This window comes from Schistocerca cancellata, chromosome 1, assembly GCF_023864275.1.
Source record: "Schistocerca cancellata isolate TAMUIC-IGC-003103 chromosome 1, iqSchCanc2.1, whole genome shotgun sequence".
Taxonomy (NCBI): Eukaryota; Metazoa; Arthropoda; class Insecta; order Orthoptera; family Acrididae; genus Schistocerca; species Schistocerca cancellata.
In genome coordinates, this window is record NC_064626.1 from 541030495 (window position 1) to 541174673 (window position 144179).

General features: G+C 42.1%; 1 protein-coding gene across 1 annotated transcript; it reads left to right on the plus strand.

The window, feature by feature from the left end:
* Positions 1-32797: 32797 nt before the first annotated feature.
* Positions 32798-100375, plus strand: LOC126189278 (odorant receptor 2a-like). The gene is made up of 7 exons (XM_049930933.1): positions 32798-33043; positions 46340-46489; positions 66801-67282; positions 67594-67693; positions 71759-71872; positions 81866-82021; positions 100316-100375. Exons 1-7 carry the CDS (start codon positions 32798-32800, stop codon positions 100373-100375), a joined length of 1308 nt encoding a protein of 435 aa, XP_049786890.1.
* The last annotated feature ends 43804 nt before the right edge of the window (positions 100376-144179 follow it).

A 144179-nucleotide genomic window follows, 5' to 3' on the forward strand; every position in this document is an offset into this window, starting at 1 on the left:
TCGACTGAGGGAGAGAAATGAAAGACGAAGCTGCCTTGTAGAATATCCCGCACAGCATAATTTAATCATCGCTAACACTTGGTTTAAGAATCATGAAAGAAAGCTCTATACGTGGAAGGGTCCTGGAAACCCCTGAAAGTTTCAGATTGATTGTATAATGGCTAGACAGAGATTTTGGAATCAGAGTTTAAATTGTAAGACGTATCCTGGGGTTGATTTGGACTCTGACCATGTTATGAACTGTATATTAAAACCGAAGAAACTGAAAAAAGGTAGGAAACTCGGGAGATAGGACGTTGATAAATTGAAAGAACCAGAGGTATTTGAGAGTTTCAGAACTAGGCAGACCAACGTTTGAGTAGAACAGGGGAAAAGAATACTTCAGAAGACGAATGAGATGAAATAGTGAAGGCTGCAGAAGATGAAATAGGTAAAAAGACAAGGCCTAGTAGAAATCCTTGGATAAGACAGGAGATACTGAATTAAACTGACAAAAGAAGAAATTAAGAAAATGCAGCAACTGAAACAGGCGAAAGGAAATACAAATGCCTAAAAAATGAGATTGACAGTAAGAGCAAAATGGCTAAACAGGTATGGCTAGAGATTTGTAAGTATATTTCACAATGGGAACGATGATACTGCCTACATGGATATCAGAAAGGCCTTTGGAGAAAAGCGAGGCAGCTGTAAGAATATCGCCGAGCTCAGGTGGAAAACCAGTCCTAAGCAAAGAAGGCAATAGCGGGAAGATCGAAGGAGTATATAGATGTCTGTGCAAGAGAGATGAATTTAAAGGCAATATTATAGAAATGGAAGAGGACGTAGATGAAGAAGAGATGGCAGATATGAAACAGCGAGAAGAATTTTACAGGATACTAAGTCAAGTTCCTTGTTCCGTCAGAACTTCTATTAGCCTTTGGAGAATCAGTCGTGACAAAACTCTTCCATCTGGTGGGGCAAGGTATATGAGACATGATAAATACCCTTAGACTGCCAGAGGAGTGTAATAATTTAATTTCCAAAGAAAACTCTGGCTGATAGGTGCGAAAATTACCGAAGCACTAACGCAAATTCTTTACAGAATCATGAAAAAGCTGTTAAAAGCCGACCCCAGTAAAAATCAGATTGTATATCGGAGAAACGTAGGAACATACAAGGCAGTACTCGCCATATGGCTTATCTAAGAAGATAGATTAATGGAAGAAAAACTTACTTTTATGCCATTTATAGACTTAAAGAAAACCTTCGACCACAATGACTGAAATGCTCCCTTTGAAATCCTGAAATTAGCAGGGGTAAAATAAAGGGAGAGAAAGGCTGTTTATAACTTTTACAAAAATGAGATAACAGCCATAATAGCCGAGTGGTTGAAAGGGAAGCAGTGACTGAGAAAGGGAGTAAAACAGGGTTACAGCCTATCCCTGCTGTTGCTTAATCTGTACCTTGAGCAAGAAGCAAAGGAAACCAAAGAGAAATTCACAGTGCAGATTAAAGTCAAAGGAGAATAAATAGAAACTTTGAGGTTTGCCAATCTCACTGTAATTCTGTCACATACCGCAAAGAACTTGGAAGAATACTTGGAAGGAATGGACAGTGTCTTTGAAAGGAGGGTATGTAATGAACTTCAACAAAAGCAAACCATGAATAATGGGGAGTAGTCCAATTAAATGAGGTGACGTTGATGAAATTAGATTAAGCAATGAGTCACTTGAGGTAGTAGATGGGTTGTGCTACTATGGCAGCAAAGTAACTGATGATGGTTGATGTAGGGAGAATATAAAACGCAGACTGGTGTTGGCAAGAAAAACGTATGTGAAGAAGAGAAATTTGTTAACATCAAATATATACTTAAGTTTTACGAAGTATTTTCAGAAGGTTGCATTAGATTAGATTATATTCTGTTTTCGCTGCATAGACCCGAAAATGAGATGATTCTTGTGGGTGTGAATTCAGAAAGAATAACATAAAAAACATAAAACATCTGAATACAATACTTATTATCCTGATAATTTGTCAGGAGATCGTCAAAATAGGTCAATATATTACAGTAAACTGGAGCTGCTAATATTTGCAGAATTAATACAGTGTCAGAATGAAATATTGTTAAGCACTTTTAATAAATTTTTTCATACACAAGAAACCTAATCTTGACTGTTGTGACATACATCTATAGAGTAGATTGAGTTGCCTATAAAAAAGTCTTTCAAACTACGTTTAAACCATGCATTATCTGAAATCAAGTTTTTAATAGTTGCTGGCAATTTATTGAAAATGCGTGTTTGTGAATATTGTACCCTTCTTGAACCAAGGTAAGTGATATTAGGTTTTAATGTAGATTGTTCTTATAGAACTTATACTATGTATGGTGATATTGGTTGGAAACAGAGATATATTACTTGCAACTAATTTCATTAAAGGAATAAATGTACTGAGAAGCAACTCTTCAGGCTTTCCCGGCGATCTAATGACATCTTGGGTTGTCGGGTGTTCTGCCGGATATCAGCGTCGTACTTGCACGATATTTCGGTCACGTAGCTCGAGACCTTCATCAGGTGCGACCTGAGACTGCTCCTCGAGTGGACCTGGTCCAGTATTTATGCCTATGGCCTTCCCCCTCCACCAACGGCTGCAGGCGCTTCCTCTGTGGTCCGCGCCCATTCCCTGCGACCTGTTGGAGCGTTGCTGCTCCGTTTTCCGTCCGCTGCGGTTCTAGGTGTTCCCTCTGCGGTCCGCGTCCACTAAACCCGCTCCTGGGGAGCGCCTGCAGCCTGCAGCCGTTGGTGGAGGGGGAAGGCCATAGGCATAAATACTGGACCAGGTCCACTCGAGGAGCAGTCTCAGGTCGCACCTGATGAAGGTCTCGAGCTACGTGACCGAAATATCGTGCAAGTACGACGCTGATATCCGGCAGAACACCCGACAACCCAAGATGTCATACTGAGAAGCAGTTAATAGAATACAAAGTTCCTTGGACAGGTTTCTACAAGATGTTCTTAAATTTACACTACAAATGATTCATATTACACACTTTTGCAAACTAAAACTTTTGCTCTGATTGATGAGTTACCCCAGAGTATGATCATGTTTGACATAATAGAAGGAAAGTAAGCAAGTTTATTTGTATTTATGTCTCCTGCATCTGAAATCATTCTCACTGCAAATATAGACTTGATATCGAGTTGTAATCCCAGGAATTTAGCACTGCAAGTCTTCAATCTGCATGTCTTCGTATGTTATCCACATACTGGAAGGAGATCTATTACAGGTTTTGTCTTGTGGCAATGTATGGAAGAGGAACGTGGATGGTAAACAGTTTAAACAAGAAGGTAATACAGGCTTCTGAAATGTCATGCTATAGAATAATGATGTAAATTAGATAGGTAGATCACGTAACTGATGAGGAGACAGTGAATGGAAATTGTGAGAAAAGAAATTTGTGGTACAACTTGAGCAAAAGAAGCGATCGGTTAATAGGACACATTCTGAGATATCAAGGTATCACTGGAGAGAAGCGTGGGGAGTGAAAATCGTAGTGGGAAAGCAAGAGATGAAAACAGTGAGCAGGTTCATGAGTATGTAGGTTGCAGTAGTTATTCAGTGATGCTTTTACGTGATACAGTAGTACTGACAGCTGCATCAAACCAATCTTCAGACAACAACAACAACATTTCTCACTACTCTTCGATAACAGTTATTATTCGAACACTACACACTACGCCAAGGAACTTCAGGTAAGAGTATGTCACTGGAATCGAGACTACTGTGCGTAACTCCTCTCTACAGATGATGTTATGGAGTACCCAATCCATATATGAGTGTGTGTTTTCATTCACTGAACAGGAAGTTGACAATACACGACAAAGGAACACCAACACGATCAAATAACATTTTTTAAAAACTGAACAGTATTTATCTAATTAGTTGATCTCTTATTCTTGTGAGAAGGACGTCTGTGGAATATACTACATTATATACAAAATCAACAGATCATCACTTAGTGCAGGAAGAGACTGCATATTTATGTACATAGCCTTTATTATTACCACGAAAACTTCCTAGAAAATTAGATCCCACAAGTCATAATTAGCTTACAAACAAAACATTTGAGTATGAGGACAAATTTTCGCTTCAATACCATAGCTTTGATGTATTTCCTTCTCCAGAGTACTAATATTACCTGAAGTGAGACATTAATTTTAAATATATTACACAACATGATGTATCACGTGGATTGTAGTACATAAGAGAAAAAATGATTGGTTCCTACGGTACATCCTTGGCATCTAGAAGACATGCACAAAAACAAATTATTTCATTACCTGTAATACATACACCTCAGTGCACAGAGAAACATACCCTACTGTGATGAAGCTTCAAAATTTTGCTAAGACAAACCATAATTATATGAACGCGTGGTGACTGAAAATTGAACTAGCGCTCATACTACGCACTTTAGAACCCATGTTTAATGCCTGTTTTTCTTCTTTTGGTCGATATTACCGCCTGTAAGAATATGGAAAACAAAGAATTTCCTGCAGAAGAGACTTTTTTCATAATCTCGAAGATGAAGCAGTGTTCATAGCTTTTAAGGTATGCGTTTTTAGCCAATGTTTACCAGACTTGTCTTGTTTTGAATGATCATCCATTTCATAACCCTGAATTTTTAGCATTCCTCCTGTAACACAATTCACATCTGAAGAAGAAATATGTGTGTTCCATAATTACGATGTATATCTAAACAAAGTGATCCCTAAGAACATACAAGCACAATGAAGGAGGAAAACTGGCCATGTACAATAAAACTAAATCAACAGGCAAATAAGGAGCTCCAATGACAAGTAACAACATAACACTCACACTCCACATACAGTCACAAATCAGCTGTGTACTTCATTCGAACAGGCCATCAAATATCACCGTAAAGTAAGTACAACATTGTTCAACCGGACAGCATGCTGCAACAACGTGCAAACATAAAATTGCAGAGTTGCAATATGTAGAGTACTAAGAGAACAAGCAGCTAGCAAGAAAACATCATTATTAATAACCATCAGTAAAAGTATCATACACAGATCATTAATACTGCATATGGTCCTGTTCATTCAGGCATGGAACTACGTTCACAGGTCACCTAACGAACTGTTCTCTCTTTATGGGCAGGCTGTTATTAATTCAACACACAGTAACTCTTGGGACAATTATGAGCCTCGTTCAGACAACTTATGGGAATTCTGCGAGGTGACGTCGTCTATAAGCGCAACATTTCGACGTTACAAATCTCATTTTCAAGGCAACACTGCCAACACACGTCTACCTTTGGAACCATAGCGTCAACTCACAAACACTTCCAAGTCATGTTTCAAATAAAACAGCACATCTACATAAATCATGATACCCTCCTCATCTGAAGGGACTCAAAGTACCAACCAAATAATTCACTTTCCAACCACTTTGCAAATATTCATTTACTGAATGATAACGACCTACACAGAATCACTCGCGACACCCGAAAGCCTCCTTGCTGGTCTCATGACTACGCAACATGAAATTTTGTAATTACTTACACACTTCACAATTTCCAATTTAGACCTCATTCGTTAGCAAACCAAAATCCTCTCTACTTTCTGAAGTATCACACGGAAACACACTTACCAGAGACAGCTCTCAACACTCTCATATCAACCAGGCTGATAAAAGATGACATATTTTCATAGAAATATAGGACAGAGCAAGAGTAGGAAATGGCAAAATAAACAGAAGATATTGTACATATACCTCTAGCCAACAAATGATATATTTTACATTTTTTAAACAAAAAAAGGAGATATGGGGTAGAATCTTTGAGTAGTAATCAAAATGTCTTTGTTCTCGATTTCGAACTTCGGCACTGCTTATTTTTTGAATAAAAATTACCAGCCCAGGAGGAGAAATATTTTCAGGTCACAATTTATTGATGATAGACAGTAGGCTCAAATTTGACATAGTTGTCAGGAAGAACCACTGCACAATGAGGTGGAATGCAGAAGTAAGAAAGAATGAAGAGAAACACTTCAAGTCTTCAGAGGCTATAGATACTGTGGTAAAGAATAACTCAGAAGGCATTTCACTTGAAGAGGTATGGACATCTCTAAAAACAGGAGTCGCAGAAAGAAACACATTGGTACAAGGAAAGTAAGAGCTAGCGTAGAAACCATGAGTAACTGAAGAAATACTTCAGTTGATCGACGAACGAAAGAACTACAAAGATGTTCAGGAATATTCAGGAATACAGAAATAAAAGTCAGTTATGAATGAAATAAGTAGCAAGTGCATGGAATCTAAGGCGAAATGGCTACATGAAAAATGTGAAGAAATGGAAAAGTTACTACTTGCTGGAGCAACTGACTCAGTATACGGAAAAGTTAAAACAACTTTGGTCGAAAGAAAAGCAAGAGCGATCAACATTAATAGAGCAGTTGGACTTTCACTGTTAAACGCAGGGGACAGAGCAGACATGAGGAAAGAGTGCCGTGAAGTCCTCTGTGGTGGGAACGACTTGTCTGATGCCGTGATAGAAAAGAAACAGGAGTAGACAATACTAGAGTTCGAATTTGAAAGAGCTCTGGATGACTTGAAATCAAGTAACACAGAAGGGACACATAAAATTCCATTAGATTTTCTAAAATCACTGGAAGAAATGGCAACATAAGTGGTACTTTGAATATATAAGAATGGCGATATACCATCAGACTTTCGGAAGAACATCATTCACACCATTCCGAGGATAGCAAGAGAATTATCACACAATAAGCTTAACAGTTTAAACATTGAAGTTCTTTTAATAATAATATCCAGAAGAATAGAAAAAATTGAGGTTTGGTTAGACGACGATCAGTTTTACCCTTGGAATGATAAGGCCATCAGAGAGGCAGCTCGCACGTTGAGGTTGATAATGAAAGTAAACCTGAGGTGAAATTAAGATACTTTCGTAGTATTTGTCGATCTAGAGAAGGCGTTCCAGGATGTAAAACGATGCAAGATGTTCGAAATTCTGAGAAAAAGTTAGGTTAGGCTGTAGGGAAAGAGGGGTAATGTACAATATGTACAAGAGCCAAGAGGGAACAATAAGAATGGAAAACGAAGAACGAGGTGTAAGACAGGGATGTAGTCTTTCGCTCCCACTATTCAGTCTCTACATCGATGAAACAATGACGGAAACAAAAGAGAGGTGAAAAGTGGAATTGAAGTGCAAGGTGAAAAGATATTAATGATAAGATTATTTGATGAAATTGTGCCCTCAGCGAAAGTGAAGAAGAATTCAGGAGCCGTTGAATGGAATCAACAGTCTAGTGAGCACAGAACTTGGACTGAGAGTAGATAGAAGAAAGACGAAAGTAATGACCAGTTGCAGAAAGGACAACAAGAAGAATATTCATATCTGAATTGAGGATCACGAAGTAGGCGAAGTTAAGCAATTCTTCCGTCTAGGCAGCAAAATAACTTATGATGGACGGAGTAAGGAGTACATAAAAAACAAACTAGCACTGGTAAGTAGGACATACCTGGCCAGGAGAGGTCCTAGTGGCAAACATAGGCTTAATTTGAGGAAGAAATTTCTGTAGATGTGCGTCTGGAGCACATCATTCTGTGGTAGGAAACCTGGACTGTGGAAAAACCGCAGGAGAAGAGAATAGAATCATTTGAAATGTGATGCTTTGGAAGAATCTTCGTGTTTAGGTGGGTTGCTAAGGCAACGAATGAGGAAGTTCTCCGCAGAATCTAAGAGGTAAGGAATATACGGAAAACTCTGATAAGAACAAGGGACAGAATGATCGAACCTATGTTAAGATATCAGATAATAATTTCGATGGTGCTAGAGAAAGCTGTAGAGGGTAAAAGTTCTAGAAGAAGACGGATGTCAGAATACATCCAGCCAATAGTTGAGGACGTATGTTGTAGCTTCTACTCCGACATGAAGAGATTGTCACAGAAGAGGATTTCATGGCGTGAACATCTTGAACGGCAGAAGACTGATGTCTCAGAAAGGAAGCTCACTGATGATTCACACTGATATTTACATTTCACTTAATGCACTATCAACCCATGCTCAACACTGAATCACACCGAATCCCATCCATGTACACTGTCAAAAGCAACACTACTTCATCAATTAATACCCCTTAGTATGATATTTCGAAATTACATAAACACAAAAATACAAATCAAGATCCAGACAAACAACTCAAGTAGGGCGGGCCGAGTAAGTTACGTCAAGGCTGCTTGCAGATGTAGCAAGTTGTACTGCCACTTCACAAGAGCGCAAAACAGGGCAAACAGATCCGCCATGGCACAAACGACCTGATGACATCTTTCTCAGGCCTTGGTTCTGTTGTGACTAGCGTAGAGAGATCCAGTACACAAGCAAAACAAGGACGGGTAAACCCAATATAAATATTCCCCCTTTTGACTTAGACGTCTGGAATTCTGTGGGCAACCAGCTAAGACTAGGAACCTGTGATGGCCAACGGCCTTTGCGTATACTACCTCCTCGCCTGCACGATTCCACAAGTCTCTTCCTCTGGACTTAGTTACGACGAGCCTCGGTACTATTGTTCATACGATTTCAATACTGTGGAATTAGCGTTCTCCAACTGGCTGCCTGAAAGGTCTAATTCAGATGCTGCCGGCTTCCGTCCTGGAGGTCTCTGGTTCTCGTCCCGATCCAAGCACCGTTTTAACCATCAGCGTGAGAACGAACTTCTTGGTGCCCGCCTTTGTTCTGGGCAGCCTCTATTTGTGTGAGTAGCTTCTTCTGCTCGGAACCTCCAGCATTGTCAAGTATACCTTGGCTGTTCTCAATTAAGGTTGTTAGTAGCCTGTGGTTGACGCAGTTGACACAGTTTTCCCTTCCTGTCGAGTGAGCAGCATTGTGGTGCTGCTGAAATTTACGTCACGCATTCCTTTAATGCTGCCTGCCTATGGCCATGACATTCGTTCTGAACACTGAGCCATCGTGGCCTAAGCATATGGTACCGACGCCCAATGGGTTCTTGCTTTATGGAAGCAACGACCTGACTACTGGTGTAAGCCGAGTAATAAATGACTGGTTTGGCAGTACTGGTTCTCTGATGACTCATCGGGAGTCTAGCAGACATCCAATCACAAACCACTGTTACCCTGTTCCTAGGCAGCTGATTACTAGAATCCTGCCCGCAGTTCACTCAGTTCCATTATACAACATAGTGACCATTCGCCACGGTCATTATATACACGTATCCGACAGAATTCCAGTGGAAGGATCCCACAGCGGAGGCAGCAACTATTTATCGGAAGTAACCCATTAGCAACTCACGAAGCTGCACAGAAGTTTCATCCCTGTCTAAAGTCTTATCCCACACAGAGAACAATAATCATCGTCTCACATCTCTCTGGAAAAAGTAAACAAGGTTTACCCTACTGCGAAGTACAATCAATAAGACACCCGTCTTCAGAAAAGCTAATTGCAATACTTTCAAGTGCAGCTGTTTTCCTACGTAAGATGAAAAAGTCATTTTCGCTACTGTTTCAGACAGACCTGTTTAATTATTGTGAAAATGCTGGTAAAGAACCAGTCCTCAAACAGTGAAAGCCGTGAATAAAATAGATAGAGAGATAATCATTTCCAAATAGAACCAACCCTTTAACTGTGAAAAATTGCAGTAACATTTTTCAGAGAGAGATTACAAATCTTCACTTTCATGATCTGCTGCTAATACTACAGTACTTAACCTCTAAGCTACATTTTGAAAAGTGTAAAGTTTTCACTACACTTTTAGTCAAAGGTTTAATAAAAACCCACTGAATTTAGCATAAATGGTAACTGACTCAAGATTCTTTGCTTTTTGTAGCAAATAACAATCTGTCATCAGTAACAAAGCAAGATGCTAAATTTCTTAGTACACAGGTGACCGTAAACACAAAACGCAGCACAGAGTAAGGAAAAGCAATTTATATAATTTCTGTAGATGTTAAGAGTGGTTTGTGGACAATTAGTTGTCATTAAAATTTGAAGACATTCACCTCGATAAAGAACTGCATAAATTATGGTGGTAGGTTCACCAATGGTTTAGGGGTAGCGTTTTTGATTAATGATGAAAACGTCCACGATCCTGAGAACGAAACCTGCCACCGAAAAAACACTGATTAATAATCAGCATTGGGATCTTAGAACTTTCGGCGTTAGAAATCACTCTCCTTCTGTCAACGGCCTTGTGAAAGAGGGCGAAGGAGCGGACAGAGGTTCAGGGCACTCTCTTGTCCTTGTGGAGGGGAACTGCTCCTACAGGCGGAAGAATCAGCAATGGTCAACGGCATGAGGATTCAGAGATAATTGGAAACCACTGCATTAAAGACACATAATGTGTATCCACAGGACATGTGGCCTGTAATTGAAAACGTGTCTTGATGATCTCTCCATTTGCAAAAGATTCCAGAATAGACCCCGAACAGGATCTCCGGGAGGGGATTGCCAAGAGGGTGGTGATCATGAGAAAAAGATTGAATAAGCAACGAAAGGATAACGTTCTATGAGTCGGAGCGTGAAATGTCAGAAGCTTGGAGTGGTAGTGAAGCTAGAACGTGGTAGGGAAGCTAGAAAATCTGCAGAGGGAAAAGCAAAGGCTCAATGTAGATGTATTAGGGATGAGTGAAGTGAAATGGAAAGAAGATAAAGATTTCTGCTCAGATGAGTATAGGGCAATATCAACACCAGCAGAAAATGACATAACGGGAGTAGGATTCGTTATGAACGGGAATGCAGGGCAGAGACTGTGTTACTGTGAACAGTTCAGAGACAGAATTATTCTCATCAGAATAAACACTGACAACGATAGTTCAGGTATACTTGCCGACGCCGCAAGTTGAATACGAAGAAATAGAGAACGTATATGAGGATGTCGGAAAGCAATACAGTACGTAAAGCGTGATGAAAATCCAATGGTCTTGAGGAACTGCATGAGTTGTAGGGGAAGGATTAGTAGAAAAGATTACAGGTGAATATGGTCTTGAGACAAGGAGTGAGATAGGAGAAAGACTAATTGAGTTCTGTAATAAAGATCAGCTAGTGATGGCGAGTACTTTGTTCAAGAATCATAGGAAGGGAATGTGTACTTGGAAAAGGCGGGATGATACAGGAAGATTTCAGTTAAATTACATCATGATCAGGCAGAGATTCAAAACTCGGGTACTGGATTGTAAGGCATATACAGGAGCAGATATAGACCCTACCGGTCGCGCGGTTCCAAACTGATGAGCCTAGAACCGCTCGGCCTCTCCGGCCGGCAATGACGATAGGAGCTTTGAGTTCTCTAAGGCGATAGATACGGCAATAAGCAACAGCTCAGTATGCAGTGTAGTTTAAGAGGAATGGATATTTCTAAAAAGAAGTTGGAAAGATAAACATAGGTACAATGGATATAACTGCGAAGATACCATGGGTAGCAGACGAAATACTTCAGTTCGTAGATGAGAGAAGGAAGTACAAAAATGTAGAGGGAAATATAGTCCCGCAGAAGTACTAGTCGCTGAGGAAGAAGATGTATAGGTAAAGTGCAGGGACGCTAAGATGAAACGGCTGCAGTAAAAATATGAAGAAATCGAAAAAGAAGTGATTTTCGAAAGGACTGACTCAGCATATAGAAAAGTCAAAACAAACTTCGGTGACATTTAAAGCAATGATTGTAACATTAAGAGTGCAATCAGAATTCCATTGTTAAATGTATCGGAGAGAGCAGATAGATAGAAGAAAGCACTGAAGGCCTGTATGAGGGAGAAGATTTGCCTGATGTGATAGAATGAGAAACATGAGTCGATTTAGAAGAGATAGGGGATCCAGCTTTAGAATCAGAATTTAAGAAAGCTTTGGAGGACTTAAGATCAAATAAGACAGAAGGGATAGATAAAAATGTCTCAAGATTTTTAAAATCATTTGAGGCAGTGGCAACAAAACAACTATTCACGTTGGTGTGTAGAAAGTATAAGTCTGGCGACATAACATATTATTTTCGGACACATTTCATCTACACAGTTGCGACGAATGCGATTTATAATGGAAGCGAGACTAAACAAGAAGCAAGATATGTTCATACTATTCGTCGACCTGGAGAAAGCTTTCGACAATGTAAACTGGTGCAACGTGTTAGAAATGCTGAGAAAAGTGAGGGGAAAGCTATATGGAGAGACGGGTAATATACAATATGTACTAGAGCCAAGAGAGAATAATAAGAGTGGATAACCAAGAACGAAGTGCTCGAATTGAAACGAGGGCAAGGAAAAGATGTAGTGTTTCGCCTCTAATGCTCAATCTGTACATCGAAGAAGGAATGACTGAAATAAAAGGAAGGTTCAGAAGTGAAATCACAATTCAAGGTGAAACGGTATTAATGATACGATTCCTGATGACATTGCTATCCTGAGTGAAAGGGAAGAAGAACTACATGTTGCGCTGAATGGAATGAACTATCTGATAGTACAGAATATGGATTGAGGATAAATAGAAGAAAGGCGGAAGTAATGAAAAGTAGCAGAAATGAGAACATCAAAAGCTTAACGTCAGGATTGATGGTCAAGAAGTAGATAAGGTTAAGGAATTCTGCTGCCTAGGCAGAAGAATAATCAATGGCTGACGCAGCAAGGAGGACGTTATAAACAGACTATCACTGGAAGAAAAAATACATTCCTGGCTAAGACAAGTTTAGTACTGTCAAAAATAGGTCTTAATTTGAGGAAAAAATTTTTAAGTAGGCTGTTTATGTTTTCTTATTGGCAACGTTACGTAGCGCTCTGTACGAAAATCACTGGCTGTGATGTGTGCAGTCTGTGGCTAGTTTGCATTGTTGTCTGCCATTGTAATGTTGGGCAGCTGGATGTGAAAAGCGCGTAGCGTTGCGCAGTTGGAGGTGAGCCGCCAGCAGTGGTGGATGTGTGGAAGGAAATGGCGGAGTTTTGAAATTACATATATTATGACTTTTGATGATATTAAGGTAAATACATTGTTTGTTCTCTATTAAAATCTTTCATTTGCTTACTATCCCTATTAGTAGTTAGTGCCTTCCGTAGTTTGAATCTTTTATTTAGCTGGCATTAGTGGCGCTCGCTGTATTGCAGTAGTTCGAGTAACGAAGATTTTTGTGAGGTAAGTGATTTGTGAAAGGTATAGGTTAATGTTAGTCAGGGCCATTCATTAGTAGAGATTTTTGAAAGTCAGATTGCCTTGCGCTAAAAATATTGTGTGTCAGTTTAAGCACAGTCTTGTATAATTTTTCTAAGGGGACGTTTCATATGGCGACATATGAAACGTCCCCTTTGAAAAATTTATACAACTCCTTCCAAGGGACGCTAGGTAGCCATTCATTGCTTCAAACACAGTTTCCTTCCACGTTCTGAGTTTTCCATGTAAATGTGCGCTACTGTACAAATTTCGACATTCTTCTGCATCTGTTTGACCTCTACTGTTAACCCACAAGTTGCAGAAATAGTTATCAAAAATGTGGGCCTCGTATCGTATTGACCAACGATTCGTTTTGGTCCGCGCTATATTCGACTAGCAATATTTTTTCTGAGCTACTAGCAGCGTTGTCGATAATTCCGCATGTAAATAAATGGCAGTAAATTAGATACTGATATGAATTGAGAAATTTAATGCCATGCGCTGCAGGAATCATATAACTGCTTTACGTTATTCAGTGCTGTATTGTCTTCGATATGAGAGGCGGAACTCTTTCGGTACTTTAATGTTTTTCCATTGAGCCGACAGATCAATGTAAAATAACAGCCCACAGAATGAAAGAAACAGTGGCATACCTCCATGAAGAGCTGAAGTCTTGTAATGTGTACTCTCTGGTGCGCCAGTATATTATTAAACAGGCACCGAGAAGGCCTCTAGCCGAAAGCTGACGAAAGATTACTACTTCAGCAGAGAATTTTTGTTTACAGGCAGCAGTATCAATTATAAAAGTATCTCGAATTTTTTGTCTCTGAGCGATACAATGACTTCACCAGAAGAAGACAGGGTGTACTTAGGACGAGAAACGAACATAATAAAAGAGCTACAATCGTCTTGCTCGCCTCTTAGAACTGAGTCCACGTGACCCAAAGCTAATGCTTTAAATGGTCGAAGACGACGCTGTGACGTTCGTAGTCGTGTGACGGCAGATCTGTCAAGCCAACGACGTAAGGTATGGTTCAAAATGGCTCTGAGCACTATGGGACTTAACTTCTCGGGTCGTCAGTCCCCAAGATCTTAGAACTACTTAAACCTAACTAACCTAAGGACATCACACACATCCATGCCCGAGGCAGGATTCGAACCTGCGACCGTAGCGGTCGCGCGGTTCCAGACTGTAGCGCCTAGAACCGCTCGGCCACTGCGGCCGGCACGTAAGGTATGGGTGACTTGTTAATCACTGTTTGTGGTTCAAGTGGAGATTTGCCATGTTTACAATAGGTTAAAGTTACTGTGTCAGTTAGTGACGCTGATTATTCCTAAAGAATTTCTCTCATTTGTTCATTTTATTTATATATATATATAGGTACTTTTTATATAAGTCTATGAGCAGAGAAGAGGAAGATTAGTGTGTAATGACACGTCGACAACGAGATCATTAGAGACGAGCCACAAACCTGGATTAGGGAAAGGTGGGCAAGGAAATCAGCCGTGCCCTTTCGAAGGAACCATCCTGGCATATGTCTGAAGTGATTTTAGGGAAGTCTCCGAAAACCTAAATCAGGAAGGCAGGTCGGGGGTTTGAACCATCGTCCTCACGAATGCTAAGCACTGCGCCATATCGCCGGGTGCTTATGAGTATAGAAGGATAGGGTGATAAGACTTGTGTTTACACATCATGGAATACCTTCCCTGATACTAGAAGGACCTATAGAGGTCGAAAACTACAGGGAAGATAAAGAGTGGACTATTTTCGGGAGATAATGGAAGATGTAGTATTGAAGTCCTACTCCAAGGTGACGTGGTGGAGCACAGGGGCGAAGTCAGAGGCATGTCTCATCAAACTAGGCAGCTGAATGTTGAAAATAATTCCGACTACATCCCCGCAGCAGTATTTTTTGTGGCCATGATGTATACTTGAGCTTCCTTGCAAAGCTAAAATAAACAAGTAACGAACCCCTGTCTACCGTGGTCGCGACATAAAACACAAGTGCTTCTCGTAATTTCCTATTTTGTTGATTAGAATTCTGTGTGCATGCGTAAGTGTATGTATGTGCACGCGCCTACGCGCGCGAGAGTGCGTGAAAAGTGAAGTTTGTTTTCAATGCTAGATCAAAACAAATCGTAGCAGTACTTAGAGTTAGATCTGTATGTACGTTATAAGCTATTCCACAATGTGAAAACTACAACCGAAAGCAGGCACGTCCATCATTTGTCCACTTCTGCAGAATTTCGGCTCATAGCATCTACATGACCATCAAATTCTGTTTACTGTTCAGAGAGAAGTTGATTTTTAACTACCAATGACAGGCGAATCTGATGAGGACTATACGAATATAGACTTAAATAATACGTTGCGGGACGGCAGATAAATTGCACAGTTCGATCATTCGCTTACATTTCAAACACTTCCATGAATTACTGCTCTTACGTGCTGACACAACAATTTGCATCAAGTTGGCACATTTGATTCGTTTTCGCATTACAATTCCTCAATTTAGATTTTACGTGCTTTCCTTACACTGCTTAAGGCAAATGCTAAGATTGTTTCTTCGAAAAGGACGCAACTGATTTACTTCTATCCTTTGCCAGTCTCTGGTGATCTCGTCGTTGACTTGAAGTTCTAATTTTCTAACTTAACAACATGTTCTTTTATGCTATAAGGAAGTAAGTAATCAGTATAGAAAAAAAAAAAAACATCAGTAACAGCGAACGAGCCATATTTTCACTTCAAAGTAACACGATTTTTTTATGAATGAGTTTCTATTTACGACAGAGACTTCCTTTTTGTCATGTTCCTTTAACCTTTACAGCTGTGAGCACAGTAATGTTTGTTTCATACATAATTACAATATATGTACTTATTTTTGCAACACGCAATTACGTCCCGCGGCACAACGTTTGTAGTCCCTCCCATTTTCTTTCATAGTCCAATTCCACGCGGCGAAAAGTAATCTCTTTCATTCGTGAGTAGTAGTCTTTAATGCCAAGGTTACGAACTTTTGCTGATGTTCGTTTCAAAGATACCCTGTCAGCAGTTTAGCGAAGAAAAAAATTCTAACTAGCTTACAAATCCAGTAAAGGAGATAGAGGTAACGAAGAGCACTTTCCTTATGAGCAGGCAAAGGGATACGTATTCTCACTTCAGTTGCAAACATCTCCGCTATGTCTTGTGGACTTTAATATGTATCACTGTCGATCACGATTCATGGGGCAAGAAACTAGACTATAACTCTTCATTCGCAATGGACATAAACAACTTCATACTACTCTACTGTGACTTCACTAACAAGAAGAAACCGATAATGTCAAAATGTTATTAATTTGAGAACAATATCATTAATTCCAGAAGGAATCTTCCACTCCTCTGCGGAGTGTGCACCATTTCCAAATTTTGCTCATGAAGTGGAGAAGAAGACGGAATCTTGCCTTATGTTTCGTTAACGCATATTCTAGTATACAAATAATGTTTGTGTACTGCATAAGAAGTCCCAAGGACACAGAGACATAACGGAGAAAGTCCACACAAAAATTCCCTTCGCACTACCCGGACGGCTCAGCTCGTAAAAGCGTTTAACACAAAAGACTAGGTTGCCGGTTAAAGTTGTGATCAATAACACAGTTTTAATATGTTGGTAAGTATAGATAAGAAGAATTGCCTGAGCAACGGTTACCAGTGCAGTTGATATTACCAGTGCATTTGATATCACGCCGAAGAGTTAGGTCGAGAACCGGTTTAGTGATAAATTTTATAATGAAGGACGTTATTGGCGCTGTCAGTTCACGTAGTAAAGTAACAGTATTTTTAGTGATCTCTGACACAAAATTTCCGCTTCTATTCGTAACCCATCACCAATATTTTCGTCATACTCAAGATTTCGTGGTTGATAAATGAAATTAATTGTTTCAGGGAGCTAACTGTTCTAAATTATCTTCGTTTCAGTACTGTAGGACAAAAACAAGTAGGGGCTTTTCATTTATTATTGTTTTAGTACTTGTTCCACATTATATTTCTGGAGACCAAACGTAAACGCCCACCAGAGTCTGACATCGACAGCAGTATTCGTCTTTTCTCTTTGCAGCAGTAAGTCAAACGTTGTCAGACACGTTGTCTGACATTCTTTCTGAGAATGATTACTTCTGAAAGACAACAGACTTTTCCGTGAAACAGTGACTTGCTGTGGCTCGCAAGAAAGTTCGTTGTAGGATCTGGGAAGTTAGAAAAGTTTGCCGGACAATGTCGTCCACCCATTACATCCTTTCGTGGGCAATGTGCTTAGCGCCTAAGCTGTGCAGATACGACTCACTTGTTGCTGTTAACTGCACTTCTGCCAGTGCCCGTTCCCTACTCTCTAAACTACACAACTTCGCTCCTGCATGCCATGATAGACCAGCGTTCCCGGAAGAAAGGAAAGGGCAGTTGGGGTGCAGTGCGACAGAAAAGTTGTCCTCTTAGATATTGAACAATATGTGTTTAACACGTGTGTTTATATATTTTTATTTCTGAGGATTGCTCAAAAATCAGTTAAAGCTGACAGATTCAGCGTGCTAATAAAACTGACGGTTTTTTCCAAGCTGGTAGTTTGTGGAAAAAGCATTGATACACCTTTCACTAAAGAAAAATGTCACTTCGTAGGCACCATCATCACCACCAACCCTAGCAGTATTAATACAATTTCTAGAACGCGCATTATCCAAGTTGTCGGTACTTCATGCTCACGGTAAGAAATACAAAATCCAATTCGTTAATTGTTGTAGACTTCTATTAGAAACATATTATTAAAGACTTTCTGATGTGATAGTGGAGTCCAGAACAATGAAACATCTCTTAGCACGTTTTAGCAACAAACATTAATTTTCAGTAACGCCTGTTAACAAGGCGGAAGCGCTTTATGCTCATATTGGTGTTGACTGTTACTCGCAATACATTTTTTAGAGTTATTGATATATTGAAACTACTGGATATGACATATACTGACGAAAGAGACATCTACTATTAAGACAAATATTTTTGCATTACGTTTAACTGAATGATGAAATATACACTCATTCTCATAAATTTAGGATAATGCTCTAGTGGGCGGTTTGCGGGTTTAAGACACCTCGGGGTATGACCATGCGGTGCATTTGACCTGCGGTCGTCGCACGGTGGCGCTGGGAGCAGTCCACGTACGCAAAGGTGTGTTGGTGCATGTCAGAGTACGATGCAGCGAGTAAGTGTGCAGACGTTTTCAGACGTGCTAATGGTGACTGTGTGTTGAACATGGCTCAAAGAGCACGTATTGATGACGTTATGAGGGGTGTAATACTAGGGCGACTGGAGGCTGGTCAAAAACAGCAGGTCGTACTACGGGCCCTCCGTGTGCCACAAAGTGTGATCCCAAGATTATGGCAAAAATTCCAGCAGACAGGAAACGTATCCAGGCGCTACAGTAGGGGACGTCCACAGTGTACAACACCACAAGAAGACCGATATCTCACCATCAGTGCCCGCAGACGACTACGGAGTACTGCAGGTAGCTTTACTCGGGACCTTACCGCAGCCACTGGAACAATTGTCTCCAGACGACTGAACAGACATGGCTTATTCGCCCGGAGACCTGCAAGGTACATTCCACTGACCCCTGGTCACAGGAGAGCCCGTAAAGCCGGGTGTCAAGAACGCAGTACATGGTCATTGCAACAGTGGTCCCAGGTTAAGTTCATGGACGAGTCCAGGTATAGTCTGAATAGTGATTCTCGCCGGGTTTTCATCTGGCGTGAATCAGGAAGCAGATACCAACCCCTTAATGTCCTTGAAAGGGACCTGTATGGAGGTCGTGGTTTGATGGTGTGGGGTGGGATTATGATTGGTGCACGTATACCCCTGCATATATTTGACAAAGGAACTGTAACAGTTCAGGTGTATCAGGACGTTATTTTGCACCAGTATGTCCGCCTTTTCAGGGGTGCAGTGGGTCCCACGTTCCTTCTGATGGATGATAACGCACGGCCCCACGGAGCTGCCATCGTGGAGGAGGCCCTTGAAACAGAAGATACCAGGCGAATGGAGTGGCCTGCCTGTTCTCCAGACCTAAACCCCATCGATCACGTCGGGGATGCTCTTGGTCGACGTATCGCTGCACATCTTCAAACCCCTAGGACACTTCAGGAATTCCGACAGGGACTGGTGCCACAATGGGAGGCAATACCCCAGCAGCTGCTCGACCACCTGGTCCAGAGTATGCCAACCCGTTGTGCGGCCTGTGTACTCGTGCATGGCGATCATATCCCACATTAATGTCGGCTACATGCGCAGGAAACAGTGGCGTTTTGTAGCACATGCGTTTCGGGACGGTTTTATCAACATATCACAAATTTCGTGGACTTGCAGATGTGAGTCGTGTGTGTTCCCTGTGTACCTATGCTATTAGCGCCAGTTTTGTGTAGTGTCACGTTGTGTGGCACCACATTCTGCAATTATCCTTAATTTATGAGCATAAGTGTATTTATGGAATCAGAAGAATTCGTTATTCACAGTAAAAAAGTTTTTCAAAAATTTAAAAAAAATAAGTAATTTACTAGATTATATTATTTTCAATATGTGGGAGTAAAGAACCCTCCCTGCCCCCCTCCTCATTCCTCCCTATCTTTTCTTTTAATTGCTTGTTCTTAATCATTATTAAGAAAAGCCCTGAAAATATCAGGGCTAGCTAAATTCTAGCGATGGTTCATCTTCCTCAGTTGGTCTTCCTGCGGCTCACTTTGACCCTCATCAACGTCAGTACAACCTAGAACGGGGTTTACGCTGTTCACATCACTGGTTCACTGTGCCCATAACGGTAGGTTTTTGTAATTTATTAAATTTCAAAATAAGTGCAAAACATTGAGAAATACGGTACACTAGTATATGGCTGTGTCCACGATACTCAGAGTAATTGTTCTTGACTATCAAATAGTGAGAGAATATTGTATTAAGACAAAAACTTAGTTCACATGCCTGAAACACATTTATTTCAGTACACACCAAAGATAAATTTTTTTCACTTTGAAAGTACACTAGCTGAAAGTAGTAATAAATTACAATTATAAGTAGATTAAACGCAAGAATACCAACATAATAGCCTACGCACAAAACCATATGTTACACTGTGCCTCTATTACATTGTACCCCACTTTCCCTTACTACAGAGGAATGACCTAGCCATAGTTTGTTCCCCAAATGAATTATTCCTTTTACAGTGGACGGTGCGATGTTTTCGAGCTAAAAGATTTGCAGGAGGGCTACAGTAATTTGCTAAAGTTTACTGCTTATGCGCTGTCATCAATGAAGTTGTCGATTTGCTAGCAACCTGTGCACGCATACTACTCGCCAGATTTCCATATTGCCATCAAAATTTCCCCAGAATTTTGTAAAACCCGACCCTGCCCAGCTCTTTGTAATATCTGTTATAACGTGTTAGTGGCAGAGGAAAAGCCTATCCAATTACCCACTTACGATTAACTAAGGTTTTGAACAAATGTTAACATCAGATGAGAAGTAGAATGAGAATGGATTTCAACGAACATATTAGTCCTGATTATGTTGTTATATTCTTTCAAATTATGTAACTACTTTTGAAACGAGAAACTATTTCAATTTGAAAACTGCTGAGTCAAGACTAACAACGTTGGCCGAAATGAAAGAAAGAACATATTTGTGTTCTTGTTATAATTACACCAAGAATGTGACATAAACAAGCACCACTCATGAGCCCGTAGAGGAAAATTATGGTGAAGACTGCAGAGATAGTTTGTGGGCAAAACAAAGTAATCTGATGTGAATGCAGAATGAAATGTAACAAAGGCTAGATAATGTGTTCCACAGTGTTATCGGTTAGACCAATTTCTTGACTTTTGTAGAGGTTAGTACGTTATAACTTTGTTTCTAATGATCTAAATAGCTCATCCCACTAGTTTGGCGATGTTAACACGGTCATCCTCTTCCAATATCTAGATTTTCTTGAAATTTTAGTGTGGATTCAGTGAACCGTGCCAAAAATGATTCCAGAAGACGCAGCTAATATGTAGGAGTCTTTTCTATTTAATTTTGCTGGTGAAGTGAATTACAATTTTTATTTTAATATTAATATTTCAGCTGTATCCCTTTTGAATAAAAGATGGCAACTATCAATCAATAACAATAAAAGAATAAAAACAAGGAGTTACTGCCAAAATTACATACAGGACAAGACAGTAGCACTTTACAAATAAGGCAAACGAATCATTTTTTAAAGAAATTTCCGATACTTGACTGTGAACTGTTGATATATTTTACACAGTCATGATGCCTACATTTGGAACCATTCTCAAGTGCATCTTGAAATGTTCAGATATGTCACAGACAGGTCAGACATACTCCAGCTTTTCAGCACGCCCTTGATAATGGCTCAAAAGGCCGAAATGGGAATGTGTAAAATAAATGAACAATTAACAATGTAATGGCGTAAATTTCTTTCAAAAAATTCTGTGTCTGTGATCCCCCACGAAAGAAGAGTCATTTATTGAATCAGTATTTTACCCACCTCCCCGACCGAGATCACGAGTTGACGCTAGTCTCACAGATTCGAGTGATGTGTGTTGGTAATGCAATGAGAAATGGCCGTGTACTTTTCGTGCCCTGCGTGAGTCAGTAACCATAGTCAAACCTAAAACCCCTCAACAGTGTCTCATGAAGTGAGGGAACGTGACATTATTGGTGTTGACGAATAACTAAGACAGCACGTAAGAAATCCTTTGTTATATTGTACTACCGGTTTTGGAAGTATATTGAAGGCATTTTCTAATAGGCTCTGAAAACAACATGGTAAATGCGAAGAAAACTTGCAATACTTCAATTATTTACATAATAGGGATTTTAATCGATATCTTCCTCCTCACCCCCCCCCCCAATTCCACCCACCACCTCGTCCGCCATCTCTACATCTGCCTCCTCTTGTTCCGTCTCTCTCCATCTCCTTCTCTCCCCTCTCACTGTATCCGCTCCTTCCCCTGTCTGTATCCATTTCGTTCTCACGCCCTCCTTTTGCTCATATCCTCTTCCCTCCTTCGTCTGACATTGAGCCTCGTTTATTCTTGTTGCAAATTCATATTGCCTAATATTATTCCAGTCATAAACCAACAAACCCAACTCGCAACTTTTTTTGTTTACTGTGAAAACCAATTGCAAGTTAGAGAAACAAATTACACATTGTTGTGTAATATATTAATTATAAAATATATACAATGAGGAAAAATGTTTGTGGAAGAAACAATTGTAATATGAGAAAGAAAACAAAACTGCACAATTGTCACAGCAGAGCTCAGCATACGATTTTCTTTTTCGGAGCCAGTTTTAACAGAAAGTCTGTACTTTGTTGTTAAAAAAACGCAGCCCATGTCCGTTCGAATGTCTGTTAGAAAAATGTGTAAAAATTTAAAGTAAATATGTCAAAACTTTGAGATTCTTACCAACCACATTGCCCCTTTATACATATATCAGTCTGAAGGTTTATTATAGAATCGTGCAAAATTTTGAAGCAAACTGGTGAAGAAATTTCTGAGATCGTAAAACATTTCCCATTTATACAGTTCATGTAGACCAATGTGCTATAAATATTTTAAAAATACGTAGCGTATGTCCGTCCACACGTTTATAAGAGCATCGTGTAAAAATTTGAAGTACATTGTTTTAGAAGGATTCGAGGTTTCAGGGTACAGCTTTAAACTACAAATTGTCTTCATACATAGCCTCTCCACTTCATGTAGTATTCATATACACCTCGAATGTTTATTGAAAGGTGGTGTATACGTCTAAATAGATCAAGCACTTTTCGAGATTTTTGGTGATATTGTTAAACTACGACCTGTCTTTATATAGTTGCATATATTTAGACAGCTAGAATTTTCTGCGTGTGTGTGTGTGAACATAAAAATTTTTCACGCCCAAACTACTTAATTCGTTTTTTGCTAATTATTGAAATATTAATTATATTATTTTTTACATCGTCCTGTCACATTTTTAATGTCAATTTCAGATTCTGTTAGGAACTGGTTTCAGAATACTAGGTCCTACAGTTAATAGTAGCCAACAAATTTTTTTCTCGGCACATATATATTCTTAAGAGTTAGAGTGATTGGGTGACAATGTCGATTAATAGTTTTTATAATGTATTACTTTTCTATAAAGTTTCCATGAGTTTCCTTAGTTTTACACCAGAATTGTGTTACAGCATGACTTTCCTGTTGGTAAAAGCTCTCCTGGATAACTGACTCTCTCACAATCTTCAAAATGTGCCCCCAACATAAAAAATCATAAGGTATACCGAATAGATGGAATTCCGAGGGCACCGGGTGTAGACAACAGGACGCATGGGGCAACGATGCCACACCCAATTTGACGATAAGTTCCCCGGATCCGAGGTGTTTCTGGGAGTGCAGTGTCCTGTTGGGGCAAAATTTCTTTTGTCTGCTTGTCAGACCGAATACGTCAGATGTGTTTTTAGAGTTCGTTGACCATCTTTGCATACGTCTCTGAAATACTGGTTTTCCCTTTTGGCAACACATACACGAGAATGACACCATAATTACACCAAAAGTTTCTCACCTTGACGTTGCCAACGGAGGGAGTTGGTTTGAATTTCTTCTTTTTTTGGTGATTACTGCCTAGTTGTTTCCGGCTCAAACGATCCGCCCAGGTTTTGTCGCCTCTAACGATCCGTGACCTCAGACGTGTCCTATAGTTCACTGGAAATGACGTTGCTTCGAATCTTGTGGTCTGCTGTGATCCTCTGTGGAAACAGTAGCAAACACATCTCCAATATCCAAGGGTCTCACTCTGTTACAAAGCTCAATGGTGGCTGTAGACTTAGAGCCAATTGTTGAGTTTTGAATAACAGGGTATCCGAGCGTTTCCCCATGAAGGGAGCAGTGGCTCTGGCAGGACAATCCGAACGTCGCCAAACACTGTCAAATTCTGTTCTTACTGAAGCTTCAACTTTCTTTACCCATCGACCAACAATACCATCAGTCACGTCATTACCATACACTACACAAGCTTTTATGGATGTTCATCATTGTTTCTTTTTCCCTAACCAAGAATTCAAATGGAGTATGTTTCTAGGAACGAATTTCTTCCCACTTCCATGGTTCACTAAAGCTCTGTCATCTGTCAGAATTGTTCGAAACTTCGCACCCATTTTGAAGAAATTTGAAGCACCGAAAAGAACATTTTCCTACATATATTAATGATTGTAATGAATGTAGAAAATAGGTCAGTTTTTAGTACAGTCAAGTTTATCTAATCTAGAAGACAAGAAAATGTATTTTCTTCGGGGGAAGGAAGGGATGAGCATCAGTATGCGACTCATCACATATATGATCTCTTCGTCTGGGCCCTGAAGTCCCAAGGGACGTCGACCGGTCGTCCTTTGCCTTTCGTCGTCATGCGGATGTTGTACGGAGGTCCTTGAAGTCAACACACTGCTGTACCGGACGATTGGTTGACACTCCAGACCGTGAAGCCACTACCTCTCATTCAAGTAGCTCCTCAAATGGCACCACGAGGCCCTGTGCACTGCGTACCAGATCCTTGGCGACACTGGTAGTCAAATCCGGTGCTCCGCATGGCATTAATCTACACTAACGACTCAGCTACGGAGGCGGACTCATCACGTGCACGGTTGTCTTAAATCACTTCATATGATGGCTGGAATAGTTTGTTGATAAAGTCAGCAGACGATTTACTTTCACATCATTGTCCGAATGTACTACTCTCCCGACAGTCAATTATAAATACAATACAAAGCGAAACTCTTTTCTTTGAACTTTTTCGCTGTCCCCCGTCAGTTCTGTCTGGTGAGGATCCCATGTTGCACAGGAATACTTTAGCAGAGGATGGAGTAAAGTAATGAGATACTTCCTAATATCGTGTCGGACCTTCTTTTACCCGGGGTAATGCAGGAAGTCGACGTGGCATGAACTCCGTAATTTGTCGGACCTTCTTTTGCCCGGCGTAAAGCAACAACTTGACGAGGCTTTGACTCAATAAGTCGTTGCATATCCCCTGCAAAAATATTGAGCCATGTTGCCTCTATAGCCCTCCGTAACTGCAAGGGTTTGCCGGTGCAGGATATTTTACATGAACTGACCTCTCTATTATGTCCGATAGATGTTCGATGAGATTCACGTCCGGCAGTCTGGATGGCCAAATCATTCCCTCGTACTGTTCAGAATGTTCTTCAGACTAATTTAGAAGAACTGTGGGCCAGTGACATGCCACGTTGTCATCCATGATACTTCCATCACTAAATGGCTGCAAATGATCGCCAATTAGCCGAACGAAACAATTTCCAGTATGCGATCGCTTCAGTTTGACCAGAAGACCCAGTCTGTCCGTGTATACAGAGCCCACACCATTACGGAGCCACCACCAGGTTTCACTGTGCCTTGTTGACAACAGCACTTCATGCTTTCGTGGGGTCTGCGCCACATTCGAATCCTACCATCAGGTCTTATCAAATGAAATCTGGACTCAGCTGACCAGGCCATGGTTTTATAATCTAGGGTCCTACCGAAGTGGTCACGGGCGGAGGAGACGCGGTGCTGGCGATGTCGTGTTGTTAGCCAAGGCACTCTTCTGATAACCTCTGGAGAGACAGCCATGAAAAAACTCTCCTATATGGTGATCAAGATGTATGAGACACGCGAAGTCCCCTCAGACTGAAATAATTCCAATTCCAAAGAGAGCAATGGCTGACAGGTGTGAATTTTACGGAACTATAAGTTTAATAAGTCATGGTTGTGAAATCCTGAAACGAATTCTTTACAGAAGAATGGAAAAACTGGTAGCAATTGACCTCGGGGAAGATCAATTTGGATTTCGGAGAAATGTAGGAACACGCGAGGCAATACTGAACCTTCGACTTATCTTAGAAGATAGGTTGAAGACAGGTAAGTATACGTTTATAGCACTTGTAGACTTAGAGAAAGCGTTTGACAATACTGAGTAGAATTCTAAAGGCAGCCGGGGTAAAATACAGGGAGCGAAAGCCTATTTCAACTTGTACAGAAATCTGACGGGAATTAAAAGAGTCGAGGGGCATGAAAGGGAAGCAGTGATTGAAAATGGCTTGAGACGTGGTTGTAGTCTATCCCCGATGTTATTCAATCTGTACGTTGAGCAAGCAATAAAGCAAGCCAAAAAATTAATTAAGGAATTAAAATTCAGGGAAAAGAAATAAAAGCTTTCGGGTTTGCCGATGACATTGTAATTCAGTCAGAGGCAGCTAAGGACTTGTAGCAGTAGTTGAACGGAATAGACAGTGTCTTGAATGGGGGATACAAGATGAGCATCAACAAAAGCAAAACAAAGGTAAAGGAATGAAGCCGAATTAAATGAGATAATGCTGAGGGAATTAGATTAGGAATCGACACACTTAAAGTAGAAGATGAGTTTTGCTTTTTGGGCAGCAAATAATTGATGAAGCCCGAAATAGGGAAGAAATAAAATGTAGACGGGAAATGAAAAGACAAGTGCTTTTAATGTAAAGAAATTTCTTAACATTGAATTTAGATTTGAGTGTTAGGAAGCATTTTCTGAAAGTGTTTGCACAGAGTGTAGCCATGTGTGGAAGTGAAACATGGACGATAAGCAATGTAGGGCAAGATAAGAACAGAAGCTTTTGAAATGTGGTGCCACAGAAGAAATCTTTAGATTAGATGGGTTGACCAGGTAACTAATGTGGAGGTATTCAATTGAATTGGGAAGACAAGAAATTTGTGGCAAAAACTGACTAAAATTTAGTATTGGAGGGGAGTGTTGGAAGTAAAAATCGTACAGGGAGACGAAGAGATGAATGCAGTAAGCAGATTCAGAGGGGTGAAGAGTATTATTCGGAGATGAAGAGGCTGAAAGAGGGTAGAGCAATATGGAGAACTGTATCAAACCAGTCCTCGGATTGGTACCACAACAAGAACAACAATACCAACAAGTGGCTGTTGATCGCAAATAATGAAAAGTGTAAAAACGAGTTTTAAAAGTAAGTCGTTTAATTTCGGTTACGGGATAAACAACACAAATCTAAAGGCTGTCAATTCAATTCAATACATGTGGATAACAAATATTTAACTTGGAACGATCACATGAATGAAGTTGTGGGGTCAGCAATCCAAAGACTGCATTTTTTGTCAGAACACTCAGAAGTTTCAACGAAACCACTAAGAGAACTGCCTACGCTTGTCCGTCCTGTGAAGGAGTATTCCTGTGCAGTATGGGATTGACGGTGGACAGCGAAAAAGTTCAGAGAAGCTCGTCTCGGTCTTTATTATCAAGAAATACAAGAGACAGTATCACGAATGTGACGTTCGAATTGGGGTGGGAATCATTAAAACACAGGCGTTTTTCAATGCGGTGAGATCTTTTCACGAAATTTCAGTCTTCAACTTTTTCCTCCGAATGCGAAAATATTTTGCTGTCGCCTACCTACATAGGGAGAAATGATCATTCTAATAAAGTAAGAGATACCGGAGCTCACGGAGAAAGAGTATTCGTGGTTCCCGCGTGCTTTTCGAACATGAAACGGTGGAGACATGTAGTGAAGGTAGTTCGACCAACCTCCTGCTGAGCACTTACATCTGAATTGCAGAGGTCATGCAGATGTAGATGTAGGTGTAGAAGAAATGACGTGTAGTGCCTAAAGGTTCAATCTAGACCAAACTAAAAATGTTTATTTTGTAGAGGGTTTGTCAGATGCAATAAAAATAGTTTTACTGCTTTCCATTCAGTAACTGAGTAACTACACAGCTAAACTTCACAGATTTTCAGTAGCCTTCATGAACTGCATCGTATTTTGATTCGTTAGGGAAAGTGCCCTACTGAGGACTGTTGGTCAGCAAACCACTAAAGGGCCTTTCGTAAAATTGTGAAAAAAAAACTAGAATTTCAAATAATCTTCACTGTTATTTTGTTACTGTTTATAACTGTGATCCAAAACAAAACTGTCAAATATATGTTTGTTTTGATAGTTCAGGCACCAAATGGTTAGGAGGGATAAACAGGATCCAACGAATAGCGGTGCGTTTCAACCAGAGACCGTTTAGTGTTAGTTGCTGCGAATACGTTACGGAGGTGCTCGAAAAACTCCAGTGGAAGACGCTACACAAGAGGCATTGTGCAGTACGGACAGGTTTACTGTTGAAATTCCGAGAGGGTAACCTCCGAGAAGAGTCGGATGTCAAATTCCTCATACAATACGTCACGGGAAATATCCACAACGAGAAAATTGGAAAAATTAAGCATAGAGTCTAATACAGGTATAGAGATTTACTGCCAACGTTCTTCCCACGCGGCATTCACTGATGGAACAGACAAGGGGTGGTCAAATACTGGTAAGAGAATCACGGTTCGCCACACACCTTCAGGTGGCTTGTGGAATGTAGATTCAGATGTAGATGGCGGAGGCTATTTCCCGTTGGATCAGTTATTTAGACATCTTCCCGTCAGTTCAAGCCATGGAGCGTTAGCCGTTCCTGTCTTCTTGTTTCCGTTGTTGCTTCTGGAACATGGGGTTTCGGATTCGATCCGGATCGCAGATTTTCTCTGCTGTGGGACTGAGTTTCTTGTTGCTCTGATCATTCTATCTCATCACTCCCAAGGCGTCTAAGTGTAGTCAAATATAAAAACTTGTAGCAGGTGTCTGAAGTACACCCACCAAAAGTGCCGAACGATTATTCCATTTTACGTATGGGGCTGAGTAAGGATAATTGCTTTACCATAAACAAGGAATATTATGGTTAAGCGTTTGGTTTTTTCCGCTAGTGGAATCACAGTAGCGAAGAATGGAGTCGTTTATTTGCACTTTGCATGAAGCAGTTACGGGGTTTAAAGGTTAGCTTGACACCTCCGTGAATCATAATCAACACTCCATACTTCTCAGTACGCGAGACATGGCGGAAAGCCTTGCCATTTAACACAGACCTCATTTCCATGGCCTGCTCCTTAGTAATTGTATTTATCACCTGTAACCCATTTTCAGTCTTTGTACGTTTATGAAAATTTCTTCCAAAACTAGAATGCGAAGAGAGTATCATTGAAACTAAACCCAGCGCCTTCGCTGGAGGGTATTTAAAGAGTACTACTTCCAAAGAAAGTTCATTAGAGACGAATTTTCACAAACATAACTGTATTTTCTTTATGAGGTTAGTATCTTTCATAGCAAGCCATGTTAGACGGCAGCAATATCAGATCCCAGAGTTGATATGAAGTCAGTATCTCTCAACCGGCAGCAAAGGCTATGTGAGCGACTGCAAGCGGAGTGCATCGGTCGACGATACACAGATCACCTCTGTGAATCATGGTGAAACGAACCACGTGCACTTCGACCGTTCACAGTTGGCGTTTGTTGCAGACATACTGAACAATGCAAAATACATCCACTACAAAATTCAGCGAATTTTGTTGTTCTTGGAGTGCGCTCTTCCTATACGATGAGAAAGTCCACCAGATTTTATATTTAACCGAAGTGCTCCCAAAACCTACGTTAACATTTTAGGCCAACTTGATCACCATGTTGCAACTTCCATTTAGGAAGAAGATTCACGTAAGATACTGCAATTATATTCGAAGACACTCCGTCCGTAGTTGTGTGACTGTGTGATGATAACAATCAATGTAATATGTAATGGAAAGTTGATTCATTCAAGGACACTTGCTCAGTATATCAATCTTTCATTATATTGGTGTTACAGCAGCCTACATAACAGTCTTATCTCTTTCGAAGACTCCAGAAGAGTTCTGTAGACGAACATCTCCTGATTGCAATTAATTGCGAAGTGGTCACCTCTTACCAGTGCTGCCTGCCTGCATGCAAAAATCAACGACAGCAAAAAATTAATGTGGTTCATCCCGTTTGACAGACTTTTCATTAGTACTGGAACATTAAAAGTTTCTTTACGCTTCATTGCGGCACAGTCGACGTTACTATCGTTCTCGTGGAACATTTGTTATCCATAATAACCTGCTGGGTTCAATTAGTGAAACATTCTTTAAGTGAAGCACATATCTGCGAAGATACTCCATATGATCTGTGTTGCCAACTGCCGGATGGGAGTAGATAATATGGGAGTATGAGATGAGAGATGGATAGATATTTGCCACTGTCGCATTGTATTATCATCGCTTTATCTAGACAGAGCGTATCACGCCCTCGACTTCGATCGTGCACGCCATTCGGAAACATATTGTTCGCAAAATACCGTAATTTTTTATAAATCATCAGTCTTCTGTCTGGTTTGATGTGGCTAGTCACGACTTATTATTTTGTGCAAACCGCTTCAGCTCAGAGTAGCAACTGCAGCAGTTATTTGTAAGACGAATCACCTTCTTTTTGCTTGCAGTTCCTCCCCTACCAGCTCGTCTAGGACCGTGCAAGTTATTCTTTGCTATCTTAAGACAAGTCATAATACCCTCTCAATTCTGCTTGTCTGTGTCCTCCATATCTTTCTATCCCCCACATTTCTGTGGAGAAGCTCTTCATTCCTTATCAGTCCATTAAATTTTCAACGTCGACCTGCAGAGCCACATCTCCAACATTTTGATGATCCTCGCCCCAAGTCTTCCCACAGCCCACGATTCACTTCCATACAATGCTGTGTTCCAAATTTACATTTTCAGAAGTATCTTTCTCGCATATGACCAATGTTTGATACTAGTTGACATCTTTCAGTTATAAATGCAGTCTCTTCCTCTTCCTATCTGCGGTGTGTGTCGTTCTGCAATCGTTCACCCAGTGCTACTTTGATTCCCAATTATCCGAACTACTGCACTTCTTCTGTCTCGTCGTCCCTAATTTTAATCTTAAATTTATCACTTAACACATTTCCGGTACTCCTCACGACTTTCTTCTTTCTTCGGTTTACCCTAATCCATATTCTACACTAATCAGACTGTAAATTCCATTCAACTGGCCCCCTCCAAATTCTGTATGAGAGCAGCAACATCATCAGTCCTACCGTTGTTATCTTTCACCCTATTTAATCCCACTCCTGAACTTAACTTTTATTCCTGTCAATGGTTCTTTCAAGCATAGATCGAACTACTGGCCATTAAAATTGCTACACCACGAAGATGACGTGCTACAGACGTGAAATTTAACCGACAGGAAGAAGATGCTGTGATATGCAAATGATTAGCTTTTCAGAGCATCCACATAAGGTTGGCACCGGTGGCGACACCTACAACGTGCTCACATGAGGAAAGTTTCCAACCGATTTCTCATACACAAACAGCAGTTGACCGGCGTTACCTCGTGAAACGTTGTTGTGGTGCGTTGTGTAAGGAGGAGAAATGAGTACCATCACGCTTCCCACTTTGATAAAGGTCGAATTGTAGCCTATCGCGATTGCGGTTTACCGTATCGCGACACCGCTGCACGCGTTGGTCGAGATCCAATGACTGTTAGCAAAATATGGAATCGGTAGGTTCAGGAGGGTAATGCGGAACGCCTTACTGGATCCCAAAGGCCTCGTATCACTAGCAGTCGAGATGACAGGCGTCTTGTCTGCATGGCTGTAACGGATGGTGCAGCCACGTCTCGATCCCAGAGTCAACAGATGGGGACGTTTGCAAGACAACGACCATCTTCACGAACAGTTTGACGACGTTTGCAGCAGCATAGACTATCAGCTCGGGAACCATGGCTGCGGTTACCCCTTACGCCGCATCTCAGACAGGAGCGCCTGCGATGGTGTACTCAACGATGAACCTGGGTGCACTAATGGCAAAACGTCCTTTTTTTCGGATGAATCCTTTTTCTGTTTAAAGCATCATGATGGTCGCATCCGTGTTTGGCGACATCGCGGTGAACGCACATTGGAAGCGTGTATTCGTCATCGCCGTACTGGCGTATCACCCGGCGTGATGGTAGGGGGTGCCATTGGTTACACTTCTCGGTCACGTCTTGTTCGCATTGACTGCACTTTGAACAGTGGACGTTACATTTCAGATGTGTTTCGACCCGTGGCTCTACCCTTCATTCGATCCCTGCGAAACGCTACATTTCAGTAGGATAATGGAGGACTGCATGTTGCAGGTCCTGTACGGGCCTTTCTGCATACAGAAAATCTTCGACTGCTGGGCTGCCAAGCACATTCTCCAGATCTTTCACCAACTGAAAACGTCTGGTCAATGGTGGCCGAGTAACTGGCTCATCACAATACGCCACTCACTACCGTTGATGAACTGTGGTATCGTGTTGAAGCTGCATGGGCAGCTGTACCTGTACACGCCATCCAAGCTCTGTTTGAGTCAATGCCCAGGCGTATCAAGGTCGTTATTACGGCCAGAGGTGGTTTCTCTGGGTTCTGATTTCTCAGGATCTATGCACGCAAATTGCGTGCAAATGTAATCACATGTCAGTTCTAGTATAGTATATTTTTCCAATGAATACCCGTCTAACATCTGCATTTCTTCTCGGTGTAGCAATTTTAATGGCCAGTAGTTTACCTTTCAGTCCCATTACTAGACTTCAGTACTAACGTTAAGGTTGGAGTGGTGCCTGTGAACAGTGTTGCAGTCCAGCCTCGTAGCCTGTGCTCGGTGCCCTCGCAGCCAGAGAGACTGCCATGCAGCCAGAGGCAGCGGACGTTGAGTGGCTGCTGGGGCCCGGGGCGTCGCTGCGGCGCCTGGCCGGGCTGTGGCGGCAGCAGCAGGACCACTCTGGCCGCCTGCGGGCAGCTCTCACCCTGGCCGCCGTCTCCCTCCTGCCGGTTTCCGTCGCTCTCAAGATAAGCATGGACCCTCCGCAGGAACTGGACGAAATCACATTGTGCGGTTTTGTTGCCTTTATTTCCAGTGGAAATTTTGTGAAGGTATGTCTTCAATAGTATCTATATCAGTTTATATATGCCCCAACTGATGTTGGTCAACCGGGAAGGAAGGACAGCGCCCACTGTGAAGAACACACTACAGTGTATCACAGTAATCCCTCCACCTGTTCACAGTTTCAGAACAGATGAATGATTTACTCAAGAGAAAGAGCTCCATAAATTGAGCAAACCAATAACGCATTGTTCCATCTCTGCCCTTTTGCAAGCAGTTGTTTGGCATCGACTCACAGTGATGCTGGATGCCTTCCTATGGCCATCGTGCCTCATTCTATCCAACCGCCGGGTCACATCATCAAAATCCGGAAATGGTTGGACGGCCCTGCCCATAATGCTCCAATCTTCTTAAACTGGGGAGAGATCAGCAACCTTGCTCGACAAGTCTGGCAAGAACGAAGACAAGAAATAGAAACTCGCGCCATGTGCGGGCGGGCAATATCTTGTTTAAATGTAAGCCCAGGATGACTTGCCTTGATGAATAAAAAAACGAGGAGTACAATATTACCGATGTACCGATGTGCTGTAATGTTACCGCGGATGACAAAGGGATCCTGCTATGAGAGGAGGTGCCTGACTAGACTTTCGCTTCTCGTTGTCGGGCGATATGGCGGGCGACAATCAAGGTTCTATCACAGTGCAGTCTGGGGCGTCTCCAGACACATCTTCGGCCTGGAATCTCATTGACTGGAATTCAGTTGGCTAAAGTGATGGGACCAGCTTCGAAGTGAGCCCCGATGACCAGCATAGGCCTATCTGAAGACGCCACAGGCAGTGGTGGGATACCAGCCGAACCGTCACCCACCATACGGCCCAAGAGCCGGAGTGCCATTTCATTCCTTAGCAAGACATCTTTGGTTGTCATTCGCGGCAGCCTTACAGCTCAACGGTACGAGAGTCTATGATACATTTTCTTGCCCTTCCTGGCTAGCCACCCCAGGCTCACATTTCAGCAAAATAGTGCAATCACACACACGGCAAGAATTTCTACTGCTTGTCTTCGTGCTTGTCAAATCCTACCTTGCAAGCAAGGTCACCCGATCTCTCCCCAACTGAGAACGTTTTGATCATTATAGACAGGGTGATATAAACAGCTCTGTTGTGTGATGTCCTTCGGTTAGATAGGTTTAACTAGTTCTAAGTTCTAGTGGACTGATGACCATAGATGTTAAGTCCCATAGTGCTCAGAGCTATTTTTCCAAACAGCTCGGGATTTCAATGGCTTAACGAACCAATTACAACTTGGCACGATATCCCTCAGGAGGAAATCCAACAAGTCTCTCAATCAATACGAACTCGAATAATTGAGTTTATAAGAGTCACACGTCGAGCAATGCGTTATCGAATTGCTGAATTTGTGAAGCTCTTGCTCTTACGATAGTCATACAACTTTTCTGTAACTGTAATCACTTATTTCTCTGTAGCTGTAGGTCACTTGTACTGATTTCCATCCCATTCGGAAAATTCCTTCTTGACGATTCGTTTCTTTTTTTTTGTGTTGGGGTATACTCAGTATTATATAACATTTCTCGGTCTTGGAGCCATACCCCTTACCCCACACTTCTCACCTTAGCTGAACGCAGTAGCTGACACATGATGCACTATAGTGGAGTGAGGCAGGTATGATGGATGCTACTAACCAGTTATAAGCATCGCGGTAGACTGCGCTAACTGAACAGCCTTGTGTTCTGATTAGTTAAAGCAGTAAAAGAACGAGGGATTACCCTTTCGGCTGCATGTTAAACAAATGGTTCAAATGGCTCTGAGCATTATGGGACTTAACATCTAGGGGACTTAACATCCCCTAGAACTTAGAACTACTTAAACCTAACTAACCTACGGACATCACACACATCCATGCCCGAGGCAGGATTCGAACCTGCGACCGTAGCTGTCGTGCGGTTCCGGACTGAGCGCCTAGAACCGCTAGACCACCGCGGCCGGCTGCAAGTCAAACATTCTAAATTAATGTTTAGATTTTGATACTAATAATAATACTTTACTCAAGACGGCTAAACAAAAATAACTGGAAATACTTTTAGAGAAAAACAAATTTCTAATTTTAGCGTTTGAAGAAACGAAGTTCCTACATGAAAATGTAGAAGGCCCTTGTAGCTACAGAATCTTCAAAGGCAAACGAGCAATGACAATTATGAATCAGACCCCATTACTGCGTACAGCTTTCTATGTTCATAAAAGTATAATAGCATATGTAGCAGAATCTAAATCCACCTAAGAGAGAATATCTTTCCTATCAATTAAACGCAAAACAATATATCAATGAAGCAACAGGAAAACTCCACAAATAACAGAGGAATTATGGGATCTTTTAGGAACTGAAATATACAAAACACGAATGAAGAACACCATATGCATAATAAGTGGCTTCTACGATTTGCAAAGAACTTGTGGAGACATGGCTGGACAGCCTTAATTTTGATACCATAGGTTCCTCCTAGTTTTCAGAGGAATGTCTTCTAGCATCCGTGGGAGATCTGCTAGACGGCTGCGATACTTGTGCGTATTCAGTGTTCTGTCTATGAAAAACGGATCTATGCGCTGATACTTCACCATCCCACACCACACGTTAACACTACATAGATTCTGACGTTCTACCTGACGAAGCCAACGAGAATTATCAGCGGACCAATAGTCCATGTTTTCACGGTTTACCTGGCCATGTTTGGTAAATGTAGGCCGGCCGGAGTGGCCGTGCGGTTCTAGGCGCTACTGTCTGGAGCCGAGTGACCGCTACGATCGCAGGTACGAATCCTGCCTCGGGCTTGGATGTGTGTGATGTCCTAAGGTTTAATTAGTTCTATATTCTAGGTGACTGATGATCTCAGAAGTTAAGTCGCATAGTGCTAAGAGCCACTTGATAAATGTAGATTCATCACTAAACAAGATTCATGATACGTCTGGAGAATCCTGTCTTAATGGCCGTGTATAGAATTTAACACGATTCTCACAATCGTTCCCATGCAGCTCTTGGCGGAGAGAGATGTGACAGGAACGGAACCCATGTAGATGGAGAGTTTGTAGGGCACTTGCCTGACTCACGCCACTTCCTCGCACGACTGCGAGGCTGCTAACGTGCGCATCAACTGCAACAGCAGCAAAAACATTAATTTTCTCCTCTTCTGTCGTCACTTGTTTCCTTGTTTCAAGTTATCTTGGTGTTACACTACCACTTTCACGTAATTGGTGGTAATGGTTAAAAAATAATTGGCGAGATGTTTGACGTTTTTTCGGATATTTTGTCACATACGCCTTTCAAGAATGAACTGCACTCATCCTGCACTCTCCATACACCATGAGCATGTCGGCTTTTTCTGCATTACTAAATCCCATCGTCCACTCACGACCTACAGCTTGGACTGTCATACGCTAACTGACTAAGGAGTCGAAATCCATTCAAGGAGCACGCAAGCACACTGTAAGCAATCGTAAGAGCATCGGACCTAGTAAACAGAGATGGGGGAAACTCTTCTTTTGAGAGATTTGATCAGAACTGGTCACTCATTGGAATGAACTAGTTCTTTTTCATGGTTCACCACTTACAATGCACTCACAAAAATAAGTAAAAGGAAGGTACTGGTACATTGCCTTTTCAATTCAAGTCACTAAACCTGTATTTTTACCTGATTTGGTCGTATCTTGAAAGAACATATGAAGACGAACAGTAATTTTGTGCTATGTCAGTAGTAATTCTGAGATACAGAAGTTTTAAATATCGTCTACTGCAAAAGCTATAAATATTACAGCAAAATCCTAAATTTCTTTATCAAGTGAACAAATTTTAATAATGAAAACTAATTCTTGTCATATTTTGATATTTTTATCGCAAAAAAACACAACATAAGAATTATAACAGCTGTAACTGAAGTGTATCTGCAGTCATCATTTACATTCAGTATTACCATATACGTTCCTATAAAAGAAAAATTAACCAATATTGTCATTTAGTCTATGAATGAAATTTGATCCATTTTAGTCTATGTAAGTCTCTTCCTCTCCTCAGTGCATATTTGTCCTGCTTTTGAAAATATTTCACAGGCTATTCACGTTTCTGTGATGTGTAATAACACCTTTAGAACCAATTCTTACTGAGCTGGCCACAGCAAATTTTTCGTTTCCCACCAGTTTAACGATTCGCTATTTGTAGGCAAATATCCTTCCAATAAATATTTGTTCAGTTCGGCAATCGCAACATTTTCCGGGTTGTGACTTGCTCAAGTTGACTAATAGTTTCATAGAGCTCCTGCCAGACTGAAGAAGTCTCATGTGTAACGGTGGTAACTGGGTGAGACATGAGTTCTGTTTTTTCTTATTGAACAACCAACGCTTTCATTTCTGCAACAGCCTTCTTCTAGCAGTCTTGAAATGTTTTGTCATCTTAAAATCTTTGCCTTTGAACCGGGGATCCAGTAACGTTGCCTGATAAATCATTTCGTTGCTGGAGATATCACCAAACCACTCTGATAACCCTTTAAGAAAATTATCAACCAGGGACTGTTTCTTGAGGATATTCTTCATTTTTGTCTTTAAAAGGTTTTAGTTGCCGTTCCATTAATCTTGGAAAGATTTTTATTATTGAAACTGAGACTGTTTTCTGTAAGGGCACCTCTTCGGTTACTGCATAAAAACTTTCAAAATCTGTAAAACCTATTGCATCCTCTCCCAGTCTGTATCTTTTAAGCTTATGGTGATAGATTTTACACCTAAAACAGCGAGTTAAGAAATTATGGGATGTGTATTTAAAGTAAATACGACGCACTGCCTTCTCGGTGGCCGAAAAATTTTTAATTTTTACTAGAAATAAATTTTAAAGGCTGCACATCCAATGGCATATATTTAGTTAGTGTGAACAGCTTTAAAATATTAAAAAATTACTTACTCGTTGTTGTAAATGAAAAGCAGTTGGGGGTAAAGGCACCGCAAAGGAGATAAATCAGGACTGGGTCCATAACCTAACGACAGTGTTTGGCTGGATAGTGCTTGGCTTTTTGAGAGGATACCTTCACCTGAGGTGGAAGCAGAAGTCAGTGAGCACAGTTCACGAGAACTGATTTTTGGAATTTCTGAATTGTTTGATGGCGATCTCGATCGGCTTCCCGACCTACGTTTTTCCAGAGGTACTGTAGGATGCTCCGATTTTAAATGTATCTTCAGGTCTGATGGTAAGGAATAAGCCATGACAATTATCTGCTGACAGTAGCGGCATTCTCCTTTTTCTTCTATTTTGGTAATATGGTACAGAGCATCGCTCGTAATTCTCCTAGGCGTAGACAATGTGGATAACATATTGTTGTGCAGCACTGAAAGTACACTGGTAAAATTATAACGTTTGCTATTAACATAGCCATTTTACATTGCAAAAGCTTGATGTCAGAACAAATAAACATGCATGACATTCTATAATCTGAAGTTACAGAGTAGGATGTAGGAAGTTGTGATCTGCGAAACCTAGGGCCACAAACGTGAAGTTGATATCAGTACGAAAAGTTCTGACACAATCATAGTCATTAAGAACCTCGAGAAGACAAACCTGACAATATGCGGGGATTCCATGGCGGAAAGATACGAATTTTGAATAGTGTGATATCCGAATCTGGGCTACATTGCGTGTGAACAGGAGTTGACAGGATAATGGTGCGGATAAAGGTTCGAAAAAAGCAACGCAATGAACACTAATCACTGCTTTAGGAACTACGGACTTGTCTACTTACGCAGCCATCATTTCTACTAGAGTGTTCGTATTGTTACTGTAGGACGTTGTTGGCCGTCACTTTCAACTGATTTCGACGAACTCCGCCATACATTTTAGAATATCGACACCCACGTCTTTCTTCTAACGATCCTGGAGACCTGGGTCAAGGCAAGTGTGCTCTCCAGTTCTCTAAATATAGACTCCCCTGTCCTAAGACGTCACAGAAGTAACAGACGAGGAGGTGGAGTACTGGCATATAAACACTTTGACATATTACCTACCATGCTACTCACGTCTAATACTAATGAAGACAAAAAGGCAAATATATGTTTGTAAATGTCAAATCCCATAAAAAATTGCCTAGTGTACGTCCTCTACAGACATACGAAAGTAGGCGGGATAGCCTGTTTCAGAATGGACTTTTCAAAATTCGATTCGACTAAGGATCATAGAAATAACGCTAGTAACACTAACATAAATATTCTGTCCCTTCACGGTAAAATTCATTGTGAAATTCAAATGCAACAGTATTCCAGCTTGCACCTACCCATAATGCAGCTTATAGTCATGCCTCCACACATACATTTGCCATGAAATCCACAAGCTAAGAAATTCATTCCTGAAATTTCAGCTCACAACATCGTTACCAAACTAACTCTAGTACATAATAAATATGCTCTCCCAAACACTGGAAACCTGAAGGGAAAATCTGCACCTTGTCTAATGGGAGAGCAAAAATAGTCTATGAATGTCGGAGACACTGCACGTTGGACTCACAAACGAACTCCTATCCTTGAAAATAGGATTATTTGCAGAAAGTAAACAGAATCAAACTGAGAGAAACGATAAGTAAGACTCCCAATACGTTAATCTAAAACGCAAAGATGCTCTGTGAAATAGCTTGTGTGATCTATGGAAGAGTAGCTGCAGCTGAATGTTCAATATTCAGAGAAATGACAAGAACTATCATTTGTAGCAAACAACTTCATGGGGACTATGCACACTTCTATATGATTTCTGGGATACAAGATACACAATTAATGTACACTGTTACTTATCTTCTTTATTATTCAGAATATTCTCATTGTTTACAATGTACCATAGCAGTGTAGACGAATGCAAGACGAATAATTTGATATAAGATACATGGTCTTTCAAGTCGAGAAACTACCTCAAACTGGCTTACGTACACCTCAATGTATACGCGTTAAGCAAGAATTTGCTTATGAAACTTCCTGGTAGATTAAAACTGCGTGCCGGACCGAGACTCGAACTCGAGACCTTTGCCTTCCACGGGCAAGTGATATGGAGGTCCGGTGCACAGTTTTAATCTGCCAGGAAGTTTCATATCAGCGCACACTCCACTGCAATGTGAAAATCTCATTCTGGAATTTCCTTATTCTCTCGCTCTCTTCACGCAACTTTAAAGTATTTCAGAAAATGTGAATGAGACTCTTTCAAAGGAAACTTAATGTTGTTTAATTTTATACTGTGATAAGTTTTCGATAGAGACTGCGGATTTCGTGTCATTCAAGAAAAACATACAAATGCAATTTTATTTATGTTTCGTCTCAGAAATCATTTCGAATAGGGCATATGTCCATATTTACAGGGCTATTACAAATGATTGAAGCAATTTCATAAATTCACTGTAGCTCCATTCATTGACATATGGTCACGAAACACTACAGATACGTAGAAAAACTCATAAAGTTTTGTTCGGCTGAAGCCGAACTTCGGGGTTCTGCCGCCAGAGCGCTCGAGAGCGCAGTGAGACAAAATGGCGACAGGAGTCGAGAAAGCGTATGTCGTGCTTGAAATGCACTCACATCAGTCAGTCATAACAGTGCAACGATACTTCAGGACGAAGTTCAACAAAGATCCTCCAACTGCTAACTCCATTCGGCGATGGTATGCGCAGTTTAAAGTTTCTGGATGCCTCTGTAAGGGGAAATCAACGGGTCGGCCTGCAGTGAGCGAAGAAACGGCTGAACGCGTGCGGGCAAGTTTCACGCGTAGTCCGCGGAAGTCGACGAATAAAGCAAGCAGGGAGCCAAACGTACCACAACCGACGGTTTGGAAAATCTTACGGAAAAGGCTAAAGCAGAAGGCTTACCGTTTACAATTGCTACAAGCCCTGAAACTCGATGACAAAGTCATGTCGGTCGTGGTGGAGATCATGATCAGCAATTCATGTCATGGCCTCCACGCTCTCCCGACTTAACCCCATGCAATTTCTTTCTGTGGGGTTATGTGAAAGATTCAGTGTTTAAACCTCCTCTACCAAGAAACGTGCCAGAACTGCGAGCTCGCATCAATGATGGTTTCGAACTCATTGATGGGGACATGCTGCGCTGAGTGTGGGAGGAACTGGATTATCGGCTTGATGTCTGCCGAATCACTAAAGGGGCACATATCGAACATTTGTGAATGCCTAAAAAAACTTTTTGAGTTATTGTATGTGTGTGCAAAGCATTGTGAAAATATCTCAAATAATAAAGTTATTGTAGAGCTGTGAAATCGCTTCAATCATTTGTAATAACCCTGTAGTTTATTGCTTCAAATGATCGTTCCTGCCATATCTCAGAATATTGATCATTCCTCCTGAGACAAACTGTATACGAGAACTATCATGTACATTAAAATAAGTGCTATATTTAGTGCCCTATCGACAGGAAGTAATTAAAAGGTGCACAAACGCTACTGACACACCAGCAAAAGCAACTATAAATGCAACAGACAAAGAAGAAGACATAATAGTACACCTAACAAGAACACTCACACAAAAGGAAACAGAAGAACAACAACACAAGAAGATGATTAGAACAGATTAAATAAGGATACAAAGAATTAAGAGCTGAACTCGGATAGAGTCGTGCTGTCATGAAAGGAGTTTCACTGTGCCACGAGCGCACAGAACAGATGACACCTCGAATCTCTATGTGGTCTGCTCCGTGACAGCTGGTTGTGTTGGTGGGGAGCAGTGTGCTAGTGTGCAATGCGATCTTTATGAATGGTGGGGAGCATTGAGAAAGTGAGCTACATTGCATCCTGATCCATGAGAGTGATGGGGAACAATGAGCTAGTGATGCAGCCCACGGCCTGATCGGTGAGAGTGGTGGGGAGCGCTGAGCAAATGGGAGGGGAGCAATGCCTGGATCGCTTTGCGACACGCTCAGACCATGCGGTGTTTACGATCGCTGGCAACACATTGCGAGTCCGATACTAAGTCAAAGGATAAGAAGAAACAACTCGCTTAAAAGCACATAAACGTTTATTGAATTTCTGAAATTTGAGATACTCTTTTGAAATCAAGAACAGAAACACGTGGCTATTGTTTTCTGCAATTATCTATTGTTCTGAAGACCTAGCTTTCGTTTGCCTCGGTATCTATGTGGTCACTGTGGCGGATTGCGAAGGTGAAGGTTCGCAGTCTCGTTTCCGAACGAAGTCGAGTTTTGGTTCCACTCACAGACTGGATGTTGTGTTGAGGTTACTTCCATATCGTCATAATTTAGCATTACTATTGAAATGACTGAACGGATACTGCCAAGAGCCAATAAACTGGAAAAACAAACGGAGCTTTCTTTATTTTCTGTTTTCATGGATGAGGAAAGCTTCATCTACTAATAATTTTTGCAAATCTACATGTGCATATGGTCTATAACACATTTGTTGTAGCTTTAGAAACGTTTTCTTAAGGATGTCATGTGGCGCTCCATTGCTGCAGCCTAGCGCAGAATTTTATTTCCGCTCTTCACAGCCACCAGAAAAGTGTTTTGAAATCAGATGAGCTACCATTCATTTTTTCCGGATCATCCAGTATCCACTCTTTATAAAGATCGGGGTCTCTGAATCAATTCAGGAGCAGTGTGCCCATCTCTGCTACCAACTACACAGCAATGGCACAGACAAGTGTCAGTGTGGAAACTTTGCACAATACGATATCTCGTAAACGACTTGCTCTACACTCGTGGAAAATACACCACAGACATTCTGATTTACCCAATTTTTAGTTTGTTAATTTCAATGTGCATTGTCCCATTTTAATGGATATGCTGGCACAAAAACATACGCGTTCTAATTGGTATTACTATCTGTTGATTGGCTAACGATTGGACGGTTGGAAAACCACACATCAATAGCACTTTCAACTTCTGGAATATTTGCAATGATTCACCCTGTATATGTAAATTTGTGATGTGTAGCCATATTAAAGGTGGTAATGAGGCGGTTTTCTGTGAAAACGAGATTTTCACGGACAAGCAGAATGAACATTAATAACCTTCAGATGGAACACGTGAAGAGACTAGTGCTACACTGTGTGCCTTCGCTGAATGTTTAGTATGGAAAGTTTTTATTGTTCCTAGTATATTTTCTCCTCTGATTTGCTACTGTGTTTAATTTCTGACCAGCTCTTAATGCACTGAACTCCGCTTGCTTGTATTAATCAGGATACTTGAGAATCGTGAGAGACGATAATTGTACAATTGTGGAACAAGTAAAAGACACCTAAAAGCGGTATCAAATCATCCAGATGATGTAGTTTAGCTACATCACGTTTGGCTACGACAAGGTTTGTGCAGACAGGGGACAGAGTTTTTCTGCAGATATGGTTAGTGCGCGGTATGTGGTGGTGGTGGTGGTGGTGGTGGTTAGTGTTTAACGTCCCGTCGACAACAAGGTCATTAGAGACGGAGCGCAAGCTCGGGTTAGGGAAGGATTGGGAAGGAAATCGGCCGTGCCCTTTCAAAGGAACCATCCCGGCATTTGCCTGAAACGATTTAGGGAAATCACGGAAAACCTAAATCAGGATGGCCGGAGACGGGATTGAACCGTCGTCCTCCCGAATGCGAGTCCAGTGTGCTAACCACTGCGCCACCTCGCTCGGTCGCGCGGTATGAGGCCATGCTCTGACTCTATGTACACCCAGCATGAATACTGAATTTTTTCCTCTTACGGAGCACTCGGAAGAGTTGTCGCGTCAAACGAAAGTCAAAAAGTCCAACACAAGTAAACTAACATATTCAAAATGGGTAGTCTACATGAAGGCCACGGAGTTAAGAACGCATTTACAATTAATGATGCCGCTTGCAATGTGTTATGATTGCTTATGAAATGTGATGAGTTAGCTAATGTACAACAAATGAGAAGACAGATGATACACCTGAACTTGTATGAGAAGGAACAACACTTTCACACTATCTTCGACAGGGTGTTGACAACTCCTTTTCCCTCTACTACACAGGATGTTAAAAAAGTGTCGAAGGCTTTGATGGGTCGTAGTACTCATCGAAACAAGAAAAACAAGTCCAGTAAACATGGATCCGAAAATGCACACTTTCTGCGATAAACAGGTGTTTATAGGCGGTGTTCAACGTGGCGTCCTTTTATGACAGTGCAACCTTCTGCCCTCGAACGTAAGAAATGACGTACTCTTTGTAGTACACCCGGTTAATGTTGTACCTGGTGGCACACATTAAAGACGCGACTTTGTATTGTCCAAACGTCGTTGATTGGCATGAGGTAGAATAATTCCTTCAAGGGTTCCTATAACCACAGGTCTAGGGGGTCGAGGTCTTGGGAACGCGGTGGGCACGGTGTAGATACTGCGACAGTGAACACCACAGTAGGTAGGTCAGCTTAAAATCAATGGACGTCTCTCAAAAGGACAATCATACAAGCTGGACAGACAAACATAGGCACAAGGAAGATAGTTGCGAAGAAACCTTCGGTAACAGCAGAAGTACTCCACCTGGTAGAAAAATGTGAAGTAATCGAAAAACATACTGTCCTCTAAACGAATGGCTCACCATACAGAGATGTAGAAATTACCTTAGGTAAAATTAAAATCAATAGTGACAACATGGAGAATGCAATGGGGATACCTCTGTTAAACGAAGAGAAGAAAGCGAATAACTGGAAGGATAACAGCGAAGGCCTACACCAGGGGGAAGACATGTCTGGAAATGTGATTGAAGAAGAATTGGGAGTCGATACTTGACGAGATCTGGTATTAGAACAGAGCTTGACAGAGCTTCGAAAGAAATAGGACAGAAGGGACAGAGATATTGTTCGGAATTTCTGAAATCACTGGAGGAAGTGGTAACCAAGCAACTATTCAAGTTTCTGTGTAGAAACTATTAGTCTGGTGACATACCGTCAGCCTCTCGGAGAAACACAATTCCGAAGATAGCTACGGCAGATTAGTGCTAGAGTTGTTACACAGTTAGCTTCATAGCTCATGCTTCTAAGTTGCTGACAGGAATAACATAGAGAAGAATGGAAAAGAAAACTGAGGATCTGTTACATAACGATCATTAGGTTTTCAGAAGGTAAGGGCGCCACGGAGACAGTTCTCACGTTGCGACTGATTATGAAAGGAAGACAAAAGATAAATCGAGAGACGCTCTTACGAACTGTCAACCTGTAAAGCTATTCTACAATGTAAAGTGGTGCAATACCTTTTAAATTCTGGGAAAAATACGAGTAAGCTATAGAGAAAGAGGGATAAAATACAACATGTGCTAGAACCAAAAGGGGATACTAAGAATGCAATACCAAAAACGAAGTCTTCGGTCTGAAAAGGGGTAAGACGTGGATGCCATCTGTCGCCCCTTTTACTGACTCTGTCCATCGAAGAAGCAAAGATAAAAATAAAGGAAAGGTGCAAGAGTGGAATTACAATTCAGGGAGAAAGGATGTCAGTGATAAGATTCACTGAAGACATTGTTATCCTCAGTGAAAGAAAGGAAAAGTTAAAGGACACACAGTCTACTAAGTAGATAATACGGATTGAGAGTAAAACGAAGAAAGACGTAATTAAGCTGGAGCTGTAGATCTAGTCAGAAACTTATCATCAAAAGTAGGGTTCACGAGGTAGATGAAGCTAGGGAAGGCTGCTACCTAGAAACCCATGTAACGTATGAGGACTGAGTAACGAGAACATAAAAGACGGACTAGCACAGACAAAGAAGTCATTCGTGGCCGAAAGAAGTCTACCTGTACTACACATCGGCCTTAATGTGAGGAACATATTTATAAGAATTTAAGTTTAGATCACAGAATTGTATGATAGTGGACTGTGGGGGGAGAACAGAAAAGGCGACAGCCTATATCAGTGCTCCTCTTTTAACTCACAGTTGTTCGAAAAATTACGCACAGACATGAGAGCACTTTCAGGCTAACTCGCATCATCTATACTCGTTAGAGATGACGGTCATAGGGATGTGTGACCGTTGGGCACTAATGTGACTAGTGTTGTTGGGCGTGGGCAGCTATTGGGCGGTGGGGGGAAAAAAAGAGCCACGAGCTTCCAGTGCTTCCAAGGATAACAACAATGCTATCTGAAGTAGATGTTGGTATAGTAGTGCTGTAGATCGAACAAGCTGTTAGAGAGGTTCCTTTTTGTTGAAAAGAGAATTCCAAGAGAACGTATTCACTTACGCATTTCTGTCGCAGCTGTTGCCATAGCTTTCTGAGCCCCACGACCGAATGTAGAAACTGTCTTGATACCCTTACGCCGTGTTAATATGTCTCTGAAAGAAGGCATGACTGATTTCATGCGTTCACAGGTTCTGCTGTTCATATGTGGAGGAAGTGCACTGCACCAGCTGGTGGAGCTGCTGTCCACGACCATGGGACGCTACGGCAGTGGAGAAAGCAGCGGCGCCATTCGGAGCCAGTATCGGAAGCTTTCGGACCGCGTGTACATGTACTTGCAGGTTCGATTCACGTGTTAAGGTATAATCCTACGTACAATGTCCTCAAGATATACAGAAACAATGCGTAAGATTAAAGACTGTTTGTTCTGCAGATGTAGATGAGAATTTTACGGCTGGAATATACTTTGCTACAGTTTCTGATTATTCTGTTTACAAATCCATCATTCACACAAGCATTTCTTCTGCAATGCCTAATACACACAGAGATCACATAATGAAAATGGCAACTGGGGTAGCTAGCGTGAAGGAAGAAGTTCATTCAACGTATTTCTCAATACACGTACCCGAAAAGTGCGTACAGAAACTGTCACGTATGAGATGGTTATTTGTAAGGCATTCTTATTCGATAGCGGCAGCCTCCGAGACGAGAGGACGCGAGGCAGCAGCAGCAGTACTTGTGTGATCAAAAATAATTTGGTCTTTTTTTTCACGTGCTTCTGCAAAGAAGTGAACTATACGTCTGTACTTTACAGTGTAGATAAGTGGCTATAAAATTAATCGTAGTTTCTTTTTTTTTGCGTAAGGCTTGTGAATGACCTTGTGTAGGGCGGCTTCCTAGTGTAATTTTCCCGCGTAGAGAAATTTATTTCTGTTTAGTAGCTTGGGGTCTCAGAGTACAGTGAAAAATCTGCACAGCATCTTTTAGTGTTACTTTATTCTCCTTTGGTATATTTTTGTATATATTTCCAACTCAGTAGCGCCATTTGAGAAATTATATCTATTTTATACACAGTACGATATGGCTAGGGGCTGTACTTGTTGTGAGCGGACACAAGAAGAGTTGGCTGCTGCCCGTAAACAGCTGGAAGCTGCATTGGCAACCGTCGACAAGCCTCTAGCTAATGCTCGAAGTTGCGGCGACGTCACGGTGCCAATGATGAGATCTGCGACACCTTCTGTACCACTGGAATCCACTGGTGACCCGGACGTCGCTGCAAATACTGATACGCAACATCTGATTGGTCCGTCCTCACTCCAGAGGGGATGGCCGACAGTGATGGGTTCGCGTGTCACTGGTCGAAAGGAGAAAGAGAGAACAGCCTGTGCTGCTGTCTCCCTACGTCTTAGCGACGGGTACGAGGTGCTACCCAGTGTTGATGAGAACTCTGAGCCGGCACGGGACGCCTCTCGTCTTGAGCCAGATGTCATTTTCCTGCCCATTTCGGACAGGTACAGAGGGTGAGTATGCTTGGCATTGGGAGCTCCAATGTAAGGCATGTGATGGAGCCTTTCAGGGAGATAGTACACAATGCGGGAAAGAATTCCAGAGTGCATTAGATATGTTTGTCGGGAGGTGTCATCCGTGATGTGGAGGGGGACCTGCCGGAGGTTATCGAGCGCACTGGGTGCAAGCGGCTGTACGTAGTGTCACATGTCAGCACGAATGACATCTCACGTTTGAATTCTGAGGCTATTCTCGGCTCCTTTCGGATGCCGGCTGATTTGGTGAAGGCAAAGAGCAACCCACGCGGGATGCAAGCTAAGCTATCTATTCGTAGCTTCGTAACCAGGGTTGATCGCGGTTTGGAGCAGAGTGGATTGTCTAAACTAGAGAGTCAGACGGCTCTGAGACGGCATCGGATGCCAATTTCTCCACCTCTGCTATCGGATACAGAATTGTAGGGTTCCCCTTGATAGGTCAGGTGTGCACTACACGTAGGAAACGGCTACTACGGTAGCGGAGTAAGTGTGACGTGCACATGGGGCTTTTTTAGGTTAGAGGACCCCTCCCTTGGGAGCAAACACGATTTCCCTGTTAAATCAGCCACAGTGACGTCAGAGAATCTTGGTCCTGCAGGAGCATCCAGCGAAAGATCCCAAAATTACTATCTCTTATTGAAGGTTATAGTACATAGACACCATTGGGAACAGAAAGCTGGTTGAAGCCAGACGTCAGTGACAACGAAATCCTAAGTTCAGACTAGAATGTTTATCGTAAGGACAGGCTAGTCGCCAATGGTTTATTCCAGTAAAAAGTTCCCTAAAATCTAGCGAGGTTATCACGGATTCCAAACGTCAATTAATCTGGGTGAAACTGAGTATCAAAGAACAGTCTAAAATGATGATCGGATGCTTTTATAGACCACCTGGTCAGGATTTGTAGTTGTAGAGCAATTCAGACAGAACTTACAAGATATCGTTGATAATTTTCCTGGTCATGCCGTTGTAATAGTGGGTGACTTGCCAGTTATAGATTGGGGGTGTTATGCCATCAAAACTGGTGCCAGAGACAGGAATTCGTTGGGCATTGTATTGGATGTCTTCTCAGAAAAATTACCTACACCAGGTAGTTAGAGAACCAAATCTTGAGGGTAACGTATTAGACCTCCTGGCAACAAACAGGTCTGAACTTAGTGAATCAGTAAATGTAGACGAAGGTACCCGTGATCACAAGGCTGTGACAGCATTTATGACGACGGGTCCTAGAAGGAATGTTACGAATGGTTGGAAATTTTTATTCAGTAAGGGAGTCAGGTACAAATTTCTGAATATCTCAGTAGTCAGCATTAAATATTGGTTGATGAGGGCGAAGATGTGGAGAACAAATGGAAAAAATTCAAAGATACTGTTTCATATGCCCTAGACAATTATGTTCCGAGTAAGGTTTTAAGGGATGGGAAAGATCCACCATGGTTTAATAGTCGAGTTAGAAAAGCGCTCCGTAAACAAAGAGCACTTCATCTCAGAATCAAGAGGAGTAGAAACCTAGGTGACAAAGAAAAGCTGAACTAGGCGAAACTGAGTGTAACGAGACCAATGACAGACGTAGTCAAGCCACCAGAGTAAAAAAACTAAGAAATTTTGGTCGTATGTAAAATCAGTAAGTGGGCCAAAATCATTTATTCATTGTCTCAACGACCACACCGGCAACAAAACGGAAGATTACAGACAGAAGGCAGCAATACTGGAAAAGCGTCAGGACCAGATGAGATACCTATAAGACTCTATAAACATTATATGAAAGAACATACTCCCCTCCTAGCAATAATTCATCGTGGATCTCTTGGGCAACGAAAGGTACATAACGACTGGAAAAAAGCGCAGGTTATTCCCGTTTTTAAGAAAGACCATAAGACGGATCCACACAATTATAGATCATTGTTGAGGTCAATTTGTTGTAGAATTACAGAACATGTTTTATGCTCAACAATTAGGACGTCTTTGGAAAACGAACATCTCCTCTATAAAAATAAACATGGATTCCGTAAACATAGATCCTGCGAAACTTAGATCGCCCATTTTCTTCCATGAGATCCACAGCGCAGTGGACAACGGCAATCAGGTTTATGCCGTGTTCCTTGATTTCAGTAAGGCATTTGACGCCGTCTCGCATTGCCGTTTAATGAAAAAAAAATAAAAAAATACGAGCTTGCGGAGTATCGGAGCAGACTTGCGATTGGATTCAAGACTTTCTTGCAGATAGACCTCAACACGTCGTTCTTAACGGGAATAAACCGACAGACATAAACATAGTATCCGGAGCACCACAAGGAAGTGTAATAGGACCGTTGCTGTTTACAATGTATATAAATGATCTACTAGAAAGCGTCGGATGCTCTTTAAGGCTATTCGCAAATCATGCAGTTGTCTATACCAAAGTAGCAGCGCCAGAAGATAGTAAGAACTTGCAGAACGACCTGCAGATAACTGATGAATGGTGACGGTTCTGGCAGTTGACCCTGAACGTAAATAAATGTAACATATTGCGCATACATAGGAAAAGAAAGCCAGTACAGTACAACTACACTACTGATGACAAACAGCTGGAGACAGCGTCTACCGTAAAATATCTTGGCGTAACTATCCAGAGCGACCTTAAATGAAATGAACACATAAAACAGATATTGGGAAAAAGCAGACGCCAAACTCTGATTCATCCTAAGAATCTTAAGGAAATGTAACTCATCCACGAATGAAGTGGCTTATAAGGTGCTTGTTCGCCCGATTCTTCAGTACTGTTCATCTATCTGGGATCCTTATCAGGTAGGACTGATAGAGGAGACAGATAAGATCCAACGAAGAGCGGCGCGTTTCGTCACGGGATCGTTTTACTGGCAAGAGAGCGTTACGGAGATGCTAAACAAACTCCACTGGCAGACGTTACAAGACGTTACTAGAGAGGCGTTTTGCATCACGGAGATATTTACTATTGAAATTTCGAGCAGCACTTTTCAGGAGGAGTCGGACAACATATTACTTCCCCCAACATACATCTCGCATATTGACCATGAGGAGAAAATTCGAGAAATTAGAGCCAATACAGAGGCTTATCGACAATCGTTCTTCCCACGCACTATTCGCGAATGGAGTGGAGTTGTAGGGATGTGTAGTGGTACCGAAAGTACCCTCTGCCACACACCATTCGATGTCTTGCGGAATATGATGTAGATGTAGATGAAAATGTTAATTGTACCTAGTGTGATCTTTATAACATGTAGGCAATGTTTCGCAGTGGATAGACATTTCGAAATGTGCAGTTCAAGAAATGGGAAAGGAATGAATGACAATGGTGTAATTTCTATCATACCAATATATTTTTCAATTGATAGACATTTACAAATGTTCAGTCCAAGAAATGGGAAAAAAATATTATCCTTTATAGAAAGGAATGAATGACAACGGTGTAATTGATTTCATACCATTACTTTTAACGCTTATTGAAAACATATGAAGTGGGACCATGACCCACGTTTAATACTATGTCAAGCAAGTGGAAAGGTTTGATTTAACTTGAGTTTGTCTTCGGTAAAAATTACTTGTAAAACATTCGCAGAGCCTGTAATAGAATATTACTGAAGTATTAGTCGTCAAACGCAAGAACGCACTGACAATGGATACTGAACCTATTCAAGGAAATTCAGTGCTAGTAGCCACAGGCTAGTACCAAAAATGTTAGAAATACGTAAGAATCGGCAGCCAAAAACTTGTAAATGCTACTAATATCTTTTAAAAAACTATTGCGACAGTTCCAAGAGTAATCAGCTTAGACTAACTGCAGCTGATAGATACATAATCAGTTATTTTGAAGCAAGAGGATAAACAGAAAAATAGTGACTTGCAGAATGAAGAATATCCATGATGATTGACTGACTGGTTGAAATTTTTTGTACGTATACTTTATACCATTAGCTACTACAAAAATAATATGCAATAGATAAACTTCTTCCGCAGGACCTTATTTAAATGTTCCATTGGAGATGTTTTAAATTTTCAGTGGGTTGAAACAAGCCTCTTTAAGTCATTTCTGTTCCGCTTATTATGACCTACGTTAATCTTACTGAAGCCAAATTGTTGTTATCTACAATAGCAGCATATTATGGTGCAAAACGTAATTATTTATCCTATGCATTTGCTATTTATGGTGACTTTATTAAAAGTGATACTGCGAATTTTCTCACCTATTCGGTATTCCTTAAAAAGCTACTGTATCGGTCCGGAATATATGAGATTGAGACTGCCATCTTGAATGGAGCGATGAAGATTACCTGTGCTGTAAGAAAACAGAGGGAAGAATGAAATATCTATGCAATTCTTGCATGGCAAGAAAGGACTAACAAAACGATAAAAATTCTAAAATTAACGTGGTGTACATATAATAAAACGTTTTCATCAAAACTATATTAAAAAGAATCGACAGTATTCTAGAAGTAGAGAGAAGAATGGCTAGAACATGCATAAATAACAAATATAAACAAGATGATGGACAATGGCGGATAGTGCCAAACGAACTGACATTGGAGATATAGTACGGAAAAAAGGATCACGTTATGAGGACACTAGAAACCAGACTACCACGAAATATTGTGTACGAACTTTGGAACGTGATGAAACAAGTAGGATGGATGAAAGAAATCAGGAAGGATACGGAAGGAAAAAAAGATTTAAACCAAAACCAGACAAACAACAAGCAAAAAATGGTCTTAACAGATGAGGAACAAGAAGAAAAGGTCAGATGAATGTAAAGATACTGGGCAGCTCGGAAAAAGATGAGCAGGAAATGATAGACTGAAGTGGTCCAGTGAGGCCATAAAAGCAGGAGAAAAGAAGAGAAAATCCAGCAGAAAGTGACAAATAGGAATATTTACTACAAAGGAAAGAAAACCTACACTGCCGACTGTTGATGAAGTCTCGAGCGTACATATTATGTTCCCGGGTATGTGAGTGTCTCGAAGACATTTGTGCAGTAGAATCCAGTATGTTGTCCTCGACGGCGAGTGTTCATCAGGGTCTAGGATGCCATTGGGAGCGCCCCAGATGCCTGTGATACGACCACCCTCATTCTCTGCGTTGATAAGCGATCTGGTGAACATGGTAAACAGCAATGTACGGCTGTTTACTAATGGCGCTGTGCTATACGTGAAAGTGTCGGCGCTGGCTGACTATAGAGAGATACAAGACAGACAAGACAGAATTTATTGTCGGTGTGATGAACGGCAGCTTGCTCTAAATGTAAAACAAACAAAAAATTGTAAATAAATGGGGATGAGTAGGGAAAACAATCCTGTTACGTTGTAATACATCATTAGTAATGTGCGCTACATGACACAATCACATCTACTAAATGTTTAGGCGTAAAGTTGCAAAGTGATATGAAATAGAATGAGCATGTGACGATTGCGTTAGGGATGGCGAATGGTCAACTTTGGTTTATTGTGAGAATTTGGGAAACTCGTAGCTCACGCATAAAGGGAGCGGAGTTCATAACGTTATCGCAATCCATTATTGATTCCTGCTCGAGTGTTTGGGATCCATACCAGGTCGGCTTAAAAAAAGTCATCGAAATAATTCAGAGGCGTGCTGGTAGATTTGTTACCGGTACGATCGCTCATCAGGTAAATATCACGGAAATACTTCTTGAACTCAAATGGAAATCACTGGAAAAAAAGCCGACGCTCTTTTCGCGAGCCACTATTGCGGAAATTTAGAGAACTGGCATTGAGACTGCCTGCAATTCTATTTAACTGGCTTCGTGACCACGAAGGTAAGATGAGAAAAATTAAAGCTCGTTCAGAGGTTTATAGACGTTATTCCTTCACTCTATTTATTATTTATTTATTTTATTTATTTATGCATTTATTTTACCTGGCAAGATTAGGGCCTTCAGGCCCTCTCTTACACCTAACTTGGCATACTGAGATTCAACAAATTTCAGTTTCTACAGAACATTAAGGACATATAACATGTTATACAGTATTAATGTTACAGAAAAAAATTAGAGATTATAAAAGTAGTACAATGATAATTATAACAATCAAAAAATAATTATAATAATCAAGAATAATAATAATAGTAATGACTATGTATAGGAAAGTAAACATATTTTTTCTTTTATGAATGTCAGTGCTATTGCTAGTTGGGAATTTTCTCGTTATATTCTTGCAGCTTGTGAGTTATTCTCATCAAGCAGAGACATAAGACGATAGAATGGGGTGAAAGAGATATAGAAGAGGTAGATAGGTTAGAGGAAGAGAAATAGAATGGTAAAATTCGAGGCTATGATGGAGAGGAGAAAGAAAAAGATGAGAGGGGCACGACAATGGTGGCTATACCGTCCCTAATATGTAAGTCTTGAGTTCCCTCTCGAATGTTAAGTGGTTCTGGATAAGACGCAGATCACACGGGAGCGCGTTCCATAGTCGTATGGCTGAGATGGAGAATGACACAGAGAAAGATTTGGTGTTATATAAAGGTACAGCCAAGATGTTAGACGTATCCGATCTGGTATTGCGGTTGTGGAATGATGATAGGTGTTTAATGTGAGAAGATAAGTATTGGGGGCACCAGTGGCTAAGAAATCGATGAAGTAAGCACATCGTGTGGAGATCGCGTGCCTTATGTGGGCGTATCCAACCTAGCTGGGAGTATGAAGGACTGATATGATCATACAACCGTATATTGAATACGTATCTAACGCAAGCATTCATCACTAGCTCGAGGCATCTCGAATTTTCACTATTTGTGCCATGTTGAACTACATCACAGTAGTAAAGATTAGGCAAGACTAGTGTTTGGACTAATTTTTGTTTAACATGGGTTTGAAATATTTTTCTAAATTTTTGAATTGCATGTAGGGAGGAGAGCGATTTCCGGCAAGCTGTGACTGTTTGTTCTTCCCAGGTTAGGTGTTCATCCAAGATTATTCCAAGGTCTTTTACTGTTTTTTGGTATGATAGTTGGGTACCATTGAGGAGTATTTGAGGGACTGTTTCGCGAAAGTACCGACTGATTAACTTTGGATGAGATATAAGTATGACCTGGGATTTCTTGGGGTTTAGTTTCAGACCTAGGTTCTGTGCCCATCGAGAAACAGAGCAAAGATCTGCGTTCATACTCGCTACTGCGTCAGCAATGTTCTTGGGGCTTGCACTTATGTACAGTTGGATGTCGTCGGAATATAGATGGTAGTTGCAGGAGTGAATCACTGAAGAAATATCATTAATGTACAGTGAGAAGAGTGATGGACCAAGGACGGAGCCTTGGGGAACTCCAGAGCGCACGTTTTTCCATGATGACTTTTCCGACCCACAAATGACTTGTTGACTTCTGTTTTTGAAGTAGCTGTCGAACCAGCTGTTTGAGAAATTCAGCTGTTTCATTTTAATTAGTAATATATGAAAGTCAACTGTATCAAAAGCCTTCCTAAAGTCAAGCAGTGTTAGGATGGTAGCTTCACGTCTGTCCATAGCATGTTTAATGTCATCAGTTACTTTGATTAATGCAGTTGCTGTACTATGGTGCTTTCGAAAGCCTGACTGATATTTGTTGTGGATGTTATGAGTTTTGAGGTAATCCATCAGCTGTTCATGGACGATGTATTCTAGGGCTTTAGATATTGCAGGTAGTATGCTGATCGGCCTGTAGTCACCTGGCGACTTAGGGTTGTCAGTCTTGGGTATAGGTTGAATTAAACTTTGCTTCCACTCAGTAGGATATGTACTACTGACAAGAGACAGGTTGAAGATATCTGTGATAACTAGAGTAATAGTGTCTACAACGTTCTTAATCATGCCAATGCTCACTCCATCATTTCCTACTGCCTCGGAAGAGATTCTCATAATTGCCATGTGTACTGTGCCGGTAGTTACATGTTTTAGGAAAAACTTGTCTCTCGAGAGATTGATATCTTGGGGCTGGTAATTTGTCGCTGCGTGGCAGTTTACAGCTGTTGAGAAGAAATCGTTGAATTCTTCTGCAGACGCTTGATAAACAGCGTCAGATCTCCGCTTCCCTATACCGAAACTGCGCAGCTTTTTCCACAGTGCAGCAGGTTTTGTTATACCGCATACGACAGAGCGGGCATGTCTGATTTTGGCATTCCTCACGCTTTGCTTGGTTCTATTTCGGAGTTTCCTATAAGCTTCGTACGCCTCGGGAGTTGGGTTACGCTTGAAGGCCCTATGTGCAGCATCACGTTTATTCATTAACTGGCGTAATGCAGTGGTAAGCCACGGAGCGGGAGCTCTCTTTACCTTGACAGTGCGTTGAGGAGCATGTTTATCATACAGTGCAATAATTTTGCGACATAATTCCCGAATTTTTCCGTCTAAAGTCGGTTCATTGCTTATATCATGCCAAGGGATGTCTGAGCAATCCTTTTGAAGAGCGTCATGGGTAACATTTTTTAGGTTTCTGTAGGTTACCAGGTGAGATTTTTCTTTGGTAGTATGCACTGAGTAATTTAAGAATTTCACGTTGTGAGCAGAGAGTCCTGGAGCGGATGTCTGATTGGCACGAATTATTTCATCTGGTCGCTTTGTTGCAATTATATCTATGAGTGTATGGCTGTGTGGCGTGTGATGAGTTGGGTACAGCGGTGTTAAACTCATATCATTGGAGTGGAACAGTCTCCTTAGTTTTTCTGCAGAGGGAGATTTTAACTGTAAGTCGATGTTTGTGTCGCCCATAATGATTAGGGGTTCATACAGTGTCACGAGCGAGGACAGGGCAGACTGAAAGGAGGACATAGCACCGACGTTTGGAGGTTTATAGATTACTCCAATTAGCAGTTTTTGATTTGATGTATTTATTTCGAAAAACAAGAACTCTGCTTCTCCTTCGCCCTTTGCATCCGATGTGCATAGTACAGTAGGTCTAAGATCAGAGCGAACATAGGCACCCACACCACCCCCGCGTCGTGTTTCACGATCTGCCCTTAGGAGAGAGTAACCAGTGATTCGGATAGCGTCGGAAGAAATGTTTGGTTTCAACCAAGTTTCAGAGACGAGGATAACATGGAACAGCGATTGGCAGAACAGGTCACAGAACTCGTCGAAGTGAGCCGTTAGAGACTGAGCGTTCGCGTGGGCCACAAAGAGCCCGCCACCGGAATCGGTCCGTCCCATTGTGGCCGCCTGCAGGACCGAGCGCGCTCCGTCTACCTGCTGGCCAGAAGAGGGACAAAAGCTGCATTTCGCGGGGGAAGACATATTTACAGGTGTGTCCAAGGTCGTGACTGACTCAAGCGTCTGTGGGCTAAAGGTGAAAGACAAGCTGGAGGTATCGGAGAAAGGAGCAAAAAGAAAGATGGAAAGTGGCAGTAGTGGTTACGAAAAAGATAATAGTAGTAGTAGTGGTAGTGACGAGGATGAAAATAACAGATATAGAAAGGCGGTTTTAAGGAGATTCCTGTTAATGGAGAATGTTAGTTCCCGTTTGACTGACAATATGAATATGCATGAGCACTTATGATATACAAATAAAGAAGCAATATTTATGTGAAACAATTGACTGATTTTAAATAGAGTACTTATGGTACTTATAGAAATAACGAAGCAATATTTACGTAAAAAAATGAAAAGAAAGAATAAAAATTAACTTATATTAGACAGAGTACAATATGAGACTTTGTGTCTCGCGAGATTTCGCTCAGTCTTTCAGTTCGGACATGTTCGTCACTGTTTTCCTCCCTCCTTCCATCTTGACTACGATCCTGCCATCCTGGGTCCCTACATTTTGAAGGCCGAACTGTGTGATCGCAGTGTTCAAAACTTTTAGTCTTTCGCGCGTCAGATCTTCCCTCAGGGTAACTCCCCTCGTGGCGAGTTTTCTTTTCTGGGCAAACACTTCTTACTAGTGGAGCCGGAAAGGAAATAACTAGTAGTACGTGCTACACTCCCCCATGGACCGTAGGCTGGCTTGTGAAGTATATATGAGGATGTAGATGAAGATTTCATTTGGCTATCGTAAACAGTCAGGTGGCCCTACATCATCAGCTGCAGACTGAACCACTTTTGATTGATAACGCCACAGCACAAACAAAACATGCGACAGTTACCAGGACTATTCAAAAGAGGATAAACTGGAATAATGGAAACCATGCTAAACTTTGGTTCAGTGATTTAAGAGGCCGCATCTCCCTTTGTCATTTGACTAACAGAACACTGGCGTATATTTATAGTTCACGCATCCCACAAAAATGGTTCAAATGGCTCTGAGCACTATGGGACTTAACAGCTGTGGTCATCAGCCCCTAGAACTTAGAACTACTTAAACCTAACTAACCTAAGGACATCACACACATCCATGCCCGAGGCAGGATTCGAACCTGCGATCGTAGCAGTCGCACGGTTCCGGACAGCGCGCCTAGAACCGCGAGACCACCGCGGCCGGCACGCTTCCCACACTGAGACACTTCCGAACGACTGCATGTTCCAAGTGTCTCATAAATTTCAACTAATGCCAAGAATGATTATAGGATACATAGATTTCTTTTCAGTTAAAAGGGGACAATACGTCGAAACTGTGGGATCTTTAGCACTACGCTATCGAAGGATATAAATGGTATTTCACCACTTGAGATACATGGTTACTCAGCCTATGTTCTCGAGTGAAGCATTCGGGTAAGGAAGTACTATATTTTCGATAAATAAACTGTTGCAGGGCTCTCTAGACATCAGAACACTGTTAAATAAGGAAGGCAAAAGTGAATTTAACAATACAAGCTTCAAGGATGTTCAGTTGCAAACAATGGTATGATGCTACAAACTGCGTCAAAGTGGCCAACATTTATTCTGTGTTTCCACAGAATGTATTTTCACTTGGGCTCTTCTTCGTACCACAGCTGTATACTTTGGCAATGAATTAACGTGAACTTGCTGGTTTCAAGACACATTTAACCCTATCAGTACCAATAATGGTGGTGGAGGAGGGAGGGGGGGGGGCAAGTTTGGTGTATTCCTTACCAGATTCGATAAATCTTTTAAACATTTGAAGCAAACAACCCAATAATTTAAGTGTTAGTATCAGATGCGGCTTCTCAGAATGAATGTAATATTCAATATTATTATGCTGAAGATCCTTCTTACATATCGCTTTACAAATATGTTGTGAATAAAAGTTAATAATAATTAAAGAAATTCGTGTATTTAATTTTTTTATTTTTTTGTTCTAGGCTTAAAGCCCCTTGTTAATAAGTGTTACTGAAGGTGCGTTCATATAACTAAGAGTGAGCGAACGATATTTTCAGTTTCTGGAGCATACTAACACATCATTTCTTCTATAAAAAATATGTTGTTACATAAGTCAACAACAATTAAATAATTAACGAATTTTATTCGTTTTAAGAAAGAAAGATAGTACCTCTCCGACGACTCTACTAGTAATACAAGTTAACATAAAGGCGTTGGTGACGGTCCACCGTGAAATAAAATTTTGTTTGCAATTTTGTAATTACTTTGTTGTTACTCAAAAAAAAATGTGGGCTACTGCAAGAAACATAATTTTAAAAGAATGAAAGAGAGTTTCTGAAAATTTAGAAAATGCTTCTATGTAGCCACAGAAATGGGGAACAATCTCGTCTAGCGGCAGCTCGTAATCCAGCAACTACCTGATGATGCTACTAGGTGAAGTTGAAGCTGCTTGAATTCACATTGGAACAGACGCTGGCGTGGAGGCTGTCACAGCGTCTGCTGCATACGAAAGTGCAAGCTAAGTGCTGAGCAGTGAATGTTTATAGTAGCTCTGGCCAGCCGTGTTGTAACAGGTGTCCGCCCTTAGTCATATGGTGACTATGGAGCGCAGCGTTGTGCTGAGACGTATGGAAACCAAGCCTAACACCACCGAAGACTTGCTGCACTGCAGCGTGCTGCGCCAGACGTATTCTGCATCATGGCTGCAGGATTTCACAGGCAGCTATCCTGTACCCCTCTCAACCGTTTGCAAGGTCTGGTCTGCGGTTATTGCCACAACATTCCCTTTCCCTTAGGATTCAATCCTCTGAATCTCAGGCTGTTGCCACACCTGTGAACCATTTAAAGCAACGTAGTAATGTTGAGTTTACAATGTGTTACTTTCATATTCATACCTTCTACACTGCCGTCCTTCTTCTGTGTTCCCTCCAACCAGGTCCGTACTATGAAATTTCTATTACTATAACCCTGTGCTTGCACTCAGCCCTTGTGAGGTAAACTGAGGAGCTACTTCATTGAGAAGCAGCGCTCCGGTCTGTAAACTGACATACAGCCAGGAGACCGGTGTGCTGACCACTTGCCCCTCTATACCCGCATCCAGTGACGCCTGTGGGCTGTGTGGGCTGAGGATGACACGGCGGCCGGTCTGTATCGTTCGGCCTTCCAAGGCCTGTTCGGACGGAGTTTAGTTTTTTTTTTTTTTTTTTTTTTTTTTTTTTTTTTTTTTTTAACCGTATGCTGCTACCTTCTGCAGCAACGATGAACACGTTGGAACATCGTTTCCATACGAACTTGCTGTAAGCTCGTCGAGAGAACTGCTCATGTATGATATTTTTCTGGTATATCAGGTTCCTAGATGACGCTGTTACTAAGGGATTATCGGGCAAATACAGCAATGGATATGTTAGATTCAGAGCCTTACCTGGCGGTATTACTGCTGGAAGATGAAAAGCCGTACCGAGACGTCACACAGTGCCGTTCATTAATATCCTGCTGTTCTATAGTTCTAAGCGTTCTGATGCCGATGGACATTCTTGTACGCTACAGCTACCACTGGGTCATACACGGGGTATATCCTGCGAAGTACTCTCTTCTAAAATTGAAGTCGTGTTGCGAGGCCTTCATGTGGACATCCTCCTGTACTTGTCCCCCAAGGAAACTGCTCTATACGGTATGTCTCTGTACAGTTCGGACCACCAAGGCTGAAACGTCCATTACCAGCTCCCTCTGGCACTGGCGCAATATTTCTGCTATCAGCTTAATGATCAGGCTCTGCTTTCTCCCTGCACTACCCTAAAAGTAACGTGCTCAAAAACCATTACATACGAAAACCACTCAGCTACCACAATTTCTTCAGTGCTACTCTAAGTGATGAGAACGAGTTAATTTCTCTCCCAACTTTCCATCTCAATATCCATCCTTTTAACAATCATAAGTATACTTCTTTTTCACTACTTTCGTATAACAAAATAGACAAACACCATCCTCCGCCTTCAGAAACTCATTTCAAATCAAAAACGAACTTACAAATTACAAAATAATATACCAAAATCAGTTCAAATAAACCACTCACATGACATCCTCGAAACAAATATCAACATATCAAAAGAAAAAAATTCATCCCCACAATGAAGCCTCCAAATTAGCATCTCAAGCAAAATTGACAGAATTCAAAAGAAACTAAATTTTGTCATCGATACATCATTTAGTCCACATATTCCCATCACCATAGTGCATGGCACAAAGGATGCTCTTATTAGAACCCTAAAACCTTTAATACATTAGCCCTTTCTGGGCTGCAGTGGGAGCTCCAATAATGTGAAGCGACCATCTCCACTGGCAGTTTCACGTTAAGCAGGAAAGTCAAAGTCTTTCTTCCTGTCTCTCTTCTCTATGCCAGACGAATTCGAGGTCTGGTAAAAGCATTAAAGACGCCAGCCTGTCCCACACGCATCGAACATACATACTGCTGAAGACTGTTGTACGAATTGGAAGCTGCAATCTCACATTCATTAGTCAGGTTATCTCGATCACTTGTTCACTTCATAAGGAGTGAAAAATATTTTCGTTTTTCGGTTTGAGGCTTAAGGGACCGTTACCACCGTCTACTGTCCTACCTAGTATTCAGTTCTACCTAATATTCCGTTGTACCATCTGTTCCTGCAGTTCCAGGGCATTTATATTTGCTTTTCGTACTTAATTCCATAGCCCATATATAGTTCTATAGTTCTCTATATAGTCCTCACGAAATTCCGTACTGATTTTCTACTTTTCCATACTTCAGGCTTCACTACCACGAATGTTGATGACGTTTTCCAGCCACTTACCTGTCCTTACAATGATAAACCTGTACGCCAACGAACCTTAGAATTGTACATCACCACAACATAGTGTAGTAGTACAAATCAATCGTTATGTTGGTTACTGCCATAATGACTTAACATCGTTTTATTGCCTGGTGAAATCACTCTAGTCAGTCACTCACTTGCGGGCACAACGCACTTGGTCTTAATTAGCGAATAAGAAATAACTCACAAAGTTGCTTCATTACCTCCGACATACAGTTTGTTCCCTTACCCCTAATGAAGGTATCCAGAATTCTGAATTTTAAGCTGGCCAAAGTGGCCGAGCGGTTCTAGGCGCTACAGTCTGGAACTGCGCGACCGCTACGGTCGCAGGTTCGAATCCTGCCTCGGGCATGGATGTGTGTGATGTCCTTAGGTTAGTTAGGTTTAAGTAGTTCTAAGTTCTAGGGGACTGATGACCTCAGAAGTTAAGTCCCATAGTGCTCAGAGCCATTTGAACCATGTTTGAACTGAATTTTAACACGCCGTTATTTGCCGTGACCTGAGTCACTGGGTCACCTTGCTGATTTGAAGCAGCCTTCACTTCTACGTCACGCGAAATTTCTGTCGTTGTTAGTACATAATAACTTTCTGCTGCCTTTTGCCCAAAAAGACCTAAAATATCCGAACGTTTTATTTCAAATGGTTTATTGGCCTCTGGTAATCTTTGCAGTGGAATACGCTGGTGACACAGTTCAGCCGGCTGTGTACAAAGTACACAGCACACACAGCTCCATGTATTGCTTATATGTTCATCCCTAGTACTGGTCAGATTCGTGTTATTCTGTGACACTTCGGCATCTGTAGCGTGCAAACATTTGACTGTGCGACTGTCTCAATACTTGTTCCTGTAATGCAAATGGAACAACAAAATGAGATCGAAGTTTTGTTTGCTTACATAAAACTCCACCATGCAGAATGAATTGTGGCTGCATTGAAAATAGCTTAGTCTTCACCAACTGCTTGTGGTTTTGGCCACTCCACAGCAGTGTGACCCACGATTCATAACATGCAAACCTTTCAACTGAAGCCATTCACATTCTCTTGTTTTCCGCTACAAAACCGAAGACACTTATTGTCAGTGCCCTGCTTATTAAACTGTTTGGTGGATCTTTCAAACCTGTATTGTAAAATGACACATCCCTGTACTTACTATCTGGTGCAATGTATACAACCACTTAAATACCTCCCTTAATTGTAGAACATGTCCTTCCATGCTCTTTCCAAGGAAAATTACGTTATCTAAATGTGCCACACATTGCCTTAGTTATAGCCATCACAGGACCGCATTCAGCAAACGGTGAAATGTGCCTGGTGTGTTATTAATCGTAATGACATCTGTCGATGTTGGTAATGATCTGAGAGAAACATGAAATAATGCTGTTTTTGGGTGGGCCTCCTGCGCTACTTTTAGCTAATGGTATCCAGTCTGCAGATCCATAGACGGAATGCATCTTCACGGAACGAAATTATCCAAAGCTGCCGTTGTATTGGGAATCAGGTAGGCATCGGTGTTAGTACGACTATTGAGATATTTATAATCACACCAGTAGTTATATGATTTGGTGATATCTTTACTCTTTGCTAGAATGATCACCACTGGTGATTACCAACGACGGCTACTTACTTCAGTAATACCAACCCATAACTATTTATTAGTGAATCTTTCCCTCAACAATGGCAGATGATGTACTTCGTATGGTTTATCATACACAGGCTGTTCATTCTCAGTAGGTATTTTATGCTGTGTCACCTAGGTCACTGGTAAAGACCCAAGGACATTAAACGTCCATAATGAGGTTAGCTGATCGAGCATTCCTGAGACTTGAGGTGATCTGTCCATCAATAATAACATGAATTCAGGTCTGGGGACCTGGGAAACCAACCATGACGGAAGTGGCGACTCAGCACGTGATCTTCACCAAATGATGTACGCAGAAAATCATTCACATGTGCAGCAATATTGGATGGAGCGCCATTCTGCATAAAAGTCGTGCTCTCCAACAGGTGTCTGTCAGCCAGAGTAGGAATGATGTGATTCTGTAATACATTGGCGTACCGCGCTCTCCTCACGCAGACAGTTTGAAAAGCAGCACCCTGCATTTCATCTAAGACAAAGGGTCTGACTGATGAAATAAACCCGCACCGGAACTTTCTCGTGAAGCGATGGAGTTTCGACGATAGTGCTAAGATTTTAGATAGTCCAAATTCTGCAGTTGCGAGTGTTTCCGAGTATGGAATTGGTTCCGTCGGTTCACACGTTGGTCTACCAACCGTCATCTTCACCTATATTTTGAGGTGACCACACCGTAAATTCTCTCTGCGTCACAAAATCTGTTGCTAACAGATCATAACGACGCTGGTTTGTGCACGGACATCATTGAAGGGTACGCCTTTGTGCTCTCCAACAATACCACTGCTAAGAATGACGGCGCGACATACGACTTAACGAACGCTGCCTTCACAAAGAGAAGATGATCCCGATAAAGTACTGAGTTCTTCCTGAACTGTGTCTTGTGTCTGGTCATCCACTACGCGGCCGATCGTCTAAACAAACGGTGAACTCTAACTTCGTGATCACCTTCCCCGCAGCGACACTTGTTACAAGTTACCCCCGTTGGCATACCCTTCTTATGGCGACAGGATCGTCAAGCTGCAATAGCGGATACTCGATTTTGACAAGAAGGTTTCACGAACAGTACTTTTTCCGGTAACGTCTGCATGCCGCGTCTGACTCCCTCTCTCACTACAGCTCATTTTTATGCACGGTTTTCATGCGGCGTCACTGAAAGGTTGGTCTACAGTGACATCTGTGGGCCAGTTTCTGCCCTCGTTATTGGTTTCAATAAAACTCCATGTCATATCATGCATGTGTCTCAATTTTTAGCTCTGTGCCTATATTATTCCGTGAATTAGTACATTTTCAAATGTTAACTTAATTTTGGGTCACTGTGTTTATGGGAGGTATTGGAAACTTTATATGAATACACCACTAGTAAGAATATGGTATAAAACATCCATGACATCGAGAGAAATACCTCTTAAATCCACAAAAAGCTAAGAATTTAAATGAGAAATACATGGCGCCTCTTTACACAACATTAAATAATATAAGATAACACAAGTAGAGACTTTACAACATGTAGGAACGACAAAAGGTTGAAATAATAACAATTTGGCTATTGATTCTTATGAAGGCAACGAAGTTCTCAGAAAGATAACCACGTTTACTTTTCATAGAATAATTTGCTTTGAAAAGATAAATTAGAAGCAGAAAACCATAGCAGAGAGAATGCTAAATACAAAAGGTAAAGAAAAAAAAAACTCCCTACGGCTCAAGCCGCCCACTCCAGTGATATCATCAAATCAGCTTCGGCTCTGCATTGACCGTGACCGACTTGACTGCTTAGCGTATCTTGAAAAAGAGCTCCGAAACGACTCAAAAAGCATTCCCCCTCTTTCCTATGTTAAAAAGCCAACGGCAAGATGTTGCCTAAGGGGTTCGTGCCGAACTCAAACATAATTTAGTACGAATATCATGTTATTCTATGTACAACATTTCCGCTAGTTAGAATTCATTCGCCAAAGCTAGGCATCTTAGTCAGATGACTGGTTACAAGCGCGTATGCAGAATTAAAGTGTGGGAGATTTGACACATTTTATACTCGAATCTGAAGCTATTACTTTATCTTCCCTGAGGAGGACATACAATAAATTTACTGAATTTGTGATAACCAGGTGATCCGTTACGCCCGGCACTCTTTCAGTGTACAGAGCGATGTCGTTTTATGCCACCTGCAACTTATCTGCCCTTAAGTAACCATGGGGAAGATTTCATTTTCTGTTGCTCACTATGAGGAAACCATTAGTCCAACAGAAAAAATGAACAGGGCGTTTTAATAGAAAATCTAAAATAGTTAAACTTTTACTGAGGCCAAGGTTTTCGATTCGCTCAAGGAAAACGTACGGAACTTACCTCGAAACTCACCTTCACTTCAACACTCACCTCTCAGCAGTAAGCATTACTAGTATGTCGCTCCTGGCTCTCCCTCCTACCGGTGTACAAAAATTTCCGACTACATTAACTTTCCCCGGTATTTGAACTTTTTAGTCTCTGTTGATTGGGCCATTACGCCACCAGTATAGTCGATTATTCCGTTAAAATTGTTAATTTAAACGCGCCCGTGAGGATAATGAAAGAAAAACTATTTATGTAAACTTTACGCTAAAACTAATTATGTTGTCAATTCAATGCAAACTTTATCATACACAGACAGAATACCTGACGAATGCAACGATGTAATTGCTTATTTCATACTGTTCATTTTCCCAAATTGTTAAGTAAGATTTAGACAGACGTCAAGTATGCATTTTGCAAGTGTTTGACTAAGTCGGTGGCGCGATAACACCAGTGAATGTAGACCAAAACAAGTCGAATGTGCGATATAATCCACACAGTCACAGAGCTTTATACTGTGGTAAGATGGTCTTCCATGAACAACATACGAGATATTTAGACCGGTGGGGGCTGAGTGTGGGGATGGGAGTGTCTTTGAAGGGTACTTTTGTACGTTTTTCTCGAAAACTATGGCCTCTAGCGAAAACGTATGCCACACAAAATTTAACTACCTTAAATTTCCTATGGAAAGTTCTTGTTCATTTTTTCTGTAGGAATAATAGTTCGTTTGTAGCGAGTGCGAGAGTATGAAAATATCGTCCTTGGTTTTTTAAGGCCAGATATAAGATTGCAGGCTACCTAAAATGGCATTGGTAGGGGCAGCCGCATCACCCTGTATATAGCGAACAGTACTGGTCGTACCACACTTTCTTGAAGGAAGTTGGATGTTGCATTTAGTTCGGATAATGTATTTCTCTCACGAATGACGTTCTGAGATTTTTCTTAGCCGGGAGTTACGTTGTTCAATGACTAAGTACAGTGTCTGTTCGTACGTCGTTTCCAGCTGAACACACGTTAATTTAATTACGGACAATATTTTACTTTGTATGAGTTCATTGTAACCTCAAGAGGTGAAACAGACTATGTTGTTGCTTTTCCAGGCGGCTATGGTTCCGGGGTTTGTCGGCTGGGTGTGTTCTCCGCTGCTGTCACGCAGTGCGCTCGCGTCCGCACAGGGCCCCGGTGACACACCCAGACAGCTGCCTCTGCCTGCGTGGCTACCCCTGGACATCCACGCGTCGCCCACGTACGAGCTGCTGTACGCGACGCAATCATTCTCCCTTTTGGTCGCTTGTGAGACTTCAGTCAGCATCGACAGTTTCTTCATTCACCTCATGCTGATGGTTTCCGCTGAAATAGAAGTTTTAAGTGACAATGTTCCAGCCATGAAGAGACGTCGTATGAAGAGTCCACAGTACCAAACAGAGAAGTGGTCGTCCAGAGCAGAAATAAATAATGAAACGTCGAAATTTCCCGACAGCCATAACTCCTTAAGTACTAAACTGGTAACGAAAGTTGGTTCACATGGGCACATGTATTTCCTCCTACTGAAGAACATTCAACACCACCAGATGATACTCAGGTAAACAAACTTTATCTTATACGATATGGTACTATACTCCTAAAGAGTTTGTGCACGTTTTCTGTTGCCTTCGGTTCACTGATGCAGATTTGGTGGCTACTGAAATTACGATCATCACTGAACAGGTCAGAAAAATTGTAATAATATTAACTAACTGTGGGAAAATTAGGAACTTTGTTTCAAATGTAATTAAAAGCCAGGGAAATACTTGATTAGCATTTCACACCAATAAAACGGTAATCACCTGACATACAATCCTTATTTCAATGTCCTTTACGTGTACTTCTAGCAGTCATTTTTTTCTCTTCCAGGCTGGGCTCTCTTTTGCAGTCATCGATGACTGTGTCAATATTTGTAATGCTGTTCATCAACATGGCTAATTTGTGTTCCAGTATCTTCATCAGTGCGGTGGTAAGTAAATAGTGTAGGTCGCAGACTAATCGCGACTAAAGAAGGCTTCATTAACAGAAATGCGCAAATGTTTCCTTCATCACTTTAGCTGCTCATCATGTTTCATAAATTTTCTCAGCGATTCTGAATTTCAAGATGTGATCGAGTGCCTTGCATCTGAATAGAAAAGATCGAAGTCAGACATAGACGCTGTTTGAAACTATTATTTGAAGACTGAAAATAAGTGATATCCACACTGCAAAGACACAACAAGGATTGATGCTGCATCATAAACATTTCTAAGAGGACAGAAATGGCTACATAATAATTTATGACGCAACTCAACAGCAAATAAATGATTTTTTTTTATTGAAAGAGTAACTGGATAAACGTATAAAATTATAGACTTATACTGATACACAAAACAATGCAAATGTGCAGCCTGAGCATTCCTATGATCAGTACATTCTTTCCAGGAAACCATTTCTGTCAAACTAGGTTTGTAGTAGTTGTTGTAGTCGTTGTTGTAGTTAACTCTTCGTGGTATCTTAATGCAACAGTTACGAGTGCCCTTGCTGTCTTGTAGCCTTTGTTTATAGCTGTACCAGAACGTTGAATAATAATGGACAAATTTGTGCGAGAATTTCAACCGCAGATGCAAGGAAACAAAAGGGTTTGTAATATTGTTACGATGAAAAGCGTCTAGCAACCACCCAGTAAGATTGTTGTAACTTTATTGGCTGTCTTAAAAGGCCTTCAGCAAGGTGGACTGTTGGTTGGCTTGTTGATGGCAGATCCTGTTGCATCACGCTGTCTGAGGAGATTGTAAAAACGAGGCTTTGAAGGAAATGGCTATTCGTGCCTTGAAGTTAGTGTTTAAGATAGCTTTCGTGTCCTGCCAATCAGCCACATCACCATTGGTGTACACTGAACGCAATTGGTCTCGTCTATTCACGGTCCAAGAATCAACACAGGTGTTACGAAAGCATATCAAAAATTAATTCAGAGCGTGTTAGAGTACTTCTCGCAGCACCATTCGAAACCTACTGTAACTTATCTACCTTAACTCATTCGGGATGACGGCGTGCGAACCATCATCTGCACGTTAATGAGCTGCAGTGAATGGCACCAGGGGCCGGTACGAGACCGCTAGTGTTCCCGCATGGCGTCTTCGTAACCGGCTGCTCGCTTTGTGATGCGGGTCTCGATAATCATTGTCTGGAGCGGAATTTAGTTTTGCCGCTCACCTTCCGTCTTGTAGATGATTTGACAGATTCGCTGTAGCAATAATCGTGATCAGAACCATACAGCTATGTACGAGCCACTATGAACAGGGCACAGAGGCAAATATTTTCAATTGCTCTTACAAAAACCCATATTAAAAACCGTCGCAGAGGTCTGTAAGCCTTTGCTATGAGAAACATTTGAAAGAAAATCTGTGACCACTGGGTACAAACAAGGATGAAGACCAGTTAATTAGCTGGTTGGTAGAATAAGATGTTAGCGAAAAAAACCGTAAGTAGATAAGTTGGAAGGTATGTACTGTGACAAGAAACGAAAGAAAGGTCATCTACATCCAAATCTACATTTACATACATACCCCGCAGTCCACCAAACGGTGCGTGGTGGAGGGTACCTCGTACCACAACTAGCATCTTCTCTCCCTATTCCACTCCCAAACAGAACGAGGGAAAAATGACTGCCTATATGCCTCTGTACGAGCCCTAACCTCTCTTATCTTTGTGGTCTTACCGCGAAATGTAAGCTGGCGGAAGTAAAATTGTACTGCAGTCAGTCTCAAATGCTGGTTCTCTAAATTTCACGAGAAGAACGCCTCCTTTCCTCTAGAGACTCCCACCCGAGTTCCTGAAGCATTTCCGTAACACTCGCGTGATGATAAAACCTACCAGTAACAAATCTAGCAGCCCGCCTCTGAATTGCTTCTATGTCCTCCCTCAATCCGACCTGATAGGGATCCCAAACGCTCGAGCAGTACTCAAGAATAGGGCGTATTAGTGTTTTACAAGCGGTCTCCTTTACAGATGAACCACATCTGCCCAAAATTCTACCAATGAACCGAAGACGACTATCCGCCTTCCCCACAACTGTCATTACATGCTTGTTCCACTTCATATCGCTCTGCAATGTTACGCCCAAATATTTAATCGACGTGATTGTGTCAAGCGCTACACTACTAATGGAGCATTAAAACATTACAAGATTCTTTTTCCTATTCATCTGCATCAATTTACATTTATCTATATTTAGAGTTAGCTGCCATTCTTTACACTAATTACAAATCCTGTCCAAGTCATCTTATATCCTCCTACAGTCACTCAACGACGACACCTCCCCGTAAACCACAACATCATCAGCAAACAGCCGCACATTGCTATCCACCCTATCGAAAAGATCATTTATGTACATAGAAAACAGCAGCGGACCTACCACACTTCCCTGGGGCACTCCAGATGATACCCTGACCTCCGATAAACACTCACCATCGAGGACAACCTACTGGGTTCTATTACTTAAGAAGTCAGTAAACTAAGTGAATTCTTCAGTTACTCGGTACAATCTTTTCGGAATCTGAAAAGAAGCAAATATATTTACACATACACACGCATAGCTCGTGAACTTCTCCAGTCAGTTGTAGAGTGGTGTGGGCCAGATTAATACAGATCGCTGTCCAGCACGCAAGTATCAAGGTAACGGCAACTGGTGCTATGTATTAGATATGAAAATCACTCCATATCGCAAATTAATAAATATGGGGCAACAGAAAGGTGATGTAAGCATGATCAAAAGGAAACCAATTTGTGTAAACCCGCAGAAACGAATGAAATGTAAAAGTGAGCTAAAGAAATCGGAAGAAGAGCGTGATATAAATTGAAGGAATGAAATAGCCGTTAAATTCGTCTCATACAAAAGTAAATTGCTAGCATCATTCATGTTTTATTTAGTTAAAATGGAGCAATACTTACAGCTTTGTTACTCTAACCCAGAGCCCAGTTCCATATATCACGAATAACACTGACATTAAAATGTGAATTCTATGCTACAAAATAGAGAATTTATTTATTTGGTTTGGCGTATCATTTGAGCTAGGATGGAATGTCGCATATGGAAATGTTTCAAACTAAATTTAAAAATTGTTTTTATACCACTCTAAAACAGTTCTATCTAGGAAGAACTCAATAAAGTTACAACTAAGTTTTTGTACTACATATAGTGTTTCCAAATACTAGTTGTTTTTCTTTATAGTAATCACTGAATAATAAATGCACTGCCATTGGAATGAGTCTATATTATCAGGCGACAAACTTATGGCATACTATATGGATACAAATGATAGAGTATTTAGAGAAGGTTTAAGAATGATCTGCATAAAATTAGGTAGTAGAATCTGTTTTTAACCACACAACAGGATAAAATTAATGACAGATGAGATTAAAAATGGAAATATTCCTGAATTTACTGATGCTGTAAGGAATTTGTTGAAGATATTTGTGTGCAACTGCTATTGGTACCAGAAGCAGTAATTTTAATGAATGGTAAAGTCTTGAATATTAGTATTCCTACACTTAACAGAAGTAATATATCTATTCAGTAAATAAACTACTTTACTCCTCGTTCGAAACGAGAAAGGAAATGTATGTCTGACATTTATTCTTTCTGATGATTTAGAAAAATATGACGGCGAATACTAGGTAATGTCACAGCAAAAAGAAGACGATACAACCTGATTATTACGCTGCAATATTTAAAGCTCTTAGAAACTTTTTCTTCTCGTATTGAAGTATGTTACATTTATTGATACCCGTCAACAATCTCAGATTTGCGTTGCTCCACAAGAAGACTAAGTAAATTTAACCAACATTCAACTTGAAGTTTCATTCGCGGTACTGTTTGAAACGTAACTGGTAGGTTTAAGTGTACAATAGTGATCTTAGAATCAAATTGACGGATTATCGTCATTTTAAGAAACACTTATTTATACCTGTAACTGTCCCCTAACAATCAATAACTACCTGACATGTTAAGAGTGAGTATTCTACTTACTAATAGCAATTGTGGTTCTGACAGTTGTTGCAGAGAGACAAGAATGTGGCAAAAGCACTGAGGTCGCTGTTGGCAATACCCCCTGTCCTTTACCAGACGGGGTTGTACTGTATTTTCGGCAACATAATAACAGATCAGGTAAGTGAACGTTATATGATACAACAAGAGAATTAATAGTAGCGAGACGGTGTACTCACCAGACATGAGTTGCTGCACTAATTCAGTCTGTACTAGGCACTTAAAAGTACGCATGATCTTAACAGACACGTTAGAAAAAAAAAGCACTTTCCGCGTGACGGACTTAGGAAGGCGCTCCGTTGTTGCATATATACGTTTGGAAATGAGACATAGATCTCAGTATTAACAATATCACTGATGTAATAGCAAGATCATAGTGTTTTGCAAACGCGGGGAAACAACTCTTTTGAGACATAACGTCACCTACAAGGTACATATGACCCAGTGCGTACTGAATGTTCGTGGAGAGATGTAGGTAAATAGGTAATGAAACAAAGGGAACATACGCAACAACCGTACGGGCAGACAATTTCACGAAAGCGCAGTAGACGCTGGCAAGGGGAACCCATAAAGGGGCAGAAAGGAGTAATTTCCTACCCCTCTAGGGTACTGCTGACTAGTAACAATTGCACCCTAAATCATTTGTGACATCAAAAACTATTTCACCATTCTCCGCTATTCTACTTGCAGCTGAGAATGGCCACAATTTTCTCTGTTCTAAGAGTTTCCATTAGCGTGTTGTCTGTGTGGTGTTTTTTCTAATGCTACCAGCCAATATCAAACACTACTAAAACTTGAATATAGAGAGTATTTGGATATGACTGAACTTACGAGACTGAATATCTTTAATATGTAAAAATATCATAGGTACTATATCAATTAAGACCATTGAAGGTTGCAGGTATCTATAGTAAAGTGACGGTATTATTATGTTCGCTGATTAATAAACACAGTTTTCAAATAGTTCTATTTCTTAATTTCTTACGCTTGGACGGAAATGTATTCCTGATTTCTCGTACAGAAGGTGACTGATAGTGTGTTAGAGTGATGGAAACTGATAGAGATATCACTGATATGTGTGACCGATGGGCATCTTTTCTGCAAACCACCATCTCACATCGTGTGATCATTTGTTTCACGTTCTGTCTAGAGTCCAACAGACAGTCGCAGGAGCTGTATTCACTCGGATATACAGCATAGAATTATCTCCAAAACGTCAGCGATTTATTTACCCTCTTCAGCAGCAACAGCATAATATAACTTGATCTTATAACTAAATGTCAAACAGTAGGTCAGTTTTGGAGGGTTACCATCAAGTATCTTTGACCAGAGACATAAAATTCTGTGAAGTCGAGTCTGCTGAACAACAACGCTAGCCTCAGTGCAGCGGCAGGTGTGCTCAGTCTCTTGGTTAAGCGTCACGCAACTGCTCTCGCATATTCGTACCTTCTCAACTGGCACCTGACTAATTTTGTTGTTCTTTTCCTGTAGGAACCTTAAAAATACGCGCTTTCTAATATCGGATATTAAAGGCAAGCGACGTCAGTACTTTTTGTATTCTAAACAAATCCTCCGCTTAGTTTCCGGCAGCTGTGTGACCCTTGTATCAACGGTGTCCAGTTTGGGTTATTTTAAAGGTCAATAAGAATATGTTACTTGCTGGGAGTATTTTTATTCCAGTGAACTCAATTCCTGCTATTGTCTGTTGGGCTCTGGATATAACTTGAAGCAAAAGCTATCACATCCTGTGATGATCATTTAGAAGAGATGCACATCAGTTACTCGTATCAGTGATATCTCCAACAATTCTCGTCAATGGAAAATTGGAAGATGCCACGAATAACTGTCACCAGGGTATTAGCGCAAGGTTTTCTAAGCTTCACCTTCGACCCAATGTACCAAACACAAAATATCTTGAAAGGCATATATCCACATTCAATCATAAAACAATCTGTTCTTGATTCATGTTAAACAATGTCTGTAAGATTACTAAATAATAAAAGGCTTTTACTAAATGTATAAATTTCACAAATTTAACTTCAACAAATTACTGAAGTGTTCCTAGTTCACTGCTACTGATTAAACCAGTCCATTGAAGCCTTGGAATAGTAATAACAATTAGTCACGATAAGAAATAATGTAGGACTGCAAAAGAGAGAAAGAAACACCATCAAAATGAGTTTTCTGGTATGTTAAAACACCCGTTAAACATGTGATAAAATCAGTCCAGCAAAACATTCGAGGCAAAAGATACAAACGACATGCTTAAACGTTTCAAAAGCTATGTTCTGCATTGACAGTCCCGGAATTATCGTGTAATTTAAGCAAAACAAAATGATCATAAAATGTCCTGCAGCTGAGGTAACAATTAAAAGAATTAAATACAGTATTGAATAGCTACTATAAAAAACTGAGACATGAGGAATAATCCAGCACTTACAATACAAGAAACTGGCAGCTGAGGTAACAATTAAAAGAATTAAATAAAGTATTGAATAGCTACTATAAAAACACTGAGACATGAGGAACAATCCAGCACTTACAATACAAGAAACTGGTAAACGTACACATGAAGTATTAGCCACAGGAGGCAATAATAAGTGAACGTTCAGTGACAATTGACCGCTGAGATCAGCAGATACAATTTTGATAAAAAGTTCTCATCAAATAATTTTATTTTCCCCTGCTATCGTCCAGGGGTAATGGTTTCATAGCCCACGACGTCGTACGCGAAAAGTCATCTAGTTAGGCTAAGTTCCTTCTTGAGACTCTTCTCAAAGTCAGCAGCCAGGCCTGAACTGTACGGGCCGCACCGTAAGTAGAAGGCGGCAAGTGGAGCTTTCCCATTCGGCCACAACTCGGGATCGTAAGGCTGTGTGGCACCTCTACTATCACTGGTGAAAACGTCCCGTCCTCGTTTCACAATTACCTCACTGCCGGGAAGACGGCACAGGTGCACGGTTGTCGAGAGGTACACTGCATGAGACATTTCGCACTAGTCCGGCCCCCGCTAAACGGTACGCGGATGTTGGGATGCTGCTGCGGGAAGCCGGCAACCGCCACTGCCCCATCCGCTTACCGACGATGGCAACCCAAGCCAACGAGTGGAACAGGGGCTGTGGAACATTGTAGGCGTTCACCTCTGGCGGTATTTTATGTTTATTGTCCCTACTCTTCATTGCTTGTATGTTATTTAGGTTGATATTGTACTATTTGAAACAGTCCTTACTATCTGTGGAAAACCCTGTGTTTATTGCTCATTATTCCAATAGAAAGATGAAGCAAAGGACTGTACATAAGTCGTCTATAAGTGCAAGACAGTCACCCAGAACATAATCAGGAAACAGACTGTTTGAAAAAGCTATGGACAGCCGTCCCATTGAATACAGCTTTTCAGACGATACTATACCGCTCACTTTAAGAAAACAACAGTAAAGAAATAAATCAGTCTGCTACAAGCGTAACGCTCAAGGAAGAATTTGAAACATTAAAAAAACCAACAACTTAAAACGAAAAAAGGAAAGCAGATCCAGTCGAACTTCAACTAGTTGGTGCTAGTAGAAGCAAAGGCCATATCGGTATATGCCGTTTTTCAATGGCGTCATTCCGTCCTTAGGAGGTTTTGACGACAATGAGGTAGTGCAGTGCCAGCTGAGTCTGTTACAAATCGTCTCTGAAATTAAAAAACGCAAAAACCCATCACTGGATTCAAGTGTAGCTGCTTGTCCTAGCACATGCCATGGATACCACTCAGGACACAGCACGCAGCACCGTACTCTACAGTCCTGTTACCAACGATTCATCAGAACATTTTGGCATCCCATGCTGTCTGCGACCGCTTCGAAAGCTCATCACTAGATTCACTAAGTTTCTAAATGAAATTTTTAAAATTCCACCTGAAACGTCATTTCGCATTCGAGAATATCTACATTACAGTATTGAATACATATCTTTCAAAGTACGTAGTGTTATTTAAGTCCTTTGATACAGCAATAAAAGGTACAACAAAATTTATAACGTTCCATTTTTCGCTCACCTGATTCTGGCTGCCAAAATATATATGGGTTTAATACATTCTTTAAAAGCATGTGTTAAGGTGTTGGACTGAATCCCTTATTCTTACACGCTGGTAGTCCAAAGTTTGCATACTCATCATAAAATAGTTGAAAAATTTTTCACCGTCCTTTCTCAAGTCCTCGAAAAGTAAAAGCATGCACTGACGTCGTCTCTTCTCATGTGAATTGGATGAATCAACTGCATCCTATTTCTTCTTGTTTTCTTCAGGCGTCTACAAGAAAACAGTCCACCTGTTTAGCTGTGTGAAGCCAGCACATTAGCTCAGCCTGTTCGGTCAGAGAGCTGACTGGTCTCTGTAATAAAAAAAATACCGTGTGAAAGGATCAACAACTAAGTTCAACGGGTGTCATGTGATGTCCGCCACGACCAAGTACAACAAATAATAACGAACAAAATGCCCTCAGGGGCTCAGCATTTGTTCCGCTAAGTACGGGCTTGGCGACCCTGGGGTTCCTGAGCTGGGGACTGCTAAGCGCCGCCAGCCCTCTGCCACTGTAGGCTGTAGCCGTGCTTCAGCGACCACCGTGTGGCGCGGCGGTGGAACGTTGCGTGTCACATGGAATGGGGATCTTGGCTTGACTACCCGGATCGCGAGGATGGAACAAACCTCCATAAAAAATACCTCAATATCAAGGTGTGCTGCACACTGATGAGATGAATGGCTGTTGAGGTGGAATAGTCCTTAGCAGGTAACCTCTGGTAAACCTGCCCCCCCTCATTTATATAAGGCTTGCTCAGGCACGTGGGGCTCTGTCTGAGTAGACCCTTATTTCCATAGCTGCTCGTGGAACCAAAATGGAACCTCTGAAATTCTCTCCAGCCCCTCCCAGTAGAAAGGGTGGGCCACTCGTAGGTACCAACACCCAGCCCAACAAAAGGTTTCGTGTAGCCGGTCCTCCTGATTCAGTCAGTAGTTACAGAATGCATGCTGCTTCACAGAATGTTTTTTGTAGTTCAAAGATAAAGAGTAGAGTTTTGAGAAGGTATCGGCTTTAATACAATAAAAAAGGGTGTAGAAAGCATTGCTCACACATCAAAATCTGTTAAGCGCTTGCGAAATGGGGATCACCCTGCGTGGAGCAGAGGACTGCAGAGTTTTCTTTGAGGAGCGGAAGATCCAGGCGGTCAAAACCACAGAGCTCATCCCATATGTTGAAACCAAGTTCTACAAGTCCATGCAGCCACCCACGTCCGCTGCCTTCTTTTCTTCCGTTCTGAAAGGTCCTGTTCTGAAAACTGATGCCGCTAAACAAAAAGAGGTAGCTACTGTCAGCAAAAGCACCTGCGTTTGTCAGTGCACATGTACTGCTGCAGTTCCTTTGAAGCCTATCCCTCATCCCCAAACATCAGAAAAGACCGTGGCTGCTGACATCATGGACCTTCCTGCCCCTCCACAGGTCAAGTCTTGTGCACCGCCCACCGCTGCTACACCCCCTCCTGCATCTGAGGTTGTGACTCCAAAGCCGCCTCAGACCAAAAAATCTAAATGAAAGGCAAAGACCCACCCACTGAAGGAGGCAGGAGGTACACAGTCCGATGATGTCGATGTCATTCTCACTGACATCTCTCTCGACTCTTCTTCAGAGGCGATGGGGGTTGTTGTCAGAGTAGGGCCATCATCTCGCCCCAAAACAGAGCCTCCACTTATTGCAGGTTCCCCTCCTCATCAGAAAGTAAGGATGAAGGCACTCCCACGCTGATGGATGGCTCCCATTATACAGTGGAACATGAATGGATTCTGGACACTTATGGAGGAGGAGAAACTCCTAGCACAGCAACGCCCCCTGTGCTTGTGTTTACAGGAAACATTTAGAAACATCTGATGCTCCTGTACTAAGGGGCTATATGTTATATCACAAGGATGACCTGACTAGGGAAGGGCCAAAGGAGGGGTTGCCGTGTTTGTCAATAATGGCCACCACTCGTTTGCTCTCCCCCTGGATACTAATCTGCAAGCAGTTGCAGTTGAAATTCATTCATGTCAGAGGCTTAAGGTTAGCTCCATTTATGTATCTCCCATGGATGCAGTAGATTTCAGGGCTCTCACAGATCTTATGGAACAGCTTCCCCAATAATTTCTCCTCCTGGGAGACTTCAGTGCCCATTATGTCCTGTGGAGCTCAACCTCTTCTTGTCCTCGGGGTCCAGTTTTGGAGCGCATCCTGACACCTCAAGTGTCGTGCCTCCTTAACACTGGTACTCTGACTCATTCCTGTACTGCTACTGGGTCATTCTCAGCCATCGACCTATCTCTCTGCTCTCCAGCCGACTCTCTTCACTGGGAGGTTACTGACGACCTCCATTCCAGCGATCACTTCCCCATCCGCATTCACCTCCTAGATGGTGCATTGCTGGAACAGAAACCATCAACATGCATGAATGACAGGGCTAACTGCCGCTGTTCACTCGGTTGGCTGTCTTTGAACGCTTTACCAGCGTCCAGGAATGGGTGGATCACATTACACATGTGATCCATCATGCTGCTGACTTGTCCATACCAAAATCTTTAGGCTCTCTTAAGCGGCGACCTGTACCTTGGTGGACAGAAGAGTACCATTCAGCCATCCATGAGAGGCGTGCAGCTCTTCGACGGTTTAAATGCCGCCCAACAGTGAACAATCTCATTGCCTTTCGAATCGCGAGAGCCAAGGTTCGCTGTGTCATTAAAGGGAGCAAAAAACGGTCATCGCAGGAGTTCCTGGATTCCATCAACCGTTCCACTTGTTCCACAAAAGTATGGGAAGCCATCCAGAGAAATTCCGGTACACGCAGCCATCTACCGATAGCAGCATTGCTGAAACAGGAGTGCCTCCAGACGACACCCAGAAACATTGCTCAGATGCTGGCCAAGCATTTTGCACAAACTACTACCAATGCTAGCCAGGATCCACTGTTTCGTCGCTACTGTGCAACTGTAGAGAGGGAAAAGTTGGACTCCAGATCCAACGGTACTGAGGCCTACGACACTCCTTTCTCCATGTGGGAGTTCGAATCAGCACTGGCTGAGACTTCCGACACTGCCCTTGGCACGACCACATCCGGTACTGCATGCTTCGACATTTGCCAGCGGCGGCTCAGGAAATTCTCCTCGAATGTTTTAATCTAATATGGCAGACAGGCAACTCCCCCAACTCGAGGACGGAAGCCATTCTGATCCCTCTACTCAAACCAGGAAAGGACCGCAGATGTCCAAGTAGTTACCTGAGCATCGCCCTAACGAGCTGTATAGCAAAAACCATGGCGCTAATAGTTAACCTACGACTGGAATGGTTGTTAGAAAACAGGCAATTCCTTAGTCGCTCTCAATGTGGATTGCGAAAATTTCGGTCAATAGTCGACTACCTGACTTTCCTAGAGGCGGCTATTCAGCAGGCTTTCCTCAATAAACATCACTGTATTGACATTTCCTCCGTTATATACCTGACTTTCCTAGAGGCGGCTATTCAGCAGGCTTTCCTCAATAAACATCACTGTATTGGCATTTCCTTCGTTATATGTACGCCATATGATAATACTTGGAGAAACTGTATATTCATGCAACTGCATTAGTGGGGCTTTAGTGGCCACCTCCTCATTTCCATCCGGTCTTTTCTGTCTCAGCAGTTTTTTCGGACCTGAGTTGTTGCCATGCTCTGTGATCGATTTCAGCAGGAAAATGGGGTCCGTCAGGGCAGTGTTTTAAGTGTTACTCTCTTTGCCATAGCCATCAATATTATTATATATACGGTAAGGAGTCCTGTACAGTGCTCCTTGTTTTTGGACGATTTTTCTGTTTACTGCTCCTCCTTCAGTTCCTCTAGTTCCTCTGGTTTAATCAGGCTTTTGTGCGTTTGCAGTTGGACTACGGGTGCACGGGGTATGGGTCAGTGAAGCCCTCTTATTTGCGGATCCTTGACACTGTCCCCCATCTGGGGATTCGACTCGCCACACATGCTTGTCGGACCAGTCCAAAATCCAGCCTTTGTGCTGAGGCCGGGGAACTGTCACTTACCATCCGGCAGCAACTCCTCCTGGTGCTCCAGGTGTGTGAGATTTTGCAGTTCCAACTTCACCCGCTCACCATATTGTTGCTCATCCGCCTCTGGACCGTCTTTTCCATCATTCCCAAGTGATGATGCCTTTTGGAATCCGCTTCCACCGAGTGCTGGAATCTCTCGGTGTGGAACCCGTCTGACCCCAGACCCAGGGTTTTAACCACCTGCCACCCTGATTACTGGAGAGACCCACATTGATTTTAGATTTGGTGCGGTACAAGAGATATTGCACTCCTGCTACCGTATTTTGTGCAACATTTTTTGCCATTTTCTCTGAGCACCACGACTATGTAGCTGTTTTTACGTATGGTTCGAGACAGGGGGATTCTGTTGGTTGCTCTGTTGGTTTTCCGGATCGTGTCCTTAAGGTCCGACTGCCTCTAGCGTCTACTGTCTTTGACGCAGAATTGCCTGCGATTTTGCGGGCACTGGAGCAGATGAGACGCTCTTCCTGTCCTAAATATTCTTGTCTGTTCCGATTCAGTAAGTGCCCTTCACTCGTTGTAGCGTTTGTATACAGCAGCTAAAATAGTCCAGACAATCCAGGATACCCTCCTCCAACTACAACGACTGGGGAAGGAGGTGGCTTTCTGCTGGGTTCCAGGGCATGTCGGCATTGCTAGGAATGAAAAGACAGATCTCGCAGCCAAGGAGGCGTGTCTCCATCCGCAAATATTTCAGTGTGCCATCCCCCTGCACGCACTGACCTCACTTTTGAGCTCACGAGTCTTGCGTCGGTGAGAGGATGAATGGCTGGAAATGACTGACAATAGGCTGCGTTCAGTCAAGTCCACAACGCGTGTACTTCATTCCAGTCACGTTGACGGGGCGAGGTTCTCCTCACTCGTCTTTGCATTGGCAACAGTCCTATGATGCATGACTTTTTGCTCCTGGGAGAAGACTACTCTCCACTGTGTGGTGCTTGTGGCGTCCAGATCACTGTGGGCCACGCTTTATTGGATTGCGTTTTATTTTCTGACCAGAGGGCCGTGGCTGGCTTGCCGACGGATCTGTCATCTCTTTTGGGAAATAACCAAACGAATGTGGTCAAAGTTATAAAGTTCTCTGACTTGTCTAATGTTTTTACGAAAATTTTAGGGAGAGGATCTTAATTTGTTCACAGGGTGACTGCCTCGCCCATGTTTTACATAAGTGGCCAGCCAGTGACAATTTCCTGTGGCGTCCTTGACGCTCCTTTATCGATTTACTTACGTTTTATTTTTCTTATGCAGCATTTTTCGTCTTTTCCCGCTTTCTTTGTGCATATGCCCCCACTTAACTAATTTTGTCCACATTCTTTTAATGTGTGTTAGGGCGCCCAACCGGCCAGGGTGACCGAGCGGTTCTAGGCGCTCCAGTCTGGAACCGCGCGACCGCTACTGTCGCAGGCTCGAATCCTGCCTCGGGCATGGATGTGTGTGATGTCCATAGGTTAGTTAGGTTTAAGTAGTTCTATGTTCTAGGGGACTGATGACCTCAGAAGTTAAGTCCCATAGTGCTCAGAGCCATTTGAACCATCCACTTAGTACAAACATTATTTCATCATTCTCAGTTTTTAGTAAAAACCTGAGGTGATTCATACTTGATCTCTGTTACTATTCGGTATCGGAACCCTTACAACACTGAAGTCCAGCACTTAAAACAAGCAAGTACAAAACAGCATACTGCAGTGGTGTAAGCAACCTTGTGGATAAAGCCGATCGAGCAGACTCACTCCCCAGAAAGAGCACAGTTATGCTTAAGCAACATCGAATATTAAACACGTCGTGATTCGTGCACGGGTAGCTCAGACAGCCGAGCACTCGCCAGCGAAAGGCTAACTCTCGAGTCTCGGTACGGCACACAGTACTAATCTGCCAGTAACTTCCAACAAGAAAGTATTTGCATATAATTGAACGTTACCTCGAGTAACTTCGAATTCGAAGGTATGACAAAAATAGTTGTTAGTGTGTTGTACCAAAACTTATTATCACGGTAAAGAATAGCAATAACTGTGTTTCAGAGCGAGAAGTTGGCCATGTCCACCTTTAACTGTGGGTGGACGGATTGTGATATTCGCTTCAAACGTAACCTGCTCATCTTCATGATGCGAGCTATGCAGCCAATAGAGATCACTGTTGGGAAAACCTGCAAACTCTCCAAGGAGATGCTACTACAGGTTGGTAAATATGTGCTGTGCAGTGTTCTGTGTAGTGCAATGCCTTTGAGAATGTGCTGTTTGTAGCGCTTCTGCTGATCCCTTTCGGAGAGGACTGTCGGGACCAGCGACAGCAGGCGCCCTGTAGGAGAGTGGTTCCAAACCTGGGATAATTACCACCTCAGTGTAAAAATATAATATTATGAGGGGGAAAAACGAAAGAGTTCAATTGGGTTCGATCACATATTGTTATCTCTAGAAATCGGATTATATGCATCATAAAAATCTTAATATACGCGTGCAAAAAAATGGTTCAAATGGCTCTGAGCACTATGGGACTTAACTTCTGAGGTCATCAGTCCCCTATAACTTAGAACTACTTAAACCTAACTAACCTAACGACATCACACACATCCATGCCCGAGGCAGGATTCGAACCTGCGACCGTATCGGTCGCGCGGTTCCAGACTGGAGCGCCTAGAACTGCTCGGCCACTCCGGCCGGCTATGCGTGCAAATATGCACGTAAAATGCTTAAAATTGCATGAAAAGTGTGGAAATATACAAGATCAAATAACATAAAAACATGGTAGGTAATGCGTGCATTATACCTCAAAGTCGAACCTGTGCATATCAATCGCGGAGAAGAACGCCGGCTACACGAAAAATCGGTGCATTTGGAATACTGATACCACTTTCTGAATACTTTCTGGTGGAGGTTAGGAAGCGATGCTTCCCGGGATTATTTTCTAAAAATTAGCAAAATGGGGATCCATACTGTGTTTCAAGAATTGTTCCTTCTTTGCTATTGGTGTCGGTAATAAGCGGAATGAGAGTGAGTCGCAGCGAAACAATCGATATGTAGAGGACCAACTTCGAGTCATATCGCACGCAGAGAGGCACGCTCAAAAACTCCGTAATATTTTATTTAAAAAACTACATAAAATTACGTAATTTTTTGAATAGCATTAACTATTAATTAATAATATTGGGTGAAAATATCATTTACCATTTATTTTACATTTTTCTGCTATTGTAAACTTAAACGATCAAGTACTGTTCCAGATGTTCCATAGTAAGATCGTGTCTTCGATCACTTAAAACAATTTTTATAAACACAAAAGGACCGTCCTACATCAAGTGACGTAACTGGCCAGCACTTGAATTTGGGTGCTATGTTGGCACTTGTTATTTCTGTAAAAGTTCTCTCATTCCATTAATAAAACTATCAATTTGGAACAAGGGTTTAAAGTCTGGGTTATTGTTTAACGATGTTTTCAAACTTTCTTTAAAGTTTTCTGAGGGGTTCACTAGAATAGTTTTATTCATTAACTGAGTCGATTCATTCAAAGCCAAACCTTGAGTCTCAAGCTTTTTAATTCTTACATGTAAATGTGAAAAATGAGTGCTGATAACAGCAATATCTCTTTTAATACCGGAATCATTAAAAGCTTCCTTGCACTGGCAAACTGCCAAATCCTCTGCACCATGGAAGTAATTTACTACTCCTCTAATGGCCTCGAAACTACGCAGTTTCGAACCAGGTATCGCAACGAATTACCATTGGCTCGGGAGGTAAAAGAACAGTAGGTAGTTTTTCTTCGTAGGTCCTGATGCAAGCAGCAGCCTTTAGAAACACTTCCTTTGTGGATGAAATCAGTTTATTTACATTCACAAACGTGAAACCCACTTCTACTGCAAGGCGATGTACTCAATGAGCAAAGCACATCAAATGAATCCAATTGGGATAAAATATTGGGATGGCTTTTCCTGCTTCGATCATAATGGGAAAAAGATCTAAAATAAACACCAACACCCTTTCATATGGAGAAAATTCTGGGAAATTTTTTCTAATAGGCTCATTCACAAATCTGGCGATCGCAGAATGATTTACCTTCTTAAGTACTTTGAAGGATTTAAAATAGGCAGTAGAAGTCTCTTCTTTTAAAGCACCAACAATTAAATGTGCAATGTAACGGTCACAAACGTCTGTAGTCTGTGCTCTCTGCCGCCGTTGGATATACAGCTGCCAGCATCAAGTCGTATACTCCTAGCTCACTTATTTATTACATAGTTTAATTCTTAATTTCTTTGCGTGTTTTTGGGTACTTGCATTGTTTAGTTCACACATTTATGGCGTATTATAGTATTTGAGAGTTGTAGCATTGCGTTTTAGTACCTGAATGGTGTAAAATCGCGTAGTCTGCTTCCGCCTCCTAGCAGTGTATCAGCAGTGCGCAAGTAGCAGCATTACTGCATTGACTAGTCAATCTTGTATTTTAATAACCGTTTAAATTTTGTGTCGAATTGTTTGTGCTCTCTGTAAATTAGTTCAGACGTTCTTTGCACAACAGTTTTTAACATGAAGGGACTGCAACTGCTGTGTTCGGATGCGGGCTGAGTTGGCATCCCTTCGCTCCGAGCTTCAGATAGTGTTGGCTTCGGTCACACAGCTTGAGGCTGTTGCCAATGGGCATTACTGTGGTGTCCGGATGTGGGTTTGTCGGGGACGGCCAGCTCGTCCCACGCATCCCCCGATCGGACTAAGGCTCTGGCTGCCCGGGATACTGCCAACATTGAGACTGACCCCTCACCCATGGTAGAGTGGGAGGTCGTCTCGAGGTGTGGCAGGGGACGAAAGACATTCCAGAGGGCTGAATGGAAGGCCTCTCCAGTTTGTCTGACGAACCGGTTTCAGGTTCTCTCTCCGGCTGATACTGATCTTCGGCCGGACATCGCTGCTTGTCCTGTTCCAGAGGTTGCCCCTCAGTCTGCAAGATCTGGGCGGTCGCAGAGGGTGGGCTTACTGGTAGTTGGGAGCTCCAACGTCAGGCGCGTAAGGGGCCCCTTAGAGATATGGCAGCAAGAGAGTGGACGAAAACCAATGTGCACTCCATGTGCATACTGGGGGGAGTCATTCCAGATGTGGAAAGGGTCCTTCCACATGCCATGAAGGGTACAGGGTGCACCCATCTGCAGGTGGTCGCGCAAGTCAGGACCAATGATGTGTGTCGCTATGGATCGGAGGAAATCCTCTCTGGATTCCGGCGGCTATCTGATTTGGTGAAGACTGCCAGTCTCGCTAGCACGATGAAAGCAGAGCTCACCATCTGCAGCATCGTCGACAGGACTGACTGCGGACCTTTGGTACAGAGCCGAGTGGAGGGTCTGAATCAGAGGCTGAGACGGTTCTGCGACCGTGTGGGTTGCAGATACCTCGACTTGCGCCATAGGGTGGTGGGGTTTCGGGTTCCTCTGGATAGGTAAGGAGGCCACTACACGCAGCAGGCGGCTACACGGGCAGCAGGGGTTGTGTGGCGTGGACGGAGCGGTTTTTTTAGGTTAGATGGCCTCGGGCAAGTACAGAAAGGGCAACAGCCTCAAAGGGTGCGTGGCAAAGTCAGGACATGCGGGGACCAAGCAGCAATCGGTATTGTAATTGTAAACTGTCGAAGCTGCGTTGGTAAAGTACCGGAACTTCAAGCGCTGATAGAAAGCACCGAAGCTGAAATCGTTATAGGTACAGAAAGCTGGCTGAAGCCAGAGATAAATTCTGCCGAAATTTTTACAAACGTACAGACAGTGTTTAGAAAGGATAGATTGCATGCAACGGGTGGTGGCGTGTTTGTCGCTGTTAGCAGTAGTTCATCCTGTAGTGAAGTAGATGTGGATAGTTCCTGTGAATTATTATGAGTGCAGGTTACACTCAACAACCGAGCTAGATTAATAATTGGCTCCTTTTACCGACCTCCCGACTCAGCAGCATTAGTGGCAGAACAACTGAGAGAAAATCTGGAATACATTTCAAATAAATTTTCTCAGCATGTTGTAGTCTTAGGTGGAGATTTCAATTTACCAGATATAGACTGGGACACTCAGATGTTTAGGACGGGTGGTAGGGACAGGGCATCATGTGGCATTATACTGAGTGTACTATCCGAAAATTACCTCGAGCAATTAAACAGAGAACCGACTCGTGGAGATAACATCTTGGTCCTACTGATAGCAAACAGACCCGAACTTTTCGACTCTGTAAGCTCAGAACAGGGAATCAGTGATCATAAGGCCGTTGCAGCATCCCTGAATATGGAAGTAAATAGGAATGTAAAAAAAGGGAGGAAGGTTTATCTGTTTAGCGAGAGTAATAGAAGGCAAATTTCAGACTACCTAACAGATCAATACAAAAATTTCTGTTCCGACACTGACAATGTTGAGTGTTTATGGAAAAAGTTCAAGGCAATCGTAAAATACGTTTTAGACAGGTGTGCGCCAGGAAAAACTGTGAGGGACGGGAGAAACCCACCGTGGTTCAACAACAAAGTTAGGAAACTACTGCGAAAGCAAAGAGAGCTTCACTGCAAATTTAAACGCAGCCAAAACCTCTGAGACAAACAGAAGCTAAACAATGTCTAAGTTAGCGTAAGGAGGACTATGCTTGAAGCGTGTAGTGATTTCGAAAGTGAAATTCTATGTACCGGCTTGACAGAAAATCCTAGGAAGTTCTGGTCTTACGTTAAATCAGTAAGTGCCTGCAAACAGCATATCCAGACAATCTGGGATGATGATGGCATCGAAACAGAGGATTACACGAGTAAAGCTGAAATACTAAACAACTTTTTCCAAAGCTGTTTCACAGAGGAAGACCACACTGTAGTTCCTTCTCTAAATCCTCGCACAAACGAAAAAATAGCTGACATCGAAGTAAGTGTCCAAGGAATAGAAAAGCAACTGGAATCACTCAGAGGAAAGTTCACTGGACCTGACGGGATACCAATTCGATTCTACACAGAGTACGCGAGAGAACTTGCCCCCGTCTAACAGCCGTGTACCGCAAGTCTCTAGAGGAACGGAAGGTTCCAAATGATTGGAAAAGACCACAGGTAGTCCTAGTCTTCAAGAAGGATCGTCGAGCAGATTAGCAAAACTATAGACCTATATCTCTGACGTCGATCTGTTGAAATTTAGAACGTGTTTTTTGCTCGGGTATCATGTCGTTTCTGGAAACACAGAATCTACTCTGTAGGAATCAACATGGCTTCCGGAAACAGCGATCATGTGAGACCCAGCTCGCTTTATTTGTTCATGAGACCCAGAAAATATTAGATACAGGCTCCCAGGTATGTGCTATTTTCCTTGAATTCCAGAAGGCGTTCGATACAGTTCCGCACTGTCGCCTGATAAACAAAGTAAGAGCCTACGGAATATCAGACCAGCTGTGTGGCTGGATTGAAGAGTTTTTAGCAAACAGAACACAGCATGTTGTTCTCAATGGAGAGACGTATACAGACGTTAAAGTAACCTCTGGCGCGCCACAGGGGAGTGTTATGGGATCATTTCTTTTCACAATATATGTAAATGACCTGGTAGATAGTGTCGGAAGTTCCATGCGGCTTTTCGCGGATGATGCTGTAGTATATAGAGAAGTTGCAGCATTAGAAAATTGTATCGGAACGCAGGAAGATCTGCAGCGGATAGGCACTTGGTGCAGGGAGTGGCAACTGGCCCTTAGCATAGATAAATGTAATGTATTGCGAATACATAGAAAGAAGGATCCTTTATTGTATGATTATATGATAGCGGAACAAACACTGGTAGTAGTTACTTCTGTAAAATATCTGGGAGTATGCGTGCGGTACGATTTGAAGGGGAATGATCATATAAAATTAACTGTTGATAAGGCGGGTACCAGGTTGAGATTCAGTGAGAGAGTCCTTAGAAAATGTAGTCCATCAACAAAGGAGGTGGCTTACAAAACACCTATACTTGAGTATTGCTCATCAGTGTGGGATCCGTACCAGATCGGGTTGACGGAGGAGATAGAGAGCGGCGCGTTTCGTCACAGGGTTATTTGGTAAGCGTGATAGCGTTACGGAGATGTTTAGCAAACTCAAGTGGCAGACTTTGCAAGAGAGGCGCTCTGCATCGCGGTGTAGCTTGCTGTACAGGTTTCGAGAGGGTTCGTTTCTGGATGAGGTATGGAATATATTGCTTGCCCCTACTTATACCTCCCGAGGAGTTCACGAATGTAGAATTAGAGAGATTCGAGCGCACACGGAGGATTTCCGGCAGTCTTGCTTCCCGCGAACTATATGCGACTGGAACAGAAAAGGGAAATGGGAGGTAATGACAGTGGCACGTAAATTGCCCTCCGCCACGAGGATACGGTTTGTAAGTTTGTAAAGAGGAATATTGCTTGCAGTGAATGCTTCATATTGATCCATGTTAAACAGACTGTTTTGGTTACCTTTCGACATATCCCTGCTGCTACAACTTTCTGTTATCAGAAGTTAATTTCGTGGTCCTCTCTTTTGCATTCCTGCGATATGGAGTCTCATCTTGACGTACTGGTCTATTTGAAACATTTTTTTCACGAAATGTTTTTCTCGCCAACTCGACCACTTCCGTCATATATTAATATTCCGGGATCATTCTGCTGCGGGATGCTGCCTGTCGTCACTCGACCGCGATCTTTACAAAGGAGTTGGACGAACACTTCCAAGTCGCTGGTCTGATAGAGGAGGTCCCACATTTTAGACCTCATGGTCTCCAGAGGTAACCACACTAGACGTTTTTCTTCGTGGCCTTGCGAAGGATAACGCCTACAAATCCCTGATACGGTACTTGCAGGAACTGTGAACTCGCATCAAAGCAGCAATTGCACTAGTTGGCCTGGATATAGGAGGAACTGGAATATCGCTTATATTTCATGTATGCTACAGAAGGCGCATTCACTGAATTCCCTTAAACGGCTACTAGGACTGTGTGTGGTCCTTATGCAGCAAACAATAATTCTATCTCCATTTTTGAAATGTACATGATAAAATTTGTGAATATCATTTTGGGACACCCTGTGTAGTTGTTATTAGTTGTAGTAGTAGTAGTAGTAGTAGAAGAAGATGGAGAAGAAGAAGAGAGAGTGCTTAACACCAAGCTTTGTCAGTCTGAAGTCCTGCTCTTTCTACCGCGTCAGAAGTAAGGAGTCTAGCAGTCAAGTGATTTTGTTTAAAAAAAAAAAAAACTTTATTCAATTCATTGCATTATACATAATAACCCACTACCTGACTACATTAGTGGGTCCTAATGATACAGAGAAAATGCAGCTTGCTAATCTACACTACAGGTAATTTTATTATTATTTTTATTATTACTCTAATCTTACCGCTATGAGGTTCTAAGCTACTTAATCTACAAGGAAACTACATGCTACCTGCAGCGTTACAGGTTTGCCAGTGCCACTATATACCTACTGTGTTGGCCAGGCCCACTGAGCTAATCCCAGTGGGCATGCCCCTGGCACTGGGCTGGCCCTTAACTTAGTATCGCTGCAGTCTATTCTAAGGTGTTATCCTATCTTCTACATCTAATCTAATTACATACGTCATAATCGGTGTGCGTTCCCATCCGGTGTTTATGTACCCCCCTCCCTCCTAGTCTAGAGCAAGGCGGATTCCAGCCGTGAGGCGGCTGGCCAGTCCCTACCCGGCGGTACAGTAAGGGTGCACGAAGTCTAAGTCGGTGAAAAGTTTTTGCCTTTAATGAAGATTGTCCCTTAAAAAGTTCTTAAGTACTTTTTTGGATATTTCGTCAGTGAGTTTATTTAGGGTGTTGAAAGTGTTGTCGTGCCTTAATAAGTGGTACGTGTCATTGTTTGGTAGCTGTTGTCTTAGATCATGGGCTACATCATCGAAGAGGTGGCACTCATACACCACATGTTCTGGGGTACCTTGCACTGCACCACAGTCAAACGCTAGTGTAGCCTGCTTCCCAAACCGACATAGATATGTTGGGTATGGTCCATTTCCAGTAAAAAAGTGCAGCATTCCTCTCGTAGGCGTGAAAAATGTAAGTTTTATCCTTTCCTCTATATTCGGTAGCAGCTCATAGTTTCTGCGTCCCGTATCCTCATTGTTCCATTGTTCCTGCCACAGTTCGATCCCTCTTTTTTTGATGGCGTACTTATCCCCAGCAAAAACCCCAAGTATCTCCCTGATTTTGTCCCTGTTCTCCTCCTTCGCCCAGTACCAGGCGGCCTGCTCACGAATTTTCATGTCCAATGGACAGATCCCCATTAGCACTAACAGCGCTCCCCCAGGTGGTGTCCTGTAGGCCCCGGCTGAACGTAGAAGCATGTTCCGCTGCACTCTTCTTACGGCCATGGCAGGCATGCCCCTCGTGAGTCTGTGTGCCCAGACTCCTGATCTGTATCCTACTATTGAGGTCAAGATACTATTATGGTATAATTTGATTAGGTTGGGTGGAAGGTGAAACCGCTTATGACCAATTCCAATGAGATTGTTTAATAAAGCCAAAGATTTTTGTGATACGGTATCAATGTGTGATGCAAAGTTCCACCTCTCATCGATGATAACACCCAGGTATAGGGCCTCGCGGCGCCGAAGAACTGGCGTGCCATTAATTCTTACAGTGGGGTTTCTGACCAGTTGGCCTTTGAGAAGTAGGTATGTGGATTTATTGGGCGCAATCGTCATTTTGCTTTTATGACACCACGATGTAAGTACTGTTAAGGCTCTCTCCACTTTCGGCTCTAAGTCCTCGCGGCTTCGGCCGCCGACCAGCAGGAGGAGGTCGTCAGCGTATGCTATGACCTCTAGCACATAGTCACAGCTCTTTAGGTCTTCAAGTAGTGGCTCCATATTGATGTCCCAAAAGAGAGTTCCTAGGACAGAACCTTGAGGACATCCTTTGGTCACAGTCTTCCTGACTATGCCGCTAGGGGCCGATAGCCAGACCTCCCTGTCTGCACAATAGCTCCTCAGACAGCCGTATTGTAGCCCTGGGCAGTTCTTCTCCCGCAAGCAGGAAAAGAGTGAGGGCCACCACAGGTTGTCGAAGGCGCCACTGATGTCCACCATGATGCCGACGACATACCTGTGCGGGGTGGAGCCACAGACCTCGGCAGCCAGGGCGATTGCGTCAGACGCAGAACGCCCAGACCGAAAACCGGATTGTCTGTCACTCATCCCGCACAGCATGCGGTGTGCTGTCAGTCTGTTTGCCAGTAGCCTCTCAAAAAGTTTGCCCCGTATGTCTAACAAGCTGATAGGTCTGTAAGACTTGATTTCTGTGGGATCTTTGTCTGGATCCTTTTTGATGATGATTACATTTGCTTTTTTCCATATTTCTGGGAATTTCCCGAGTTTCAGGCACTCGTTGTATAACTTAGTGAGAGGAGCTACGAGCTGGGGAGCAAGGAATTGCACCACTTCCGCAGTAATGCCGTCCGGGCCAGGAGCTTTTCCCCTTTTGAGGGCCTTGATCTGGGCAGCAACCTCCTCCTCAGAGAAGGGGTAGGTTCTAAAGTTATTGTTGTAGTCCCTTCGGTCTTCTCTCCTTATTCTTTTCTGTTCTTCTGTCTCGTTTTCCTCCACATCGTCAGGTAACAGGACCCAAAGGAGGGCCTCAGCAGTTTCCTGCCACGTGCCCATCATCCGGTCCCCGTCCCTGACGGTGGATAGCACCATAGGTGATCTGATTTTTTCCCGTACCAGTTTGTACGGGACTCCCCATGGGTCTGTAGCCAATTGGCTTTTCACGTAGTTTTCCCTGCTTCTACGTCTGACTGCCCTAAGCTCCTGTTGGAATTGATCCTTGCTCTCTCTGTAGATCTGCAGCCACCTTTGTTTTTCTCTCCAGACGACAATCCGCTGGTAGTACCTCCTTGCCCTCCTCACAGCCTGGCGCATCTGTCCTAGTTCGACCGACCAGGGTGTGGGGGTGGCCGCAACGGCTCTCCTCCTGGTCGGTACTGCAGCTCGAACCGCCCTGGTGATCGCTTGTACCAGTTCTTCGGCGCACTCTTCCACGTTTTTGTCACTCTCCAGCAAAGTCGGGATGTTGCACTCTTCCACGAGACGGTCCCAGTTGGTCTTGTTGTAATTGAGCTGCAGCTCCCACCCCATGTCCCAGTGGCACTCCCTTTCCCCAATAGTGAATGTGATTCGGTTATGTTCACTGGTGGTTGCTCTGTCCCACACTTTCCAGTTGTCGACTTTTGTGGTAAGGTTTGGTGTTACTAACGTAACATCAATGATTGTGCCTTCTCCCCCGCCGCCAGTATAGGTGGGGGGGGGGTTTCCCTTGTTGGTTGGCAACCACCAGTTGCAATGCCATGATCGTTTCCTCAGCCTTTAGCCCCCGTTCGTCGTGCGTGCCACTGAACCATAGGGGGGACTTTGCATTTATGTCTGCCGTCACGAGCATTCTGCGTCCCCGCAATGCCGTGGCAACTTGTGTGAGTGTCTCCAAGAACTCGTCTATTTCCCTTCCATATTGGAAGTATATGTTCGAGATGTATATCACTCCTGTAGGTGTTTGCAGTTCCACGACATTGCAGTGTTCGCCAGAAAACTGCGCAAGGACTGTGGCTCTGAATGATCTGTTGATAATTACTACTGCAGCTTTTGGCTCTATGTTAGAGTGTATTACTTGCCAATTTGCAGCCATGAATGGGATCCGCCCCGCTTGGGAGTACGGTTCCTGTAAACAGAGTACGACTCTTCTCTTCCACCACCTTCCGGAGTTCCTGCAAGACTAGTTTACTATTGTAGGTGTTTATCTGACCCACGTTTAGTTGGCTCACGTGGGAAGTAGGTATGAATATGTGATTCTGCCCAGTTTTTGGACCAGTCGTGGGCTACTCTACCATTAGTTATCACTGATTGATAATATAATTCATCCATGTCGAATTTCTCATTTCTTCTTTCGAAAACCTTTTTGACTAGATCTCGCAGGGCTCCGAAGTCGGTGGGGAGATTCATTGTCTTGAGCTGGATTCTGTCCACAGCCTCCATTACTGGAAAGGTGACATCTCTACCATACTCGTGGCCGACACGTACCACATGTCTAAATGCAGTAGTGAGGATTGCCGGCTCGTCTAGTCTTGATTGTTGCAGTGCATGCTCCAGGTTGGGGTATATTCGTTGGGAATCAATTCCCATTCCTCCCTGGGATGGTGAGTCAGAGCATGGTGAGTCAGAGGATAGATTTGAGCTGCTCACTTCATTATACTGGACATGTTTGGTGGTTACTAATTCTTTGCTGTGAGATTGTGAACTCCCAAGTACAGGATGCCTGCGTGGTCGAGAATGCTCTTGGTTCGACCCAGGTCCCCAGCAGGGAGGAGAGGGAGCGTCTTCTTCACATGGATCAGTTTGCATGCAAATGTCTTTCATCATTATTACCAGAGATCGTGGTTGCGTGATTTTTTGTATGAATTCTTTGAATTTGTTCGCCCTCAGAGCGTCCCTCAGCCTCTTGCTTGGGGATTTCCTTTTTGGCTTCCTGAGTTCAGCTATGGCCTCAGCCATAGTGAATTCGAGAAATTAATCTTTGTTCTAGCATCCTATACGTTTCGCAGTTCCTACCAGTGGTGTTGCAGGGTTTCCTTCCCCTTTTTGTGCATGGAATGCAGGTTGCGTTCTTGTTACAGTTTTTTCTTATGTGATCCTCTGCCCCACACCTGGAGCAGGCCAGCTTCCTTTCACAGTGTTTATGGACATGGTCCAAATCGCCACAGTTGTGGCATCGGGGGACTACTAAGTAGTCTCTGACATTGATTGCATGAAATCCTATATAAATTTTCCCCATAGCGGTAAGTTTGCGCCACATCTTGCCGGAGACCTCGGCGACATGATGGACAACATCCCGTTCTCGAGGTCCCGTTTTGAAACGCAGATTGAATTCGTTTTTAAATGTTTCCCATTCAATGTCATCAAAGTTTTGATTGTACATGGTTTCATGTATGTCACTTTCAGTTAGGGCCACAGGTACATCGTACAATATCACCAGAGGATTTCTTTTCTTAGGTGGTTCACATTTAATAGCCTTATTTAGTTTAGAATTATTTAATATTTTGTCTCTGTCTTCCTCGGTGGCAAGATCTACAACTACTACATTTTGTGGCCTTTACCTTGTTGATTTTTATTTTGTCTCTTGCCAGGTCGATTGTTGTTGTGAAGATTACCTGTACATTTTGATAGTCTGATCAGGCAGGGGTCTTAATAAGACTGCCGTGTCTGGTTTCTTTGAGATCTTGTGATTGTTTCTTTAGTTGTTTGAGCTTTCGTGGCGGCTTGCGCCACCACTCCGGCCCATTTCTTGACTGGCTGTTGTCTTAGTCTGGCATTCTCTTTTTCCAGCTCTTCGAGACGCCCCTCAAGCTTCGCGTTTGCAATAGCCCAGGCAGCGAGCTCGTTCTTTATTGCCAGGAGCGCAGCCTGGCTTATTTTTCCATTCTTGATGCTGGAATCTAAAATTTGACTGATACGACAGTGTCTCTCATACACATTCTCATCGTCATGTCCCACTTCCTCCTGTGAATTAGGGACAGTAGACATACTCGCCCTCGAAATCGCACTCGAATCACTCGTCTCTTGTTCGGCCATGTTGATTGACGAGTGAAAAGAGGTTGGGAGCCCGTCTCTTACCCCGGACCAGCTCCTCTGGCATGGGGGGGGGGGGGGGGACTGTTGCAGCTCGCCCACCGGCCTCGCCCCAAGGCCAAGGGCACTCTTCGAACTGCAGTGTTCAGCGCGAAGTTGCCAGCGCACTGGTCCCCGTCGGTGGCTCCTTCATCGTCGATTTCAGCCGACGCTCCTCGGCAAGTGCACCCCGCACTCCGGAGAGGCGCATGCACCTCTCGTCCTTCGCCGCTTACTAGCCCAAGCTTCCACCTCTCGGCCAAGGACCGACTCCTACTCAGGTGGTGGGTCGGTCGCCCAGTCGTTCAGCGGTCTGGACCCGTCTAACCTAGCCCAGGCGATGTCACCACCTCCTGGGTTTGGCAGAACACGCCCCGGTTACCCAGGGGCGCGGCGAAGCACCCTTGGCGACTCGCGCCGTGATCCCACGCCGACAAACGAAGTCGCCGGCATGCAGAGCACCTGCTGGTCTGTGCCCTGCGAACAGAAGGGACTGATGTTCGGTTCCTCGACACAGCTCCCCTGTGCCACGCACCCTTCGCTTTCGCATCGGGTTGGGTCGCAGCTCTCCCTTTTGACGCAAGGCAGAATGTCGAGCTTAAAATCTGGCACCAGGTGGAAAGAGCCACTTGGGAAGGAGAGGCTATGAGAGACGCGTCACTTCCCTGAGTGAGGACTGCCGCGGCTCGCCCGACTGGAAGCGATACGCCCCAGTGCGAGCTTCCGTGCCTTACGGCGCGCCGGCAACGGGCGGGCCCGCGCCGAAACGCGCCGTCAGGCGACTGACCTCACGACAGGCCAGTCAAGTGATGTACAAATGGTAGGCCAAAGTACAATGCACGCATTTTATTCTGATAGATTGTAAATGGGGGTGCAGTGCATGTACGAAGGAAGGGTCGCGAGGGAAAGGCGTGGCGCAGAGGGAGCAAGTTCTGTAACAAGTGACTACGCTCATTATTTTTACTATGACAATTTATTTCGATGCTGATGGGCTATTGGGAAGGGGCGGCGGATATTACGTAGATACTCTCTGACTGCATTCAGGGGTAATGCACTCAGAAAGGTAGGGTACCACTGATCCGGGACAAGCTCAGCTGCGGAGAGGGGCGCGTTTCAGGGGGAACAAGCATTGGCTGTCTCAACCAAAACAGGTACAAAACAAGCGCGACGGGCTTTTTACCCAGTATCGGTACGTAAGTAAATGACACAAATAAGTAAGGAATGAGGAATCTGTTTTGGAAAGGCCTTGTTGACACATTCATTTTCAGTAGTGATACTTATTGCTCAAATTCTTTATGAGCTGTTAGAAGCAATATTTACCGACAATGTAATGAGCTACCTAGATCAACTCTGTAGCCGAACAAATCTTCTACGAAGAATTGTACATGGTTCCTACGATGGTTCTGGAATTAATTAATCAAAAATGGTTCAAATGGCTCTGAGCACTATGGGACTCAACTGCTGAGGTCATTAGTCCCCTAGAACTTAGAACTAGTTAAACCTAACTAACCTAAGGACATCACAAACATCCATGCCCGAGGCAGGATTCGAACCTGCGACCGTAGCGGTCTTGCGGTTCCAGACTGCAGCGCCTTTAACCGCACGGCCACTTCGGCCGGCAATTAATTAATCACATATTTCGAAATAAATAAGTGTTGGATCACGTTAGGACACAGTCACTATCCACTGTAATAGTTACCACAATGCCACACACATTCCCGAGAATTATTAGAGCATACAACACGCTGGAAAAAGCTTAACTTCTCTTTGGCCATATTTTAAATGTTATAGTCTTCCTACTCCGTAATCACTGTAATTTGTGTCCGAACCATCTGACTAAATGTACGACGATAGGTTCAAGGCCTATATCCATCTACACCTCCGTACCATAGTCTTCTTCGTGAAACTTTTCAGCATGCCGCACAGACGATGCCCCTGGAGAAGGTGCGATGTTGACTATTCATTCATACACAAATGGTTCAGTGTGTGTCTTGAATGAGTTTCTTTTCTTTCTCCCACATAACCTTTACCCTTTACCCAAATTAATTCCATGGGACTGTACTGACACTGATATGTGGGAAAATTATAAACATTGTGACCACATTCACGTGCAAAAAGTCACGTTCGTGCGTTCTGTAGCGTGACTTGTATGTATTAACGAGCTGCAGGAGTTCGGCAGGAATCTGATTTATAGCATGCAAATTTTTTTTTAAATTTTTTTTTTAAATCCAGGGAAATATATCCGCTTTCGTGGTGTGTGTACTTGTTTTCGCCGTAACAGATTAATGATAACTAGCATGCAGCATTACAATGACCGGTTTCGACGCAAGGTACGGCAAAATTTGTGCAGTGAACCGCTTCACGGAACTAACAGCGTTCATTTCATAATTGTTTCACTGCTGTTTTCCTTACACTTAAACACAAGTTTACTCTCACTAACAAAACCAGAAGAATAGCCAATTATTTTCCAGCATTTCTGTCTGGAATGATTCTGATTCCGCTATGTTTTAGCAAGGTAATGAACTTACGGAACTACCTTCTCATGTATCGTGTTTTTCCTATAAGGAATGTCATTCTTGCTGCACCTACATTAGTTCCTTTAAAAACTCACTTCTTAATATATTTTGGATTGAAGCCATTGTCTTAAAATTCCTTACACTGACAAAGCGCCACCCTTGAAGACGTTTCTCTCATCCGTAACTGTAACAACTTTTTGTGATATCGGGTATTTACCACACACACCGTGCGCTTTAATACGTCGTTGTTAGAACAATCCTATTGTGTTATAGTTTTCTTGCGATTTTGATGCTTTCCAGGTGACATGAAACCAACTTTTCCTAAAGTTTACTGCAGCTTTGATAGTTTCATTTACAACTTTCTCTCTATCGACACCACTTTTCTGCAGTCGTTTCTTGTGTCTGCAAATGTCAGCAGTAAGTGTCCTGTTTTAAAATTCACGTTTGAAAAAGATAATTATTAGGTAAATATTCCCTATTGCTTTCCTGTGAAACACTTCACCTTTATAACCGTCACTATACTTTTTCCTTTAATCCAAGTGAGGGATTTACAGACAAATATTCACAGCAATATTGCTACAAGGAGAAAATCATACCGACAGTTGAATAATTCGGTTGTCGCGAAGGACGGCAAAAGTGTCGCGTGCAGGAGACAGATTCGCGCCAGCCAGCTGTAACTCGCGGCTAGACGCTCGGAAAGAGAATGCAGAATGCATCTTATTGGATGCCAGTGGTCAGTGGAGGGGGCGGGGAGGGGGGGGGGGGAGGGGTTGATGGAAGGTGGGAAGGGGCTGAGGCGGCGGAGGGGGATGCGCAGAATGGATGAAAACTGTACCACCCTTCTACATGACGTGGGATTTAGTACATGTACTCAAAGCCCTGCTGTCACCACAGCTGCTGTTTGTAAATAAGCTGGAGCGCATTGAACTCTTGCATTTGATTCAGTCTGTATCAAATAAAAATACTACGAGTCAGTTTAGAATCCTGTTTCTCGTCTTGGAGAGGTTTTTAGACTTTTAAGGCCATCTTAAAATGCTGAATTGACAGCTTGTCGTTGTGTGCACCATGTAGTATAATTACTGGGAAAAAGAATTTGGAAATAAGGGAAATATTATTTAAAAGGGATAAATGATATTTTAAGATTATCCTGGAATATACAATTGGACAAAGGAGGGGTTTCGGCTATCTGAACAGTCACAGTAGCTAATGAAGAAATAGTTTAACAATAAGATTTTGGTAAGAATAAATAGGTATAAAAATTCTAAAATATTCTTATGTCTCTTGATGAAATAATTCTTTTAATACCTCTTCGAGGCTGCGGTGACAATTTGATGTTTCCCTCCATTATTACTGGTGTCCTTAGATGTCCTCAAGATCGTTGAATTGTTGGTTATACAGTACATTCATGGATGGATAAATAAATATTTCACGAATTTGTGAAACTTTCCTGTATATACAGTCCTGGAAATTGAAATAAGAACACCGTGAATTCATTGTCCCAGGAAGGGGAAACTTTATTGACACATTCCTGGGGTCAGATACATCACATGATCACACTGACAGAACCACAGGCACATAGACACAGGCAACAGAGGATGCACAATGTCGGCACTAGTACAGTGTATATCCACCTTTCGCAGCAATGCAGGCTGCTATTCTACCATGGAGACGATCGTAGAGATGCTGGATGTAGTCCTGTGGAACGGCTTGCCATGCCATTTCCACCTGGCGCCTCAGTTGGACCAGCGTTCGTGCTGGACGTGCAGACCGCGTGAGACGACGCTTCATCCAGTCCCAAACATGCTCAATGGGGGACAGATCCGGAGATCTTGCTGGCCAGGGTAGTTGACTTACACCTTCTAGAGCACGTTCGGTGGCACGGGATACATGCGGACGTGTATTGTCCTGTTGGAACAGCAAGTTCCCTTGCCGGTCTAGGAATGGTAGAACGATGGGTTCGATGACGGTTTGGATGTACCGTGCACTATTCAGTGTCCCCTCGACGATCACCAGTGGTGTACGGCCAGTGTAGGAGATCGCTCCCCACACCATGATGCCGGGTGTTGGCCCTGTGTGCCTCGGTCGTATGCAGTCCTGATTGTGGCGCTCACCTGCACGGCGCCAAACACGCATACGACCATCATTGGCACCAAGGCAGAAGCGACTCTCATCGCTGAAGACGACACGTCTCCATTCGTCCCTCCATTCACGCCTGTCGCGACACCACTGGAGGCGGGCTGCACGTTGTTGGGGCGTGAGCGGAAGACGGCCTAACGGTGTGCGGGACCGTTGCCCAGCTTCATGGAGACGGTTGCGAATGGTCCTCGCCGATACCCCAGGAGCAACAGTGTCCCTAATTTGCTGGGAAGTGGCGGTGCGGTCCCCTACGGCACTGCGTAGGATCCTACGGTCTTGGCGTGCATCCGTGCGTCGCTGCGGTCCGGTCCCAGGTCGACGGGCACGTGCACCTTCCGCCGACCACTGGCGACAACATCGATGTACTGCGGAGACCTCACGCCCCACGTGTTGAGTAATTCGGCGGTACGTCCACCCGGCCTCCCGCATGCCCACTATACGCCCTCGCTCAAAGTCCGTCAACTGCACATACGGTTCACGTCCACGCTGTCGCGGCATGCTACCAGTGTTAAAGACTGCGATGGAGCTCCGTATGCCACGGCAAACTGGCTGACACTGACGGCGGCGGTGCACAAATGCTGCGCAGCTAGCGCCATTTGACGGCCAACACTGCGTTTCCTGGTGTGTCCGCTGTGCCGTGCGTGTGATCATTGCTTGTACAGCCCTCTCGCAGTGTCCGGAGCAAGTATGGTGGGTCTGACACACCGGTGTCAATGTGTTCTTTTTTCCATTTCCAGGAGTGTATTTGCATAGACAAACTTTACTTAATAAAGTCACATGTTACATCATACTTTGAGTACACATGCGTCTAGTCTGATCACAACACAGAGAGATAGACAGCTATTAATTAATTCGTGCGCTCTGGATTCCTCAATAATCATTTCTGGCCTCGCTGTGTCATCTTTGTCTCTGATGGTACCGATGTCTAGAGATCAGAGAGCGAGTCTTTAAGTAAGTTTAAAAATTTCTGTCATAACCACCACGATCGTTTTTGCAACACTTCTTTTCAATTATAGCCTATAACCAACATAACTAATTTGTCACATCGTTATTAAGAAAAACAGTTTGATTTTTAATATGTAGGTATTTCTAAACTTGGACACGTGGAGTATATTTTTTATCATATATCAAACTGTCTCAATTATTCTGTGAGACGTTGGTGCCCTAAGAATGAACAACAGCAAAAAATCAGGCATTCTAATACACGTTCTATTTCTTTTCCAGGTGCTGAATGGGACGTATGCGCTACTGAATATGCTTTACAACTTCCACGGAACTGATTGAAGCCTGATTAATGAGTTTACCAAGCCCAGTATTCTATAATGGATCTCGTTGTCTTGAAAAATTACACAATTCACGAAAATAAACAAATACACTTTGCAAAATTTGTTGTTTATTCAGGTCATTGCAATATCTGGCCACTGGAATACCTAAAGATTTTTTAAATATAGATTTGGAGAATTATTTGGCGACAGGTAATTAAAATAGTTGTAGAACCAGTAAAGAGAGCCAAAAGATTCGTTAATACATTGACTTCGTAAAGTAGTTAATATTTCACTGAAATTTGTATTGTGACAATACATAGTTCTCATAAATTTTACGCAGATGAGAAAAAAGATAATTCACTTGTACTAACAATAAAAGTAATTAAAAACGACAAAACTGTGTTTGTTTTTATTTTCATGAGACTGTTTTTAAGCCATCTTATTGATATGTTGAAGTTTATAATTATTACTGATGTCGTTGTTTGTCATTTCTATATCTGATTCAAACTTTCATGACTGAAGCATTTTCGTCAAAAGCAGTCACTAAAACTGAAGGCAAATGATTGCTTATCACGTATTAGGCAGCAGTCAAACTGAAGCAATTAGTCATACATGATCTTTAATAATGTAAATTTAGCCATGTAGATTCAGTGAGTGTTGTGGCAAGTAGCCTAGTGTAACACTGTACGACAACTAGTAGCACATAACTGGTCACATCAGTAAGAACACAGCCATAATGTCTCAAGTGAAATTATATATACATCCTCAGTGGTATGGCCACCAACTTCTTGGCCCACTTTGCTTAGTTTTGTGAAGCCACACCAAGCTGGTCAGCGCCCTATATATGATATCAGACACCAGGGCCCTATACCTGCAAATATAATCGTCCCATAAAAAGCCACAGACTCCTAATCTGTGACATTCACGTTGCAAGAGACCACAACCGATAAATGAAACAGCCAATCACAATGTAGGACTGGAGAACCATCTTGGTAGCCAGAATTTATTGTACAGGGTGCTTATAGTTAAACTTTCAAACCGCTGTAGAAATAACTCCACTGGTCAGAATGACGTCAAATTTCAACAGAATATTAACAGAGAAGGGGGAAAACATATGGCAGAAGGAAAATAAATATTTACAGAATGTAGCAAGAGATGGATGAATCACACAAAAATGCCTAAGTTAGTCAAACTGTACCACTCAGTGAGTATGGGCATACAGGCGAGATATTGTTAGTTACGTAAGCCCATCCTCCACGGCAAGGTCATATATCGGATGCGAAAAATCTGTTAACTGCCCTGAGGCCAAAAACCGCAAAAAAGTATCATACACACCGGTTTTTAATTGTCCTGAGGCCAAAAACCTCTTAAAAAGTATCAACCAAAATCAAATCGGATTATTAATTTCTGTGTGTCTGGCGCAAAACATGTTTATATGCTGTCCATTGTTTCCTGCAACAGGTTGAGAGTGAGAACAGCATGTTTTCTGGGGTCACGTTCAGAATGTTTTGCCTAATGCGTGCCTCCAATCCAGCTATGTTTGCAATCGGAACACTCAGCACCACATCTTTCAGATAGCCCCACAGCCAAAAGTCGCACGCATTAAGATCAGGTGACTGGAACAGCCAGGCTGTGGTGGCTGATAATTCTAGCATTTCCGAAACGGTACTGCAGCAGCTGCCTAATTGGGTTTGCAATGTGCAAAGGTGCGTGAACTAGCCCAAAAATGATCCCATCCACACATCCACGCTGTTAGAGAGCTGGAATGATGTGGTTGCGCAAAAGACGCTAATACCGCTTACAAGTGGCGGTACAGGTAACAGAACCGAAAGCTCCATTCTCTTCGAAAATATATGGCCCTATGATAGATGATGCCGTAAACCAGCAACAACTTAGTGACTTCTCCAGGATGAAGTGTCGCTGGTTGATTTTCATGTGGATTTTCCGTTGCCCATATTCGAGAATTTTGTGTATTAACATATTCAGTCTGATGGAAGTGGGCTTCGTCTGTCCACAAAATCTTACACAGCCAATTATTGCCCATTTCCATGAAAAAATTCTAAGGCAAAAGTTTCTCTTGCGGACAGGTCAACTGGAAGCAACTCATGCACATGTGTAAATTTGAATGGATGTCAAAGAAGAATGTTTCATAGGATTTTATGCACCGTGCTCACGGGTATGTCCAATGTTGGGGCAAAACTCCATGCACTACACATTTGCACACCACCACACACCTCCTCCTGCATTGCTGTGGCCACTGCTTCCACTGACGTTAAATCAATTCGTTTCCTCCCTTTGCCAGGTTGTGCACCAGAAGAACGTGTATTTTCGAATTTGCGAATCATTTCCTCCAGATCCACAGCAGTCATTGGACCAATGCCTTTTTTCATAACTTTCAGTGTCCGGAACTTCTTCAGAGCGACGTGTGCACAGTCATTATTCTTGTAAAACAGTTTTACAGGCAGAGCGCGATCCTGCATTGAGAAAGTAATGGCGAACATCGCAGACACGAAAGGAAGAAAAGCCATGCACGCAGCGTGTTTAGACCAACTTCAATGGGTCGTGCGCATGACAGGTGTTTTCAAATAAAAAGTGGTGCTGTAAGTGTCAGAATGCGTAAATACGTATTCTGACACTTACAGCGCCATCTATTGATCAGTTTCCACACTTTTTCTCCTGCGCAATACGTTTTCTCCCTTCTTTGATAATATTCCGTTGCAATTTGACGTCATTCTAACCAGTGGTGTTACTTCTACAGCGTTTTAAAAGTTTAACTATAATGACCCTGTACTATGTTCGAAAATATATCTCCAAAGAATAACATGAAGTTTGTTAAATGCAGTATTTCCATACGATGTGCAGAGACACGCAATGTTTAGGGCACGAACTTACAGGTAAAACAGTACATGCGAATGACCAAAGTTGGATTATTTTATTCATGCTTGGTATAAGACAACGGACTCTGATATTGTCCATTTCCCACTTTTAAACTGTTCTATGACACTTCTCAAGTGTCACCAATTTTTCTCCATATGAAAAGGAAGTCTGCAAAAATACTCCAGTAACACACATGCAGTATATGTGTCAACTACCACCTCCCCCCCCCCCCCCCCCGCTCTCTCTCTCTCTATCTATCTGAGACACACACACAAATCCATCAAAATTGCTACCTAGAACATGACTGGGGATTCAAATTAATTTTCTTAATGCAACTTCCGTTTCTGAACAGATAAAAACATGTGTGGCTAAAAAATAATGTTCTAAACACAGTTACATTTAATGTAAGACCTAAGTGACGCAGTATATCAATACTTACCTGACCCAGCCTGTAACTGCAGAAAAGAAATGTTCACTAAAATACTATGCTCACTATTCAAGCACACAAACAAATAAGCAGTCTGAATTACTGCCGCCTAGTGGAATAATTTAATTAAATTCCAAAGATAGCTTTCCTCTCCACACCAGAGAATAGTTGAAAGCATGTCAACTTTTCTATCGGGAGTCAGAACAAGTGACTGCAGAGAACAGGACACGATGGCTAAATCAATTCAAATGAGGAAGCCCACATGGCTAGCAGCCCACAAACGAATTCTTTTGGAGTACAGCAACCTGGCTGGTCAAATACTTACAATACTGTCACAGTGACCAGGCAAAATGTTTGCTACAAACCTTGCATCTGTTAATCGAATTTGTTTTTAGAATATTATCACAGTATATAGCTGAGACATGTAACTTAGGGAAAACAGTAAAAGATGTGGATGGGCCCTAATCAGTTACCATTGGTTGCACAGTAAACACATACACTTTGTAAATGGAAATAATTTTTTAAAAATACCCACTGTAAAAAAAAAAAATTGATCGTAACGCAAGCTACACTGAGGGCTGAAGGCTTTATTAAGAGAGAATTCAAAATTATTTCTCGTCTGAAGGGCACAAACAATTCTTGAGAACAATTAACGGCTGAAGGCCTGAATCACAAATGAGGAAGACAAATTACACGTTAAAAATACCACAATAATTTTTAAGACAATCATTAAAAGAACTGAGTAAGACAAGCTACCCTTACAGCTGAAGGCATTGTTACAAATGAATTCAAAATTATTTGTCAGGTGAAGGCCACAAGCAATAAGAATAATTTAAGCAAAATATTTTAAAACAATTTACACAATCAGACCAAATAAAGAAGGGAGTGATCCACAGACCGCGCTGCAAGGATCGACCTGGGGAAGTCCCTAAAGCTGCGTAGGCGGTGAGACAGGCAGCCAAGCGTTATGTTTACGTAAGACGATAGCAACTCACACTAAGGACAGTTGAAACGCAGACCAGCCCTCTTACCAATTTCACCTAACATCTGATAACCAGTGCAACGATGGAATAATTCAGGCGAGGGCGAAGTGACAGGCAGCACTGCGTTTGCAGAATCCGGCTTTTGAAACACCGAAAGGCAGAAGGAACCCCTCCACCAATGCAGTACGCAGACAGCGTTAAAATAACTGCTCATTCAAACACACTAGATACGCATGGGCCCGCGAAAACACATCCACCAACTACTCAAACAATAGTAAAACCAGTCACTATGGAACAACAAGCACAAACTACAAGTTGACACAAACACAGAGGGCCCAGAAGCGTTCGGAAGACCAAATACACGTCGTGCGACGAGACAACCGACCAAACGAACAACCACCGGTCGTCCTGCCTCAAGTCAAGCAAGGGAAAGGTGTCTGTATAAATCGTCGACAGACAGACACACACACACACACACACACACACACACACACACCACTGACGGTTGCGCTACTGGAATATAGCGATCCATTCAACTTAAACTCGCTGAATCCGGACCTCGACGTTGTCGTGCACTCTCACGACCACATCCTTCCATCGGGCAGTGCATGTATCGCCAGCTGTCCCGGCGAGTGCTGGCGCTGTGCGGACCTCACTGCTCCTCCGTCCAAAGCGAACTGCCCAACACAGGACGACCCGGAAATACTAGAGATCGCTCCAAAGATAGTGCCATACTACTTGCTATCGATAAGAGCTGCTGCTGTCAATGATGAACAGACAAAGCGAGAAAATGCAGTGGCGCCAGTGAACAGATTAAGAAAACGATAGGTGACAATCCCAATACACGACGCCAACCTGTAAATGGCACCAAGTCGAGCCGGACCACAGCTCAATAGCCATTAGAAGTTTCGCATTCCACAAAAAAATTATGATGTGAGGGAAATGAAATTGCTGAATAAACAGGCTTGTTTCATCAACCTCTCATTGAGAAAATGAGCAGCTTTGGCAGACAGCATTCCAGTTTCCTCAAGGTATCTTAACCCTGTTACTAAAGGTAATAATTACTGAATAAAAGTATTAACAAAAGAATCGGTTATTAAGTGATAAGTAATGAGAGTAAAATCATGGCTGTGGCTCTCAGCTTACTTAACCAATTCCTAGCCATGAATCCCTCACTAGTAGCCTGATGGGCTCAATGGACATTGTAATATAAGTATTAGACAACAACATGGAAACACTAAGTACGCAACACATTACCACACCTAATACGGCGTAGAAAAACTTTTGGTATTCAAAATAGTCTCCAGTCGTCTCCGAATGGGTGTACGCAGGACATTTGTTGTTTTCAGTGGAATTTAAAACCGTATTCATGCAAAATAGTAGCAGGGTCAAGTGAATAGCGACCACTGACCTTTCCCTTCAAAGTAGGCACCAAATGCACAATAATGTAGAGATCTGATGGCCACAGTTGATAAAATTCACCCTCATCCTCCCAAAGCCAGTGCCGGATTATGAGAGGTTTAATAACAGCTACCCAGTCGTCTTGAAATACAGCATCACCACTCGGAACAAACATCACACAATGGGATGGACCTGATCAACCAAACAGGTCACATAGTCTTAGGCAGTAATGGGACGTAGAAAAATAATCATGGGGTCGATGGAAAAGTACGACACAGCTGCCCAAAACATCACCGAACACCTGCCATGTTTCGCTCTTGTGACGTAAACTCGGCCACAAGCTGGAAACAGTGTGATACAAGACTCATGCAGCGAATTATTTTCTGCCATTATTCCTTAGTTCAAGTGTCATGGAACCACGTTTCCCTGTTACGGACATTTTCATAATTGCTCTGAAATGACCGTCCGTCACGATCAAGCAACACACATTTTCGTACGCGTTCTGATTTAGAATTTGATGTTTTTCCGCTTTGCCTACATAGGGAATAAATATTCGATACAATATTCGTTGAAACACCAAACTCTTCAGCTACCTTTGTTACAGAAGCACACACTTTCGAATACCCTTAGCTCCCACACACTGCATTCTCAAGAGCACAGAACACAGTTCTACCGACAGTTTACACTTGAAATGTACTATGGAAGTTTCACAGATGCTGTTCGGGGCGAAATACAGCAGCACAACTGCAAGCTTCTGTAGCATCTGCATTTACGTTCAAGCACGCATTTCTAACGCTGTTTCCATACTTTCGTCGAAGCTGCATACATCAAATATGTAAGACTTTTTAAATTGTCATGAAGTACATTATTGTGAAATATTAACATGTTGCTTCCACTGCACAAATTAGAGTTGTTTTTAATTGGTAGACAGTCTCCATCAAAATTGTTTTGACATTCTCAGCAGCTTAACATAGACGCATATAGACACTCTAGATTGTCATTTCCTAAACCATTATTATTAAATTTATCATATAAAATGTTAAACCTCAGTGTTTAACACTATTAACTTGTTGACAAGAAACAATGCAATAACGACGTTTTCCACAAAAATAATTCTCTCTCAGAAACAGCAGTATATTTAAGCCCTCGATTTATCAAGAGGGAACTATTACATAATGTAACCATTAACAAAGTAACTATTTCTCAATAAAATTATAAACGCTGTTAAAAACTACTAAAAAGCTGAATTATTTTTTATAAAAAGTGATAGTAAGGAAATAGTGTTACGGGCAAAACGTGACTTGAGCAGAACTCAAAATAATGGAAAATCCTGTGCTTCTCTTTTTCCTCTTGTTTTGCTTACAGAAAATTTCACATATTGAGTATGGCTGTACATAGAAACTCTTACATTCAAACATAATTACCAATCGTTAAATACAAGCTAAAACAGAACTCCACTTATAAACTTTCAGAGGCGGTAGTACAGACCAAAAGAAAAAAAACTTAAAACCTCGCCTGTAAAGTATGTATCGTAAGAGCTACGAGAGTCTGTTCAGTAGAAGAGTTGTGGCTAAGATGTCGTTATCGATGTAATATATTCTAGTAGGTGTCACACAACGTTACTAAGTTTAAGGATTCGGATTCCACTCCAGTTTTAAACATTCTGTCAGTTGTATAGCAGACATGAATACAGGGAATTTGTACAAAAAGACTTATCTACCGGAAATACAGGAACACAGCAAATAAACGTGATGGACAGACTATAGCTAGATCATAGCCGCCAATGTAGCCACATTCAACAACTTTTCGCTGGGCTACTTCAGTACTGACCTCTTTCCACCTTGCGTCATCCACGACAGAAAACTGATTGCTATTCTGAAAACTATGTGCTACATCTGCCATGTATTCAGCTCCAGTCAGCTGTGTTTAAACTATCAGAGACATCCTGTCATCATCTGGGACGGCTGGGATATGTGATGAGCAATTATTCTCATGTGGATGATGCAGGCGTTACCGCCATCATCAGGTCACCTGCTATCTGTCTACACAGGACCCTGGCAGCCAGAACATTCCCACCAGCTCCTGGTGTGAGGCACAAAGGGAGCTCCAGCTAGCTCTGCACTGTGGGCTCTGATGCTACCATCCGCTACCCTCCAGCCAGGATTCTATGGTCGTCATCCTGGGTCGAATTGCTGCATAGTAAGCCCTACCACTGGGTGGATATAGGTAGCTCTGGCTAGGTGATTGTGTCGCTGCTCCAAAAAGCAGCAACCTTCCAATGCCATGCAGAGGTACCAAAGCTGTCAACTACTGTTCGCCTCTGCAGGAAACGCTTGTGGTGTCGTGTCTGTGCCTGTCCACATAGGTCTGAGTAGCACTCACCACCACCTGTCGTTTGCCTGCTGCTACACTTTTATTTATGGGTACAAATAAAGTAATTGGACAATGGATTGGCTGCATGCGTCGTTTGCACCGCCACTCTTCTCCAATAGTTAGCCAATCGCCCTTTTGTTCCTAATGACAGCAATCAGATTTGGTTTTAGAGGAACTGAAATGGATGATGAATGGAAAGCGGGAACGACAGTAATTCAGCGGCGGTGACAGAAATGAAAATATAAAAGTAAGTCCACAATTTAAAAGTTTTTTCGTTCTGTCTATTTCTGTATTCATCCTGTATTGTGCAGTCTTTGTGGTAATAGTTAAGCAAAATGCTTGTCGGTGCAAAAGTGACAACTCATTGGGCAATTCAGCATTAAATAGATCAGGTAGCTAAGGTTCTAACTGAGAATGTAGAGCTACACAGGGAAATGTATCATTTAAATCGAGAAGAACTGAACAGTCAGTTCCCAGTGTGCCTCTAGCCCACCTTAATGCTAGTATCTGCATGTTGGTAGCGCCATTTTCTGGTAATTCTGGTTAAGAAGTCTGCTTGTCGGTGGAAAATTGAGAGCCGAGTAAGCTGTTCAGCAGTAACTAGATCGGGTAGCTAAGGATTCAGACTGAGAATAAAGAGTTTCACAGGTAAATATATCAGTTAAAGGGAGAAATTATGGAACGGTCAATCTTTAGTGTGCCACCAGCCCAACTTAATGCTAGTACCGCCACATTGGTAGCTGCATTTTCTGGTAAATATTGTGAAGATGTCTGGTTTCTTAATGCTTTCTATGCAGCCAGAAATTAGTATCCTCGAAAAGTGAGGAACTTCCATGTGCGGCTCAGTTAAAATTAGTAGGAGATTCTGGAACGTATCTAATGTTCAATGAGAGATTTCAAGAATGCTCGGACTTTTGTGGTTAAAGGAAAGGTTGGTGGATCGTTAGAGAAGAAAAATATATGTCTAGTTGTCATTGGAAACAGCTCGAAGGAGTAGTCCAAAAACAAGGGGAGTTAGTAGAAGGCTTTGCGTACATAATAACAAATCAGGAAAATCAAATACGACAGGATCAATACAGGTGTTTTGCAGGAAGCGAAACAAGCGGCGCTTGATGCGTTTTTGCGAGACTTGAGGTTTTAATGTCTCGAAAAGTGCGCACGGACTTCCCGATAACCTTAGATGGAGCAGTAGCAGCTGTGACAGCGTTGGTTGAGATTGACTCAGTGATGAAGCTACGAAAAGCAGTTTTCGGTAAAGAGACAGGATTTTACAGATGTGGGGCTGTCCTCGTCACATTCAAACCTTTTGTAAGAACCTGCAGTGTCAAAGATGCAAGCAGGTGCTGCACTTCCATCGAAAAAGTTCACAGGTGCGAGGGGATGGAATCAGGAAAAAACTTGCAGCCTTACATTAAACTGGTCATGGCGATTTCCGACCACTGTGCAAGGTCCCTGTAAGTGCGACCACAGGACACTCGTGTGCGACATCACTGGCAGATATATGTTAAACTGTCTGTATTAAAGTAAGGTTCTGCAAGATATTGCTGGATACCAAACCACAAGTATCCAAGGTGAGTTGGAATATATCTGGTGCATTAAATCTGAACCCACCAAGCTATAAGCTGTTTAATGTGATTAGTGATAGTGTTAACTCATGTTGTTGTTGTTGTTGTCTTCAGTCCTGAGACTGGTTTGATGCAGCTCTCCATGCTACTCTATCCTGTGCAAGCTCATTCATCTCCCAGTACTTACTGCAACCTATATCCTTCTGAACCTGCTTAGTGTATTCATCTCTTGGTCTCCCTCTACGATTTTTACCCTCCACGCTGCCCTCCAGTACCAAATTGGTGATCCCTTGATGCCTCAGAACGTGTCCTACCAACCGGTCCCTTCTTCTTGTCAAGTTGTGCCACAAACTCCTCTTCTCCTCAATTCTATTCAATACCTCTTCATTACTTATGTGATCTACCCATCTAATCTTCAGCATTCTTCTGTAGCACCACATTTCGAAAGCTTCTATTCTCTTCTTGTCCAAACAATTTATCGTCCATATTTCACTTCCATACATGGCTACACTCCATACAAATACTTTCAGAAACGACTTCCTGACACTTAAATCTATACTCGATGTTAACAAATTTCTCTTCTTCAGAAACGCTTTCATTGCCATTGCCAGTCCACATTTTATATCCCCTCTACTTCGACCATCATCAGTTATTTTGCAAAACTCCTTTACTAATTTAAGTCTCTTTTCCTAATCTAATTCCCTCAGCATCTCCGGACTTAATTCGACTCTAATACATTATCCTGGTTTTGCTTTTGTTGATGTTCATCTTATATCTTCCTTTCGAGACACTGTCCATTCCGTTCAACTGCTCTTCAAAGTCCTTAGCTGTCTCTGACAGAATTACAATGCCATCGGCGAACCTCAACGTTTTTATTTCTTTTCCATGGACATTAATACCTACACCGAATTTTTCTTTTGTTTCCTTTACTGCTTGCTAAATATACAGATTAAATAACATAGGGGACAGGCTACAGCCCTGTCTCACTCCCTTCCCAACAGCTGTTTCCCTTTCATGCCCTCGAATCTTACAACTGCCATCTGGTTTCTGTACAAATTGTAAATAGCCTTTCGCTCCCTGTATTTTACCCCTACCACCTTTAGAATTTGAAAGAGAGTATTCCAATCAACATTGTCAAAAGCTTTCTCTAAGTCTACAAATGCTATAAATGTAGGTTTGCCTTTCCTTAATCTGTTTTCTAAGATAAGTCGTAGGGTCAGTATTGCCTCACGTGTTCCCATATTTCTATGGAATCCAAACTGATCTTCCCCGAGGTCGGCTTCTATCAGTTTTTCCATTCGTCTGTAAATAATTCGCGTTAGTATTTTGCAGTTGTGACTTATTAAACTGATAGTTCGGTAATTTTCACATCTGTCAATACCTGCTTTCTTTAGGATTGGAATTATTATATTCTTCTTGAAGTGTGAGGGTATTTCGTCTGTCTCATACATCTTGCTCACCAGATGGTAGAGTTTTGTCAGTACTGGCTCTCCCAAGGCCGTCAGTAGTTCCAATGGAATGTTGTCTACTCCCGGGGCCTTGTTTCGACTCAGGTCTTTCAGTGCTCTGTCAAACTCTTCACGCAGTATCGTATCTCCCATTTCATCATCATCTACATCCTCTTCCATTTCCATAATATTGTCCTCAAGTACATCGCCCTTGTATAGACCCTCTATACACTCCTTCCATCTTTCTACTTGCTGGCCGCAGTGGTCTAGCGGTTCTAGGCGCTCAATCCGGAACCGCGCGGCTGCTACGGTCGCTGGTTCGAATCCTGCCTCGGGCATTGATGTGTGTGATGTTCTTAGGTTAGTTAGGTTTAAGTAGTTCTAAGTTCTAGGGGACTGATGACCACAGATGTTAAGTCCTATAGTGCTCAGAGCCATTTGAACTTTCTACTTTCCCTTCTTAGCTTAGAACTGGGTTTCCATCTGAGCTCTTGATATTCATACAAGTGGCTCTCTTTTCTCCAAAGTCTCTTTAATTTTCCTGTAGGCAGTATCTATCTTACCCCTAGTGAGGTATGCCTCTACATCCTTACATTTGTCCTCTAGCCACTCCTGCTTAGCCATTTTGCACATCCTGTCGATATCACTTTTGAAACGTTTGTATTCCTTTTTCCCTGCTTCATTTACCGCGTTTTTATATTTTCTCCTTTCATCAATTAAATTCAATATTTCTTCTGTTACCCAAGGATTTCTACTAGCCCTCGTCTTTTTACCTACTTGATCCTCTGCTGCCTTCATTATTTCATCCCTCAGAGCTACCCATTTTTCTTCTACTGTATTACTTTCCCCCAGTCCTGTCAATTGTTTCCTTATGCGCTCCCTGAAACTCTGTACAACCTCTGGTTTAGTCAGGTCTCATCTCCTTAAATTCCCATCATTTTGGAGTTTCTTCATTTTTAATCTACAGTTCATAATCAATAGATTGTGGTCAGAGTCCACATCTGCCCCTGGAAATGTCTTACAATTTAAAACCTGGTTCCTGAATCTCTGTCTTACCATTATGTAATCTATCTGATACCTTCTAGTATCTCCAGGATTCTTCCATGTATACTGCCTTCTTTCATGATTCTTGAACCAAGTGTTAGCTATGATTAAGTTGGGAATACATTAACAGTGATAAATCAAAATTACCTTCTTATCTAAAACTGAGATTATAAGAGCGTGACTGTGTAAAAATAAAAGTAAAATTTTAATGCATCTGGAACAGTGGCCAGTGCTAATTTTGTGAAAATCGAACCTTTGTCATGTTATGACCTAATGTTTCACGTTTAATGGTTGTAAACTTTTGTTTTCTGCATTCTACCTAATGTACGGCATCAACTGTTCGCGGTGATTTTCCCAACAGATGAACATAGTTTTAAAAAAATGATAATTTTCTTCTAAAACTGGACTAGGACAGACGTTAACATCGTAGTCAACTATTTGAAAGGGTAATCGTAAAATTTATGTGCCATTCATGCTTGCCGACAAAATTTAAGCCTAAATATAAACTGTCACTAATTATTTTTATTCACTTGCAAACCACAATTAATATCAAAAATTTTCTTAAGTCACTTTTCAATTGGTTTCAGTTCTTATAGTTAACAATCAAGTTGCAAAGAAAGAAGGAAAGTGTTTATGTTTAAAGACAGATGTTTCCTATTAAAGGAAATGCAAGCAGAATTTTAAACTTGCTCAAAACTTGAAACTAAATTGACTACGTGACATATCGCCGACGTCTCCTGAGTGTCATTTGTTGGGACAAATGGTACTGTTGGTGCAGTCAGTAGGTAGTGCCAGCAGCTGTTTTACTTATCTCGAGATCTTATCAGAGTGACTAACACTTCACCGGTCACTTCGACTTAATTTACCAGCTCTGTTTCTATTGAAATACAGGCACGAGATCCAGGAGACTGTAAGCAATTATGGGTTTGTTTACTGGGTTCAGATGATGACATTTATGCCGGACAAAAACAAAAATTAAATAAAACTCTATATTCGCCAGCGTACTAAAGGAATTACGAGCCCATGAAGCAGAAGATTTACATATATATCTCTTTCGTATGTCTAGTCAGTTTGTCTTAATCCACAATACGTTGAAAACGACACAAGACGGCTTCCAGTCACCTCTTTCGTGTCCATTCAGCAGCTCACATGATTATTCGTCGAACACAGGTGTTATCGCTTAGAGCTCTAATTGTGATTAAGCTGAGATGAGAGCAAATCATTTCATTCCGCCGCGCGGGGTAGCCGCTCAGTCTTAGGCGTCTTGTCACGGTTCGCGCGGCTTCCCCTGTCGGAGGTTCGAGTCCTCCCTCGGGTGTGATTGTGTGTGTTATTCTTAGCGTAAGTTAGTTGAAGTTAGATTAATAATGTGTAAGCCTAGGGACCGATGACCTCAGCAGTTTGGCCCATAGACCTTACCAAAAATTTCCTAATTTCATTCGCACTGCAACAAATTATTATTTTTTTCAAAATATGAAGAAAACATTTCTCTATCACACACTACCTTTACGAGCTTTCTTCTAGTCGAGACTGTATAGCACTTAGGTTCCTTCAAGAGAATGCTGATATAATAGCTCTGTACTTAGTCCTCGCAATATCAAATGGGCGGAACACTTTATGCCCACCTTTCCAAAATATTATTATATGGTCATGTAGTTAACACTTTAAAGTTTTGAAGGATATATTTATTGTTTTCAATGATTTCTTCTTCTAGGTCCTGTAATTGTTTTAATTTTTAAGTTAAAGTTAACTCGGAAATTTAAGTCATATTTGTATCCATATTTTCAAGTTCAGGATGCTTCTTACATATCTATACATATTTCAGTGGTATGTTATGCCTATAGGTCAACGACAATTTACGAAATTTGCATCTTTTTAAAATAATTTTGCGGTGGTCATGAAGTACCTTCTCCCTCGATTTATACATTACGATATTTGCGTTGGTATTACTAATAGTGTGCAAAAGAAAATTTCCAGGTTCTACGCACTACTTATACAGAAATATTTATTTAAGGAGTATGTTGTTAGTAAAAGTTAACAACAAGTAGTGAAATTTTCTTTGATTATTTTATGATTGTCATAAAGACACCGACTTGGTAGTATGTGTTAGGGAAAATACGTTAGTGCTGCTAGGGTTAGCAATCAAATACAATAACTCAGTTGATGAAAGATTAGAGAGCTGCGCAGGTCGCACGAATACTCTGTAAGGAAACAAAGTAATCTGATGAATTACTGAGGTCAGATTGCAATAGAATATTCTGCGTTCGAACATTATGAATTACCTCGAAGAAAGCGGTCTATTGAGATACACTCAGCACGGTTCAGACAGTCACAACTACCTCTTTATTCGCATGAAGCAATAAGTTTGTTTCTAGATTTCCAGATGACTTTTGACACCGTTCCTCACAGGAAACTTCTATTCAGTTTTAATGCCGATAGAGTGTGACAAGATTCTTGCTATCCTGTCAGAAAGGTCACAGAACGTATTAATAGATGAAAAACCATAGACTAAAACACAAGTCGAGTAAAACAGAACTAATAATGGCGTTCCCCAAGGAAATGCTACAGGCCCTTTGCTGTTCTTAACCTAAACAGGTTTTAACCGGCGTAAGTGCAGATACTTTTATGTGCTGTGCCTCAATATGTCTACACATTAGTGTGCCTGGTTGTTTTTTTTTTGTGTGTGTGACAAACAGTGTTCCCAAGAACATGTCACAAACTTTACGACCTGATATATTCTGCATGATAGTGCTAAATAATATTTTCAGATTCTGGACACTACATATATATCAGTACCTATTTAAAAAGTATGTTGTTAGTAAAATTTGACAACAGTTAACGAGATTTGTTTTATTAATTTTTTGTGGTGGGCACCCGCTTGGTAGTACTTCTTAGGGAAGTGAACGACACCTCGCAATATGTGTTTCGGCCTAACGGCAAGCGCCGGCACGACGATGATGAACGGAAGAGCAGAGGACCATGATACGACGTCAGCCAATTGTACGCTGACTAGGACGACACCAAGACCAGGAGCGGCATCTACACTAAGAGATTATAAACGCTGCGCTGCCTATCCACGGTCGCAGTGGAAGGACAGCCGTCATACAAACGCTACAGCAGTGACTTATGACCTTTTTAGATTCGCTTGCACTGCTATTGTATATACCGAAGGACACTGATTATTTGCATGTCACCATTGCTTCCGACACTCCTCGGTGAATACCCTAATTAAGTATTGTCAATTTAACTTACTGTAACTCAATTAATATGATATGCTTGAATTTTTGCCTAGCGATCAAAGAAAACAGCTTCCTAAGCAGCCTATATTAGACGAGTGGGCAGAATACTACAGTATAGACTTTCCGTTTTGCGTAGACGCGTCTTCAATTCAAAGATCTGACTTACTGCCGCGGAAAAAACGAACGTAATTGGCTTCCTTGGGCCCCACGTACTTGGAGGCAATACCTCAACCCAAAAGCTTACTACTTCCAATATCTATAACTATTAGCCAGCATACGACGTCAATACTGATGTAGTATTGTTCAGTACACCGTCATCAGTCACCAATAGAAATAGTGCATGTACACCCGTTGTACACTTATAAACGATTTAAAAGGCAATCTGAGTAGTCCTTTTAGACTTTTTGCAGATAATGCTGTCATTTACCGTATTCTAAAATCAAGGTATAACACACTACTATCGTTGCTTGGGCTGCTAATTACCAAATATGGTTTACTACTATAATATAATAAAATAATGGAACAGATAATAATAAAATGTTGAAATGCGAGGCTTTTTAAAATGTATTGAATTAATGAGATTAATTTTTCGGCATGAATGACAAGCACAATAAGCTGAGCTATGCCGGGAAATAAGTTCGTATTAGTTCATATTATTTTGCAGGGCGAAGTAGTTTCTTTCTCCGCTGTAGATTTGTGCTTACCATTCTTTATAATGCTACGTTTGGTCGCCGTGTTCACCTTTGAAGTCTTGACCGTGTTCCCATTAAGCTTATCGGATCTTCGTAATTTTCCAAAGTACACAGGTGGGCTTCAGTTCTTGTCATTATTGTACTATTTGAATTAACAACTCACACGACCTTTCTGTTAATGAAACAATACTGTATTTTTCTAAACGGTGCACATATGAAATACATACTCCTCACTTATTCATAGCGACCCCAAAATGGCGGTCTACAATTACTCGCCAAAAATGGCGTGCTTCTCACTCGTTCACTAGCAGAGCGCGAATCCTTCCTTCCTCCTGCTGGTACCAGAAAAAATCCTCTGTTTTTTATCAACTGAAAGTCAAAAAAATACATGACGGTAGGCACAGGCTCTATGATGGGCTACCGCTTCATCTTCTCTCTTTGCCTTTAAAGAAGACGAAAGCATAAAGGAAATGCAAAAGGTTTATCACACTACGCACAGTAAATGTTACCCTCTGAGAGGAGTTTTGGTTTTGACCTATTTTTCCTAACAGAAATAGGACGTCGATCTCTAATGATAGTAGTTGGCAAGAATGAAATTTTCACTCTACAGCGGAGTGTGTAATATGAAATTCCTGGCAGATTAAAACTGTGTAGTGGACCGAGACTCGAACTCGGGACCTTTGCCTTTCGTGGGCAAGTGCTCTACCAACTGAGTTACCCAAGCACGACTCGCGCCCCGTCCCCACAGCTATAATTCTGCGAAAGGCAAAAGTCCTAAGTTCGCGTCTCGGTCCGGCACACAGTTATAATCTGCCAGGAAGTTTCATAGTAGTTGCCAGACTGCAGAAAGACTAAATTTGGCAAGTTTCAGTAACAGATTTCTGGTGAATGAAATAATAATACGGTCGCCAGCCTAATGTGAAAACATTACTCAGAAAAAATCTGTTCTTACTATGGCAAGAGGAATTTTCATTAATTACTGATTAGTGAAGTGCAATGAATATACACAACTGGACGAACCACAGTAGGTAGCAGCTGTTATCACTTTTATAGGTGCGGAGACACAGGATTTTAAATAAGACCTTTCAAATGGTTCAACTGGCTCTGAGCACTATGGGAGTTAACTTCTGAGGTCATCAGTCCCCTAGAACTTAGAACTACTTAAAACTAACTAACCTAAGGGCATCACAAACATCCATGCCCGAGGCAGGATTCGAACCTGCTACCGTAGCGGTCGCGCGGTTCCAGGTTGTAGCACCTAGAGCCGCTCGGCCTTTCCCTTATTCTTCTTAATCATTACTTCTGCCTTTAACTCACTTTCTAAACTGGTTTTTCATAACCCAAATCAGACGATATAGCTCATAATAATAGTGAAGTTCAAATAATACACATTTACATTACACAACAATAAAGTAACACTATGCAAACCTTCTACATTCAATTTTTCTATAATCACTTTAAGTTCCTTTGGCTAGAAAACAATTATTCTGTTTTGTCTTTCTGATCTAAAACAATGAAATGCGGTCCCATAAACTATCCCTTCATTACAAATGCAAAATTATAGCACTTTCGTAATTATATGGTATTATGGCAAAAGACAGATTACTCCCCCACTTGCGATCTTCAATACTGCATTGTTTCAACACTACTAGCATTGACAATACTCTCTACTACATTAAAGATTTCAAGTGAAAGTTCAGTTTCCATCAACATCTAAACCAACTGCTTTTTGACACCACTTGTGAAGTCAGTGAATTTTATTAACACTTGTCAAAGCAAATGAACATTAAACCACTTTTCTCCAGGTAATACTATTGCCTGCTTTCATATTTAAGTTCAGTTTATAGTTAAGATTCAAGATGATCAGACATAAAGAGTCTATTTATTAGCATATGAAAGAAGCAGCTTTTAGCAAGCACATTAAGTGTAGTAGTACAAAACGTTGACACACACATTTAAAGCAATATGAAGGTCATAAAACTTTCTAATAAGTCTCTCATTAAGTGCCTTTCTTTGTCTATGTAACAGTTAATTTAATCAACAACATATTATTAATTTCTCATTGAATTTCAGGCACTCTTGGATAAATCAAGGATCTAACCAGCTCTTTTTACAAAGGACACACGGATTTCATCAGTTACGAGGAGAGGTACTTGAATAATTGCACAGGACATACTCATTGTTGAAACACAGTTTTTCAATATTAGAATTATGACTTCACAAAACCAAACACAAAATCACTGGTTCTTGCAGTTATACAGTTCTGACCTTTCCTATGTATGACGAAGTGTTTACGCAATCGTGGTGGCGAGCATGTCGTTAATATCATTTTTAGCGCCTTTTCCAAAGCGAAAGCACCGTTTTTAGCCACAAATTACATCCGAGGGCATTCCATCTCAATTTCAGTGCTGTAAGCCTCTCTCGGCACCTGCGCTGTTCACTCATCGGTTACTGGCTGCCGACTGAACACTGTGCTCTCTCGTTTGCCGCCCAGGCTGAGCGCCAGTACCACATTTTCGTTCGCACCGAACCACTTCCGTTGCAGAGGTGAATTACTCTTGGTTTTACTTTGTAAAATGCAAAGTCCCTAGATATGAACCAGCTATTACATAGTTACAAACAAACATATTTTAAAAAATCTCATCATTTAAACATATTAAGAAATCAACACAAAAATATACGTATTTAAATGCCACTGCCCTCCAAATAATACAAAGAACTTAACTCGCAAAGAGTAAACATTTCCCACAACTCTGCTTCCTTACAGTAGATCACAGAAATTTCATAATAAAGAACATACATTTTACATTATTCTGTATTATTCAGTACACATTATTTAGAATATCATCTGTAGTGTTACAAAGTGAAGACCAAAAAAATTGCAAAATGATGTAGAAACGAAATCTGGCTAGCGCTAAAAGCCAGTAACTAAAAGAGTGAGATCATCCCACTGTGTTCTAAAAGAGATCTGTTAAATTGTTTAAATCACCCAAACATAAACGATGTCAGTTCAGCTAAATAGAAAGGAATTACAACAACGAAAAACATGAACTGGAAAGATCGCATATATAAAGTTGTGGGGAAGGGAAGACTGTCTTTTATTGACAGAACACTTACAAGATGCAACAGGTCTCCAAAGAGTCTGTGTACACCATGCCTGTCCGCCCTCCGATAGATTATTGATGCACGACCTCGGATCTTTGTCAGATAGGATTGACGGAGGGCATCGAGAAACTTTATAAATGGACAACTCGTTTAACTTTATTACGAAATAGGGGAACGGGAATGACGGATTTGATAAGCGAGTGGGGTGGCAGTCATTAACGCAAAGACATATTTCGTTGCAGCGAGACCTGTTCAGGAAGCATCAATCACCAACCTTCTCCTCGGAATTCGAAAACGTTTCATTGACGCTAAACTACATAGGGAGAAATGATCGTAATACAGTAAGAGTAATCAGAGGTCGTACGAATAGACTTCAGTGGTCATTTTCCCACGCGCTCTTAGAGGGTGGAACGACAGAGAAATAGTCTAAAGGTAATTCGATTAATCATCTGCCAGGCACTTAAGTGTGAATTGCAAGGTAGTCACATAGTTGTAGGTGCAGATGTGTTTCGGAACAACATCTCATGTATGTTGGAGAGTTATACTTATTGAATCTTGCTCACGTGTTTTTCGTTGGAAACGTATTTATGTAATGTCTTAACAAGACATCTTACCATTTCTTAACAAGACATCTTACCACTCTTTTACGTACTGACCTTTGGATATCGAATTCAACGAAATTCCAGACACAGTAAGCGTCACGAACAGAAGTGGAACATGATTTTGACACACACACACACACACACACACACACACACACACACACACTATAGCTGCAGTGCTGCTTGAAGGAAATGTTGAATAAATAGATCTGTTCTTATTATAGAATGCTTTAATGCGCGGAATGAAATAGCGGCATTTGTTACATATCAAAATAATCACTTTATACGATCGTATGAAAAAGTGTACTACGAGTATCACGTAGTTCTTCGCACAAGGTGACGTCACGGACTGCTCTGGCCTCTTCGAGTTCCTTCACACGTATTAAATTTAAAGGTCATTGACCGAGCGTCAGTTTTCTAACCCAACATCAAGCAGTACGTTACAGAAAGTCTTAAAAATCGCCTCTGTAAATGGGTAAACTTCCAGAGGCTATCGAGCAAAAGGCAGTTATAGTTAATGACAGAGTTGTCGGTAGCTGAATGTGCAATGTATCGTTCTAATGATCGTAAGGTCAGAGTGCAGCAACAAGGATCGACGTACAGACGTGGCAGAATGACTGATTTGGGCTGTCATGTTTGGACGTACCCATGACCACGCCGTGAATTAAGTTCCCCGATTTATGGGTATTTCAAAGCTGATTGCCCAACATGTCTGGAAGAAATCTTGAGCCGCTCGTAGCCATGCCACACAGAGTAAGAATAGTGGTAAAAGGATCTTAATCAACATGGGCCGAATACGAATGTCACACCTTCTCAATGACAAGCGGTATCAAACCCGGCAGGAATTGCTGCTTTAAGGGAATGGAGGTCCATCTCAACCAACATCCGAGCGATTAGTCAAAGGGAACGTTGTGCAGTGGATATTAGGAGTTGGGTACCCCGCAAAAGGCCATTGATCACAGCTTCACATCAATCTGGAAGTCTTCAATGAAACAAACAAGGCAATACGTGACTGCAAGCTTGTGCTTAGGTCCGGCGAGTCGCGATTTTGGCTCTTATCAAGTGATGCTACGCGTCGAGAGTAGGATCGGACTCAAAAGGCCATGAAACAGGTGTCTGTGTTTGTGGGAGTGGGGAGAGGGGAAATCTAGGTCAGGATGGAGATAGTTCTGTTATGGTTTTGAGATGTTACACTTACCATGATTTGGAGATCTCATAAAGGGTACCGAGGACATGCACTATCACGTCTTTTTTCACTATTTTCATTGAGGATACCTTGCCCTTTCTCCTCCTTCTCTACCGAGCGAGGTGGCGCAGTGGTTAGCATACTGGACTCGCATTCGGGAGGACGACGGTTCAATCCCGTCTCCAGCCATCCTGATTTAGGTTTTCCGTGATTTCCCTAAATCGTTTCAGGCAAATGCCGGGATGGTTCCTTTGAAAGGGCACGGCCGATGTCCTTCCCAATCCTTCCCTAACCCGAGCTTGCGCTCCGTCTCTAATGACCTCGTTGTCGACGGGACGTTAAACACTAACAACCACCCCCCTCCCCCTTGCCCTTTCTCCTACATTCTCTTCGTCTTGTGGACACTCCCGTCTTCCAAGAGGACAACGAACGCATATGTTGCTTCTTTGGCAGGACCCCTCGACTGGATTACGAAATCATGCCACCTTAACCCCACGGAAAATGTCTGGGGCTATTCGGAACAATGACTAGAATGTAGCAATCAACGATCCTGCAGTTTCGCAGCTCAGTGGGATCGTGTCATCAATGAGTGACGTGAGCTGGGTATGGCTGAAGAAACTTGACAACTACCTTCCTCGCCGACCTGAAACCATTAGCAAGGCTAGTTCCAGTGTTACTCCCTTCTAGCAAGGCTTTTTCCTGGAGGGAGGGGGTGACTAATTTCCTGCCCGTGTGCCTAACATGGTGAGTTATAGCCACATTGCACAGTTGCCTCAAACGCTGAACGATAACGGTAATAAAGTGAATAATACTAACAAGCATTTCGAAAGAAGCCACCAGAAAACTCGATTAAAGTTTTGGAACTATATCTGGCCGCGAGCGTAAATGAGCATGCATTTAGTGGCAGGTAAGAGAAATCGTTGATTACTGCCCTTCTTCAATGCATGGGAGCTATGTTAAGTCTGTGTAGAGGATTCCCTGTTTGGTTCACTTTGGGATGACATATGGAGCACCACGCAAGAGGTAACAAATGGCTTCATTGTCTTACAGAGTCTCTCCTGCGACAGGTGGCATAGCTGCTGTCAGGCCAGAGGGCAGTTCACAGTCGCAGGTAGCAAAGAAGATACTCGCAGCCAATACGAGAGACTTGCAGACCATATGAGAAATGTACTGGAGGTTAGGCGATGCATGCAAATGCATTTACAGAAGTGATCGTTTCACATTTCAAAAAGAATATGACAACGTTCAATGCGTCTCAAGTAATGGTGAGTACTGCTGTAACCAAAGGTGATATGTACAACCTTCGTATTACTCATTTTTTTATGACAATCTCTACTCGTTTGGCCTTTCCCATCTGTGTATGAATCTAGAGCTGGGCCTCAACTGCACAGAACTGAATTTTCAGTATTTCTGACATTCTGTACCCTCACTGCATGAGGTCTTTTACTCTGCTCATCGTAAGTTCGACATTAATGTTAACAAACAACCACTCTGCACGCTTTGAGTTAGGCCTCATAGCGGGTCTCCATTGGCCGGCTGATCGTATCGTGCAACAACCAGCTTTGTGTGGCATTCAGCCGGCCGTTGTGGCTGAGCGGTTCTAGGCGCTTCAGTTTGGAACCGCACTGCTGCTACGGTCGCAGGTTCGAATCCTGCCTCGGGCATGGATGTGTGTGATGTCCTTAGGTTAGTTAGGTTTAAGTAGTTCTAAGTTATAGGGGACTGATGACCTCAGATGTTAAGACCTATAGTGGTTAGAGCCATTTGAACCATTTTTTGTGTGTCATTCGTACGTGATAGTGTCCCAATGTTCGACTGCATGAGAACGTGAGGGCAGGAAAACTTATTGCCAAAGTTCCTGTCGACCACGTCTCACAACTATATGAACGGATTGCCGTATTGGGCACCAAGTAAAATCACACATGCGTCTGTCATCCGAGAAGAAGTAATGGCCTTCATGCACCATTCTGTTTCTGCACCAACACAAACGGCTGCTTTTGGAGCAGTACCGTGACTGGAATGCATAGACAGCTAGTTAATGTCGTCGCATTTTGTTGAGCAACGAATTTCGGTTCTGCACTACACAAGATGACCATCGTCGGTGGGTATGAGAGCGACTGGGGAAAGTGTTTCATTCTTGTAATGTTTTCGAGAGAAAAATCATCGTCACTCCCGACGTCGTGGAGTTGGCAGCCATCGGGTGTGACTTCAGTTCACAGCTGGGAAACATTGACGATAGTCTGGCGGCACAACGCTACGTGGCGGACATCCTGCGTCCTCATGTGTAACCTCTCATGCGACAGTACCGTGATGTCATTTTTCAGCAGGACGACGCTTTTCCACATATGATAGGAGCTTCTATGACATGTTTGCGTGTTGTAAAAGTGCTTTTGTGGCTAGAAGGATCCCCAGATCCGTCCCCGACATATGTGAGATCATGTGTGGGGTCAGCTCTAATGTTTCTTCTCTCCCTCTGTCGGTATCCAGGATATCAAGTATATGTTACCACAATTGTGGGCCTGTTTGCGTCAAGTGAGTAAGCTATGACTTAATGACATCCTTCCCAACCGAAACTGTAAGTGTTTTCACGTCAGACAGAGTGCGACGTCATTCTGATAAATGACCTCATATTGCCAAGTTCTTTGCAAATTGAACTCGATTTTGCAATCACATACCCTCTAAAGTCACGAAGTAATTTCGTTTTCTACTCTTTGTCTTGGTGCTTCACCTTTTCCGTCAGCGTCAACAACTTAAGTGGGGACGTTAGAGAATTTACACTGAAGCGTCAAAGAAACAGATATAGGCATGCATATTCAAATACTGAGATACGTAAACAGGCAGAATACCGACCTGCGGTCAGCAATGCCTACATAAGACAACAAATGTCTGGCGCAGTTGTCAGATCGGTTACTGCTGCTACAATGGCAGGTTATCAAGATATAAATGAGCTTGAACGCACGAGCGATACAACACAGTATCTCCGAGGTAGCGATGAAGTGGGGACTTTCCTGTACGACCATATCACAAGTGTACCGTGAATATCAGAAATCCGGTAAAACATCAAATCCCCGACATCGCTGCGGCTGGAGAAAGATCCAGCAAGAACGAGAGCAACGACGACTGAAGTGAATCTTCCAAACTTACAGAAGTGCAACCCTTCCACAAATTAGTGCAGATTTCAGTACTGGGCCATCAACAAATGTCAGCGTGCGAATCTTTCATCGAAACATCATCGCTATGGGCTTTCGGAGACAATGGGCCACTCGTGTACCCTTTGCATGACACAAAGCTTTACGCCTCGCCTCGACACGTCAACACCGACATTGGACTATTGATGACTAGACACATGTTTCCTGGAGGACGAGTCTCGTTTCAAATTGTATAGAGGAGATGAACGTGTACGGGTGTGGAGACAACCTCTTGAATTCTTGGACCCTCAGGGTATGGTTCAAGCTGGTGGAGGCTCTGTAATGGTTAGTAGTGTGACGCGTGTGCAGTTGGAGTGATATTTGACGCATGATACGTCCATTGTGCATTCTGACAAATCCTGAGCAATTCCAGCAGGACAAAGCGACATCCTACACGTCCAGAATCGGTGGAGAGTGGCTCTAAAAAGACTCTTCTCAGTTTAAACACTTATGCTGGCCATCGAATTCCTCAGACACGAATATTGTTGAGCATATCAGGGATGCCTTGCAACGTGCTGTTCACAAGAGATTTCCATCCCCTCGTACACTTACGGATTTATTGACAGCCCTGCAGGATTCATGTCAGTTCCCTCCAGAACTGCATCAGACATTAGTTGGGTCCACGCCAAATCCTGTAGCGGCACTTCTGCGTGCTTGCGGGGGCCCTACACGATATTAGGCAGATGAACCAGTTTCTTTGTCTGTTCAGTGTAAAATCTTCATTAGTTTCGCCAGTCACCGCGTTAAACTAAGTTTATCCGTTGCGGATGTTTTAGAACAAGTGGCTGTTTATTCAATGTAAATACATAAATCTGAAATCAGTCACTTCAATGGAATGAATAAATAACTATTTCAAAAAATTAACTGGTTGCAGTTTTTTGTGTTTACCATGTTAAATGTTTAAATTTCAGCGGTGAACATGAACTGGAAGTCACTAAAGCCAGTTATCATATACACTGAATATATTCGCAATTGTGAATATGAACAACCAACAGCTGTAGGATGGAATGACGATAATGGAAATTAGTGAAATTAGTGTCGCAATGGGATTCGAACCCGGATTCCTTGCTATCGGGAGGCGTCGCTTTACGATTTGGCTGTCCGTGCACTACCGAGGCCAACCCAAAGTTCCATGTGTCATCAACCCTGAAATATGACATTAATCACATGGCTTCCGGGCTTCAAATTGTCAGTCGTACAGCCCTGAATTCTGTTGGTTTCGTTGGTTTCATTGGATTACGAGGTGAGCGCTGAATCGCCGATTGAAAGCAATCGAAAGGTAATTAATTATTCGTAGAGAAACATAACGTACATTTTATGTTTAATGTTCCTTCCGAGTTGGTATCGAGTACACAGATATAAAAGCAAGGTTTCCAGGACATAAACATTAATTTCATATATCTGAAACAATGTACAGCTTTCATGGAATATTCCAAACATACCATTAAGGTCATTTGTTAGCCCTGCTGGTAGCCGACGGACGTCCTATAGTGTACGTAAAACTAGACTGAAGTTAGCAAGGTGTCCACTCTAACATCGGTATACACTCAAAAATACCACTCACACTTAGCATGCGTTGTACAACGCCATTTTATTCCCAGGACAGATATTCCAAAAACGGCGTTCCTATTCAGAGGCTGGCAACACTTGTCGAACTTGTGAAGTATTTTCGAAAGCAAAAGTTGTGATATTCATTTGATTTTACCGCAAGTATGGCGTAATGTCAGTATTAAACCCGAGTGAGAAGCGTTCGAAATTTCAGTAATATTCTCTTGAGTACACTGAGACTTGTGGGTATTGTTAGGGGCTTCATGATATATGAGGAAAGCGAGAATGGTGATATCGCCGCAAATAGTAAATATATTAATGAGGAGAGTTTTCCGAAGCTAGAACACAACGTGGACATGATTCACAACACTCTTAAGGTTAGTTAAATAAAGAAAACAATATGTGGTTGGTTGCTTAATTGGAGATCAGCGGTCATCGGTCGCATCGGGTTAGGGAAGGATGAGGAAAGAAGTCGGCCGTGTCCTCTCAAAGGAACCATCTCGGCATTTGCCTGATGCGATGTAGGGAAATCACGGAACACCTAAATCAGGGTGGTCGGAAAATAACATGCATGTTTTTCTGCCTAGAAAGAGATATGTGTTTACAAAGTTCAGAATATAACAAAGGGAAAAGAAAGCCAGATTTTTCAGATCGCAAATTTTTGCATCCATATTAGGCCAACAGTTACAGCATTATGTAACTCTGAAAACTCTGAAACAGAGACAAGTAAATACTAAGCCTAGCAAAAGCAACAAGGTCTGTAAGGCAGTGGTTTTCCGTAGATGGGACCAAATCTCGTATAATACAATGAAGTGACCTAATTTGATACATAGGCCTAGCCTGAGGCGATTCTTGTGTTTCATTTACCATCGTTGGCACCCATATTAATCGAGTTTTTACGTTGTTTATGCGAAAGTATTTGGAAATTACACCAGAACAACCGCCCCATTTGTTTTGTTCTTTTTTGAAGATAAGTAACTAATAGATTCATTTTAATTTTTAGGTTACGTCCTCTCTAAAATAACGTATTGAAGATGTTTTGCACCGCAGTCGCCCTAAACACAGTCCAACATTCGTGGTTGCATCAAACATAACCTCTGTCATAGGGTAGGATCATTTAGTTTTCAGACGTACCAATCTATTATTTGCTGGGAAACAGAAATTCCTAAAACTGTTACAAGCCGTTGTAATCTATCAGTCAACCTCATAAACTTTTATACTTTTCCTTTATTGATTTGCTGAAAGGACACATTGTAAGCAAACGTCACCTTTAATTTGATTTCAGACAAAATGGATAGATTATCACTGCCTAAACCTGTTGGTGGTAGCACTTTCGTGATTTTCTTGCTGAAAATTTAAGGAAAAAAATGAAAGATGTAAAATACACCTGAAGTTATAAGAAAATAGCTGAAAAATATGGAGTCAGTAGGTCAATACCTGAAAGATAAATAACAGGGAACCATACCAGGATGTTTAGCCGACCATACGTTTTAAGCTAAAAAAAAAAAAACGAAAATATAGTGACATAGTGCATGAAAGTATCTTCAGATTGGGGTCTCCCTACCACAGCATTTGACATTCGTTTGATAGTAAAGTCTCTTCTTGATCAACAATATATACTAAATAAACCACTCAAGATTAATAAGCCTGGAAAAGTAAGGATACGGTGGTTCCTCGAACATCAGAAGAGAAGCCTATCTGAACACGTAAAAAATAAAAAGATCGAGAGCAGTACATTCAAATGTGATTACAGAGGAATATATTAAGAAATCAGAAACTTTTTCGGCTCGTGTCCTTTCAGAGCTGATAGTGAAGTATGACGAAATGAACGGCTCTGATGATGCTGGCATAAAGAATATACAGGGTTATTACAAATGATTGAAGCGATTTCACAGCTCTACAATATCTTTATTATTTGAGATATTTTCACAATGCTTTGCACACACATACAAAAACTCAAAAAAAATTTTTAGGCATTCACAAATGTTCGATATGTGCCCCTTTAGTGATTCGGCGGACATCAAGCCGATAATCAAGTTCCTCCCACACTCGGCGCAGTATGTCCCCATCAATGAGTTCGAAAGCATCGTTGATGCGAACTCGCAGTTCTGGCACGTTTCTTGATAGAGGAGGTTTAAACACTGAATCTTTCACATAACCCCACAGAAAGAAATCGCATGGGGTTAAGTCGGGAGAGCGTGGAGGCCATGACATGAATTGCTGATCATGATCTCCACCACGACCGGTCCATCGGTTTTCCAATCTCCTGTTTAAGAAATGCCGAACGTCATGATGGAAGTGCGGTGGAGCACCATCCTGTTGAAAGATGAAGTCGGCGCTGTCGGTCTCCAGTTGTGGCATGAGCCAATTTTCCGCGGGCTACGCGTGAAACTTGCCCGCACGCGTTCAACCGTTTCTTTGCTCACTGCAGACCGACCCGTTGATTTCCCCTTACAGAGGCATCCAGAAGCTTTAAACTGCGCATACCATCGCCTAATGGAGTTAGCAGTTGGTGGATCTTTGTTGAACTTCGTCCTGAAGTGTCGTTGCACTGTTATGACTGACTGATGTGAGTGCATTTCAAGCATGACATACGCTTTCTCGGCTCCTGTCGCCATTTTGTCTCACTGCGCTCTCGAGCGCTCTGGCGGCAGAAACCTGAAGTGCGGCTTCAGCCGAACAAAACTTCATGATTTTTTTCTATGTATCTGTAGTGTGTCGTGACCATATTTCAATGAATGGAGCTACAGTGAAGTTATGAAATCGCTTCAATCATTTGTAATAGCCCTGTACATAACCAGAAGATGATGTCATCATGCAGAGAAAATTATTGATCATTTTCAGACTAGTTTCACTGTCATGTTCATTGGCTCTGTTGACGGACATCTGCTTCCACCATGTGTGGTGTATCAAGCAGGAAACGTGGGCTAAAGTGGGACCCGAAGGCACACAGTACAACCTATCAGATATTCATGGTTCAATATGGTCACCTTCGATGAATACTTTTGTCCGCCTTTGCTCCCTTATTTCAAACGTTGTGACTACACTTAGCCAAAGGTGATGACTGGTAAAAGCTCAGGTTCACACATTAAATCTTCTGTAGTTCGAGTGCGTGAGAAGATCAATATCAGATTTCTGTTTCTGCGTCCTGATTCTACACACATCTATCAATCACATGACGTTGCCTTGTTCAGATCATTAGAAATATAGAGGATTGAACATTTTCATCAACAAAAGTCTGAACATAGGAGAACATGCCTACAGATAATTTTCCTAGGTATCGCAAGACATCTCTCAACTGCTTATGTCCCAACGGATCTAGTGTGCAGACGAAAACCAGAAAGCTGGTTTCAGGCCGAATGTAACTTATACTCTGAAAACAAAAATGAGGTACTGGAGAAAATTCCTACAACTGAAACAAGAAAATGAAGCTGTAATCACACAGACTAGGAAAGAAGCCTTTACCAACTATCTACAAGAATCACATGCAACAGAAATACAGTCTCTGTAGAAAAAGAAGAAGAGAATGGCATTTTCTCTGATATTCGCCAAGACAAATTTAAAAAGTCAGAAGCATATGTAATGAAACGAAGAACATTGAACAGCATCTATTTCAGCCACGGAGAATAAGAAACAATATCTAAAAAATTGCATAAAGTTCTAATAAGAGTGAATGGGAGTTATACACCTCATTACATGATCCGACTTTTGGCTTGGACAACTGTTTGTCAGATACTGAAATTGAAGACATTGTAGCATCTGTACAACTATTTGAGAAGCCAAACGAAGGCTCAGAAGAAGCAAATAATACAGAAAATTTACCTACTGGTACCTTTCATGTTACAAAACTTGAACGCCAAAACAAAAGTACAAGTGAGGTAGCTCAGGTAATACGATTAAAAAGTCATGGTCAAGAGATATCCCATTCTGAAGACTTAAGCGTTGTGATAATAACGTTCACACGAAAATGGACAAAACGTCAAAACGCTTTACCTTTTTCAGTTTTTGATAGGGTATGTGAGGTTGTATATTCACATACTGTTTGTGTGTTAAAACATCTTACTATTGAAAGGTATCATACTTTTCGTTATGAGCTGCATGACATTTCCGTTGGCTCTTTTTCATGAGCGATAGATTGCTGTAGTTATTTTCTGAAAAATAGCACAAAATGGAAATTACATCCAAATTTTCTTTCTCCTTGGCCCTATCATATGATATCACTTCCATCTCTAACTGACGCCAAATTATGTTCAAACAACTGTTTTGATTACAAAACGTATGTTGTCTGAAGTTAGAAAGCTAGGCCTTCAACTTGAGACACCTACATATTTATATTAAGAAACATTAAAGTAGTTTATTTAATACAACATTTGTTAACGTGACATTCTACCAGAATTATCACAAGGAGGAAACATTAAATGTATAATGAAATAAGGTTTCAATGTAGCCTGAAAACGTTAAAGTTTCCAAAATTTGATCACTTTACAATATAAGGAGCCCCGATGCATTTCAAAGTACGCAAAAATGTCAGTGAAAGCAGCTGTGACATGATGCTACAGCTTCTATGATTATTGTAATTCTATGTACTGTAGCACATATTTTGACTTAGTAATCTCGGTGTTAAAATTTATGTTGTAGTATGATGTATTTTCAGAGCATCGTGAATTACCTGGCAACATAAGGATCGTTAAGCAAAACGTATCTGCTCACAAGTCAGAGGTATTACTCACTGACCATCTTGGATTTGCATCACTGAATGATTAGTTAACCGAAATGGTGGCCTGACGAAAGGCAAATGATACATTCTGGATTTCAGTTTGCAGATGCATTCTTCACCAATTTTTGCAATGCTTGTGCATAGACAGGTCCAGTATTTGATGTGGCGTGGTTAATTAATAATTACATTCGGTTATATATAGTGAAGAATAATAGTTGCCAGTACTTTCAGTAAACATTCCTCAGGTAGAATTACACATATGACACACGTGCACAGTAAAGTCTGTTTTGATTGTCTATCCTAGATGTCGTAGGAACAACAACTGTTGCGTCTTTGATTTTTGCAATCACCCACGGCAGCTGTGGGAGGTAACATGAAGTTTTTTGGGCAACTATTTGCAAACTGGCTTAACTTAATGTTTTTACGGCTGTAATTTGTGCGGTTGAGAACACCCATCACCATTTCCGTCAGTCAATAGAACTATGCCAATATCTGTTGCCACACAATCCACAGGCATGATTAGCAAAAGCTACTTTATAAATATTTCTCTTGATTACACTGCAGGACTTCATGCATATATAATCCGTGGGAGATTTATGAAATTTGAATACTGTAACCATTCTGCTAGATATTTATTGCAAGGTGTAAAACAGCACAGTAGATTTACAAATAACCCCTTACAATTACAAATGCAAGCCTTGTGTCTAAGGAAACAAGCTGTAAACAAATTTTGTCTTCTATATAGTATTACTATTCATATTGCAATGTCAGTTAAGAAGTAAAGTGTGTGAAATTCGTTAAGCTGCATCATAGGATATGTGCAGTATATGACATAAAATACATAGCAGCGTACATACTAAGGAGAAAAACACAATTTCACCACATTAGATCTTCATTTCGATACGGGGCCATGTGTAAAATTCTTATGCTAATGAAGCTACTTTGAAGTAACATTTTTGTCTTTAAAATTTTTAAACTGTCTGTTGAGGAACTAGATGTGAGCAAGGGTAAGGCCTTCTGAGACTAAAAAAATAGTCCTTTTGGTTGCACCCTGTCAATATGAATGAAAGTCTCCGACAGAGTGAAACAATCAGAAGAATTATCTGATAGAACCAGCTGATTCTTTGCTGGAATCGTCATTTCTGAAAAACAGCCTATGTGAAAAGTGAAGTCTGTTTCTTAATTTATCAGTCTATATGAGCAATATAGTCCATAAAATAAGGTGCTCAAGGACCTGCGGCAGAGTGGTGGCGAGCGTGTTTTAGGACAGGAAGGGGATATTGTTGTCTTAATTCCTCCATGCTGGTACAACAGTTTATGCAGACCGTAATTGTGAAACGTTGAAGAGGCTTTGCCACACGATCTCAAACGAGAGCATGCACTCGAAGTGAGAGCGTTTCCACAAAAGGCAGTTAGTAGTAGAGGGAGCCTAAATGAGAACAGTGGCGTATTTACGTTAAAAATAATTAAAAGTTTCATTTGACCTTTAGTAACTATAACTAGTTGACGTATGTTACACAAAAACGAAAGATACAGGTCAGATAAGGAATGGTGTTTGATAGGCAAAGCATACATTTGGGTGGAAGCTATATACATTCTCCCTGAATTAGTCCCTTTTCTAACGCAGATTTACTTCGTTGACATGAATAGACTGTGAGGTCCAACTCTGTTCAAATGGAAGCACATACAATCAAGTATACCACAAACTATGGTTCACCTGTGAACAGGGAGCTATGATCATTTAACAACCCTACGGCTGTGCAAAAGTACTTTAGTCTTTCACCTTAAGTCAGGCGGCAGCAGAAATCGGTGCGCTGTGGGACAGGAGCGGTTGCCGCTGCAGCTGTAATGTTCTGATGCGTCCACAAAAATATGTGAACTGCGCGGTCTGGCATGCTGATCATCAGAACGCGGGAAACCTCACTATCAGTGCCCTGAAATGCCGGCAGATTTCAATGTCAGGTGCAACCCAATTTGACTCAAATGCACGACATTGCGTGCTGGAACTGTCAAACGTCAGACGGTCGACTCATGACGAGTAAGTCCATCCTCGTGACGCACGATATGTCTGAGATGATATGCAGTTATACTGCCAACACAGTCGAAAGCAGCACATGTTCTTAGTCCACTGCTAGATACAGACCACAAGTCTCACCAAATAGGAAGGACCTGACCCACGATGGGAGGACCAGAAGACACTTCCCACCAAACCTCGGCGTGGGAGCCGATTAGCAAAAACGAAACTGCCCCCACATTGCAAAAACCAATCGAAGTAACATCTACTCGTTAAATCTCCTCTCTTGCATGTTCTGCTGGCCTTGTAGCCAATCGAGACAGAGCACCAGGGCTCCCACGCTGGAGCCCATACTTTGAATATCCTGAGAGGAGCCAATCAACGACTCCAAATCTCTCTTGTCTGAAAAACGGTATTAGACTCTCGTTCTCATGATAATCATGGCCATATTATTCTGTGACTAAACTGTAGCACAGAGAGCAGAATGCATGGTATAAATTACAGTTCATACTTCCTGTTGATTGCAGCCAATAAATTCTATATTATTAAGTATAATTAACTGTGGTTTTAAATAAATAGTATCATTTCAATCTGTTTGTACTGGTGCCTTACTTTGTGATAAAGTAATGAGGGGCCATATGAAATATAATTTAATAATACCATTTCCGCACCCAGCTATAAATGATTTTCTAGGAAGTATAAACTGCTTATTAAAACAAATAATTTTGTTAATAAGATAAATAAGTATTAAAATTCTAAGTAATAATATTACTTTACTTTAGATTACTTCTCTAGCATGGCATAAAAATATTTAAATACCTATTATGTATCAGTTAAGAATTGTTATCTGATCATAACATATCCATATCAAATTCTTTGATTTGATGGATGTACATGTAAAATAAAGATCTGTCATAAGTATAAATGGAAGATGCTGAGCTTATGTTGTTTATGAATTACCAAACAAAGCACAGAAATAAATACCAAACAAAGCGCAGTTTTAGAAAAGTTTTCATATAACTTATTTGATATTAATAATGGTTTGCAGAGAGTTTGTAGCTATTCAACTTTGAAAAGATTCACTTACACACAGAAATGCATAAAACATGGTGATATGTAGTTGTTTTGAACAATTAAACAAATTATAATTAACAGTACAGATCTTGTCAGATATAGATGGATAAATATAAGAAATAAATTGCATAGTGTGCAGTGGTCTCATATTTCTAGAGTTACTCTCTCATTTTAAGCATAAGTTTTGATGTACTGAAATAATCATTTCAAAGAAACGTCTCTTATAATATCGTTCAGTACATCTTATAAAAAGATTTGTTGTAGACTACCGCCACAATGACGATAGATACTGTTTTTTCATAAAAATTCAGTTCACACAATAAAAGTTTATAATAACACCAATCTAGAAACGAACTTTAGAGTGTATACTTTGATTAGACACATATCCATTACCCAGTGTCAAATATTTTAGCCTAGTACATTTTACTGCCAAAGCATTTAATAGTAAAACAAATATTTAAGCAAACCTCTTGACTGCTTCTACATCCTTCAGGACGATTTCACTGGGTGTTTGTGAAACACGAGAAAATGTAAACATCAAAATTACTAATAGGAAAAGAGGTATTTTGTAATTATGTCATGCATTTTCAAATGCATCAGAATCCTCTAACTGTGCAACTATGAAATGAAAACTGTATTTAATCTAATATAATGTAATTATTAAATACTAACACTATGTTATATGCTACAATGAAGTTAGATTTCACACGTATAGCAAAGGGTAATACTTTTCGATGAGTAACACTTGGCATTCAACACTAGATAAAAGGCACTAAGTTAAAGAAATAACACTACGTAAAAGTAGATTAGCTAAAAAACATAGCATTTCACAGCAAAGGTGTACAATTCATTCACCTATTCCCTGTTAGTCAACAGAAGTGAGCTGACACTATATCAAGCCTTTGAACTGCGTTTTCCTTTGCATGCTGCCTTTTTTGTGTTTATTACACACTTTTATTTTCAAAATTTTGAACCACTGTAGAGTATTATATTTACATATGATGAAGCTGTCACTCTACTAATTAAAACCTCTGGTTATTGTGTAACAAGACATGCTTGACATCCCAACGCAACATTCATACTCACTAGCTCACTGCAGAATTGTAGTTAAGCTTAGGAATAACATTTTGTTAGAACTGGCTCCAATGACACTAAATGGAACACTGTAAATCCATCATTATAGAGGATGGTTGCCTGACCTCAGCTATTCAGTACGACATGTCACACTAAAAAATAGCAGCTGTCTACATTTCCAGCTTTACTTGTATTTATTTGTGCAATCAGTTACAGCTTTACATTACGCCATCTGCAGGCCCCTTGACCAACGTGTAGATTTCTTCTTAACATAGAGAAGTCTTATTTAATGCTGAAAATGGTTGCACAAATAGATAAAACTCTAAGTGTAGGGGACTGAAGCCGATTTGGTTGACATTTCCAAGAGGAACGTGTACAGTGGTACACAATGGTGGCGCAACCAATGTCAGCACATGTATGAGTGTGTGTGTGTGTGTGTGTGTGTGTGTGTGTGTGTGTACGTGTGAGAGAGAGAAAGAAAGGAAGAGAGAGAACATCACTTACATTTGATTCTCAATGTAGACAACAGTGAAATTACACATAGTAACTTCACCTAGGTATGATGATACAAGAACGCCTCTCAGGCTACAAATTTTGCATAAAGGACACTCTCAAGCCCTGAAGTTAAACATCAGGCCAGCAAAGAGTGCTAGTCGTGTGGAGTAGGCGTGGTGTCCGGGGCGCCTTGTCACGGTTCGCCTGCAGGACGTCATAAATGTGTGTGTGTCGTCCTTAGCGTAAGTCAGTTCAGTCAGTTCACAGTCCATCTGTATCACTGATACCGTTGGAAGGTCATCTCTTCTTGTTGCTGGATACTCTGCTGAATACGATGAAACATCTATAGCCACCTTGGAAACTATCGCTAAGAGTCCGCAGCCATCATAGGTCCATCATTAGGTCCATTACTAGCAACACCTACATCACAGCATAGGATACGCAAAAGGAAGCATTGCTCCGGTATAAAGATAACCATACAGGATCCCAAAGCGCTTACAAACTTTGCTGAAGGAATTTATTGATGAGCAGTTGGCTGACTGAATCATTGACAAGAGTGATAGCACCTGGAGTGTGGGATTCTCATTGTGCCCAAAGAGTAATTGTATGGTACCAAAAAATACAGGTTATGTTATTATTATCTCTTCTGAAATGCAAAGACCAGTGTGTATCCCATCCTGAACTTTACAGAGAGAGTTGACAATCTGGGTCCATGTAAATACTTCTTTACCATGGATTTGAAGAGTGACTATCACCAGCTAGAAGTAGTTTCAGGTGACTTGCTGAAGACAGCTTATTCCACACCTTGGGGACGTTACCAGTACCGTAGGATGTCGTTTAGGCTGAAAAATACACCTTCTACATTTTGGAGACACGCGGACTGAACATAAAAAATATATGGTATACTATGATGACATAATTCTGTTTTCAAACGATATGGAAGAACACGTTAAATGCCTGGAAGAAGGCTTTAAACGACTACAGGCAGCTTGACAAACACTCAATTCTACCATTTTACTGAAACAGAAGTAAAGTTTGTGGGTTGCATAATTAGCCAGAAAGGAGGAAGAACTGATCCACAGCTGATATCAGCTGTTTTTGATTTTGTACTGCTATAGACTACTAAGCTGTTAGTGTCATTTTGAGGTCTCTCTAGTTATTATCGGACGTTTGTGAGGATTTTGTGCAAACTGTCAAACCCTCCAGTTGCCTGTTAGGACAAGGAGTGAAATTTGGTTGGTCAGCAGGATGTCAAGCTCCGTTTGAGAAACTAAAACATGCTTTGATATTGAGTCATCTGCTGATAATTCCTAACTTTGATCATGAGTTCAACCTGTTCTGTATGTGCCCCGTATCACAATTGGTTGTGTTATGAGCCAAATCGTGTGGGACAGGGAATATCTCGTGGTTAATGCATCGAGACAATAGAACAAAGCAGAACACATCACTTCAAGGATAGAAAAATAAATGCTAGCTGTATTTATGGTATACCTACATTTGCTGTTATTTATATGGGCAAAAAGGTGGTTACTGATCATGTTTCCCTTATGTGGCTATAGGGACTGAAAGACAATTCAAGTAGATTAACACATTGGGTATTGAAGATAAGCAACTTTGATAATGAAGTGGTGCATAAAACTGAGAGAATGCACACCAGTGCAGACACACTAAGGAGGAGAACTGGAGCTTTGCAAGCATTAGGCAACAACCTGTGAAAGTAAAACAAGGTACAAGAGGCTGACATAGACTTTCATGCCACAGTTTGTGACACATGACGGCTTGATGTGCAGAAGTACAAAGTGTAGGTTGTGCATGGTGGTTCCTGCATCACTCAGAAATGAAGTGTTGCAACAGGCACATGATCACCTGGTGGGGGATGTAGAGCAACAGATAAATTCATAGGCAAAACGTTTTAGTGGAGAACCGGAAAGCAGGATGTTGAATAGTGCCTAAAAGACTGTATGCCATGCGCTCAAAGAATGTAACTTAGACAGCAGCGTATGCCATTACGAAGATCACTAGTAGGGACAAAACCCCTGGAATTGCTCTTGGGCTATGTAATAGGACACCAACTGGAAATAAGTGCACTGCGAGAAAAAAAAGTCGAAATACCAACAAGTAGTTGTGGGACTAGGTGTGGTGTGATGTCCTTAGGTTAGTTAGGTTTAAGTAGTTGTGAGTTCTAGGGGACTGATGACCGTAGACGTTAAGTCCCATAGTGCTCAGAGCCATTTGAACCATTTGAGTTGTGTGACATAAACGAAAGTTGGTAGGCGTGTTTCTACATCTGAAAGAAGAGATTGTTCAAATTTCGTGTCTGTTACAAAACGGTCGTCTGCTGTAGTGATCTTTGAGATTGTAAATGGTGAGTTTATGTTAGTCAAGAATGCCTTTAAGGCGACAAAGATACAATTGCCAACATCTCATTAAGTTTGAACGAGGTATTGTAATAGGGCTACGAGAAACTGTATATTCCTTCTGCGATATGGCAGAAAGACTTGGCTGGAATGTAGCCACTGTAGATGATAGCTGGCAGCCAAGGTCACGAGAATGTACAGCCGCAAGACCGGGTTCCAGATGGCCACGTAGCACTGGCTAGATTGGAGACCATCGTGTTCAGCATATGGCTCTGTCGTACTGCATCAGTTGCAGCAATCTGTGGAGCAGTTGGCGCCACAGTGACACAGCGAACTCTTAGAAAGCGGTTTCTTCAAAAACAGCACTGAGCCAGATGCCCTGTAGTGCGTATTCCACTCCCCCAAACAACCACCATTTTCGACTTCAGTTGTGTTAATCAAGAGCACATAGGAAGGAAGGCCGGAGGCTTGTTGTCTGATGAAATCTGGTAGTTCCTCAGTGCGAGTGATGGCCATGTGTTCGTTAGAAGGAGACAAGTGGGAGACCTGCACGCAGCCTGTCTGCAGCCTAGACACGCTAGACTATCTGCGGTTATGGTCTGGGTGGAATTTTGTACAGCAGCAGGAGTAATCTCGGGGTCATCCCATGCACCATGATTGCAAATATGTATTTCAATCTGGTAATTTGACATTTTGTGCAGCCATTCATGATAGGCATAGCAGGGGTGTTTTCCAACATTCTCTACAGAGTGTCGACATGTTGCCTTGGCCTTCTGGATCACTAGATCTCTCTCCAATCTAGCCTATATGGGTCATCCACAAACAGCGTTAACCGTCCCTGTATTGACTGACCAAGCCAAAGGCATGGAAAACCATCCCGCAAACAGACATCAGGCACCTGTACAATACAATGCAAGCGTGCGTGCACACTTGCATTCAATATCCTGATGGGTACGCCGGTTATTGACACACGAGCATTTTACGTTTGCAATGGCTGATCTCGCGCTTACGTTAACACGTGATCTTGCAATTTATATCATTCAAATATGTCACCTTAACAAAGGTAGGCTCGAAATTTCATTACTTTTCATTAATCACTTTTTGGTGTTGAGATTTTTTCCGTCAGTGCATATTCTATCGACAGTAAATCATTTATCCCGGTTCTCAGCATTGGGATGGTTTCCAGGCCACTGAGTTAGCACAGTCATAAACGCGATGGTTAATGGTTCGATGCTTTCATTTGGCATTCCTGATGCTATAATTACAGATCAGGGTACAAATTTACTGCCAGATATCTTGACTCACCGTCATTTTCTTCAACGTGGAAGATCACACTGAAATTGATTTGAGGAAGGCGAACCATAGGCAGCGTTTCATTTGCTGAAAACTTAGAAGATGCAACAGATCTACCAAAGAGACTACCTACGCTATCCTAAGCTGTCATCTTTTGAGTATTGGTGCGCTGTGTAGTACCCTTACCATATACACTCCTGGAAATTGAAATAAGAACACCGTGAATTCATTGTCCCAGGAAGGGGAAACTTTATTGACACATTCCTGGGGTCAGATACATCACATGATCACACTGACAGAACCACAGGCACATAGACACAGGCAACAGAGCATGCACAATGTCGGCACTAGTACAGTGTATATCCACCTTTCGCAGCAATGCAGGCTGCTGTTCTCCCATGGAGACGATCGTAGAGATGCTGGATGTAGTCCTGTGGAACGGCTTGCCATGCCATTTCCACCTGGCACATCAGTTGGACCAGCGTTCGTGCTGGACGTGCAGACCGCGTGAGACGACGCTTCATCCAGTCCCAAACATGCTCAATGGGGGACGGATCCGGAGATCTTGCTGGCCAGGGTAGTTGACTTACACCTTCTAGAGCACGTTGGGTGGCACGGTATACATGCGGACGTGCATTGTCCTGTTGGAACAGCAAGTTCCCTTGCCGGTCTAGGAATGGTAGAACGATGGGTTCTATGACGGTTTGGATGTACCGTGCACTATTCAGTGTCCCCTCGACGATCACCAGTGTTGTACGGCCAGTGTAGGAGATCGCTCCCCACACCATGATGCCGGGTGTTGGCCCTGTGTGCCTCGGTCGTATGCAGTCCTGATTGTGGCGCTCACCTGCACGGCGCCAAACACGCATACGACCATCATTGGCACCAAGGCAGAAGCGACTCTCATCGCTGAAGACGACACGTCTCCATTCGTCCCTCCATTCACGCCTGTCGCGACACCACTGGAGGCGGGCTGCACGATGTTGGGGCGTGAGCGGAAGACGGCCTAACGGTGTGCGGGACCGTAGCCCAGCTTCATGGAGACGATTGCGAATGGTCCTCGCCGATACCCCAGGAGCAACAGTGTCCCTAATTTGCTGGGAAGTGGCGGTGCGGTCCCCTACGGCACTGCGTAGGATCCTACGGTCTTGGCGTGCATCCGTGCGTCGCTGCGGTCCGGTCCCAGGTCGACGGGCACGTGCACCTTCCGCCGACCACTGGCGACAACATCGATGTACTGTGGAGACCTCACGCCCCACGTTTTGAGCAATTCGGCGGTACGTCCACCCGGCCTCCCGCATGCCCACTATACGCCCTCACTCACGTCAACTGCACATACGGTTCACCTCCACGCTGTCGCGGCATGCTACCAGTGTTAAAGACTGCGATGGAGCTCCGTATGCCACGGCAAACTGGCTGACACTGACGGCGGCGGTGCACAAATGCTGCGCAGCTAACGCCATTCTACGGCCAACACCGCGGTTCCTGGTGTGTCCGCTGTGCCGTGCGTGTGATCATTGCTTGTACAGCCCTCTCGCAGTGTCCGGAGCAAGTATGGTGGGTCTGACACACCGGTGTCAATGTGTTCTTTTTTCCATTTCCAGGAGTGTAGAATGAATGGACTATATCGAGTTCTTTATCATCGAGAAATTGAGGACATGATACAGAATTTGGCGTGGAAATCATTAAAATAAAGGCGTTTTTCGTTGCAGTGGTATGTTCTCATGAAATTTCAATCACCATCTTTCTGCTCCGAATGCGAAAATATTTTTTTAACTCACGTCTGCAGAGATGGAAAACAATCATGATAATAAAATACGGGAAATAAGAGCTGGCTCGGAAAGCTACAGGCGTTCATTTTTTTTCTCCGCGCTGTTCGATAGTGGGATAATAAAGAATTAGTATGGAGGTAGTTCGGTGTACGCCCTTCTAGGCACTTAAGTGTGATTTTCAGAGGAGCCGTGTAGATATAGACGTAGATTCAGATTCAGCCAATAGCTTCGCACTAGTCCGCCACATGCCTAGGCAAATCGTCCCACTAAAACGTTAAGTCATTGTGTAAATAACCAGCACAATTATCGGGACTCGTGCCTTTAGTACGTCATCGCGGCATATAATTAGAAAGTACACATTGATCTCATTATAACAAGGTGGTATACGGTAGATAGATGTAATCTCATTTTGAGGTTCTGAAACTTTACAAGGTGCTAAGAGGCGTCAGTGGAAACATTTGTGAAATGATTAAGAGCAGTTTGGCAGAAGGTCAGACGAGCACAAATATCCTCGAACGTCAGCAAATGATAGGGAAATGTATGGTGAAACTGACACAGCATAGTGTGGATCAGTGCGTTCTGATATTAAAACTGTATACACCCAAAGGGAGAATAAAAGCATTTTTAACTAGGTGCCAGTGTCCATATCAAGTGATAGAAATTACGTCGACAGTAAATGAGAATGTGCAGCTTTCAACCAAGACATCGATCATTCATACAGGCCGAGTCAAACACCTCAGTGGAGCGTAGGCGTCTTACCACAGACTCGAATCCCGTAGGTGGTACTTAATAAAACCCTAAGAAGGCGAAAATGCTACTTGTCAAAAAGTTCACTATTCACGTTTCGAACCGTATGCATTAAGACACCGTGTTTGGTTTCCTTTGTTGTACAAATTTTGACTAAGTATTTCTGATCTGAGATTCTGAGGTTCGCTTTCTTTTCCTACGGTGTTTTTTTTCGTACTAGCTTGGTTAAGAAGTTAACTTTGTTGTAGAATTCGGTAGTATTTTATTATGTTTCAAAGATTTCGGAAGTGTGGTTCCTGCAGCTTGTTCAAAGGGGAGTAGAGAGTGAATTATGAAACAAGACACTTTTATCTCGAGCTCTGTTCTCAAGACGACCCGACGTCCTCTTAACAAGTCACCAGTGGGCGCTTGGCTTATCTGTGAATGCGTGGGGCATCAGAAATCAGGTGTGTGTTGGAAGACACCTTTTGGGAATTGCAGAAGGAAGCTTAGAAAGAGAGAATTCTGGCGAAAGTTCAAGAGGAATACCAAGAATTATGAGAAGTGTAGGGAGAAGTGGAAACAGGTGGTCGACCTGCTGCCGAGAATACTGATTCAAGTGAAAGAGGGTATGGATGTACGCAGGTGGGAAACTATTGAAGACTGTGTCCGGGAGAGAAGATGACAAAAATATTCAGATAGCAAACAGCGCACTGGGCCAAGTGTAAGCAGTGGAGGAAGCGGCGGAAGGCTAAGGTATAATGGCTTATGACTCGTGAACATGGAGAATGCTGTACTGAATAACATACGTTTGGTTTGAAAATTGGCAAACGAACTGATGAAGTACTAGCAAAACTGCTAGCAGACTATAGATGACGATCTTAAAAGCGCTACAGTACCAACTGGAGACAATTGCTGGGCAGAAAGCTGTAGTTCGACTGTTATGGATTTGGCAGACAACATCAATGACACAAGATTAGAAACAGAAAGTTTACAGTAATCTGTATCCTATGCCATACATGGGTAAATAAATGCTACACTACTGCCTAAGCAAGCTGGACGAAGCACGGCATGATTTTATAATGGCATTAAAGCATACAGCAGAACCAACTGAGGGCCACGTCGTATTGCCTCATGTTGGCAGTTGAAATGAGGCAGAAGAAGCGAGACTAAATGTTTCAATAAGGTTTGAGGTAGAAGGCTTGAATACCTGGAATCATTGGCTCATGGTACTTCCTTACCCGATGAAATAGCGCGTAGTAGGGAAATTGGTACAAGTATGCACCAGCGAAGTACTAATAATTTCAGAAAACAGTGAAACTTACGCTCTGACGTACAAGGAAGAATCACACGGTTGCCAACAGAAGAGTATCGCTGCTTGGCCTTACCGAGTTGTTCAGACTCAAGTATGTTGGGTACAGTTGTTCAGTAGTTCCTAGGCAAATCTGAAGCCATAGAGTGGTGAGCGGAAGCGTTAACCTTCTATAAGCATGTTCAAAGAATGAGCATGCATTACATACATGCAGTATTAACTCCAGAGACTATAATTCTGAATTGTTACAAAGAAGAAAAGCCACAGGATATGTCTAAGATTCAGCCAAGAGACAGCTGAATACTAACGCCGGCAATAGTTTCCAACACGCTGGACAGCAGTTCGCCTACCAACCAAAGTTGCATCATCCCTTGCTGTTTTGCCCACAGACGCCATTAGAGATAATGCCAGTCAAAACCTAACATTTCCTAATTAAGTTCTAAGCATGATATTCTTCACTCATTATACCAATTTATACTCACAGAAGGAGCCGATTTCCGCAGAACATATGCAGCAACACACTGAACAGTGTCACAAGAAACAGCGTAACCCGGTTGAGGTACTAGCACTGTAGAGATTGTGGTTGTCATTTGTGCTATTTACGTTTGTTACAAACGACAAAGTACCTGTGCATTAGTTATCTGTTGCCTGGCCTAGCAATAAGACACGAAATGCTGCGGGGAAACTAAGGTCGAATTATACGTCCAAGCGCTAAGAAGTAAGAGTAAAGAGTTGATTAAGAATTAGTGTGATACGTTGAGGGGATTGAAATTTATGAAAATAGCTTCAGTTTAGAAACAGAGACATTCCATGAAGGTTGAATTTCTTAAATGTGTGTGCTACTTACTCAAGTGCAAAGATTTTGGACAAATTTCATAAAGTGTGGGGGAATGTTACACAGCAGAATAGTAACTAAGCGTACAGGAAAACCTGATTCAGCGCTTAGACAACAGTGCAATGCTCCGCTGAAATGGGGTTAGATGTACCAACTTTACCTAAGGGTGACACAAAAACGCCTTTCACGCTGCGAACTTTTGCGTATGGGAATGCTACGAAACCCTGAAGCTAAACAGTTGGCTAGTGAAAATCTCTAATAAGTTCATAAAATGGAAGCACATTCCGTCAGCCACACATGCCGAATCGCGTCATCGACTACTATTTTAATCCTAACCTTCCTTCCACTAACTCTCAGAGTTAGGCCACTCCATCTGCATCACTGATACCAATGGAAGGTCAGCTCTACTACTAATTCCATGCCTTTGTGAATACAACGAAGCCCGACTGGCACCGCCGCCTTGAAGTCCGCTGCCA

Coding starts and splice junctions, on each gene's coding strand:
- LOC126189278 (XM_049930933.1), top strand. CDS start 32,798: ATGCAGCCAGAGGCAGCGGACGTTGAGTGGCTGCTGGGGCCCGGGGCG. Junction 67,283..67,593: donor CACCACCAGATGATACTCAG/GTAAACAAACTT, acceptor TTTCTCTTCCAG/GCTGGGCTCTCTTTTGCAGT. Junction 82,022..100,315: donor CCAAGGAGATGCTACTACAG/GTTGGTAAATAT, acceptor TTTCTTTTCCAG/GTGCTGAATGGGACGTATGC.